This window comes from Leptinotarsa decemlineata, unplaced genomic scaffold (assembly GCF_025532065.1).
Source record: "Leptinotarsa decemlineata unplaced genomic scaffold, Ldec_3_MD MMD2_tig00001064_RagTag_RagTag, whole genome shotgun sequence".
Taxonomy (NCBI): domain Eukaryota; kingdom Metazoa; phylum Arthropoda; class Insecta; order Coleoptera; family Chrysomelidae; genus Leptinotarsa; species Leptinotarsa decemlineata.
This window is the reverse complement of record NW_027412558.1, coordinates 7158117-7296858: the sequence shown is the minus strand read 5'-3', so window position 1 is coordinate 7296858 and position 138742 is coordinate 7158117. Positions and strand designations below refer to the sequence as shown.

Below are 138742 nucleotides of genomic sequence, written 5' to 3'. Positions count from 1 at the left end.
TCGAGGAGCCAAGAGTTTTCAATGCCGCTTGACTGTCCGTGAATATTTTCATTGCCTGTGTATGAGGTTGGATTCTTCCAATCTCTCCGCACACAATTCAATAGCGTAAATTTCTGCTTGAAATACAGTCGCATATGTTCCTAGGCAGGCTGATGTCTCTGTCCTGGGTCTGTGACTGAAAACACCTGCACCAGAACCTAAAGTTGTTTTCGATCCACCTTTGAACCAAAAACTATCTTAATATTTCTTTCTCCCGAGAAATCCGGTCTTCTCTGCTCTCGGGAACAGTACTTCATAAGGCAGTTGGAAGTCACCGGTCATTTCCAGAATGCTGTGACTTCCAGTGTCAACCAACAGTCTGTTGCACTATGCATTGAATTGATTTGTGCAATTGGCAATGTACACAAGTTTATATGCAGTCCATGTAGCCTCTCTCTCCAGAAAAATGTGGAGAGGAGGTAGACCTAGAAGGATCTCCATTGTCGCTGACGGTGTGGTTCTGATGTCACTACTGATGGCCAGACAAGGCTACCTATGTAAACCAGCGAGCTCCTCCTGATCCGTTTTCTGTAAAGCCTTCGGTCACCAGGAAATTGCACCATAAGTGATCATTGGTCTGACAATCATCACATAAATCCAATGGATTTGTTTGGGACCGAAACCCCAAGTTTCACCACAAATCCTTTGACATGTCCATAGGGACATGTGGAACTACTGTATTCGAAAGTAGTTTTTTCCTAAATTATGGAAGGCATGGTACTAGCTATTCCTACAATCACTTCACTTACAAATAAATCATGTAAGACCTATAACCATTCTGCCAACTTTCTTCAAGGTGGTAGAGAGTACTGTTGAAACAGTTGCTGTAAAATTCTTATTACCAGAGTACTGTCAGATTTTAGACCGAGGTTCATTTGCGGCAGAGCTCTTCTTATCAAAACAGACGATATTTTCAGGAAATTTGACAGGCAGACATTGCTGTCCTTGTTTCATTAGAGCATTCAGTGAAGCATTCAATATCCTCAACAACGAGATATTACTTGTGATAATCCACTACATAAGTCTGGGAAACCAAACTTTAATTTTTTTTCAGAAATTATCTCCGAGGAAGATCGGACCAATTTTGGGATATCTGTTATATACCAAATACATTTCTCGAATCTTCTGAAATATTTACATTTTATAATAATAATAGTATCAATTTCTTTAACAGAACAGATAGCGGTATATAATGAAAATATTTGTAATATTTTTTACACGACTAGGGATATAACATAACGAATTCAAAAAGTATCCTTATTTTACAAATGAAACAAAGAAAGTGAGTGAATATAATATAAACACTGAGTACATTACACTAGACAATGATATGAGAAAAAATTAAATAAACAGTATACGAAAAACAAAAATAGATTTCTTAGTTTTGAAATATGCAGGAATATATAAGAATATCTGTTTTGAGGTTCAATAGTTAGACAAATTTATTTTTAACATTTTCGATTATTGTTTCTGCCTTTCTGAAATGTCTTATATTTCTGATAATGAATTCCAATAAATCTATGTGAGATTTAAAAATCATTTTTGAATTCATTATCATCCTTAAATCGCATACTTCATTTACTCTTTCAATTGTATGATTTTCTATTTGGTATTGAAAATTGATAGGAATTCATTTTGTGGTGAATGTTATTTTGGAGCATTTATCGTGATTTGGCTATTGCAACAGATTCCTCTGATGGTTCAATAAATCTCAAGTTCTGTCATATATAGTGAAAAGTTGAAAAGTCCAAATCCTTCAACAATATTGTTGATATGAATTATAAAGAATAATAGTCCCAAGTGACTCCTCTGTGGTACACCTGAGGTAACCACAAAATGTTACACACATATGAAACTGAAATTAAAATATATATGAAACAACAATACTGTTAAATATGAACATGAGAATATAAGGATGGAAAAAGTGTTTTATCAAATGGAATATCTAATTAGGCTCAGTCATGGAAGTTGAAGTCAAGTTCAGGTTTTTTTTATGAAATATCTTTAGTAAATTTTTTTCATAATGTTTAATTTCATGATTAGTCCATACCCCAATCCTAGTAGTTATTAAGTATATTGTTCTCCATTATAATTCTTAAAAAAATTATCAGTTTCTTCTTAACTCTGTTAAAAATATCAATCACTCAATTGATTTTTTCAGGATGAAGAAATAGGTTCGTAAGTTGATGGTTTGGAGTTACAGAAATGAAATAGAACGTTTACACAGTAAATTGATGGATGTAGCCGTTACTACGTGGTAGGAAATCCTAATGAAGAAAAGAAAAATGAAACTTTCTATATTTTTCACCACTTTTATTTGTAACTTATTGTATAAGTTTGAAAATGTCCGTATAGGACGAAACTGCAGTAACGTTAGTTACTAATAAAAGTGGTAAAAAACATAGAAATTTTCATTTCTCTTTTCTTCGTTTACACAGTAGTAATATAGCTGTCCACTATCATAAAATCAGATTCTCTACAAAGATCATCGGAATAAGCTGAACGAATCTTTTTTGTATTATTGTCCAGGTCGTAATAGGGTATCTATATGTAGAAAGAAAACCTGAGTTCACCCAACGGCAACGGATACAATCGACTGAATTTTTTTCACCAAGCATCCTCAATAATTCAGAAAGCGTTGGCTAAACTCAAAGTGCTTTATGGCCAAAAATGCATCATCAGTAGGTCTCTTAAAATGCAGCTATGTGAGTCATTGATACCATCACACACGAGCTACTGTGATTTAATTTGTGGCCTTGCATTGGATGATTCGAAGTAATCCACCTTACACTAGCTATAACGCAATGTGTGTCTATAAATAACGAATGAAAATTTCAGTATTTGACTAATATACGAAGAAATAATTAACAACATCATATGTTGTAGGAAAAAACATGTTCAAAATCTCAACTCAAGGTAAAAGAAAACGATCGAAATTCCATAACATCTCACCAAACATATCGAATCATTATTCCCATAAATTTACTGCAAGCTCACCTTTTCCTTTCAGAAAACTTCAAACGAATGCCAGATCACAAGTTCAGGGGCTGTTATACTCAACTCCTGATGATTCTAAGTTGATTAGCGAAACGCGCATATAGAATTTTTGTTCTGTTGTGCAAAAGGGATTTCCAAAAGAGGTTTAAAATTCTAGCCATCAACTTGTGTTATTATTTATTGAAGGTTTTTCAACAGGGCTGATGCACACTTCTCAAATTGATAATTATATATAAAATTATTACAATGTGTTAAAACAACGATAAAAATAAAATAAATACAACAATAAAAATTAATTGGCGCTCCGGGGCGAATTCTCAAAACTTCGTCCAGATAATTTTTTGATGTTATATAGTACAGATGTGATTCGATAGAATTTCTGTATCGAGAAAAATCACACAATGAAGACGTCTACATTGTGTGACGGCACATGTTTCAAGGTGTTATGTATAAAAGATCATAACAGTTATTGCTGCCAATATGCCAGGTGATCTGATAAAAATTACCATCAACGAATGCTTTTTATTTTCAGCAATGAGGAGTCGAGAAGACCCAGTTCAATTCTCCAAAATAAATTGATATAAATTACTCTGCAACTCAATCATGTCGTGTTCTGATATAAAATAGGTTCATGCATTACTATAAAAGTATTTCGACGTAATATTTTGAATTTATTAAATGAAAATTAGTGGTATATGTCTGGCCTTCTTCATGGATTTTCTTCAAGAACTACAATAGGATGACGCATGACATCTGCAAACTTCGTCCAGGGTATTTTTGAAGAGGCTACATGTCCTTCATTTCGGTGAATGTGGCTCCACGAAATGTATCTTGGAGACCGACTAGAAGTTTATTCATAATTGCCATATCTCTTCGAGGCATTCAACGAACTGACGTTACACTATTTTTGTCAGCGGTACCAACCAATATGACTGTGCAAAATCTATGAGCAATGGTCATTTATCAATGGGCGATAAAAATAATTGATTTTTCACAAATTTTAATTTTTGAAGTTAGAATATTCAACGTCTTGATGAGATTATTTCTGTGAATGACCAACATTTCAAGCTGTCTGAAGAAATGACACTCTGGTTCGAATCAACTTCAACTGAATCTGCTTTTATTGTCTTTCATAGCTGACAGAAAAACTTCAAAAGTGAAAACTGCCTCGTCAAGGTTGAGCTGTTAGTTTATTTCTTGGAATTTTCCAAACAAATATGCTCAGAAATTGCTACATGTTCCTAATTAAAAATCCCTATGATATCTAATGAGCTCTAGACACAATCAATACAGTTTAAATATAGATTTATTGCAATTAGTTATTCAAAGAAATCAGTTTAATCCCCTTCCCATTGTTTTGATGAATCAGGGAGTATTTTCCACATGTTTCTCATTATATTTTCTCTTCATTTGATAGATAATCTTGTTCTATCTTCTGGCCTCTTATTTGGTCTACTCTCCAATGGAATTTCTTTGCAATTTTTTTCTTCAACTAAGAGTGATATTCTCCTTTTATCCGTTATTATCCTTTACTAATTTCATTTTTGTTGAACATAATTGTGTGCACCAATACACTTGCACAGTTAATTTTTTTGAGTAATCAAATTTCCATTTGAAAATTCAAAATTTCATACCGAATATAATTGCTATTTTTGTATTATTGGTCTCTCGTCTTCCATGCTTCAATGGTTTCATCAAATATTGTGGTGGAGAAAAATTTCAATGGGTTTCTTATTCCGAATCTAAACGATACGGAAATTTTGCACTATGCAAGAAAGGGTTACAAACTCAATTATTTAGAATTCTTGAAAATCCACAAGCATAAACATTGCGGGTGCAACCTGTTAAATGATCAAATCGATTAAGTTTTCTCACCGGTTTTCAAATTGGCAAATCCGTATTGTAAACTGTAAATTCAGGTACTCAATTAAGCCAAGTACCTCTATTAGTACCTACAAGAGTGGCATATGTATATTAGGGTTAATGTAATGAACCATTGTTAGTTTGAAGTTTAAGTTTGAAAATGTCTTTATATTCGAAACTGCAGTAACGTTAGTTACAAATAAAAAGTGAAAAAAACATAGAAAGTTTCAATTCTCTTTTCTTCATTATGATTTCCTACCACGTAGTAATGGCTACATCCATCCATTTATTAGTTTCTTATTTATCCATGTTCAATGACAAAAGTAGAAAACTACCTGTTAACACCACCGCAATCAAAATTTTTCAAAAATGGCGAAAACGCCGCCGAACTTGCGAATTCGCCATTTTATCGAATATCTCTCGGCAGTGCCGATTCTTGAAGAATATTGAACATACTACCAAATAACCAAGTGCCAATTTTGATGCAGTATTGAAATTTATATAACGCGATTCCTAATAACGACCAAAAATCAAATTCATAAAATAGGACAAGACTGTTGTATCAGGTGTAGTAATAACAGTAATCTGAAGAACCTTTCTTCAGAAAAATTATTGGATTACTAAACTAGTTGACTATTGACATTATTGTCCAGCACAAATAATATATATTTTCATTACGATCAACAGTGTTTACCTTTGTTCAAATAATGTAAACTTTGACTGATTTCCTTCGGCTGAAGAGAGTTTAGACTTCCAATGTCATAAAATGAAAGTTATTTTGAAATCATCTTCGGTACATGACGTGTTGAGGCAAGTCGGAACTCTTGTGAAAGAGTTGAAAGAGAATGAAACTATAGATTTTCACTTTCATTATAAAGTTCATTCTAACAAAACCACTACGAATATTCAAGATGAAAAAACGTAGTAATCAGGTCAGAATAGAACAAAATTAAACTACATTGAAAATTGTAAATATCAAACAGAGAAAATGTATCTATCTGTTTAAAATCTGTTTTTCCGTTAATCAGCTGTCGCCCCCATACGAACGACAACTCTCAGAAGTTGAGAAACTTGTGCGAGCGAGGACTAACGGACTCAAGTATTACCTTTCAACGTGTGATTCCTAACACGGTTGCAGAATCATCCCAGCTTCAACCAGATGAATTCTGTCGAGAAAAATATCTGGTCAAGGCGGGAATCGAACCCACGGCCTTCCAATCACTACCACCGCGGCCAATTCCACAACATAGGAAATAGGAAATAGGATCCTCAAGTTAAATTTAAGAGCTAACAGAAATTGATGCTCACAACTAAAATTGAAATTTCATTGTTATTTTTACTGAAAAATGATTACAAAATGGCGACAGATGTTTCGCCACACATACAATAGCTTCATCAAGCAGAACTACTGTTGTAATAAAACACATGAGTCGCGGTTTTAAAAACCTTTTCTGATGGAAATCATAAGAGGTCGCATACTTGATCCCTGAGGAATTCCTTTACAAACTGCTAGTGCTTCATTCTGACTACGATACGAGTGATAATTCTCAACTAAAGATGTCGCTTCATGAGAGCAGAGTTGTTTATAGAATATAACGTGATCTAAGTAGTCAAACGTTCAAATGTAGTCCAACAGAATCAAAAATATTATCCCATGTTGCTAGAAAGAGTAATTGTTATACCATGATGTTGTCTTGATATATTTTATAGGCGTCACTATATTTTTAGATGAGTTGAGAATCATATGAGACAATATATGCTCCTTCCAGTAACCTCAGCTAGGATGAGCGGAGCCTAAATTTCCGAATGTCTTTTCATTCTAATAGGGAGTACATTCAGGATATCAGCAGATCATGGAAATGCATCGCTCACTATCTAGTATTTATTGTATTCGTGATGTATTTCAATGAATAGTCATATGTCAAATGGATGATAAAAAAAATATACATTTTTTACTATTGCATATGTATCACAAAAGAAATCAAATGATTTGAAAGACATATATTTACAGGAGAGATTTTTTTTGGAAGAAGAAAGCGTTTTGACTTTCATTTCTCCATTCTCATACGGAAAAATGGTGGAAAACTCAATTACTTTCTTGCATCTTTCAGAAGTTCCCCGCATTTTTTTGGATCAATGGATTTTACTGTTGAAACATATCAATAAATTGGTGGATGTAACCGTTACTACGTGGTAGGAAATCATAATGAAGAAAAGAGAAATGAAACATATCTGTTAGAACAATCAAGTGGTAGTGATTGAGTTGCTGACGGAATGCATTGAGGTGATTTATTGAAAATTGTATCCACCCAAAGTAGTAAATGGATGGATTTCTAGTCTTTTCGCGCTCTGAGTGGAAGCATATTGATAAGGTGAAGTCCATCGTCATCTTCTGTAGTCTACTATAACTATTTCATTACTTTATATTTACAACTCATTGCATTATTTACCCTCTGAATTGACTATCTTACGACACCCACAGTTATTTTTTTAAAGGACACTACGCACTACAGGAAAATCCTCAAGACGCTCTTAGATCGTCTTCTCTGTATCTGTAGAACAGAAGGGGAGAGAGAGTGCAGGCCCACAGTACTTTGGTCACATGTGACGCATTGTACATCCTCCTGAGGAATTGTCTTCTTAGGTCCTTCTTAGGTCCTTGTCAACTTCCTTTACAGGAAGTTGAACATTGTATTGTTACAGTTACTCAATTTCACCAGTAGAACACTTAAAAATTTAAATATTTTACACTATAAGAAGCATATTATAGTTGAGTAATTCAATTTTCCTCCAGGTGGATTTCAACCCTTTCAAATCCTAAAAAGAGTCTTTGGCACTCGATTCGTGACGCCAATGTACTTTCAATCAATCTCCACGTAATCAATACTACACCGGACTTATATACAATGCATAGAAAAACTACCCTTAAAATGTCTCTACGTTCAGCATGAAATCTCTTCAAAACCCAATCCAAAAATGTCATATCCCCGCGGTCGGATCCCGCAAAATCCCCATTGGAGCACATTTCAGTGTCATCGACCAATAGCACGTAACGGCGTTGGCCTCTTTTAATTCACCGTCGGCCACCCCAACACCCCCATACTACCCCTATTGGTGTTTCCGGAATATGTAGCTGCAATGTATTTTAGATCGTTATCGCGCATGCGGCTATGCCGGTAATTAGGTGGAAAACGGGGGGTTTTGTTTTGATTTTTAGGAACTCTGTCTGAGATATCAGAAATGATGATATACAGGGTGTCCTAGATAAGACTGTGTGGAGATAGGGTCACCCTTTTCATTCATTAAAAGTACTTCTTCAGAACAAAATACTATCCCGTAGCGCCTGTTTCGCTCACCAACTTAGCATCATCAGGAGAGGACCAAAACTAGTGTTTATGACTATTTTAACGTTTTTACTCACGCAAAGACCTATATAAATTAGAAAATATTATTGGTATCAGGACAAATGGAGCACGAGCAATGTTAACAATGGAGGTAGGAGTATGGAGAAGGACATTTCAGGATATTAAGAAGGTCACAGGAAGGAAAATATTCGTTAACCACTGCATAATTCACCAAGAAAATTTGTATGCAATCAATTTTTCAAAGTCGCACGCGTTATATCGTGAAAGATTCAGACAATGAAAATGGCAACGTGATTTTTAATACCGAAGTACGTTGGCTTAGTAGCGGTGCAATGCTAAAAAGAGTATACAACTCAAAATTGTTCTTGGATGTAGAGGGATATGCCTTTCCTCATTTTCGTATAAAAGAATGGATGTGCGATTTTGAGTTTCTCATCGACATGACTCAGCATCTCAATGATCTTAATATGGAAGTTCAAGGCAAAGGACATTTTATTTACAATTTGTATGATAAAATTCAGGGATTTGAGCGCAAATAAAAATTGTAGAAAGAGCATCATTTGCAGAATAATGTGTCTCACTTTCCACATTCAGGAAAAGCAAACTACTACTTCTCAAAAATACACTCAATAAAATTCTCGTATGAGTTAGAAAATAAAGGACAACTTACATTTCTTGACGTGTTAGTAATGAGGAGCAAGTATGGTGGTTAAGAATACGATATATTTAGAAAAGAAACAAGCACGTACAGGTATATTCCTGACACTTCACATCACTGTGGACAGCCCAAACGTGCTGGGTTGAATTTTTTAGTGCATCGTCTTTGACTTTTCCTCCAACACTTGAGAGGTTCACAAAAGAAAAACGTACAATACAGGAAATAGCAGCCACTAACGGGTTCTCGAGGGGTATTGTAGATGACATAATAAGGAAGAAGAAGTTTAGGCTAAGAATGAACGAAATCTCGACTTTTAGACAAGACAGTATGAATTGAGAAAGCGAATCGAGCGGTTAAACAAATAATTCAAATAGTGAAGTTAAATTAAATGTTAGTTGCTAAGTGTTGAATATAAATTAGTTGTGATAGTGAAATATTGTTAGAAATAAATTTTTTTGAGACAGTTAATTCTTTAATTCGTTACAGTATACTATATAGCTTGTTAAAATAATATTTTATTCATTAGATTCACCTGATATTACATAAGAACACATTGTAAAATCAATTCAAGACAAATAGATAGGGCAATATTGTGAAATCGAATTTTATAAAGCTTATAATATTTCAATTATTAGATTTATCTAACCATTGCATAAGGACACATTGTAAAATTAATTTAAGAATAGTAGATAAGACAATTTGTGAAATTTATTTAACTTATAATATTTCAATTGTCACATTCACCTTACTATTATATAAAGACACATTGTGAAATTTATATAAGACTAGTAGATAAGGCAAATTATAAAATTAATTTAAGACACTCAAGACGCAGGTACCTGTAACAGGTATCTATAGTATGAATAGGGATAGCTTTATGAGTCTGATTAGTTTGATCTTCCTCATGAAGATGATCACTTGGTGATCGAAACACGTGTCGAGGTGTTAAAATATCAGTTTGGTGTTGGGAAAAAACTCCAGTAATATCCATTACTGCACCGAAGGTTCCAAATAGTGCATCACAAGTACAATACATGGTGTTTATTAAACATGCGGCAAACATTTAAGATACTATTCTAAAGATATTTTATATTGCGATGATTTTTGATATGGCGCTTTGTTTCGAAGTTACGGAGCGAAAAAGAGTTTCGACAACAACAAGTTATTACCAAAAATTAAATGTAATGTTTCTTAATTTACAAGAACTGTTGAGAATGACTAGGTACCCCCCGCTCGGATAGAAGAATCCAATTTTCCCCTCATCGACTCTCGAACTCTTTCAAAAGCACCAGTATCATTTCTGATTACGTTACACCCAGCAATTATCCGATTTCTCAAATCTTCCACATCTTCCACATCCAGGGGGTTTGAGGTGATCGAGCAGGACATAAATGAGGTCCACCTCGACCAATCCAGCGATCGCCGTATGTTTCTGTTGAAAATTTTCGAGACAATATGTTAAAATGCTCTGGTGCACCATCGTGCATAAACCACATTGTATTTCTTGTAACCAATGGTACATCCTCCAGAAACTGAGGAAGCGTCTGTTCCAAAAAGTTCCGGTGTACCTCGCCGGTAAGTCTTCCAGACAGAAATACCGGTCCAATTAGGAAGTCACCTACAATTCCCATCCAAATGTTCAACGAGAACTGATAATGAAAGCGATCTGCAAGCACCTCATGTGGATTTTTTTCAGCACAAACATGGTTATTTTGGAAATTCCTTATGGCATTTCTTTAGAAACTGACTTCATCGGTGAAAAGAATGAGCGTCAGTAGTTGAGGAATTTTAACCAATGTGCGCAAAAGCCATCGACAGAATGCAATACGTGGATGAAAATCTGCAGGAAGAAGTGTCTGAACTCATTGTATGTGATGTGGGTACAACAAATAGTCTCGAAAAATGTTCCAAATAGTCCCGTTACTTACATTAAAGTATTTGCAATTTTTTGAGAATCTTCTTCTATCATGACCAGCACATGCTCTTCTACTTCTACCGTTCTTACTGTCATTGGCCTTCCTGGTCCTCCATTTTGCTTCAATGCTTCTGTTTCATGAAGTCGCTGATGTATACTTTGGAATATTTTTCTATTAGTCACATTACGATAAGGAAATCGTTCACTGTACAACCGCCTAGCTCCCAATAAATTGCCATCAGCAAGTCCATAAATGAAATGCATGTCAGACATCTCTGCGTTACTATAGCCATTCATGATAGAGGATTTGACTAACAAGACATTCGATTATAAACACAGAAAATTCACGTCAAATAGACAAAGTCAATCAGTATGTCTACACATACAAATAATCGCTTACGAGACATACTATTCAAATTGAATGTCTGCAGCCGTTTATAGTAATCGGAATGTTGTTGATAGGTACCAACGGAATTGTTAGATTTTTTATTACTTAGTTGGTCCAGTGTAGTACTCTATACATTTATTTCGGCTACGTTAATAATTTCAAAATTGTGGAAATTCTATCAAATATCATCGAAGGACAAAATATCCTTCCTTAGAATAATCCAATAATCCTTAATTTTTTCCGCATGTTTAATAAACACCCTGTATATAGACATTTTAATCAAGGAATTTCAGTTCGATTCCAAATGTTCAAAGCTGAGAAACCAGAGGTTTCCATAAAAATGTTTTCCTCGCCATTTAATATCGATGTGGATTCAGTTCCCGAAGACATGCAGTGATTGACATGCAGAGTAATATCGATTAAAAAAATGTATTTTTCTCAGTAAACATCGATAATTTTTGTTGTTCTTATGTGAGCCCTGATAATTTTCTTCTTTTGACGAAAAATGCAAAGCAAATGATGTCTCTGTTCGGATTCACGTATGTGAACAATTATTTTCAACCATAAAATAATCAAGAATTACTACCGATCAAGACTGGATTAGGAAACTGCGTATACGACCGAACTGAGTCATGGTCGGTGGGAGAAATCGTATCTGCGTAATGTTTGGGTCGTAAAATTGCATATGTTTATTCAATTCGCTTTTAAACTCCATCACTGACTGAATTTGGACGTTTACGGCTCGAATAATCTAACAGACTGATAACATATTTCTACACATCTACTGCACCTCTTGAGGGAGGGGCTTCTCACCGGCCATGACTCAGTCCGGCAGCTGTACATGTAGCTATTTCATCGATTCTGGCCGATATTAATCAGCTATTACCGAAAAAATAGTGCCAAATTTCTCATTAAACATTCCTAGCAAAATTGATTTCCTGTTCTTTTCTTTTTTGTTTTCTATTGCATGAAAATTTATATATGAAATCTGATTTTTTATTTTATATTTTCTTATTCTAAAGTTTATTGTAATTAAAGTTTTGTAAATTATTAATAAGTGTTACTTTATGTGCGGCCAGGCAAAAAATTTCAAAATTTGAATTGGCCTGTTGATTAAAAAGGTAGTAGTAGATCATTTAAATGATATGTGAATGAGGCTCCAAAATTAAACCTCGAAGCACTACAAAATTAATGAGTCTCATAGCTTTCCTAATTCTATATTTCAATTATTTTTTCTCAAACAAATAAAACATACAATATAGCATTGAAGTACATCATTATAACATTAAAATCATCAGTTCATCAAATCGCTCAAAAGTGCGAACTCGTTTCCTCCTTTTCATAAAAGAGGATGTATGCATCTCCACTCACAAGCCATTTTGGTGAAATTGGTGACACGTGTGAATCATTGTATTCGTGCCACGTGCCAGCATAAGGATGTCTGCAGAATGCTGTATAATGTCCGCTGTAGGTAGGCCCACTGTGATTCGAAAGTACATATAGATCATAACGACAAGGAGTCACATTGTCTGCTGCAAAATTGTTCATATCTAATCCATCTAGGAGAAATTCGATGGCAACATTTAACTTGCCTCTCAATCTGTCTGTTAAAGAAAATATTTTAAAATGAATAACTAAAATACGGGAAAACGTATGGATCGATAGAGCCTTTGTGCATTTTCTTCTTTCCTTGCAACTTGAACACGTCGGTTTTTCATGTCCATTCAAAGTTAGCTCCCAACGAAATTATCTACAATCTTAGAGTTATATGTACTCAAATAAATCAGCCATGACTCTTGTGCTTTGCCGCTGTCGCTCAATTTTTCGTTAATCTCCGTTGAGATCGGTTAAGGTTTCTCAATAATTTTATTAACGACATCATGTAAACCTTCTAAAAGATAACGAAGGAACTCCTGGGCGTCTTGCGCATGACCCATGAATCGAGGGGCAACACTCTGAATCTGACTTTTTGAGGAGACTGTGTTCACTGCTCTATCAGATGATTCTTCTGATCAAAATTCCATGATAACTTCTGCGAAAGCTTTGATTAAAGCACCCTCCTTACTAGAAATATCAGTATTAATGTATTTCATGTACCTACTCAACCTTTTTCAAATATTCCAGTAACCATCTCGTATTTGATAAACATTGGATTACACTGTTCATGAAACAGGTGTTGCCAATATTTTTCAACCCATTGAGCCCAAGGGTTTTGACTGAGGAATGTATCACTAATCTAATTGTGTTGTAGCTGTTGATGATATGTTCGCCACCGCAGCTTTCTTTCCAGTAATCACGGATGGGATGATTCTTCCCATCATTGGACCAACGAAATGAGGAATTTGAAGTTAAATTGCTTGAAACTGAATCATATATATTCATTATAGTTTTTTTCGAATTTGGGAGAGAAAGATAACTCCAGAAATTGTTTATTTTCCTGTGCATCTTCTGAGACAATTGATGAATCTGCTCACTCCATTTTGCGATGTACACCAAACATTTTTTAAACTTCAGTGGGAAATTAAAAGCTCGAAGAGATCTTCTTCTGTTGAAATGTGCTAAGACCTATCAAAACCTCAAAATGTTTCCGTTAATAGCTGTGGCCTCACATAAACGACAATAATCGCTAGTCAAAACTTTTGGGAGCTAAGGATTAACGTCTCATCTTTCAAAGTCCGATGAGTTGTGTAGAATTCGCAAGAATCCAGTTTTTTTGTCAGCTGCTTTCGAATCAATTCCAACAAACTTGTTTCCTGTACTACGAGGGTGGTTTGAAAAGTTTCCGACCTCAACATGAAGATAGCAGCACCCGTAAATGAAATCTACGGAGACAGAGCAAAGACGAGAATCGCACTCAACCTCGGACAAAATGCAACTGTTTTCCTGGCAGGAGTATCTGCCATCAAACACTGTATAGGGGGAATAATCAGGCAGAAGACCACAAATTAAACCATTGCCATTTTCTCCGACAGCCAGGCGGCAATTAAGGCGCACAGCTCATTTCATGTCTTCTCAAGACTGGTGAGAAGCTGTCTGAGCGCACTTAAGGAGCTAAGTACCCAAAATAGGGTCACTCTAGCTTGGGCACCCGGGCATGAGGGTCACAAGGGCAATGAGGAGGCCAATGTTCTAGCCCGTGAAGGCGCATCGAAGGCTATAATCGGCCCAGAACCTTTCTGCGGGGTAGCGAAAGCATGTATAAAGACATCCATAAACTCATGGATGCAAGCCGAAACGATAGATTGGTGGAATAAGCTCCCAGGAATTAGGCAGTCAAAAGAGTTCACAAAGAAACCATCGCCCAGATTCACGGAAGACCTGCTAAACCACAACTGTAAGGTTGTAAGGGTAGTGGTGGGTCTACTAACGGGGCATTGCCGACTCAGGAAACATATGAGAAACATGGGTCTGACAGAAGAAACCCAATGCAGGTTCTGTCAAGGAAAGGAAGAAACCGCACTGTATGTGCTCTGTGAATGCGAAGCGATAGCAAAGCTGGGATACGCAAGATGCGTGGAAGAGAAACCAGAGGCTGCCAGCTATATGAATATGTCAGTGTCAAGGCTATAGAGTCTCATCAAAGAGATCAAGCTCGACAATGAGCTCTAACAACCAAGGAGCATCACAATAGCTCTGAAAAGGTTGCATAGAATCGGACCATGGGCTGGCTCCCCGACAAACTAATCTAATCTAAATAAAAGCTATTGAATTTCGTTGTTCATCTTTTGTTTGAAGCTGATTGACAATGTTTGAAGGTGATTGACAATGTTTCATGATGAATTTCACTAGTTCGGACTTCCATTGTCTACTATATAAAATGATTTGAAATCCCTGAAACAACTAAAAAAGAAAAATTGAAAATGAATAGCTGAAAATAATAATTATATTAACCAAAATAAACCTGAAATAAAATAATAGTGAAATAAAATACAAGTAAAAATAGAACAATTGAATAAATAAAAATAAAGAGAAGAAAATTAAAATAAAAAGTGGAGAGACGTTTCGATTGTTAGTAGTCTTCGGGTGATGACTGGGCTGATTCCTCCGAGAGATGACTATTTATAGGCCGTTCAGAGGTCTACGTAGAGACAACATCATCAAGATCCTACCTGCAGATAAAGGAAACGCTACTGTGGTAATGGATACCGTTCTCTACGAACAGAAGATCGAAGAGGTTCTTCAGAAGGGACGATACACAAAGATCGTACGGGACCCTACTGCATCAATCGAAAGGAAGTTGTACCAGATTTTGAAAAAACACCAAGTCTATTTTTCGGACAAGGAAAGATCATCGCTAACACCGCACCACAGTGAGCCCCCTCATTTGTATGGACTACCCAAAATCCACAAGAAGGACGTTCCGCTCAGACCGATCATCAGCTCCAGAGATTCGGCTACTCAAAACTTGTCTAGATTTTTACTTCTCTTAATACATTACAAGGAAAAACATCGTCTTTTGCGAAGAATTCAAAGCATTTTGTCGAACTACTAGGGTCAATTGAGGTCACACAGGAAGATCAACTAATTAGTTTCGACGTGGAAAGCCTTTACAACAACGTTCCGGTCGAAGAAGCACTCCAAATCATACGGAGAAAGCTATTCGAAGACGGGAACCTGAAAGAGTGAACGAATCTACCTATAGAAGTAATTATGAAATTACTAGGATGCTGTGTACGAAACTGTTATTTCCAACTGAAGGACGAATTCTTTACACATGATGAGGGACTGCCAATGGGATCGGCACTTTCACCAGTCATAACCAACATATAAATGGAGTAGTCTGAAACTCTAGCCATTGAAGAAGCCCACAAGAAACCTCGAGTCTGGTTGAGATATGTTGACGACACCTTCATAATATGGAACTATGGGATACTGAACTAGACGCCTTTCTAAAACACGAATCCAATCACCATCAATCAACTAAAAGAGGAATCATCAAGACTCTATTAGTCCGTGCTTTCGGGCTCTGTAACACGAAGGAAGGTCCGTTGAAGATCATCAAAAATGATCTTCAACGGAATGGCTACTCCAAAGCGATGTTAGAAAAGATTTTGGCTAAAAGATAGCAGGAGCCTAGCAAGGAAGAGAAGCCGTCACAACCAGTGCTTGCACTTTCCTACATCAGAGGATTATCAGAGAGGATACACAGAATTGGTTCCAAGTACAACATCACAGCCTGCTTCAGATCCGGTAACACTATCCGCAGCAGTCTCACGAAAACCAGGCAACCAAACGCGGACTGCGATTCCAACAATTGCATTTACCGGATACCCTGTGAGTGCGGAAAATCCTATATTGGTGAAACTAAGAGGTCATTGAATGTTCGCATTGCCGATCACAAGAAACACACACAGCGATGGGAAACCAGCAAATCAGGAATAGCAGACCATGTTTGGACCCATCAACACAACATCGCGTGGTTCCAAGCTGAGATCTCACACAGAGGAACATTGGTTTAAGAGAAAATTCAAGGAAGCCGCATACATGTTGTCCAACAACTTATTCAGCCAAGCCAGCGTAGAAATACACAACATATGGAAACCCATCATCAAGCGAAAAATGGCCAACTCTCGCCAAACGGTCATCTCCCACTGAACCAGTGAAGCGAAAAAAATGGAAAGCGGGGATAAGTGAAAGTACTCGAACGACCCATAAATAGTCATCTCTCGGAGGAATCAGTCCAGTCATCACCCGAAGACCTTTGTGGATACTAACAATCGAAACGTCGTGAACTAGCTTGGCTTGAAATCTCTTAACTTTTTTATTTTTATCTTTATTTTCATTTTGTATCTCTTTATTTTTATTTTTTGTTTAATTGTTTTATTTTTACTTGTATTTTATTTCACTATTATTTCATTTCAGGTTTTTTTTTGCTTAATATAATTCTTATTTATAGCTATTTATTTTTAATTCTTCTTTTTTAGTTGTTTCAGGGATTTCAAATCATTTTATATATTAGACAATGGAATTCGTTGTTCATCTGTTGACAGTTACTCACCAAAGTGGGACGCGCAGTTGTTATCTTATAGTCGTTTGACTGAGTTAATGTGAATGTTTTGATGAAAATGGACAAAATCGAGTATCAAGCTGTCATTGAATGTTTGTTTTTGAAAGGCAATACTTCTACGCAAATCATAGATGAATTTTGGCTTCTGTGTATGGGGACTCTGCTGAATTTTAATGTGACCGTAGGAGCTTGGGAGTCGATGACAATTCGGGACGACCAAAAACTGCAATTACCGACGAAAACTTTGCTTAAGTTCACCAAATAGTGCTAGATGACCGCCTAACTAGTTTCACACACATTAAATCATTATTTAGGCATGAGAAAGCTGCCCCCGCGTTGGGTGTGGCGTTTGCTCACGTTAGACCTGAATCGTGTTCGAATAAACATTTCCAACGCTCTGTTGGCCCCGTTTGGGCGCAATGAATTCAAGTTTTGGTGCCCATTAATCACTGAAGATGAAACTTGGATACACCATTTTCCATTATACGCCCGAAACAAAAATACGGTTCAAACAGTGGACTGCAAATGGAATATCGGCTTCAAAAAAAGAAAAAACTGTTTTTTTCAGCTGGAAAAGTGATGGCGACTGTTTTTTTTTGGGATAGTCATGGAGTTATTTCAATTGATTATCTTTAAAAAGAAAAAACCATAACAGGAGTACACTACGCATCATTTCTTAACAAGCGGAAGGCAGAACTTGCGGAAAAACAGTCACATTTGCAGAAAAAAAATTCTGTTTCATCAAGACAACGCTCCTTCTCATACTTCAGCGGTTGCCGTGACCAAAATCAATGAATTACGGTTTCAACTGCTTGACCATCCGCCTTACTCACCGGATCTAGCCCCAAGCGACTTATTTTCGTTTCCTCATCTCAAAATTGCGCTCGGAGAACAGAGATTTTCGTCAAATGAAGAGGTTATCACCTTCTTAAACAATTATTTTGCAGTGAAAACGCCTAGTATTATTTGGACGGAAAATGTTTTGTATCTTTGTTAGGTCAGAAACTTTCCAGACCACCCTCGTACTTTGGAAAGGTCTCTTGTTGCATGTGTGTCATATTGGTCTGTACATATTTTGAATTATCCTCCTGTGATGTAGTGGCTCATGATTGCATAACAGATGGGTTGTCTCTGTCTCTTTTTTACTTTGTCACAGATTTTTTTTTCTCTCTAACTCTCTCAAAAAATGCATAATATATACTCTGAACAAAGCCTCAGGTCAGTGGTGGATTTCAAATGTAAATGTTTAAAAAAATATAACTATGTGAATAAATAATATTTCATTGAGATGTATGTCTTCGTTGAAACATTAATTCTTCCACATAGAACTACATTTTTTATCATGAACTACACAATACAAAAATTTGAATTATATATCCCACAGAAATGAAAAGGTTGTTTACCGCCTATGTATAATCAAAACAGGCGATAAAGGCGGTACACGTGAATAGTAGAAAAACTGTTTTTATCCGCTGAATTTGCATACTCGTAAAGGTTTATTAGGTGCGTAAGGAAATATTTTTTCCATGTACACAATTTATATAGATGACATAAAAAGAGTTTCTCGAGAAATAAAATTATTTGACCTCTGGAGCTGTATTCTAACCTACATTTTGATTCTTTAGAATTAACATGAAGGAAAATTATGTAAAATCACTTTCAGTCGTTTCACCTTCACGTTCATAGACGGTTTTGATGAAGCGATCATAACCCTGACAAAAAATATGTCTAATTCCAAAACATCGGATGTCCACCAGTAGGGATGACGGTGTTTTATGTGAGTGAAATTTTACATATTTCATTAATTATATTGTGTAGGAATCCTGTGAATGATATCTGATTCGATTCGAATCGATTACGAATGTTTGGAATACAAACCGAATAGAGAAAAGTGTTTTTTGTATAATTCAGCGTTCATATAAAAGTAATTGTTCCGAACGTATTCTATGTGTAATTCAATGTTAATATTAAAATAGCTGTTTCGAGGGAAATTTTTCTTCCCGTTTGTTTCTGAAAGTCACTTCTTTGCATGATCTACACAACTTTCTAAAAATTCAATGATTGCCTTCCTCCTTTTTTCGGAGATAGAGGAGTAGAAAGTTAAAAGTTTTCTTTCCCAAAAATCAATCTCTCCGGAAAATATACACTTTTGAATTTAAACAAAAATTTACATTCATCTTAACGCGATAAGCAACAACAAGCACTGCACAGGTATATTCATATATTTGTCAAAGGCCTTCAACACAGTGAGTCATCTTCAGCTTTTACAGTCTCTGGAAGACATTGGCGTTAGAGAAAAAATCTTTGAAAGCTACTCACTAAATATATATCAAGTTGTCAGGGTAGACGATATACTTAGCAGGCAGGAAGTTATCGAATACGGTGTTCCTCAAGGCACTGCCCTCGGTCCCATACTCTTAAATATATATCGATGGATTATTCTCTCTCAAAAACAGTGATGATATTATAGCATTCGCCTATGACATGTCTATTGTATATCGGGACGAGAATTGGAATATTCTAAAGAAAAAAGCCGAAAGAGGCTTTGAATTGATAAAAAACTGGCTGGATTACAAACTACTTACTGTGAACCTAGATAAAACTAAATATTTGCCTTTTACATGTAACAAGTCTCATCAAAACCTAGAGGTCAACATTGAAAGTAAGTTCTACTTTCTCCAACCTGCGGAAAAAATAAAATATTTGAGACAGCACAAAAACGAATAATAAAAATAATTCGACAAAAAAATATATCGCTGATAATCATCAATAATATTTATTTTTCGTAATCATTTATAGCCGATGTTCATATGTGTCAAGAGCGAATGAATCTCTGTATATAAAAGCGTTAAGGGCATAGCTATATACATTTATCGATGATCTAACGACCAAGTGACTAAGTAAAAACCCCTAATTTTGTGGAAAAGTGAGATGATCTCTTTAATCACCATCAATTAAAATAATCTCTCAGATAAGCTGAAAATCGATATCCACTCTTATATTGCTCACAACGTTCCTTCAAAGTGCGTGCAGTGGTATGTAGCACTACGTAGCACGCAGTTTTCTATGCATTATTATTTTTTTATGAGGGTGAGTTGAAATATTAGGTTGTTTCGAAAGTTTTGTCCATTTTAATGTCTTGTGTTTTTACAGCTTCATATCTCAAAAAGTATTTATTCTGCTGTGACGCGGTATATACCGATCGATAAAAAAGGTTGTACTCTATACATTGATGATGTTTTCTTCCAAATTTTAATTTTTGCCTCTTTGAAAGCTTTCATTTAACTTGAGTTGTATGTGTGTTAACAAATCTTGCAAGTTTACATTGACCCACTTCCCGGTATCCAATTGACCTGGAATTTTGCATGCTGGTCCAGAACCAATAACAATGCATGTCAATCACAAACGTGACCTGATGTTGCTGCCAGGATCGGCTCCGTACGAGAGATCTCCTAAGCGGTAAATAGCAGGGACACGAAATTTTGTATACGCATTCGTTTATGATAGGCAGTTGGTAGGCCCACCATGAAATAGATGCCACATCCAGGGTTGGTTTCATTAAAAAAATATATATCCAGAAAAAAAAATTAAATCAAGCTTTTACCTTTAAATACCTACTTCCTGACTCTAAAAATAAGAAAATAAATGGTGTAGTAGGTTGTAAGAACCCATATTTATTTGCATTGTAAAAAATATCATTAAATTGATGGATGTAGCCGTTACTACGTGGTAGGAGATCATAATGAAGAGAGAAATGAAAATTTCTATGTTTTTCACCACTTTTATTTGTAACTAACGTTACTGCAGTTTCGTCCTATATAGACATTCTCAAACTGATACAATAAAATTATGTATGGCTAGCGGTGCTTAGAAGAAATTTCTACACATAAAAGTGCCTTGAATGCATAAAATTTGGAACTTTAACCTTGAATAACTTTTTTGCACACATAGGATTTATCGGGTTTGAAATTTATTGCAGTACCTAGTTGATCTGCCAGAATGTTTCTTAATTTAAATATCATTTGACTGAATATGTAAAGAGTTATTCTGGGCATCGCGACAAGCTTTTATTATAATTTCAATTCTGTAAAGTCATAAATGAATGTGGTTAATGTGATTTAAAATTTCATTTTGATCTTTTTAGGGCACTCAAATAAAAGCTTCTTTCAAAAGTTTTTTATCATTATTTTATTTCAGCTTATATTATAATGTCGTTGAGCAATTTCGGCCAATTTTTCTCTACCAATTCAAATTGAACAAGAACGCACTGGTCAACTTTGGTTTACAAAATTTCGTTCGATAAATCTTAGTCTCGAAGATGAGTCCCGAAGTGGTCGACCTACAGTAATCCAAGAAGAGGAACTGATTATACTGGTGGAGACTGACCCCCTATGCGGTTTTTGATGTATTTTTTAATATTTTATTCAATTGATAAAAGTAGTACAATATTACCAGTTTGTATCATATTTCATCTACTTCTTCGAATTATATCTATGAAACTAGTCATATCTTTGAAACTTTCTAAATTGTTATAAAGTAACATTTCAAACCCAAACATCTGTATCTTATTCCCTCTTGAAGCAAGTTTGAAATATCAAAGAAGAAACTTTTTTTATATATGCTCATAGCACCATTTCCATGAGTCACTCTAAATTTAACAGTTTCTAATACGGTGCGATATGTTGTCAATATCATCACATTTTGAACACAAATTGAAGTCGCTAAGGCCATGACGTAAAATTTTAGAACCTACCTACCGGGTATATTTCATTTATCGCTGTGGAAACTGCAGATCTCCACTTCGACAGAATTCTACAAATTCCGATTATTTTCTATACCGTATTCTATTTTTAATGTTCGGGAATGTCAACTCAATGTATTTAGTGTTTTTTTTTTCATAAAATTTTGGTATATTAGATTCGTTTTCAGCAGCATATCTCGATGAAATTCTATGATCGCCTCCCTAATGACTTTTTTGTATTTTTTAAGAGAGTTGTGTGCCGGGCTATCAACGTTATTATTAAGCATATACAGGGTGTAACTAAATAAGTGTAAAACATTTAAGAAGGTGATTCCTCATCGAAAAAAAGATAGGATCTTTCATATAAAGAAATTTCATTGTAGCATTCCTTGTTGAGATACAGCCCCTTAAAGAGGGTACATAAAATTTGTATAACAATTTTTTTCACAAGCACTAAAAAAGTTACAATATTGAAATTAACCCGACGTTTTGTACTACCAAAAAGACACTTAGCCAGAAATTTATTTGGTTTACCCCATGGTTGTAAGGGGTGGAAAACGCAACCCTTAAAATTTATTTCCAATGTAACTTTTTTTCTTATTATTTGTACACCATTTAAAAATTTATTTCCGATAGCCTGTTTCATTCTAAACAAAAAATGTCTCCTGGATTGTTTGCCCAAAATGAACCAGTTCTCAGCAAAAAATTATTTTACGAACAACTACAGAGATACATCGACATAAATGCGAAAATACGAAACTAATCTATCTAGTAGGTCGCTATTAGCAATAGTGACAACTAAATTGGTACGACGCTGTCAGTTTGTGAATTTTCGAAATTGAATTATTACCAATTGTGTGTTGTTGTTCTGTTCTTAATTTGTTACTTTAATAATTCACTTGTTATTAAAATAGCATACACAAATGAGGAAATGGATGATATGCATTACGTTTACGGTCTGTCGCAGGGAAATGGGTTAGAAGCTTCTAGAAGATATGCTGAAATGTATCCTCAACGGAAGCATCCTTCACATAGAATATTTGGTCGACTTCATTAACGATTACGAGAATATGGTTCATTCGACAAAAGAACGCAGGATTGTGGTCGCCATCGAGAAGTACGAACACCATAGCTTGAGGAAGCAGTACTTAATTTGATTCAAGAAGAACCTACTACCAGAACTAGAAAGATTGCTTTCCAGCTAAATGTTGATCATATGACGGTATTTCGAATTTAAAGGAACAACTCTTATACCCTTACCATCTGCAACGAGTACAGTTACCGCGAGACTTTCCGAACGGTCTTGAATTTTGCAATTGGATGCTGGAAATGATTAGAAGAAATTGTGACTTTCTGAAGACGATAGAATTCACAGACGAATGTAGTTTTCCTCAGGACAAGATTATAAATTTTCATAATTACCACATTTGGGCTGATGAAAACACTCACGCTATTGTTGAAACTAACCATCAAGAACAGTTTTCTCTTAACGTGTGGCTCGGAGTTATTGGGGATGATTTAATTGGGCCTCATTTTCTACCTTCTTGATTAAATGGTGAGGCATACGTTCAATTTTTAAGAGAAGTGCATCCAGTATTGCTGGAGAAAGTTCCTTTGGGCGTCAGAAGGGATATGTTTTTATGCATGATGGGGCTCCCATCATATTGACATATTGAACATTTACTATGATTTCTACATGTTGTGTGTTTTGTTATTAATAAATTAGTTTTGTTTATTACCCTTTAATCGTTTAATGCAGGTACTAACTACAAAATAACAATAAATCCAGTTCGCATTTATGACGATGTATCTCTGTAGTTGTTCGTAAAATAATTTTTTGCTGCGATCTGATTTATTTTGGGCAAAAAACTCAAGAGACATTTTTAGTTTATAATGAAACAGGTTATCGGAAATACATTTTTTAATGTTAAACAAATAATAATACAAAAAGTAACATTGTAAATAAATTTTAGGGGTTGCGTTTTTCACCCCTTACAACCATGGGGTAAACCAAATAAATTACTTGCTAAGTATCTTTTTGGTAGTACAAAACGTCAGGTTAATTTCAATATTGTAACTTTTTTAGTGCTTGTGAAAAGAATTGTTATACAAATTTTATGTACCCCTTTTAAGGGGCTGTATCTTAACAAGGGATGCTCCAATGAAGTTTCTTTATATGAAAGATCCTATCTTTTTTTCGATGAGGAATTACCTTCTTAAATGTTTTACACTTATTCAGTTACACCCTGTATAGTTCAAAGATGTTCTATATGAAATTTTTCCTTCACAGGTGGCCAAGAAATTTTGAAGGATTCTGACAATGGTTCAAAACGTATAGAAAAATTCAGAAAGCTGGAAAAGTGAGGGCCCCATGATTTGAAAGATTGACAGAAATTGTCACGTTTTGAGGATTTTTTTTTGCTTTTGCGCAACCAAAACGTTCTTTTTTTGAGTTGGATGTCATGGCGATCTGCGGCGTGATTCACTATAACTTTCTGCAACTGGGCGGAATTATCTCAGTAGAGTCTACTGTGAGGAAATCGAGGAAATGTAGCGAAAATTGTGGCAGCTGCAGCCGACACTGGTCAACAGAATAGGTCCGATTCTGCGCGTCAATACATCGCCCGTTCGCAACTTAATAAATGGCCCCTCAACTAATACATGTTTTTGGAAAATTATTCAACCTGATAAAGCATATTTGATTCCTTGCAAAATACTCGAGAAACCTTGTGCTTAAAAATAACCATTATTAATTTCTTGTTCACGAAACGTAAATAATGTTAGCATGTTAACGAAAACGAATGTATTTCATTACGAGAAAATAAAAAATAGGTTATCTAAAAAATCGGACCACTTTCCACAGTCACTATTTTCTATCCAAACAAAATCTCATGACCCATGGCATTTTGAACAGAATCATTGAATTAATCGCACGAATGGCGTACAAACTCAGCATTTCTCTATCTTTCTTATAAATCACAGATACATGATAATTATTCAATTTTCTTCCGGAAGACTTTCGATGTTTTCATGGTTATTATTACCGGAACCGCATTGAGACCGCAACATAACAACTACCGAAAACTATTTTCATTTTAGTTTAGAATGTTGCAATATTTGTGCCAGAAGTTATGGGAAACGTTGCGGACTTACGAAAATTGTTCTAAATCACTCAGAAATCGATAAACAAAAATCTATATTTTTGTGTGTGATTTTATTTCAGATATAGTAATAGGGGAGTCCAAGCAAGGATTTCGGGATTTACTAAAGCGCGGCAAATTAATATACAGGGGGATACCTTGTACCCGGTTAAGTACCTTCACCAAATATGAGCCTCATATATAAGGCCGCCTGTGAGGGATAAAGGAACAGATTAGTAAAAAAAAATGTATCATCAGAAATTCTCGAGCGCTTCAGATTAAGGTAGGGTGAGTTAATTACCTGCCAAAAAGTGTACATTCCAGTTATCTGACAATTTGAGAGTGACGTAAAGTAAGGGGAGGGCAGCAAAGTTGTAAAAAAATAACGTCATTTCGACCTTCTCGAGCGTAGCTAATTTTTTTTTTTTTTTTGAAGGAAGTAATTCAAGGATAACGAAAAATCTGACGATTTCCGCAAGCCGAAATAATGAAAATTCGTTGATAAAGTTTAATGCGTGCAGCTGTGTGATACCTATATTTTCCTCTCCGAGTTTCTATTCCTCTAATCTCTATTCAATTTTTCTCTATCTATTACTCTCTCACTCCGTCCCCACTCTGAATTCTGTTGCCATGACGCCATCACAGCTGATCACAGAGACTCGTTCGTGATGAAGATGAAGATGATGATTTATTAATCAATTAATTGATGGATGTAGCCGTTACTACGTGGTAGGAAATCATAATGAAGAAAAGAGAAATTAAACTTTCTATGTTTTTTACCACTTGTATTTGTAACTACCGTTTCGTCCTATAAGGACATTTTCACAATATATAAGTTTGAAAATGTCCTTATAGGACGAAACTGCAGTAACGTTAGTTACAAATAAAAGTTAACAGTTACAGCAGTTTCGTCCTATAAGGACATTTTCAAACTTATACAATAGATACACTTATACATAGAAAGTTTCATTTCTCTTTTCTTCATTAATTATTCAATGGATTATGGAAAATTAAATTTTTTTGAGCATTTTCCCAAAATTATTTTCTTATAAATACAAGTATTATACTTAAAAAACATACACTTATTTATTTGCAGGCTATTTCCTGAGATTTTCAATTAATGAAGTTCAATGAATTGAAAAAAAATTTTAAAAAATATTGTTTTTGCCAGATTAAGCGAATCCCTCTAGATAATCGTCAGATTATGAGACAGCACGTCTAAAACATAAAGATGAACCATATATATCCTAATCTGACGCGCTTGAGTATTTCAAAATGGCGAATTTTTTTTGCACATTATAATAGTGGCCGCGAGTTTGTGTCAGATCGAAATCGTCATATTATTGAATGAGAGCTTTTTTTGTTGCACTTAACACCCCCTTAGAAAATCTAATGCGCTCGATTAAATTTTTTTTCTTTTCACTTTTAACACTTACGTATAACCACCCACATCATGCAAACGATCAGATTAACATACCAACATTATTAAAAATACGTAGGACATTGATGCTATCAATATCTGACGCGCTCGAGTATGTCCATGCAACAGTATTTTTTTACATATTTAAAAATCTATAGCCGCTTTCCCCACCGATGAAAAGGTATATATTATATAACATGTTTTTCTTCTTATCATCTAAGTTTTGCAACCTAATATCCCCTGCTATAGATAATTTTGTGCTACAATGAAACAAAATACAGTTGGAACAACACAAGAATACACACACGTTTTTGATGAAATTCTCGATAAAATACAAGTGAGATAAAACAGTTGACGTTTTTGATCATCGAAAAGATAGTCAACTGATGACGTATTACATTTCATCAGTTCAGACTTCCATTGTCTAATATGATATAAATTGATTCAAAATCCCTGAAAGAATCTGTAAAAAAATTAAAAAGATTAGCTGGAAAAAATAATTTTATTAAACAAAAAACTGAAATTACAATGAAATAACATACAAGCAACAACCAAAAAAAAACCCTAAAAATTGAACTATTAACACGAGCTGAAAAAATTAAAAAAATATTAACAAGAAATGAAAATTAAAAATATAAAATTAAAAGATTCCAAACCAAGTTACTTCATGACGTTTCGATTTTTAGTATCCACAATCGTCTTCAGGTGATAACTGGACTTATTCCTTCGAGATCTGACTATTTATAGGTCATTCAACTGCTTTCACCTATCCCCTCTTCCCTCTTTCCGCTTCATTGGTTTTTAGCGGGAGCTGACCATTTGGCGGGAATTGGTCGTGTTCCGCTTGATTAGAGGTTTCCATATGTTATACGTATCTCTACGCTAGCTTGGCTAAACGCGTTGTTGGATAACATATATATGCGGCTTCTTTGAATTTTCTCCTAAACCAGTGTTATGTTGATGAGTCCAAACATGCTCTGCTATTGCTGATTTGCTGGTTTCTCCTCGCTGTGTGTGTTTCTTGTGCTCAGCAATGCGAACTTTCAATGGCCTCTTAGTTTCACCGATGTATGATTCTCCGCACTCGCATAGTATCCGGTAAATGCAATTGTTGGAATCGTAGGGAAGTACAAGTACTGGTTCTGGTAGCTTCTCTTCCTTGTGGAGCTCTAGCTGTCTTCTAGCTAAAGCCTGTTCCACCATCAATTTGGAGTAACCATTCCGTTGAAGGTCATTTTTGATGATGCCTAGTTCCTTCTCGAGACCTTCATTTGTATTGCAGAGCCCGAAAGCACGGTCTAGTAAAGTCTTGATGATTCCTCTCTTAGTGAATTGATGGTGGTTGGATTCCTAGTTCAGATACTGTCCTGTGTGAGTGGGTTTTCGATAAACAGATGTTTCCCATTTAGTGTCGGTCCTCTTCACCAATACGTGTAAGAATGGCAATTCGTTGTGGACTTCCTTCTCCATTGTGAAAGTGATGGAAGGACTTACGTTGTTGATGTGTTTCCAATCTAGTGACTGAGTTAACAACAAGTAAATAGTAGAAAAGTGGATAACTGAATGAAGAGATAGGAAAAATGGATAAATATGAAGATTTATTGAAAATTCAATTCAACTAAATTGAAAGTCAGTTTTCAAAGGCAACTGTTGAAGTACCAACCAATGGAACAGCATTACTTGAAATGAAAAGATATCTTCGCCACTGAAAACGACTAAGCAGTATAAAACTCTGATAACTTCATATTATACCATGCAAAAAGAGCCCCAGCCAGCTATGTTTTGTGATGTCAATCTCAAAGAACAAGCTTGAATTTTCAGATGATAAACAATTAAATCGCTTTGACTTGCAAATGAGATTGTTGAATCTTAAGTGCACTTGAGGTTAACCTCTAATAATTTCCATTTGAAAAAAGTCGTCGGATATTTCAAACAATCACGCGATTTATAAAAATGTCAAATGTGCACTGAGAATTAACGAACTGTTCATTTTTCCTTTTTTAACGTTCTTGTTATTATCCTGACTAATCGGTTATATTCGAGGCAGTCGTTGTTAAAACAGGAAAGAGATGGAACATTAAAGCGGCGACTCCGCCAAAATTTTAAGTCGGATATTTTGCTGTTTCGAGTAAGTCAGGTACTTTCTGCCTATATAAAGATATTGAGTTTAGTGATTCTAGCTAAATGGTGATTTTTCAAACGACGATCTAGGTCATATTTTTTGTTTTCGTACTTTTCTCTGAATAGTCATTGCAGCAAAATAATCCGAAAAATGAGGAGTAGCGAGGATTTTCTAGAGAATCGCGATATTTTGAAAATAACAACTCGTTTTGTTTGGTTTATGTGTTTGGTAGAAGCGAAGGTATTAGGACATCAATTGAGGAGTTTTCATTTAATTATCAAAGATATACTATAACCCTATTTTGATGTGTGTTTAAGTTATTTGGTCGGCTTGACCAGCACATCGCAGGGATGATTTCACCTGAAGGATGATCTCTGATACTAACAATTAATTGAGGCTGAGCCTATGGCGAGAAGCGCCATAGGCGCAAACCCAGGTTTGTGTTTAACAAAGCCTACAAAATACCAATAAAACAGAACACAGAGTCAGATGCTACAAATGCAATACGCATATATACAAACGGCTCAAAAACCAAAGAAGGCTCACGATGTGGAGTGTAATCCAAATCACTAAGCCTAAGGATTAAATGGGGAATGGGAAAAAATACCAGCGTGGTTCAAACAGAATTGGCTGGTATCTCAATCGCCACAAAAGAAATAACCAGAAAAGGAATTTCTAGCAAAAACATAACAATCTGCACTGATAGCAGACAAGCCCTATTAGCCTTGAACAGACAACGTGTTACATCAGGGCTAGTACTAGAGTGTCACCAAGATTTAGCCAAAGCCTCGGTGTATAATAACATTATTTTGAGGTGGATTAAAGGGCACGACAGGAGTAAAGGTAATCGCATTGCCGATTCATTAGCCAAAAAAGCGGCTAGACCAAGAATTTTAGGACCCAGTGGCACCTACGGCCTGATGACTTCGACAATTGCGAAACTAGCCAAACGTCACACCCATGCTCAACCCCTAAAGAGATGCAGTTTGACCCTGGGCGTCCCTGGGAAGCTGGCGCCGAAGAAATCTAGCGATGACCAGGAAAAACCTACGCCTAACAGTAGAATTTCTGACTGGCCATTGTCAACTAAGGAAACACCTCCATATCATGGGGCGAGTGGACACACCTCTATGCAGGATGTGTAAACAGGAAGATAAAACTGTCAGGCATGTCCTATGCTAGTGTCTGGAGTTATCGTTAATAAGAGAGTGTGTATCGTCAATAAGAGAGTTTTGTCATTGTTTTGATTGACTTGTGACACGGTTCGTTGTCTTTTTTTCTTTGTAATATGTGGTCGTTTCTTTCGACCTTCAAACGCTCCAATAACGCTTTATAATATAAACTGTTGATGATATTTCTTCGTCAAGATAGTCGATGAATATTACAGTACGCACATCCCAAAATACCGAGGCCATAACCTTTCCAGCCGAATTTTGTGCTTTCTGGCGCTTTTTGCGAGGTTCACCAATTGATCTTCACTCAGATGACGATCGTTTTAATTCCGGAGTGAAGCGACGGATCCATGTTTCATCTATTGCCACATGTTGACGCAAAAATTCCGGTTTGTAACTTTTGAACATGACCGAACACTGCTCAGAATCGGCAAGACGTTTATAACACTTTTCAAGCCATTGTTTCGCTTGAACAGTACTTTTCCCATCAGGAAGCAATGGAAAATTAAAACACGAATTTGTTTTTGATCCAATGTTCTGAAAATAACAAGTTCACTCACTTCTAAGGAAAAAATCGTTAGACTTCCTGGCTTATAACCACAATTAATTTTTGAAAAACTGCAGCAATCAATATCTCCTATAACCGAACACATTAACCACCCAACACAATATAAACGATTGGATTTTTTTCTAGCCAAGCGAATCGCAGAAATTAACCCGCTTAGTTCACTTTCCTTCCCCAATCAAGCGTGCCTTGACCTATTGACGGCACTCTAGATATCCAAAGCTTGACCGGTATGTACGCGAAATCGAAAGCTCGCACAGATTTTAATCGAATCGAAGAGACCTTGACTGGGTCTGGTACGAGTGAATTATTGTTTATATCGCATGCAATGCGGTTTGGACATTCGATGTTACGCCTTTTAGATTAGATAGTGCGATAACATTTGGCACTAGGACCGCTTTTCTTGAATGTTCGTAATTAATTTATTGATTTTGAAAAAAAGTGTTGAAGAAGTAAAAGGTTACTAGTATATTCTTTGGAAACGAACGGTTTTGGCTTTCTACTCTCCATCTTCATAGAAAACAATCGTGAGAATGAAAGAAAGGAAGACAGCAAACAATTTCAAAATGAAATGTTTACAAATAGGGGAAGATGGGGGGAATCACGGACGCGGGGTAATCGCGGACGTGTATGTTTCACTATGATAGAAAAGAATGAAATATATTCCGAGTAACGCAATCGTGAGTCCATCCTAGACGTAGTGCCGCGCAATAAGTGGTGAAATGACGATGCGCTCGTTTTGCAAGGTATGATTATTTAAAGATTCATCAACAATTTCATATATATTTTTTACTAAAATTGAATAAGTGTATAATATTTTAGGTATTTTATAGAAATATCACATTATTTTTTCGAATTAATGTATCATTTAACAATGTTTTAGGGAGTAACCGCGTGCACTACGCTATTCTAACCTCAAGTAAAAATATTGGTTTGTAGTATAGTGTGTGTCAGCTAATGACGAATTATTTTAGGGGGGTAATTCCGGCCATCCGCAATGACCCCTACACACCGTATAGTTCATATAGTTTATTTTTATTTTCTATTATATATCCTTGTTTTCTGCCCTGGATCTATATGAACTATAATAAACAGTACCCCTATGAAAGATATCTTGAAAAAAAAAGAAAGAGTCAAAAGTTTGTAAGTACCACTAAAGGTAAAAAAGAAATGAAGTATCTTATATTATTTTCCGAAGATAGCATTCATACAAAGGCTCAAGAAAAGGACATTGAAGAAGATGGGAAGGAAAACGAGTATTATTGAGTAATTTGTCATGAAAAGTATGAAGATTCACCTAGTGAAGACTGGATAAAATGCTACAAGTGTAATTTATGGGATCACGAAAACTTTACGGGTGGTGGAAGTACATCACGAGGCTCTATTTGTACTTTTTGGTCTAATTAGACTATGTTCGTAATTACCCAACAGACCATTCGCAATTACCCCACGTGTTGTGGGGTAATTCCGGACTCCAATGTTTTGTTTTTGTATTAATATTTTATTTTATATGGAACATTTATCTACGTTGATTATGAGAACATAAGAATGATTAGTTTTAGTTAACTTTTAGTAATAAATAGCATTCATAACCTTAACTGGTTTTGTTTAATTTCAATTCTTCCTTGGGTGTTCCCAATTACCCCACTCTCCCCTATGTGAAGATCATTCAAAGAAGTAACTTCAAAGAACGAATTGGAAGAAAAAGCCCTTTCGAAACAAGGGCTTTGGATTACACAAAAGTATTTTTATGTTTGTACCTTCAAAACGACATGGGAATATCTCGAATGATCTAGCTCAAATTGCGAATCATAATGAAAAGTTGAATGATGAAAATAAACCTGAATTATTTACGCCCACTGCAGCAACCTAGCACTATACTTAACAAAATTAATAAGTGATAATTTATAATAGTTGGTTGTGGAAAATAATGAAAGCACTTATGTAAATTGTACCTACAAGTTGGTAACTCGTGCATCGAGACCCTTTAATTCACTTATGATATCAAGAATTGAAAGTTATTCTAAATACAGAGTACTTCACTGATACCTTTCGTGCTTCAGAACAAAAATACTGTTTCCCGACGTGCGTTTCGCACGAAAATCACTTTTTTATTTCAGTTAAGTGAGATGTAGGAACGCTACACAACGTAATGTCTGAAACAGTATTGATATTGAATGGAACATCTGGAACTTATGGCGTACTTCCAAGTTTCGGGATAAGACACTTATTTTATCACCTCATCAACTAATCTCTCCTGGAGTTATTTCCTTTTCAATTCAAACTTCCATTGTAGATTTCATAAGAGTGAGTCATTGGATTTTGTTGCAATTTTCACTAATCGACACAGAAGAAATATTTTTTATAGAAAAGTTGAAATGAAAATTGGCTGAGGCGAAGATATAGATATAAAATTGTCTCGGCTTTTCATGGAGCAACTGCAAGAATGTTATCTTTGAGGGATCATGCACAAACTTCCTTGTAACTTAAGAAAGAATGAACATGTTTTGTGTCGCTTAATACACAAATAAAATAAACTAGACTGTAATATATAAATTGAAACATACAGTACATAAAAGAACTATTAGTCTTCAGTTTGTCAATAATTTATGTCATATGTTTCGGTATTGATGAATTCTTTAGTTGTTTTTAACACGCTTTATATTAGCCTCACCTGTATGTATGTATGTTTGTTTGTTAGTTTGTAACTCTCAAGCTCAGGATCTGTATTTGACAGAATTATCGACATTATTGCTTGATCTATTCGCGGGCAAATGGCGCTGTACCTAAACTCCTTGGTATATCGACATTATTGCGTGATCTATTCGCGAGCAGATAGCGCTGTACGTAAACTACTTGATATATCGACATTATTGTTTGATCTACTCGCGAGCAGATGGCACCCTACGTAACCTCCTTGATATAATTCGAACTCACTTCCCACGTATCATTTTTTTTAATCACACGCGCGCCTGCTGCCTTATTTGTAACCCTCATTTGCTCCCTCTCTGGAATCAAAAAATATCAATGGTCTTTTTTCTAAACAATATATGGCTGACTGATCCCAAAGTTTAATTAAAATAAATATAGTTTAAAAAGACTAAAAAGCACGCTATATATAGCATACGAAAATAAAAAATGAAAAATAAATATAGTTTAAAAAACTAAAAACACGCTTTTGAAAAACATCGATCTAAAAAATTAGAAATATTTTTTTAATAAGCTCAAAACAATAAAGAAGAAAAAATACTAGTATTATTGTGAAAAAAGCGACGAGCGTTTGATATACAAAAAATATGGCACATAGCGCCTACGCTTTTTTCACAATAATACTTGTATTTTTCGTTCGTTATTGTTTTAAGCTTATAGGAAAACAATTATTTTTAACTTTTTAGTTCGATGTTCTTTAAAAACGTGTTTTTTAGTTTTTCAAACTTAATTTATTTAAATCAAGCGATGAAGAGCGATAAAATCGTTATGATGCTATTTGTTAACTTTATTAAATTCCTGAAAACTTCCGAAAAATAAGTATTCTATAGGGCTCCGATACGTAGTATTTAATAATGTGAATAGGATCTTTTCTACGCATGTCATCTGTGAGTATATCTTTATATAAACGTATGCGACTTAATAATGAAGTGATTTATTATTTTATACATAAAAATCATTGTGAAATAAAAAAGGCTTTTCCAATGCTCGTCGTGGTATTTGTGAGGGAATCATATTGTATAGAAAACTTCGTATACTTAGTTGACTGTTGTAAATTTTCAGCTTGTTTTTGTTCTACACATTCAGCAGACTGTTTTGGTTTTTGTTCATAATTCACATGTACGTTTACAGCAATAATTTTTAATCAATAACTGGTACACCTTAAAATTACCTTTATTAATTTTGCTGCATTGAAATCATACACTACGCCGAACATATGAAGAAAATATAAGTTTTTAACTCGTTATTAGAAAAACAATGGAATATTGTGCGGGCATAAAGGGTCGCGTGATTTGTTAGCGAGCTGATAAATACTAATGCAGGGCCGTCTTCACTTTTTCAAACACCTTTTGAATACGACAGGCCGTTTTTCACATATTTTTCTTGTTTGTTTTTTTTTACTAATTTGAGTAGGTATTCTACAGAAGTGTACGGTGTTCTCAAAGATTGTTAGTAGGTGTCGTCCAAATTAAAAATGGCCTATTATAAAGAAAAGTTATTTCATATCATATATAATATATAGAAAAACCTCTCCTTTATATTTCACAAAAATCTAAAAGAATATATTGGCGAACCAGAAAACAGGGGTCTGGTTGTTAGTTTAGACAAAAAATATCTTTATTTTTCAACTTTTGGAAATAATTTTACTTTCTTGCATGGTGTACTATATTGAATGTTACTTCGCCATTAGTTTCTCCATTAGTATATACAAAAATTGAAAACCATAAAAAATTGAAAAGAAACACTATCAATTTTTTTTAAAAGATCATTCGCAAATGTTTCTTTCAGATCAAATAGCAAAGTGAAGTCCAACTGAAATAACTACATGCTCTAAGATACAGTGCGGATATAAATATATAGTCTTCTAACTTTTGAACAGGACGAGATATGAAGGTCGGACAAGATATCAAGGTCGAACGAAAGTCTTGTAAAAAGTATCATTCGCAGTACTTTATGATAAAAAAGATAATAGTGTTGCATCAATCATCGCCAAGACGGCGCTACCAACTTTTTTTCTCAAATATATTGTGATAACTTGTTTGATAGCTATTCCAATTTTCTCTCTATACAAAAGTTTTTCATTTTTGAAAATCTCATGAGCCGTTCCTGAGTGATTAGCATTTTTATATTCGTTTTGAAAATTAGCAAGCAAATGATCAAAACCATAACTTCAAGAAAAAAAGTGTTCAAAACTCACCCCATTTTATTCCAATAAATGTTTTACCATTTACTTCCTCACAATAATGTAGTCTGTTCACAAATATATTTCTTACATTATAAAATGTTCCTAGAGGTATTTCAGTTGCATGTACTTTTTTTCTATCCACAAGTTCTTAATGAGTTGCGATTGTGTATTGTATACTTTAGATGTAACGTATATCCTCAAAAACATCTTTATGCGTGATCCACAGAGGGTTCTTCTAAGAGACCATGTCTGTTCATCTACAGGTTGTATAATTGATGAATCCAAATCAGTTTTCAACCGATATTATGTTACAGCAAGATAAGGTATTTCTTCATTATGACAAGCTGGTTCGAAAGTGGCTAGAATACCATTATCCAAACTAGTGAATAGGCATTTTGGTCCCTTAGAATGGCCAATTAGATCACCTGATATGACGCCCTTAGATTTTTTGTGAGGATTCATGAAAGCTAAAGTGTATACGTTACAAGTATTTTCCAGAGCTGTTGGATAGAATAAGAGATGCTCTCATCAAAAACAAGCTTCATTATTGTCAGAAAATGAATGTGAAAGTGTCGAACATCTGGTTAGGGCTAAATAAGCGCTTTATTAACTCAAATACCTGTACCAAATTTCAACCAAATCAGTTTCAGAACACATTAATATTTTATAACTACCCTGTATCTCAGATATGAAGCAATTGCGGACATTTTCATAAGATTCTTTTTAAGCGACCTAACGAAGTTTTTTACCGTAGTTAGGCAACATTCTGTATAGTCATATTCAGGTAATTATTGATCTCCAAAGGATCCCAAGCGAATAATTAGGCTCTCCTCAAGGATATCAGAAAATTGTTGCAATGAAGAAAAGGTACTTGATGAAACGCCTCTTTTCTGTGAAAATTCGTAGAATTTGAAGACTAGCCTGTACCTAGCTTGTACAATAATTTTTTAATGCAGTGTATTGGATGATTCACCTACTTTACTAATTGATTAACTGTTTATTCCTGAGCAGATTGGAAATTATCTTTGAAAACACCAAACTAAAGCGCTAAAGGTTCAGAAGCTAGTGTTTTCGAGAAAGACGAATAATTTATGTTTCATGGTTGATTGCCCCAATTACATTGTATTTTCCAATCCATTTCTGTTTATACCAATACATTATCCACCAATATCTGATTCTTTCTATATATTTTTTTTTCACTTCAAATCATCTACTCACATTTTTTATAGAAATGTATCATAAGACCTTCCTCAACTGCTGACTTTATTATTATAATCTCGATCCGCCTTTTCGCACATATATCATAATAACATCTTATTCCGCCTCTGCATAACAATGTCAGAAGGCGTTAACCACCCTTCACCATTATAGACGCAGAGATTTGTTTGACCTCAATAACCACTTTGAAAATTCGTTTATGATTGCAATTCATTTTTTGTCCGCCGCACTCCCCTTCATTAGACGCGACATATTCTAAAGTATGAAAATTAATATACGGTCACGGAATATCAGAATCAAGACCGAAATAAGTGGGACAAACAGCAAAATTATACGGTACATTGTTTCAGAGTTAAATTTATAATGGCGTTACAAGTTTCCAAATATGTCACAGAATTTCCTTTGGAGGGTACATTGGTATTACCTTGAAAAAGAAGTGAATACGTGTTTTGGTCTTTCAAGCCGGATGTAACCATTTCGGAGCAATGGTAGTCTATTTTGTTTTATATGTTCATTTAAAGTCCAATTTTCTCAAACTTGCTTAAAATATTGTCATGTCTGACAATATTTTAAGTTTCTGAATATTACTGGAGTTTCTGTCAAAAAATGAGGCTCTGTTGTGTGCATAGTGTCTAGAAATAATACACGTTCGTCCAAACATAAAGAGCGTAAATAAAGAATAAACATAAAAAAACATGTCCTGCATTGTCAGCTCGAATCCTAAATTTAATCATGAAGTTCGACTTTTTTGCGCTCAAAATAAGCAGCTTAATACCTGTGGGTTGGCCACCTATCGGGCGCGTCTCCAGGTAGCAGATAGGGGAACGGCCAGGGGACTGGTTGCCCCGTCCAGGAAGCCAATGGACAGAAATGCTCACCTCAATCTATGGCGGTGGCTGGAGGTGAACAGAAATGTCCACCCCAATCTACCACGTGGAATGAGGCTGGACATGGCAGATCACCTCGTGATCTGCCATGCCATCAGCGATCGTTGTAATTTTAGAGTTTAAAGTGTGTTAAAATTTTTAGTATTGTATGAATTCCTTATACAGATCTTCTCTATTTTCGCCTTGTGAATGGTCGTTCAAAATAACCGATATAGAGCTGACAAGAAGTTGAATCAATTATTTTTTCATCCAATATTATGTAAATGATTTGTAGTACCATGTAAAAACAAGTAGAAAAAGGTATTTCCAAGTTAATGAAAAAAGTTGTTTGGGTTTTGACTTAGTTTGTATTCGTAAGAAACATGTACTTGACACTCTGAAAAAAGGATGAAATTTCTTCTCCTTTTTTGTTTAATGCCATGGAGAAGAAGAAAGACAAAAATAGTTTTCTCAAAACTACTGCATTTCGTAAAAGAACATTTATTACTCATATACTATGCGAAATGCTTCCTAAAAAGAAATAACCACTCACTTAATTTTATAAATATAAATAAATTCTTATTTTCCTCATTTATTTTTATTCAACAAATAAAAAAATGAATAACACCTTTTCAGAGAATCTAAACATTGTATATTAATATTATTTATGTTAAGTAGAATCACACTCATGTTTCTTTTTCTTCTTACATTCCGACTCTGCTGTTGCTGAATCTTCTGAAATTTCATGAACTCTATTTTTTCCTCTCTTCTTTTTCGTTTTGGATTTAGATGGTTGTGGCGAGGCCTCAGAAGTAGTTCCATTTGCTTCTACAGAGGCTAATTCACAACTAATCCTTTTTTCATAATTTCCATTTTGAATGACCTCCATTTCCATATGTTTCGTATGTTTCTGTTTGTGTTTTTTCTTTTTCTGCCTCACCTCCATTTTTTCAACTTCAGAAATAGATTCCATTTTGTCTACAGCATTTAATTCAAAACCATCATCTATTTTTTGATTTTCGGGTTCATTAATTTCTGATTCCTCGCTTTTTTTATGTTTTTTCTTATGTTTCTTCTTCAACTTCTTTTCTGCTCCCTCATCTACAGAAACATCTGGTTTCTTTTGCTTTTCACTTATCACATCAATGTCTTGACTATGATTGTAGTCAACAACTTCATTATCATGTTGGCCATTATGTGACCTTTCCTCTTTATTTCCCTCCTTCTGTTTCTTCTTCTTTTTTCGTGGCTCTTCGACATTCATTTCTTCCACTTTAGGAACTGCTTTTTCTTCTGAATATTCACCGTTTCCTTCAAGGAATTCATTATTTCCATCATTCAGCATGGCATCTTCTAGTTTTCTCTTTTTGTCCTGTCTTTTTTCTCTTGCTTGTATATGTTTCTTGAAATTGAATATTCTTGTATTGAAAAATTGGTTTTCTTCTCCTTCTTTCAATCTCTCGAAGACTGCAACGAAAAAACCGTTTGTGAGATCTTCATTTGGTTTGGCATACAAACAATATTTTCCTATTTCACCATATTCAGATGAACCAAAGTTATGCCAACTATCTCCCACAAATTGTTTTGCAGGAACCAATTTGAAATTGTAGTTGGTTTCTAAAACCTGGCGAACGACATCTTCATTTTCTTCCGGATTCACAGAGCAAGTTGAATAGACAACCCTCTTGGCATCTGGGAACTTCGTTAGAGCACTTCTGAGAATTTTTATTTGAAATCCGGTCAACTTTTCTAGTCGAAGCTGCCCTTTTTTTACTTGAGTTTCCAAGCGATCGATCATACCTGAAAAAAATCAATATAATGTAAATCTGTATTTTCAGGTGGCTGGCTCAATTCTACCTGAACCTGAACAGCTGGGATCCACCAATATATACTCCACTCCTGGAAGTTCTTCAGCAGTACACGTTAAAACGTCTCTATTGAATGACTGTATGCATGTAGCTTTAGAAGATTCAATAATTTTATTAAGAATCTCAAACCGCCTAGGATCTCTCTCAACAGCATAAACAGTGCCTTCATTATTCAAAACAGCAGCTAAATGTGTGGTTTTCATTCCAGGTGCAGCACACATGTCTAGGACTTTACTACCAGGCGTCGGATTCAGAATATGAACTGGAAGACAACTAGCCTAAAATGTACACAAAATAAGTACATTATTCATTCTCACTTTTTATTGCACTAACCTTGTCTTGCAAAATGATAGATCCGTTTTTGTAAGCAGGGTGATTGTAAAATTGGGTTTTTGGTGGAAAAATGAGCAGGTTCGGAATGTGAATATCCACCAAAAATTCATCTTCATTTAGTGAACTTATTTTATTCAAGAATCCCTGGTAATCGGATTTGTCCAGAAATTTGGACATTATCCAACCCTCATCTCTGAATCCTTCCACTGCTTCATTGAGGGTCAATGCCAGTGAATTTACTCTGACATATCTTGGTTTCAGCTTGACTAGAACATAAAATATATTTGAAGAAAGTGCATAGGCAAACCCCTTTTATGTTTTAAATATTGCTACATCATAAATATACGAAACTTTTGCAGGCTTCTCTCTATATAGGGGTGTAAATAAGTATAATAATAAATTGAAGGGGTTATATTTTTAGGAGTGATTAATTTTTGGAAAAGAAAGTTTTTGAATTTCTACTACTCCATCTTGATACAAAAAAAAGGATGAGGGAATCTTCCAAAGAAAGGAAGGAAGTAATCGATTTGAAAATAAATAACTCTATACATGGATGTGTAGATCATGCAAAGAAGTAACTTTCAGACACAAACTGAAAGAAATTCCTCCTGAAACAGCTACTTTCATATAAACATTGAATTACAAGAAAGAAAAAAATTCTTTCAAAACAAATACTTCTATATGAACACTGAGTTATACAGAAGATTATTTTCTCAACTCAGTTTGTATTTCAAACATTTGTTGTGGAATAAAAATCAGATATCATTCACATGAGTTCTACTTTCAATGAATGGTAACAAATTGCACTTACATGGAACACTGTCACCCTCACTGGTATACATCGATGTTTCGCGTTAAGACACTTGCCCTAAGGCTCTTCAGTACCAAATTGGATAACATTACAGAAAATACACACAATTCATTCATGAATTACGATTTTTTAATGTCACAGAATAAGCTTGATCTGCTTATGTCATCGATGACATCGTAATGACATTCATTCACCTATTTGATTTAATCCCAGCCAAGAGGAATCTTATTTGAATTGAAGGGGTTATATTTTTAGGAGTGAATAATTTTTGGGAAAGAAAGTTTGTGGCTTTCTTTTTTTGTATCAAGATGGAGTAGTAGAAAGGCAAAAACTTTCTTTCCCAAAATTAATCACTCCTAAAAATATAACCCCTTCAATACAAATAAGATTCCTCTTGGCTGGGAATAAATCAAATAGGTGAATGAATGTCATTACGATGTCATCGATGACATAAGCAGATCAAGCTTATTCTGTGACATTAAAAAATCGTAATTCATGAATGAATCGTGTGTATTTTCTATGTTATCCAATTTGGTACTGAAGAGCCTTAGGGCAAGTGTCTTAAGGCGAAACATCGATGTATACCAGTGAGGGTGACAGTGTTCCATGTAAGTGGAATTTGTTACCATTCATTTAAAGTAGAACTCATGTGAATGATATCTGATTTTTATTCCACAACAAATGTTTGAAATACAAACTGAGTAGAGAAAAGAATCTTCTGTATAACTCAGTGTTCATATAGAAGTATTTGTTTTGAAAAATTTTTTTTCTTTCGTGTAATTCAATGTTTATATGGAAGTAGCTGTTTCAGGAGGAATTTTTTTCAGTTTGTGTCTGAAGGTTACTTCTTTGCATGATCTACACATCCATGTATAGAGTTATTTATTTTCAAATCGATTACTTCCTTCCTTTCTTTGGAAGACTCCCTCATCCTTTTTTTGTATCAAGATGGAGCAGTAGAAAGCCAAAAACTATTTCCCAAAAATATAATAATAAACTTCTTAGCCTCAAGGAAATGTCAATTAACGATAGTTGTGAATCACCCTGTATATAGACTAAATATCTATATAACTTACATATTTAAACATTTGTGTTTACTTTTATTATTTAAAAAAAAAGAAAAAATGGATAACCAATAGAATGGTTAATTCAATGGACATAAAAAATGGATTATATCAAGAACTAAAATTAAACATTGGTAATTTGTATTTATAAAAATAATAAAAAATTTACAAAAATAACATATTCAAATCAGAAATTAAGCCAAAATAGAATATTGTGAGCAGGAAATTGAAAAATTATCATTTATCCAAAAAAACTTATTGAAAAATATAAACAAATTAAGCAAAGAAAAACAAAAAAAATCAAACTTAAATTCAGTAAAGTCTATAAGGTTGAATTACCAAATAACAGACGAAAAATTATTATGTAATGAATTTGTGAAGAAAGTAATACAAATCATAAAATTATGAAACAACAAAAATTAATTGGCGCTCCGGGGCGACTTCATTGATTCCAGTGGCGCATTTGCTTTTTCAGCTGCAGGAAAACCCGGAAAAATCTGCAGCACCACATCATCTGAAGATCTGGATCTGCCAATGTGCTCTCTTTCATAAAACAAAATGTAGGGTGTCTCCAGAGGCTCCAATAAATTTAAGACATCACCAGAACACTTAGTGACACGCATATCATCAAACTTAAACCAGTCCATTTCGTCTTTGACAAATACGTAATAATGACCAGATTCAACGCCACAACCACAGTGAACAATGACTGCATGAAAATTATAATAGTGGTCTGCTAGATTGAAGTGTTCATGTATTTTGATCCTTCGTAACAGTTTGGTGCTTCCGTCAGAGGTTGAGTCATGTTTGAAAATTATCAGTGTTATTATTAGATTGACTGGTGTCTCAGCTATACTTGATTTCTTATAATAGTCAGTTAGTTTGGCGCATGTTTGGCAATATAGTTGATCATCACCCGTTACAAGTTCCACTTTCAGATGATTTAAACAATGAGGTTTGCATGGACTGGTTATCAGCCATATTAGGAAACACTAATTGAAGTTCAAGAAAATCACATAAGTTTTTGTTACCTCTTGAACATTTACTATAAAGTAAACAAGTGAGGATTTTTCCAACAAAATATTTACAAATACAAGACTAGACTGTACAGAATCATTCATTCCAGAACGGTTAAGAGTATTGATTCTGCTATTTTTTTTTTCTCACGAAGTGTATTCAACAAGGACCCCAAGAATTCGGAGCAATTCTCTTTTTGTCCTAACGAGTATCTAGTGGACTTCAAAGACTCCAGGAAATCGGTTGGTGGGAAAGATGATACATTCTCATGAAAATGCAACTGCATGAACAATTATTTGAGTTTGGTAAATAAGTAGGAAACATTCTCTTTCTTGTTCGTTAAAACATCGTTTTTGAAATTCTTCGTCATAAACAACACTCGTAAAATGCTATTCATGTAGCAAGTGTTTCCTAAATTATATAATTCAATTTCCTTCACAAGATTTTCAGAACAACTCTCTAGTGATTCGTAAGGAAGAACATGTTTCACAGAATCTGCATAAGAACCATTTCTCAAGCTACAATCAATCCTTCCAAGTGATGAAGGGTTTCACAGAGGGATCGATTCGGCTCTTGCTTCATGAAGCTCTTCCACTGAAAGATAACCAAAACCACAAGGGCTGCAGCTCATATTTGGGGAGCAAGAATGACCTAAGTCCATTGACCACACTGTTAACTAACTATAGAATTGTTGGTAAAATTTGGGTGAAAAAAATATCAACTATAATTTGATATACCAACTAATTAACTCAACTCCATTTATCTTGAGGAAAAACATTCCACTAAAGTTGTGATCACAATAAAACATGCTGCTGGATGAACGAGAAACATCTGCCACACTAACCTCCGTGATGTATCTTGCATAAATGTCTGTCGAATATAATTTAATATCCAGCGTGGTATTAGCCGGGGAAGTAGTTGTTTTCTGGCAAGCATTTACCAGAACCCATGGTGTTCATAATTGGGGGAGATGAATATTTTGAGATTTTATTTTGAAAATTAATTTTCTTATACGTATGTATCTCTCCTTGATACAGGCTTCAGACCCGATTATACACTACTCTTTGACAATACTGTCAGAATAAAGAACTCCTGAAACTTTCTTATACAGACAGTTGCTATCTGAACCCTGCTATAAAGAAAATAACAAAGAATACAATAAAAATTAGATTGCTATTAAAACCTACAAAACACTACAGAACAATAAATCATGTCATCCATGAAATATATGTTTTTTGAATACAATAAAATTTAGACTGTTAACATGACTTCAGAATTGACGTTCTGGAAATATTCGACAAAGCACAATTTGGAGACTTGGGTTGATCAAATCTGTTTGTTTTTTTTTATTGAAGTATTGAAATTTAGCTATCAAGACGTGTAAAATAAGGGTAAATTTAAAAAACTCCTGAAACTGAAAGGCAGAGAAAGATTTTGTTGAAGAACGTGATCCTCAATTCATAACAATTTCAACTAGGTAATTAATAAAGATTTGCACACTGTCATTTATAAGTCACTTTTTTCTCTGTAACAACAAAAGTAATGAAAGTATTGAGCCCTTATAATCAAAACAATATATTTTCTGCCAGAATGATTATTTGAAAGCTTAAAGGCACAATCACATGTAACACACATTTGCTAAACAATAGGATAAATGAATAGAATCAAGTAATGAAACAATGGGAGATTTTTTTATCACAAATCTTTATTAAATAATTCACAAACTACAAGTTATCTATGTTGATTTATTAAATCATAATGTAAATAAAAATTGTAAAAATTATGTTCAAAAGAAAAATAATGGAATGAATAGAAATTGAACTAATGTATACTTAATAATGCAAGAAAATGAAGAATAATACAAGTTTAATACTTCTTAGTGTTTTTTCTTTTCAGTTTTGTTCTTCTCTTCTAAAATTGGATTGCCATGTTCATCAAATTCTGGTTCATTATATGCAATATAAGAATATACAGCTATTATTATATTTACAGTTATCACAGCTAAAGAAACCGACCAAACAGTATTAGCAAAACCAGTTATGTGAAAATAATCTCTCAACAGGTGTTTAGTTCCAAAAAATGCAGCAAAAGGCAGTGTGAACATCAAGAAACTAAATACCAGCAGCTTCCCCAAAGCTTTGCCAGCCTGTTTAGTGTGTGGAGGCAACAATGGTGCGTCTTCACTCAGAACGTCACTTTCTTGGGCCATATTTCAGTCTGTAAAAATAAAAAACACATAATTACCTTGAGCGTCTACGATTTCTGATGAGTTAGTTTTATCATCACTCAGATGTGCCTTGAAAATTTGTTCATAGGCTCGGACAGTAGATTCCGGCTTACTCTGTCCGGGAAGTGTTTTCCTACCCCATATCAATTCTACAATAAGAATTTTAGCTAGCCAAATGTCCAAACGAGACTCCTTTGTTAAAAACTGTGACCTCTTCAATATTGTATCTAGTTCCTCAGTTTTTTGAAAAAGTGTTGCCACTAAAGCGTATAGGGCTTTGATATTCTAAAATGAATTCAAATCTGAACTTACAAGGGAACCAGTCAACCTAACCTCTAAGTACTCACAGGGTGTTTCTTTTGTTTTTCATAAACAAGCTGTTTGATACTCCCAAGACCTTCACTTACTTCTTTAGCTATAGTAGCTGCCACTTTATATAATCTGGGAACTTTCACTGAATGTTTAAACATAATTACCTTTTTTTAGATGATTATATGATTAACTTTTCCAATTTCCAGTAGTCCAACATAACTGTGACTAACCACAACCCAACCACATGACGTAGGTATGTTCGTTCATAAAAACCTGGAACCGAGCGTGCAGATTCAAATTTGATTTGATATCACATAATCATATAATCAACTCGGCGAAATATATTTAAGGAACACTCGATTCTATCTGAATGAGAATTTGACATTTGTGATATTATTTGTAATCACAAAACTTGTTACATATGATTGATGGAGTTTTTTCATCAACAGAACGGTAATTTTTAATGTTCTGTTCACAACTATTCAAGAATGGACAACGTCAAAGAAGACATCAATAATAATGAGTCATGAACAAGTTTCAGAAGACAAAGATGTGCTCACAATCAAGTCAATAATATCTCCAAAAGTTTATATTTTTGTTAAAATACCTATAACTCAACCATTTTATTTAATATAACAACTGTCAGCTAAAAAATGGGTCTGGGAAGTTATTAACATTGCTACCCAGAACAAGAGGCTAATGCCTAAAGTAGTCGATGCTGTTGATACCAAAAAATTGCATGATTGTCAAAAACCTCAGAGTAATATTGTTTTATGTTACTCTAAGTCAAAAACCCAAGCCGTTTTCAGGTTCAGGTTTGGTTGCTGAGGCCAATAAATGTTGAAGAAGAAGAAAACATCAGATACAGAATGTGTTCTGTGAGAGTGTGAATTCATTATAAAATGAATAATTCATGTGTATCATATGAAATAAAAAGGTAATTTCAAAAACTACACCTCACGATTTGATCTCCACAAACTTTATTTGAAAAATATCACAATATGTTTCGCTAGCACAGTAGCTTTTTCAAGTGAGCTACTGTGCTAGAGAAACATGTTGTGATATTTTTCAAATAAAGTTTGTGGAGATCAAATCGTGAGGTGTACTTTTTGAAATCACTATGGATCTTCATCAAGTAACGGCCGAATCGATCAGAGAAATAAAAAGGAATGAACTGGGGGTATGTCCCAAATCAAGGCCTAGATGACACAAAATTCTGTTTGAAACCAAGGTTTCTAGATAGGGGCCTCTTCGGAATCCACTTTTTCAGGTTTTTATATATTTCCTGGGAGGGGTTTTTGCCTTCTATCATAAACATTTAGGTATTCTGTGGCTTATGCTGCTTTTGAACAGATAAGTTCTAATTTTTGTTTTAACGAGGATAAATTCACTAAGAAACCTTATCGTGAAAAATGGAAACAGAATTGATAATTCATGAAGTCTACCAAATGAAATCCCCACAAAATTCTCATATATTTTGAATCCACACATTAATCCTAAATTTCAGAAATCTTCAAATATTGAGGATTTTCTCAAACATTAGCATTCCTGATGATAAGTTCTATGGAATCAAATAGGGCATATTTTCGGAATTTCAATACGTTTTTATTGATTGAGGCATATCATCAGATTTGTTGGGTTCAAGAACTCCTTTACACAAGACAAAACAATTTTGTGGTGTCAAAAGTATTTTTTTTTTTAAGAACTAACCAGCAGTTGGCTACACTGTTGTTTTCATGGGTGTTAAAAACTGACGGAAGTCTTAATAAGTTTATTATCAAAATATTATTATTTCTCACTAATTCAAAAGTATTTGAATATCTCGTTGTTAATTTCTCTCATTTCTTTGCTAAGTACAGGTTTTTTTACCAAGGACCGATGAGAAAAGTTATTGAAACTTCTTTGGATGATTCAACTGGATTTCCCCAAAAAATGCATATACTTCATAGAAAGCGTCAAATAATGCAGAAAAAAGCCCCTGGGAATATGATATAATAAATCTTGGTGAATAAACATCGTACAAAATGGTACCAATTCCAGCAGAGTATATGCCAGATTTCTGGAATCAGGTCTCCACAGAATGCATGATCGAATTAACATGTTTACTACCTAATGGAATAATAATTCTACTTAGCGTTAATTACAATGCTACACTTGCTGAAATCAAAGAGGTTGGTCATCGAGATTTTGGGGAGTTTTTTACCAGGGTAACTTTTTATTAACTTTTCAGGATCTGTGGGAGGAAGCGTCAAAGTTTCCTCTCTTCGGAAAACTTCACGACATGTCGGTCTACATATTCACTTATGTCAATTCAATGGCAGAGAGAGAAAAGCTCATTGATGAGACAAGAAAATTATGTGATATTCGACCAACTGGGGCCGTCCTGATCATCACAGAGTGTAGAGGAGAAAAAGCTGACGATTCAATAAATATTTCTATTGGTCATCTCATAGGAAAACGTAAGAAATTTCAGTTAAGCTGTAAAAGTTTTATTTATCTTTTCGGTAAATACTCGTGTTAGTTTTTGAAACATGTTTAGACTTACAAATTTTTGTCTGCTGATCATGAATCCGAGGTTGAAACTTGGTGTTTCTGTCTGCTTTCGGAGATGTGGTCAAATAAACGTTGAAATCGTTAAAAAAAAAGACTATTTCTCACTTTTGGGGGTTAAAACTCAAAATGACACCTTGCACCAAGCGTAATTTCAATATCTAATTCCAAATTCCATTTCAACAAAATAACACTTGTTATTCATTTATTTGGACTCGCCATATAGCTATTTTGAAGAGTGATGTCAGATTTTAAACTCCTTTGTATTTTTTGTATATCAATGTTAAAGTGAACTTCTTCAAATATTTCTACACACCCAGAACCAGAAACCCATAATCTAACACACTATTTGTGGAATTACATTCCAGATGATATTACCACATAAATTTAAAAACAGTATCAATTTTTAAGTCAATTTCTCGACTTTTGTATGGCCATATCACCGAAAGAAGACTAATTGTTGTCAAGTTCAACATTAAAATGAATGTTTACCAAATCTCTTCAAAAAAATCCCCTTCCATCAAGGTATTATTCATCTTTTTTATATCTCAGGTCTCCAGGAATTTGATGCACTGAATAGCTCAGAAATAAACGACTTCCGCTTTAAAATGGCTAGAATGGGAGAGGAATTTGCTCAGGCCAGATCAAAACAAACTTGGGTTGACCGTCTCTTTTACCAATTTCCCCCAAGAATAACAAAGAATAGTTATATTCTTAATGAAACTCTTAGCGAAAACAGGAATATAAACATTTCAACAAAATTTGACCACGAATTGGACTTCAATGAAAAACGAACTGAGAAGGAGATCATGCAAAGTTCCTTTACTTTCAACGTACCCCCCACCATCAATCCCAAGAAATTACTCGAAATGATATTATATAAAAGAGCTACGATTATGAATACCAGGAACGAGAGGGTTAGTGAGTACGTTTTGAAAGTGAGTGGTCAAGATGAGTTCCTTGTTGGAGACAACGAAATTATCGAATACCAATACATTCAAGACTGCCTCACCAGGGATATCATGCCTACTTTAGTTACCATGCACGTTGATAGAGTTCCAGGTAAAATTGAACAGGGATCTGTTGTCAAGTATTTAATGAATTCCAAAATTTATAAAAACCATGGTGTAATCACTGAGTTGTTATTTTGTCATAGCTAGGTTTGAAAACATTTGTTGATAGAATTGAAACATGAAAACATTTTCCCAACACCAGAATAAAATAACGGTCTCTCGACACTCGTTTCGCTAACCAAGTTAGCGTCCTCAAGAGATCATTATGACTCCTGAGAGCATTAGGATTTTTTCTTATAGCAAAAACTGACTTTGTTTACTGCACATGTTCATAAGTTTCATCCATTTCTAGTTGTAATACGTCAGCATTCCCAGAAGATTAATAAAAGTTTGGTTATCTTGGTTAGAGGAATTTATTTCAAAAGTGTTTCTGTTTGGCATCAAGAAAACCATACGCAGAGTATTCACAAAAATATTTACACTTATAAATCTTGGAGATTACACCAGGGTTTTTAGGGAAACTTTGTACTCACGTTTATTTAATTTTTGTAGTGTTTCAATCTAATGATTATGAAACTCTTGATATATTTGAAAATAAGACACGCTCAACCTCCTATGGATCTACAAATACATTGAGAAAGAAGAAAAATAGTGTTTCATCATGGGATGTTAATGAAAATTATATAGTTAAAGTTTGTACAGTTAGTAAATTGAATTGTGATCCCAGAAAGGCACCAGAGGTAAAATATTAGTACAAAAGTTGAGTATGTCAAAATTATTCAGTGATTTTTATTTCTAGATCGGTATACAGGCTGGAATATTTCACGGTGGAAAATCTCTCTGCCAACCTAAGAGAACTATTGACTGCGTTGTAGATGATAAGTGTGAATGTAAAATAAATACTGAACTAGTCTTTGATATTCAAATATGTAATATTCCTAGAAACGCTAAGTTGTGTTTCGTGGTTTATGAAGTAAATAAATATAGTAAGGGAACTAAGACTAAGAAAACTAAAGAATCTAGCAAGGTGAGTAGTGAATTGACTTCTTCTTTCAGCTATCATGCATAAGACATTGATGTATTGGCTTTTTATAAAAAATAATTTATACTTATGAAAATCCATAATAACCAAGAAAATTAGGTTTTCCAAAAAACAATTCACTGAAATACTACACATTTCTGTACACTGAATCTTCATCAGTTGAAGCTGTACCCAAAAATAGAAAAAGTTGTGATGTGAACTTTTTTGTTTAATGAGTAATTTTATAAAAAATAATCATTATTGAAAAAGATTTCTAATGTCAATTCTGGCTTCTGTCTGTCTATACGTTTTATTTCTCTGTAATTTCATTTCAGGGTTTTTTTTGCTTAATATCTGTTTAAAATCTGTTTTCCGTTAATCAGCTGCTGCCCCCATACGAACGACAACTCTCAGAGGTTGAGAAACTTCTGAGGTCTTACCTTTTAACGTGTGATTCCTATAATTGTTATTTTCAGATATTGTTTTTAATTTTTCATTTGTATTGGTTCTTTTAGGGATTTCAAATCATTTTATATAATATTAGACAATGTAAGTCTGAACTAATCATGAAACATTGTCAATCACCCTCAAACAAATATTGAATTGATTCATCTGTCAATTCTCTCTGCTATAAAATCTAAAGTTTTTTCATTTGGAAACTGAACTGTTATATTTATTTTTTTTATGAACATGTGAAAATATTCAAATCAGATTTATGTTTGATTTATTTTGCAATCTTCAACTGTAAATAAATAAAAATACACCAATGATCTTTATAGTTCAATATATTTCAATCAAATCGCTTTTAGGATATAAACAACCCTCTAGCTTGGGCCAATACCTCAGTATACGATTTTAAAAGTCAACTAAAAAGTGGTGCCATGACTCTCTATATGTGGACCTATGCTGAAGACATGACATCAGACGATGTTCTTCATCCCTTAGGCACAGTTGTTAGTAATCCAAACACCGAATATTCCACCACAATCACTTTATTCATTAAAAGGTAAGAAGAATTTCGGGGCGGATGGAAATACTGTTCTGCTGTTGTGCTTCAAAACAACTCAATTCCTTTTTTTAGTCGTCCAAGGGATCAAAGTATAATTTTTCCATCGATAGAAACGATGATCGACTATGCTAATTTTAAGAAGGAAGATCCAGAAGGAGAAATGAGTGAGAAGACTGAAGAAGAAATAGCAAATTGCAGGAAGTTGTTGAACGAAGTCGATAATTTATATGAAGCTCACGATCAGGTACAGTAAAGTGCTGTTATGGCTTCTGGGTTCTTCAGATAAATGGCACACTTTATCTTTTATTTGCCTGTGTGTTTTTTATTGTGTTATTGTCTAGGGAAATATTAGGTATATTACACTTGAATGCCAATATATTTGTTTTGCTGGTATTCAATGATAAAAGATTCGAGTCCAGCCAATTCTTCACTTTATTCATGTCTTAGCACATTTTGTTATGCAATCTGTTTTTGTCCTTGTCATGCCACACTAATGTGGTGTCGTCAGCAAATAAGGTAAAACTTCCTGTAATCAATATGTTGGTAAAATCATTAATGTATAAAAGAAACAGTATAGAACCTAATACAAAAAAATGTAATCAAATTGAAAATTGTCAACGAAAAAACTACATTTTTGAAATACCCTCTTACACAATAGTGTAGAAGGACAAAACATATGAAAGTATGAAGGGGGAATGTAAAAATGACATTTCATTTAAAAAATTTATAATTTTCTTATTGTGAATCATCTACTATCTGTTTTTTCATTTTTATTTTTGATATAACTATTGAACTAATAGGCATATATTTTTGGAAAATCTAATATATAAAAATGTATGTTTGTTGGTTGGTTGATAAGTGATAAACTTCTACATCGCTCAACCGATCGTGACGAAACTTGACATGTATAAGTAATTTTTCATAGAGAAGGTTTTTAGGCTATCAATTTTTCTGTAACTCGGCACTAGATGGCGCTGTAGAACAATTTTTTGAAAGCACTGTTCTATAACGCTGCGCACGACTAAGTTCGTTGATTCTGATTCTGTCAAAACATTAGAACAGCAGCGATACAGTAACATAGTACTAGTATTCTATAAAGGGAGTTCACTTACAATAGCTATTTAAATTAGCGTGTTATGAAATAATTGTTTGGGCATTTTCATTCTCCAAGTAGTACAAGAAACAATTTTGATCAAGCTAATTATTGTCACCAAGAAGACTACATTTTTAAAATTTCATCATACACAATGGTCTCTCTAAAAAAATGCTACTCCTCCACTTTGTAACCTCTATATTGGTGAATAGGTGAATAATTTCAAAAGATTGAATATTAACTTATATGAACCATTTTTATATATTTGTTCTTCACCTCAGTAGTTTCAATTCAAGCTGCACATTCAACTGAAACAATGTGAGGCAATTCATATTTCAGTTTCAGCAATAAACATGTCATTTTAGAGATTTATGGGTTGTACTGGGTTTTCGAAATAATAAAATAATATATACCAATTTTTTGAGAACCAAAACAGAGTTAATGCTATTATGATGGATTTACTATTTTATACAAAAAATATCATCAGCAAATATTTTTCCTTAGGATCGCAAAAACATTTGGGCTCTCAGGGATTATTGGAGAGAGAAAGAACCAGAAGTTCTACCAAACCTCCTTTATTGTATCGACTGGGATAAAAGAGAAGTGGTCAGCCAAGTTGTCGCCATGCTTAAAAACTGGCCCAAATTATCAGTGGAAAAGGCCCTGGAACTGCTCGATTATGCTTATGCTGATCAGGAAGTTAGAAAGTTTGCTGTGGAATGCTTGATGGACGTTAGGTAAGAATGGAGAAACAATATTTTACAAAAGGCATAATTTCTTTAATTTTTTTTGCAGCGACAGTGATCTTCAGTTGTATCTTCTTCAACTGGTGCAAGCTCTGAAACATGAACTTTACTTGGAATGCGATTTAGTAATTTTCTTGATCAAAAGGGCGCTTACCAACCAGCAAATAGGGCATTTTCTTTTTTGGCATCTCCGGTGAGTAACATTTTTGTTAATAATTGTTGCGGTAGATTGAACGAAGTATTATTTCTGTGACTGAAATATAATCTGTATCAGATTCACTCGTTTCGATGTCCTTTGAGTTATTTCTTCAGAAGTTTCATCCTTTTGAAATTCCATTGAAGAAAGTTACTACCAAAATAAATAATCATTTTCCAATGAAAGTTTTTGAGCTTTTGAGAAGCAGTCTTTGCAATTCCAGCGACATGATTGTGCCAAGACGAATTGGTGTCTATTTGAACAAATGTATCCAAGCAGAAAGTGGAATTGTCTGTCTTGACATTATTACATCCGGTTCGGAGACATAATATTTCGTAAATTGGGTTGGCCTTGAAGTCTGCTTGTCTTTAACTAACCTAGGGAATTATGTACTATCCCAAATTTGGGGACATGGCCTAGTGACTTCAAGAGTTTTGTTCAGAATTGGTAGTTGTTTTTTAAGTGTAGGTCACTTCCGCTTTTCTTATTTAGTCTTGCTTATAGGTTATCACAAAGATAAAAATTTATTATAAATACAATAAAGTTGAAAGATTACTTTTGGTAGATTTCCATTCATTTTTTGTTTCTTACAGGTCCTCCAATATTTGTTGAGTTATGTAAGGAGTTGGTTATAAAACCATCTGTGCGTGATTCATCAGTTGAATTAATTATTCATTCTAAATATGATATTCGTTTTCTGGAAGAATTTTCTTTTCAGGTCGGAAATGCAGGTTCCTGCTGTGTCAGTTCGTTTTGGTCTGATCCTGGAAGCTTATTGCAGGGGCTCTCAAGAGCACATGGTGGCTCTGCAGAGACAGTTGGAATGCCTAGAGAGATTGAAAACATGCAGTGATCTGGTACGGCAAAAGAAAGACAAAGATAAAGCCAAATCGGCTCTTAGGAAATATCTTAATGAATCAAACACCGAAATGTTACTGAATCATACTAGAAATCCCCTAAACCCGAGTTATAGGTGTTCAAGGATAAGGTAAATCTCAAGGAAATGATATGATCATATTTTATTTGTGTGCTATTTTCTCCTCAGGCTAGAGAAATGCCGGGTGATGGACAGCAAAATGAAGCCTTTGTGGATAGTTTTTGAGAATTCTGACACTTATGGGGAGGACGTGTACATTATTTTTAAAAATGGGGATGATCTTCGGCAAGATATGTTGACTCTGCAAATGATTCGAATCATGGATAGGTTATGGAAAAGAGAGGGTTTGGATTTGAGGTGAGTAAATTTCTGGATATTTCTCTCCAGTATTTATTTATTTATTCAGTATAAACGGGAAACCCCTGTTTTACAAAAATTGAATACAAAATTATATAAGTAGTACCCTACATAGTAAAAACCATTAAAATCGCATTAACAACAACATTATGACTCTTCCAAAGAGAAATGACTTTTGTAGTGAAGTTACAAAATATTCACTGTAGATAATTTACAGCTATAACCTACAAATCGATAAAAAATAGTTTTAATTACACAGTACTAATTTATTATTGGGTGTTTGTTTGCTTTTGTTCACAAAAGAAAAAAAAATCGACGATTATTTTTCTGTTTCCATTAATCGAGTTTCGATTGCAGTTTTCTAGTCATAGACCTCAAGTCCAGTGCTTTTAGAGTAGAAATGGACAATTTCCAGAAAAAATAAGTTTGTTATTTACATAAGTATATAAAAAGGATTCTGCCGCATGTTGTTAAAAGATTTATCGTTGAAGTCTAAAGTATTAGGTTCGATAACTCATTTATATGATAAATAAATTTGAAGAGATGATTCAGAGTTAAGAACTGAACTGAATGTTCTTGAATACAGGAGAAGAATAAGAAGAGCTGAGATAAACATGTCATTGTCAGTTGCCATATAATTTTGAGTCATTGACCATGAAAATGTGTTTTTATGTTTCAAAATTATGAAGTTTTCAGGTTCAAACATGTCACATTCTTTTTTTCATAGTGATAAAACGATAAAAGAAATTACCGCTTTCATAATGCGCTTGCCCAATCACTAGCTTACAGACGATAGCCAAGCAGACATTTTTCAAATGGATGTTAAAATATTATCAGCTCCAGCTTTCATTTGAAAAAAAGTATGTCTAATGAATTTCAATCGTTTCTTCAAAGCAAATCTAAGGTTTCCCAAGGTTTTAATTTGGAGGAACTGAATTGAATGTGACCAACCGGTACAGAAGAAAAATGTATTGATTGTTTGAGCTAACAATCATCAGGAGTGGGTTTCCTGTTATATGTTTTTGATAATCTTCTATCTGAAGCCCATTATAATTTAGAATTCTCCCAGATACTACTTATACACATCACATTTCTGCAGGATTATTTCTTTAATTTTGTAACCATGTTAGAAGCCATTATTTGGTCTGCCTGAGATTTGTAGTTATGATACATACACTCCATACTGATGTTTCTTTGAACAACTGAAGCTGAATACCGCTATTGTAGCTTTTTAGCAAAATAGCCCTGTTTGAATTCCGTTTCGAAAAATTACTAGTAAGAGCTCATTGAGTTTATTACCAGAGTTTATTAAAAGTAAGAGTGGTGAAGTGAATAGTCGAAATATTCTGAGATGATTTGTGAATTCTTGTTGTTTCGTAAGATAATGAGTTCTAAATAAAAGTTTGTTACTTTATGATAGTTTCTTTCTATCTATCAAGAGGGTTGTTTGATTTCAGGATGAATCCTTATGGTTGCATATCATTAGAGCATCGTGTAGGAATGATTGAAGTAGTTTTGAATGCTGATACCATTGCCAACATCCAGAAGGAAAAGGGGATGTTCACTGCCACAGCTGCGTTCAGAAAGGGTCCTATATTAGGTACAAGATTAATTTACGATATCTTGAAGATCTCTTCAAATCAAATTATTTTTTTGCGAATCATCCAACAAATGTTTTGATTGACTTTTTTCAGCTTGGTTGAAAGATTATAATACTTCGGAAGCTGCCTTGAATAAAGCTGTGAACGAATTCACTTTATCCTGTGCGGGATATTGTGTAGCAACTTATGTATTAGGAATTGCCGACAGGCATTCTGACAACATCATGGTCAAAGAAAATGGCCAAGTAAGTATCAATAATAATGGATTTCAAATCTAAACATCAGTCATTTTATAAATATTTGCACAATGTATGTTTTTCTTTCAGTTGTTCCACGTTGATTTTGGTCATATTTTGGGTCATTTCAAAGAGAAGTTTGGCTTCAAAAGGGAACGTGTTCCCTTCGTTTTGACTCACGATTTTGTCTATGTGATCAATAAAGGACAGAACTCAAAAGCGTTGGAATTTAAAATTTTTCAAGAATACTGCGAGAAGGTTAATTTTCTTTTAGTTCAATGCAAAGCAATCAAAGCTAATTATTTTTTTTTCAGGCGTTTATGATTTTGAGAAAGCATGGTAACTTGTTCATATCACTTTTTGCTATGATGATTTCCACAGGTCTTCCAGAGTTGACTTCTGAAAAAGATCTGAATTATCTAAGAGATACCTTGGTAGGTTCGAACTTTCGATATGAATCATAATTACAGTGGAGATCAAATCGTGAGGTGTAGTTTTTGAAATTCCTATAGAATAACTTGTCTGTTTTAATTTATGTAATAGCTGACAGCAGCACATTGTAAAGGTTGACTGCATTATAGTGGTGATTCTTTAAATTTGGAGATTTTGTGTCTAGGAATCTTTAATAAATTTCCATTACGGGTTGGATATTCATGACATGATGAGATTTTTTCAAGTAGTGACTAGCTTTTTCTGGCGTAGTTCACACATTTATATATGTATATGCAGGGAGCTGACATAAGCCTTTCTCTAATGAATACTGGCCTACAACTCTCTAAGTAGTTCATGTTAAATATCAGTCTCACTAGTCGTTTCTGTACTACAAAGATCTTGATAAAGTTTTTTGCACTTCCCCAAGATATTATATTGTAATAAATGTGTGATTACGTCATTGCATAGTAGACACTCAGCAGACTTGACCTGATTATTCATTGCTTCATCTGTTTTATTGCAAATATGCTTTGTTCAATTTACAACATACACTAATGTAAATCCCAAGTCAGTTGTTCGTCCAAAATTGTACCCAAAACTTTAGCAAGTTACAACATCAATATCGAGTGAGTCACATATGTGATCTGGAATATTTCTCCTTCAGTTGTAGAATCTCATAGAAACAGATTTGGCAGTGTTTAAGATGAGGTGGTTAAGTTGACATCATTTTGAGATTTTTTTAATAACACAATTGATTTGTTCTATCAATATTTTGAGATCTCTTCCTGATACAGCGATTGTCGTATCATCAGCAAACATTGTAATTTGACAATATGATAAGTGTTTCGGCAAATCATTAACATTACATTCTTTACTTGGAATTAAAAGCAATTACTAAGAATATATCAAAAAATCCTAACAAAAATCTTAGTTCGTGGAAGCTGTCATTTCAAGATTATAATTGGATATTATTTTTTTTTGTGATGCACTGTTTGGAACCTTTGGTGTAGTAATGAATATTACTGGAGATTCTTCCCAACACCAAATCGTTATTTTCAATAGCTAGACACGTGTTTCAATCACCAAGACACGCGTTTCAATCGCTAAGACACGTGTTTCAATCACGAAGACACATGTCTCAATCACCAAGTGATCATCTTCAAGAGTAAGATTAATCTACCTCTTGAAAATGGTCACTTGGTGATTGAAACACGTGTCGAGGCGTTAAAAATAACGGTTTGGTGTTGGGATAGATTTAACTGATTAAGAAGATGATCACTTGGTGATTGAAACACGTGTCGAAGTGTTAAAAATAACGGTTTGGTGTTGGGATAGATTAAACTAATTAAGAGGAAGATACATCTTCATTGTGAAGATGATCACTTTGTGATTGAAACACGTGTCGAGGTGTTACAAATAACGGTTTGGTGTTGGGATAGAACTCCAGGAATATTCGGATATTATTTTGTTTATTCCATCTTCATAGAATATGATACATTTCCTAAATTGTTATTGATTTGCTTAAAAAAAATTAAGTTGGTTCTTTCCTTTTGGCATGGTAATAAAATATGGTTGACTGGAAAGGAAAGGAAGAATACATAATTATGATTTGTGGAGGTAGTTTCGCATAATTTTTTTATTTTAGAATATTCATCTACACACTAAATATTTTTTTTTCTATTTGTAGGTTATGAATAAAACAGAAGAAGAAGCCTTACAACATTTTAGGTCTAAATTTGATGAAGCCCTTTCGAATTCATGGAAGACATCAGTAAACTGGGCTACACACAACATAGCAAAAAACAATAAAGCATAGTCGTAGTTTTCCTGATTTTTTTTTGTTTGCATTGCCAAGCTGATATATTTGAAGTGCCAACTTGTAATAGAATATAAGGACCTATTTATACAATGACAATGATAAGAAATCTAGGATATTTGTAAATAAAACTCACTGTTTTCGATTTTTTCTTTATTTTCATAGTTGTTTCAGACATTGTAAAAGTTGTAGATAATTACTTTGGCATATTTCTGAAGATTTACATTTTTTTTTTTTTTTTCATCAAAATCATCTAACTTTTTATTCTGCTCTTTTGGTTTTCTACTTCTCCATCATTAAGCAAAGAATGGGGAAACTTTCAAAGAAAGGAAGAAATAAAATAAAAACTCTTTATCTAAACAGAAGTTTTTTAAACAAATTGGAACAAAATCCTCCTTGAAACAACTACTTTCACGTGAATAATAAGTTACAGGAAAGTGAATCTCTGGTGCAAACGCAAAATTAATCTATCAAAAAGTTTCTCTCTCGACGTGCGTTTCGCTAACCAATTAACGTCATCACATGCAGGAGATGACTAGTTACTAGTTGTCTCTTGCTTGGGGGTGGGGGTAGAGTTGCGAAAGGGAAACATGAGTTCGTGAAGTTCTGCTCGAGGACCTCCTCTCCTATCGCGACAGAGGGCGGTTGTGCCGATTACGACTGCCCTCAAAGATGGTACGTGGATGTCGGAGTGAGATGTATTCTGAAATAAAGTAAAGTTCGAAGTGAAAGACGTATTGAGAGGGCTGATGGTCCCCTACGACAGTAACCAGGCTGGATGTCGACGGATTCGACAGAGGTCGTCAGTTCGATAATAGATTTTTTTAAGAAGGAGACAGCCAGTAAAAAATTGAAATGTGTTTTAAAAAAAAGTGAATGAAAAAATTAGGATGGCAGAAGTGCCTCGTGGCAATGGACAGGCCAAATGCGTTCGAATGAGAAGCAACGACCGACGCATTCGAAGATGGAGAGCCGAGGGATTTCGTCCACTTTGATGTCCATTTTCCGTATACGGGGAATTTCAAAAATTGCACCCCAGAGAGCTGTAAACAATATTGATATCGGTTCCGCCTTTTAGAACTCTGTTGGACCGAGCCACACTTGTCACCAACTTGAACAAAAATACTATCTTCCTAATTATGTTCATTTTGTGTTATTTATTCAAACTTTTCTTTATTATAGATTATGATGTATGATGACATCCACGTGCCATCATTGAGAGCGGTCGTTACCGGTACAACCGTCCTCTGTGGCGTTCGGAGATGAGGTCCATTGTCCTTCTCTCAGAGTAGCAAAAGACAATAAAGAAGCCTTTTCCTTCCTTACATTGGATGCAGCATAACTTTGTTCGTTTATGGGAAGAAAGTTAGACCATAAAACAGTGGCGGTTGGTATTTAGTTGATAATCGGAGGGATATTATATATATATATATATATATATATATATATATATATATATATATATATATATATATATACCGCCGACCAGAAATATACCCCATAAAGAATACCAAGCACTGAAAAATCTACGAGAGAATGAGGATATCATCATCCTACCAGCAGACAAAGGCAATGCAACAGTAGTGTTAAACACCATAGATTATGAATCCAAAATGATGAAACTACTAGAGGATCCAGCCTACAAGAAAATAGTTAGAGATCCAACTACCTATCTAGAGAAAACCACAAAAACTGCCATCAATAATTCTCCTATCGACGACGAAATCAAAAGACATCTGATTCCAAGAGAGAAATCATCCAAGTGGCCTAAACTTTATGGACTCCCCAAAGTCCACAAGGAAGGGGCACCACTCAGGCCAATCGTGAGCTCGGTAGGTTCGCCAGTGCATCAATTAGCGAAACACGTTGCTCAGGTACTTCAACCACATGCGGAAAAGGTCGATTCATATGTGCGCAATGCCGACCACCTCATAGACATATTGAAAACACAAACCGTTAGTCCGGACGACATCCTTGTCAGCTTTGACGTAACCTCGTTATTTACCCAGGTACCCACCGGAGAGGCACTAGAAATAATCAAAAAGAAATACAAACCGGAAGAGCATATCATCACATTGGCGGAACATTGCATCAAAAACACTTACTTCATCTATAACGACCAACGATACAGACAAATTGAAGGGGCACCAATGGGCTCGCCACTATCACCCGTTGTTGCCAATCTCTTTATGGAAGAAATCGAAACCGAAGCAATAGCAACGTCACCCTTGAAACCTAAACTCTGGCTGAGGTATGTCGATGACATCTTCGTGATTTGGTCGCATGGTCACCAGGAACTGTCCAGGTTTTTTAATCATTTGAATGAAATCCATCCACGCATTAAATTTACGAAAGAAGTTGAAGAAGGCAACCAGCTCGCATTTCTCGATGTACTGATTATGAAAAAGCCAGACGGAACATTAGGTCACACGGTATATCGAAAGCCAACACACACGAACAGGTACCTAAACGCAAATTCACACCACCACCCAAAACAAATTCACGCGGTGGCAAAAACACTCATTACACGTTCGAGGAGGCTGGCAGACAACGATCACAGACAACAAGAGTTGAACACCATCGAAACAACGCTACAAATGAATAACTACTCAGAAAGAAGTATAAAAGCGGCTGCCAAGACCACACGGAAACAACAAAAAACTCGAGATACACCGGTCATAACAACCACACTACCATATATTGCAGGAACAACAGATAAAATCAGCAGAATTCTTCACCGACATAACATATCAACTTCGTTCGTACCAGAACGAACAATAAGGTCCATGCTTCGTAATCCCAAGGATCAGATACCACTGGAATCACAAGGAGTGTATGAAGTACCATGCCATGATTGTGACAGGACTTACATCGGCCAGACCAACAGACGAATCAACATTCGCAAAGATGAACACAAACTAGCAGTGAAGGGAAAAGTCACCACGTCTTCTCTCTTCCAACACGTACTTCAAACAGGACATAACATCAATTTCGACAACACAAAAATGCTAGCAAGCAACGAAAACTTTTACTTATGAACAATCAGAGAGGCAATCGAAATTGAAAAACGACCTAATAATATGAACAAGAGGGATGATGCGCAAAGATTACCAACAACATGGAGATCCGTTTTATCACTTCGCACAAGCAATCAGACCGCTCAACTTCAGAGGCAAAACTCGGTACATGACAATACAGGTACAATAACAGAGACAGGAGAGGCAGCTCAGGTAATAAGACCAAAACAGGTAGTCGAACAAACACAGGTAGTGGCAGCAACGCAGGTAAAGGGAAACATCCATCCCTATAAATTGAGACACAGAGTTCGAAGTAATCAGTCTAGTTGAAAAAAACAGACATATATATATATATATATATATATATATATATATATATATATATATATATATAAAATAAATCATTTCAGGTGAAAATGTATTCTGTTCAAATAGTTTCTACAGGAATCCTGATTTATTATTAATTATTATGGAAACGAGGCCAGTTTTTCTACCACCTAACTAGATTTTCATTTATGTATGGCTGTATAATGCGCGTGGTTTACTGGGTTGAAATTAAATTATTCCAAATGAACTAATTCATAACAATGATAAAATGTTAATTTCAAAAGTATATATATATATATATATATATATATATATATATATATATATATATATATATATGAGTATATACTGTGCCGTTGCTTCTTATTGGAGCACATTTAACCAGATTCCTTCTGTCTATAGTGAACAGAAGCTTCGTCCGGTGGAGCAGATGTCTTGCATTCACAGAACTATAACTCTAAGTTATAGTTCTGTGCTTGCACGAGGCAATGCTGCCACACTAAGTTTTTTCATTCGTTTTTTTTTAAAAAAAACTTGTGTCTCAAGCGGGTCAAAATAAAAATAATTGTATTTTTTATTGATAAATTTTCCGCATGGCAACATATGCGTCACACCCCTATTAAAAAAGCTTTAGATCTTATGTTGGCAGTCCTAGAAGTTCTCCTGGAATTCAATTCTCGACATTTCTCCTAGAGGAGCATGTTATCCCATGAGAAAAACGATTTGGTATTCTCCATAAAGGTATGGGAGCGTTCACTTTTGGAGTCCATGTGAGAAATATACACTTGCCTATACCCATCTGATTGGATATATTCTTAAACTATATCAATCCAACAAAAAAGCAACCCAAACAATGATAAATGTGTGATCGAAGCATGATCACCACGCGCATTTGCATCTATTGGGTAAAATAAACAAGCCTCCTTACGCTGGCGTCAAATTTAACTGCAATAGTTAAATTTGACTGGCGGTTGGCGGAATCCATTGTTACAGTATTGGAGTAGTTAGTTACGTTTCAACGCCTGTGGCGTGTACATATACGGTATTTTAAAGTTCAAAATTTTTATAATGACAAGTACCGATACGCCTAATGAGACTGCTAATTTGTGTCCCTTCTCTCCACCAATTTTTTCTACATCCAGCCGAATATTACAAAAAAAGACAAATTAAAAAAAACTCAAAAACTGAATGGGAAACAATAACAAAGAGAATACTCTAAATCTTGACAACAGCTATTCTCTTCTTTTCTTAAAATATTCAACATAGAAATCCAAAATTCCCCAAAATTCTCGGTAATTTGATAGGCAGAGGCAGATCGTCAATATTCAGATATCTATTCAAAAACATACGAACATTTTTCCCTTATGGGAATATCTATTCCATTTGCCCTAGGTACTATCTAGTTCGCATGCTATTATTTAGTATTTCCACATTTATTATTATATTTATACTATGATTGGGTCCCCGTTTTTGTTATTAGTTTATATTAACAAACATAGATGGCACAATTGTATTTCATTTTGAAATATTTTCCATACTTTTTTTAGTTCAGGTCAGAGACAACCAACTTCAGGTATAACTTTCATAGTTATTAAGTAATCGAGATGAAGATCTTTTTCATCACTTTAATGAATAATGGCCTGATAGTGACTGAATTCCTGCTGTATTCACAAATATGAACATAGTATTAATTGTTCACCATTTTTGTCAGTTAATTAGAAATTGGGGAATAATCAAAATTCAAAGATTTATTAAAAGTCATTCAAATAAAAATTTCATTATTTGAACTTGGTGCAAATTTTGAATGGAGGGGGTGGTATTGATGACGCATGCGATGTAGGTAGAATACAAATCTGACGAAAATGGCGTCCTGTTGTCAGGATCCTTCTCGATAATAATCAAAAGATCTAGAATTTTTTAATGACCTATGATACATCCAATATACTGAGCTCAAAAAAATGAAATATAACAATCGATTTTCATCAATGTTGTTGATATTTTAAAATGTATTAAACTACATACCAGCAAACGTTTAAAAGATTGCATCGGAATGATCCGACGACTTGCTCAAAAGTAGTGCTGTGCTGTGGTGCGTCAGTGAGTGAGGAAGTGAAAGTTCCGGATTTATTTTTCGTTATTTGGGTAAGTGGATTTATGTTTTCTGTGTGTTCATTAACGTTGCTATGCTTTTTTGTGCTTTTTAAACAAAATTTGACCCACCCAAAACACGACAAATCGCCATCATCATTTTCATTTGTTCAAGGTCACGGACGTCAAATAAACACAACTCATGAAAATCATATATTTGCAAAAAAGATAATTATTCCTTGATCAGTTCCACTGATCAGAAAAATATTTTCTAATTTGCCTAAATAATTACCACACTCGCCGTCCACAATCCTTCCGGTGACAGTTTCCCAGTCATGCATGCCAACATTGCCAACATAAATGTCAACATAACCAAATAATTTTCAAATATTGAGTATGTGGAGTTTTCCTAGGACTAAACTGCCTTCAGGCAAACCAGCACGATATACTATGTGCTGGATAGTGATTACGATTAGTTCGTAAAATGGAAAAGAGTCGGCATGGCAAACAGAGCAAGGATAAATCCAAGAAGTCAAAAAAGCGTAGACACAGAGATGAAAACGGCTCCCCTAATAACTACGTAGGACTTCTGAAAGCAAAACCTTTAGTTGAATACTCTGATGTAAGCTCTGAGGATTTATCCGGTCCTGAAGCAGGGGAAATACAAAGTGGTGAAGAGGGCAGTCTTGTACTTAGTGAGGATGGTGAGCTGGAAGTAGAAGCTGATACAATGCATAGAAGTAGTCACCGTAACAGGTATTCTCGCCTGGAAGAGGAGATCTATATCAGCAGAGAGACATCACTTATGTTACATTCACCAGGTTAGATTTTCATTCTTATTTACTGTTAGATCAATAATATTAACATCTTGGTAAAATTTTCAAAACTACCTAAATTTTTATTAAAGCATTTTGCTTTAACTTCAATCAATGTGCATTACTTTACTTCACTTGTTGTTGGTGGAAAGTGTGAGTGCTTTATATAATTTATAAAGTGATGTATTTATGAAAACATGATGCAACCAAAAATTATTCAGTGTTGAGATATTATTTTTGTGGAATTTTCCATTACTTCTCATTGAACAAAAATAAATCGCCATAAAAATCTTCTGAAATTAATTTGACACTTCAGTACAATATGTCTTAAACTAGTATGTATGTATTGTGGTGATTGTTATTGTGTAGAGGTTCTATTAAAAAGTCCTAAATATTCTGCTCTGATAATACAAATTGAATATTATTATTATTACTTGATAATTCACAATTGAAGATTCAAATTAAATGACTAATGGCTTACCTCAACAGCATGAAATAGAACATTAAAAAAATCCTGTTGAGATATTGAATAACAGTTTGTGGAGTGTGAAAACTTGAAATGGAATGAATCCTGTTTTATTATATCACAAAATAAAATGTGTTATTATTCTTCATAGAAAATTTCCCAAGACAACTGTCAGAAGAATTGCCAAAAATAGCTGAAAGTTTTGCAATGCTTGATGGTATTACTTCAAACTGAAAGGTAGCTAGGTAGCTCTGCAATTTGCGAGGTTGCTACAGTTCTCGGAGTAAGTAAAGACATATCCGAAGAAGCCATTGTATGGCGAAACACGTGTTGCATTTTTGTAAAACTGTTTAATGAAAATCTCACAAATAAAGTGTTTTTTGAATACCTTAGTTATGGATTTACATCAAGTATCGGCCAATTCCGTCATAGTTCTTGCAACTTGCTATTGATATGATAGATACTATTGCAAATCAATCTGCTTCTTGAAAATGTGATTTGGTGTTTACCACTTAGCTTTAATTCTCCTTACTTCTGAGTCTAGAAATTCAGTTCGTTTTGGGATACTTTCTCCAGTGAGAACTTATAGGCTGTTGACTTCTGTTAAAAAGTGTCTAATTTTGTGTCAAATTAATAGCATTTTGGTTATCTCTTACAGTAATTCCATGTATATATTGACTTTGCCCTTTGATAGGGGCAAGCTTGTTGTGTTATGCTTCAGCTGAAGTCTCAAGTCCAGTCACAGTGACTCTAGCTTCATAATTATGACCTCAGTGTTGAACAGTGATTGTTAAGAGAAAGAAAAAATGAACAAAACACTTGATATTTCGGTTTTTAGAGATTACTTAGTTCATGTCTTGACACAATACCCTTTTTTTAGTAGACCTATAATAATATATAGTCTTCATTTGTTGTACTTAACTGTAGTTATTGTAGGCTAGTTCAGATTATTAGTATAAATTTAAAAATTTCATCTGCATAATAACATTTCAGTGGGGGTGAAATTTTCAATAATATGCCTGAATTTATCTTTTGTGGAAATATTCCTAATAAAATGATAGAATAATAGAGAACATCATTTGAATAGCAATTCCTTCTCTTTCCCTACCAAATATTCTTATTCCACTTCTGGATGATGAGTCAGGACCGTTCAAATATTACGTAAGCACTATAGGGGGAGGGGAGTCTTTTCTTTGCTAATTTTTATGACATGGGGGCGGAGGAGTCTAGAGACATAGGGAGGGGGGTAAGAGCTTTGCTTACTTTTGCTGACAAAGGGGATGGGGATGGGGGTAAATAATTGTAGTAAATATGCTTAGGTAATACTTGAATGGCCCCTTACCAAACATTTATTGTTCTTTTTCAGGAAGAAGGCATCGTCTGGATCCTTCGATGATACCAAGGTCTCCATCACCTCCGATACTCGTCAGAGAAAGACAGCTGTCTATATCTTCGCGTTCCTCACGCTCTAGTGAAGTAAAAGTCGTAAAACACCGTCGAAAAGTAGAAACGTCACCTGTGGAGTATGTTGCCCCGGCGGCTTCTCCTACGTACGAGGAGGACTACAGCTCCGACAGAAAGAAGCGAAAAAAGAAAGACAAGAAGCACAAGAAAGAGAAAAAGTCCAAGAAGAAAAAGAAGAAACCCAAGCAAAGGTCTCGCAGTACCAGCTTGGAGAGCGTTGCAAGCGAATCGGCAGGTTCGGAAACTAGCTCGCCTAGAAAAACGCCCCCCAGGCCCGAGATTGAGCCTCTGTCGGATTGGGAACACCACGAGTCAGCTAAAGGAGCCTCGGACGTCAAAGCGACGATAGACACGAGTGCCTGTTCGCCGGTGTCCAATGACAGTCATATCGCATCCCCCGAACCCCAGTTTGACCTCAGAAGCCCCACCCCACCTGTGAAGACTCCTCCCATAAAGTATCGCGAGTATCCGAGGGACTATACACCCCGAGAATCTCCCCATACACCCCCTTTGCATCACTCTAGTAGGTACAATCACTATATTTCGGACGAACCGATTCGAATAAGGGATTCCCCCATCCTCATTGATGATCAGTTGTCCCCCGTCAAGTCCCCGTACATATCTGCGACCCCAGACCCGATAATGCACTCACATAAGCATCGATCGATGACTCCTAGCAGCAGAAGACGTAGAATGGAGAGAGAGAAACTGCATAGAAAGCACAAGAGTAAGAGGGAGAAGGCCTGGATGCGAGAGCGGGAGCGGGAGAAGAGGTATTCGAGAAGTCGGAGTCCAGTCGTTAGGAGAAGGTCTAGGTCTTCAAGTTACGGTAGGAGTAGGCATTACGCCAGTCCGTCGCCGTCCAGGAGAAAGAAACACAGGTCAAGGAGTCCCAAACGGGATAGGAGTCCGAGGTGAGTGATTTTTCGATTTACTGAATACTGATTTGATCTGATTTTTTTTCTTTGAATCGAAATTAGCAAAATTGTATTGAAACTGAAAACAAATATGTTTCAGTATAAGTTCCAAATTGTCTGTATGTTCTAGTTGCATAATTTATAGATTTGTAGAAAGAAGATGATTTGAGATTACCCACAAAGTTTTCCTGATCTCACCTATGAGATTTTCTCTATTTATGTACTAGTTTTTTTAACATGAAGTTAATGTAGAGGACTCATCTGCAAGAATTCTTTTTTTGGAATGAAACTCCATCCATTGAAATATAAAAAAAACAATAGAATTTCACATTGCACAGATCCTTGTGTTGTGATACACACCAAGAGATTTCAAAGTTTAGTGTAGTTTCTAACCATCTAGAATTAATCTTCCAATCTCTTAAATACATATTCATACTCCCATAGAATAGAGAATTTTCATAATTTTTCAAGTAATTATTAGAGAAGTGTATATAATCTTTACAGATGGATAGTCAGTAGCTGTTAGCTCATATGACCCAGAATAAAAGAGATAAATTAACATTTGTGGATATTGAAAATATTGCATATATTTAGTATCAGTATAAATTAAAAAGTATTATCTAAAGCTCTCTCAAGCAGGTGATTTGAATTGATGAAGAACTAACTATGAAGTGCACACCTTCTTAGTTATTTTGTACTGGTTCAATATTTATTAATGGCATGATTCAGAATAATATTTCATTAATAATATTTGTCATTGTCAATAAAATTAATTTTTCAAAAATGTTGAGAATTGTAATAGTTACAGTTGGCTATTTCAACTTATTTTTGTTTTATTTACAATAGGTATAGGAGGAGTCCTTCTCCCCATTCATTCAGATCATTACAGTTGAAAAATAAAATCACAGACACAAGTTTATTTGCGGAATTAATCAAGGATAAGTACCAGAGGGAATTGGAATTGAAAAAGTTGTCTAAACAAATTGAACAGAATAATTCCGAGGTTAAAGAAAATTCAGAAGCTGCGGATGCTGCAAAACGGAGTTCTAGTATAGATGAAACCGATAGTTCCCAAAAGAATGGTGAGAATCAATTGTGATGCTTTAAATTATTTGCTATTCAACGTTTTTATGATTCCAGATAGCAAGGATATTATTGATAACCCCGTGCCCATGGATATCGACGATATTCCAATTCCTGATAGCGAGCCTACTAATCAGCTGAACGATATCCAGCTGCCCAAAGGGGATAACGTAACCAGTATGGAAATACCAAAAAGCCCTCCTGCTCCCAAGACTCCTCCGTTACCTGTAAATAATACCGTGTCTGTAACCCCATCTATGAACTTCACTAGTGCTCCTCCTGTTCCATTAGAAGTGTCCCCAGTAAAGAAACAGCCAGTAGAAATACCCAAACCGAAGACGAAAAGCGTTACTAAAATGCCTTTACCTCCCGGCATAGATCAAACGCAGCTGGAAGCAATCGTTTCTCCTCCTAGTCGGACGCCTAGTCCCTTGCCACCTGTTCCAGTCAGTATAAGGGCCAAGACTCCACCGAGAAAAGGGGTCAAGGATTTACCTATGCCACCAGGTGAGTTACAAATATATTGATTGGTTTTAATATTTTAAAGGTGAAGAGGTTAGGTTAGGTATAATATATTGAGTATGAAGGTCGTTATTAGGAAAATACTGGAAACGAAGGGAGATACAGGAGAGAAAGAGAGAGAAAGTGCTAGGGGAGAGAGAGAGAGAGAGAGAGTACAGAAAGATATGTCTTTTCAGCTTGAAGAAATTAATTTTCATCATTATTGACAAACTCTGGAGAATGAATATTTATGAAAAAGATAGATTTGAAATGTGGACTATTATCTCTTGATTTGCAAAGGCATTTGACACAGTTGAGCATATTTTATAGAAAAAATTAAATAGCATTGGCATTTGAGGGATTATTCATAGATGGTTTGTGAACATTATCTAATCTGACAGTAAACAGTTTGTGTATTTAGGAAAATATGCTAGGTTATTGAAAACTATCACTTGCGGAGTTCCACAAGGGTCTATTTTGGGTCCAGTTTTATTTTTGATTTACATGAATTCTGTTTGGAAATTATTGTTTAAAGGTAATATTAAGTTATATGTGGATGACACAACATTACTTAATTTTTCGATCAAAAGTAAAGAAACTTTTACCTCTTGGTTAAGTTATCATAAATTGAATTTAATTCATGAAAAGTTTTTTTTAATGTTGATAACCACTAACAGAACCATAAAAAAGAGAATTTGGCTTTGAACAATAAAATTATTGAATATTGTGTTCTGAAAAATATAAAATGGTTTACTTTATAGAGAAGCTAATTTTTTCAATATCTTTCTTTAAAATTAGCATAATTGTTACATACAATTGTGTTATACTAGAATATAAACTACTGAAAAGTTTAATTAGTTAATAACTTGCCGTATTCATAAATTTTGCCTTTAACCACTTAGGAAAGCTAAGTCTTAATATTTAATTTTTTCAATTGATTTTTTCAATTTGTAGACAAAATTTATTAATACGACAAGTTACTGACTGGTCGGTTTCGGTAGTTAATATTATGCAGTAAATTTTCACCCTTTATTACACTTCAGCGGATTATCTATTGATTCAGCTTTTATTTTTTCATAATGTGGAAGGTTAGATTAGGTTATAAACCCAAAAACAGTAGAAAATATTGAGTCTCCACAAAAATATGTCTTGAATCCTTCATCTTGTGTTTGTCCACAAAGTATTAAACGGCTATATTGATTCTCCAGAAATAGTTGAGCTTTGTACTACTCTCTCTGTGAATGATAGAAGAACCAGAAATAGTGATATTTTTAAAATTCCTTTTTGTAGAACCAATTATGGTCAGAATGAAACAATATGTAGGATATTGAAATCAGCAAATCATTACCATCTTAACCTGGAATTGTTTAATTCATCATTATTATCCTTCAAAAAATCGATTAAAAACATCTGATGTATCTTTAGTTTGTAAGCACATGTACAATTTATAAAAAGATATTTGTAAAAATTGGCTTGTCCGTTGAAATAAATAAATAAATAAATAAAATAAATCTTTGCCTTATCTTGTCTACCTTATTGTTTATAAAGGACAATGAAAATACGTTTCTGAAAAATGATCAAATACATGCACATGATACAAGGAATAAGGAAAATATTCATCTGCCCTTTTCCAGGCTTCTCATTGGCCAAAATTCCCTAAAATATGTTGGTGTAAAATGTTTCAATAAGATGAAAAATCTAATAAATATGAGCGGTAGCAAGTCAGCAGTTAGGACTAGAATATCAACATATCTCAGTGATAAAGCTTTCTATAGCGTAGAAGAGTTTCTGGGCTCCTGATTATATTTTAAAATTATAATTGTACAAACCTCAACTAAATTCGTTGTATAATTGTTATAATTGTACATTCTTATTATACTCTTTTTTATGCAGTTGTACCATATTCCCACTTTATAATCCCTTTGTCCATCCCTATTTTTTATTTTTTTTATTTTATATATATAACACTAGATATTGTATTGTCTATATTTTATCAATTTTAGTCAATCTACTTTATATACAAATATTTTTTTTTTGACTAGTCCGATAAGTTACATATTCTGTAGTTTTCACCACACAATGTGTATTCTTTTGTGATGAATAAAATGATTTTGATTCTGATAAGGGCATTTTATAGATTGCAAAGATATTTACATGTGGTGATGTAATTTTACCACATATCAATCAATCGATGTAATAACAATCTATCAATGAATAGTTGACTTCATTTTGGTTTAAGGAAATAGATTTTATTCCAGTTATTCCTGGAACGGAAGAGCTTAGCGGCGATGAAGATGTTCCTGTCACACCTCCAAGAAATAATATTCCAGTCGTAATAGAAAAAGTGAAACCTCCCAAACCGAAACTGCCTACGAAGAGGCCGACCATTCTCAAAAGAAAAGGCTCGAGAAATTTCCAGACCAGTGGGAAAGATTGGGGCGAAAGATGTGTGGATATGTTCGAAGTCATTGTGCAAATTGGCGAAGGTAGGAAGTTTTTATTGTGAAAACTTTGAGTTGAATTATTTTTTTAATTGATTGGTACACTTTACTGGGAGATTTTTACATTGGAAGGTTTTCAAAACTGTGACATTTGTTGTTAACCATTTTATACTTAACAATATAAGTTACTATCTTTTTCCACCTAATCCACGGTCCAGTCGGATGATAATTTCTGGGTGCGTCACATATTGTGATACCGAAGATGCTATTGCATAGAGAAACACGTGTCATGGTTTTGTAAACTTTCAAGAGGAAATCTCACATTAAGTGTTTTTTTGAATACATTATAATGGATTTTCATCTAGTATTTATTAAAAAAGTCATATGATTCACAGGTACTTATGGTCAGGTTTACAAAGCCAAAGATAATCAAGCAAATGTATTGGTAGCGCTCAAGAAAGTAAGACTGGAGAACGAAAAGGAAGGATTTCCCATCACTGCGGTGAGAGAGATAAAAATTCTCAGGCAACTGAATCACAAAAACATAGTTAATCTGCGAGAGATTGTAACTGACAAACAGGACGCTGTAGATTTTAGGAAGGTAAGGGTCTCGATAGAAATTCAATTTTTTTATCAAAACTCATTGGATTTTTGGGTGTTGCAGGAAAAGGGTTCTTTTTACTTGGTATTCGAATATATGGACCATGATCTGATGGGCCTTCTGGAATCTGGGATGGTCGATTTTAATGAACTCAACAATGCTTGCATCATGAAGCAGCTATTGGATGGCCTGAACTATTGCCACAAGAAGAATTTTCTTCATAGGGACATAAAATGCAGTAACATTTTAATGAACAACAAGTAAGTTTAAGTTTTATCAATCCGGTCAATCTAGACACTGGAAGGTACATAAATTTCCAACAAGCTGCAAACGCGTGTACTTGTTCAAAACATAGTTAATAAGATTTTAAAATTCCGAATGATTGCGATGCCTGGAAAAAAAATTATTCGAGGTCAAAGGTCAAACATCTCGAAAAAAAATTGTTTTTTCGCCATTTTCAGGAAAACGGTAAGTTTTATCATAAAATAACCTCAGATAAAAATTGTAGATCATGAAATTCTCTACAAAAAATGTATCAATACTTTTTTTTCTTAGAGCCACTGTTTCTGAGATACGACGAGTCAAAAAGTTGTAATCGTCATTATATGCTTACATTTCCACGCCACCTATGAGGTAGTGTACTTAGCGCGTTGTCTGTTGTGATTCTGTCAAATTGAAAACTTGCATAATAAAATATATCAGGAAGGGGTGGAAATTATAAAAACTATTGAAATTGAAAGAAAAGTAAAAATTCATTCATCTGAGTCATAACCAAATTATCTAAGAACAATTCGTTCAGGCCAGTCTCAACTCCCTACACAGAAGGTTAATGGACTGACACCTCTCAGAAAACAACTACTCCCCTGGCTAATATCACGAAGGGCGTTGGATTATATCCGACAGGTGTCAGTACAGGATTCTTCACAGAAGTTATTCCTGCATATGCTGTTGGCGATACAACTGCCCCAATAGATTTTCAATTATTGGAACACACTCAGACTGGTTTCGGGCTGTTTGGCCACTCGTCAGTGCAAGGTAATGTATATCATCAACATAAAGATGATGATTTTCGATAATTGAATATCGAATTCCGTCAGTGTATCATTCCTCAAACTAAGCTGAAGCATACAACAAACAACAGGTTTGTCGTCGCCCCATCTGCCTGTGAACGAGGTAACCAAGTGCATATCCAAAATTTGCCCAATTCCTCGTATAAGGAGAGAAAACTTTCACAACTGACTAAATGTGAGTCATAACCTTCAAATACTTCTTTTTGTCGTTCTTCTTCTTGATCTTCTTCTTTTTCTTCTTGATGTTCATCCTGGGTGTAGGTAAACTGCGTCAAGAGTGATGTATCGCATGTTTCCTCGTTGGTATCAAATGAATCCTCTACTATTGGTGATTCAGCATTAGAACATGACTGGCCTTGACAATGTGTACATGCCAGAGAACACAACAGTCCAACTTTTTTACAAACACATTTAGCGCTGCATCCATTTTTACAGTTGCAAAAAATTGTGTTCGGCAGTTTTTCCGGCGCAGGTGGGAGTAAAGTCTGAATAGGTTCTAATGCATTGTCGACCAGCTTCTAACCCCAGTCTTTTGAGTCTAGCTGATAACCAAGCCACACTTGAACTTGGTAATATACCCGGAAAAGATGTTGATGAGCAGCAACTGAGGTTGGAGGAAGACAAGCTATTGCACCTGATTCTTATTTTTAGTATTTTTTACGAAACATGCATATCGATACTTATCTAAGCAGGTGGTTTTTTTTGGAGCTTTGTACATAGAAAGAAGAAACTGAATCCCGTTGGTGATAATTTCTTGTTGAGTCGAATTACTTTTTTTGAAAACTTCAGCACATTGAACTAAATCTTGTTTTTCAAACATTTTAAACACTGTTGCTTTACCCCTCCTGTAAAATGCAGACGTCGTATCACAGCCAGTTATTGTGTGTAAAAATAGCACATGATTTTGACTCTTTGCAAAAGTAGATAAACTTTTTGACAAATATATTTCGGTTTGACTTTGAGCTTCTCCTGGCTTTAGAAAGAAAATAGATTTTTCAGGTGGACTTCGAGCAGTAAGAAGTACGAGTAAGTATACATCTTCACCAACAACCATAGTTGTATTTGTCAAATTGAATTGCTCTATAGCTGTTTCAATAATCAGTACGTCGGCATAGTTATTAGCCTGTTTAACCAATATATTTTCGCCAATAAACTTACCCTTCAACATTGAAATGAACCGAGATTTGTTGCGAGTATTTGCAAGAAATTTCTGTTGACTGGTAGGAACTGTCATAAGTTCATCAAATAGAATATCGGAAGATGAAGATGTTGCTAAAGTTCGACGACGTTGTTCTGCAGATTTAATATTTCTTGTGAAAATCATCATAGCCATCAAATACGACCGTAATTCTGGCACCAAAATGTCTACGTACATACTGAACGTATTTATTTTAAATTACAACTTCAGAGATGTATATACGTGGCATACTTATGCATATAATAACGATTACAAATTTACACTTAACTTTTTGACTCGTTGTATCTCAGAAACAGTGGCTCTAAGAAAAAAAAAGTATTGAGACAATTTTTGTAGAGAATTTTATGATTTACAATTTTTATCTGAGGTTATTTTATGATAAAATGGGGATTTTTGACTTTGACCTCGAATACATTTTTTTCCAGGCATCGCAATCATTTGGAATTTTAAAACCTTATGTTTAACTATGTTTTGAACAATTACACGCATTTGCAGCTTGTTGTAAATTTATGTACCTTCACTCTTATTTTTTAGTCCAATTTGACCGGGCTAATATGCTATGGAGACACTTTATGATTGATAATAGTGAGCAAACTTTTGTTCTCCTAATATATTTTTGAAAGAAAATTTGCGATAATTCCTTTCAATAATCTGAATGGGGTTTTAACCTTGACATTGCTGAAGATGAAATCTCTAGATTTTAAGCATTATGCAAGGTTTGGTTTCTGGCAAGTTTGGTAAACTTGTAAGTAACAAGTTTAGTAAACTTGTAAGTAACAAGTTTGGTAAACTTATTTATTTATTTAGAGGAAGATAGGTGAGGTGCACAAAATGTCATATGTCACAGAATGTCTTGGAACTCGGAACATAAGTAAACAGAAGCACGCATCTGAAATATGTTATCTTTGTTTGTCTCATACAGGTAACAGATTCATTGTCCTTTATTAGCTATAACCGATGTTGCCAAATGGTGAAATAGAAACGAATCCCTTTAAATGTTGAATGCATTATTTCATTCCTCTTTTTTAAGTATTTAAATAATTTTTTAAAGAAAAAGGTTGAAATGATAGGTTTAAAATGCGTTGTTTTAGAGCTCTTTTATGAAAACTATTTGATTTTCGTCAGGAGGAACATTCCCCATTGTATCCCATATATGTATGAATTGTAAGAGTTTCAAATGAATTTATAGTGATTTTTTTAGAATTCAACATGCTTTTGAGAGCAATATTTTGACATATTGTTTTACAAGAGTTTGTAGATAGTTGACATTGAAAACAATAAATCGAAAGGTACTATGATACACTGTTTTTTTGCAGAGGGGAAGTCAAGTTGGCAGATTTTGGTCTGGCGAGGCTCTACAATGCCGAAGACAGGCAAAGACCATACACCAATAAGGTGATCACTCTGTGGTATAGACCACCTGAGCTATTACTAGGGGAAGAAAGGTATGGACCTGCTATCGACATATGGAGCTGCGGCTGCATTTTAGGGGAGCTGTTTCTGAAGAAACCCTTGTTTCAAGTGAGTTTATGGCAATAAATACCTAAATCTGATAAGTAATCTCGGAAATTGTACAGAATAATTCATTCAACCACGTTTGATAAGTAGAATCGGAACCTCCAGAGTAAAACAAAAAAGCACCACATTTTTCACTTGAATTTAAGTCTTTCTACAATATTTATTAATTGACTTTTTTTGAAATTTAATGTTATATACATGTGTTTTTGAATTATAACTCAGTTTTTTTTATTTTACTTTTTATTTGTAATGTTAACTCTTTTTTCAGTATGTACATACACTATTCATTTAATTGTATTGACTTTGTTGACAAAATGTCACCATTTAAGACAAAAAAGCATATCTATTTCACAATTCCGCTCATTTGTATATTGCGACATCATACCTTTTTTGAAATTTTTTCCTTTTGTCAAATTTCAGGCGAACTCCGAGTTGATGCAACTTGACAGGATATCGAGGGTTTGCGGTACCCCCACTCCTGCTGTATGGCCCTCAGTCATCAAACTACCACTTTTTCACACTCTGAAACCCAACAAGCTTCATCGGAGGAGATTGAGAGAGGATTTCATATTTATGTCGGCTTCTGCATTGGACTTGTTAGATAAGATGTTGGAGTTGGACCCCGATAAGAGGATAACGGCCGAGGATGCTCTCAAGTCGACTTGGTTGAAGAACATCAACCCCGAACAGTAAATTATTTTTGATTCTTTTAGTTTTTTAAGTTTGAGTATCAGTTTTCAAGCAATTCTGTGATTTCGTTGAAAAATTGAACTGACTAATACTGAGTAGTTGTGGAGGATATTTTTGATGGGTTTTAAGACCTTTTCGAAGCTGTACTGTGGTTTCTATTCACACTGCAGTCAAATTAAGGTCAAAATAAATGTTCTACAAATGGTCACTGGTGAATTATTTGATAATTTTCCAGTAGTACCCAAGTAGAAGACAAGCTCAATTATCCTTATTATACTTCCAAGGATGAACACAAGGATTACAGTTATTATTTCTGTGTTTTATCAAAATGGGATTTGAAACCTAAGTGCAAATAGGAAAGTAATAATAATTGAGAGGTTTCAATTGTCTGGTTGAACATTATTGCTTAGCCTTTGAGATGCATATAAAAAACAAAAAACAATGTAAGTTCCTTGAATTATGAAGTAAGTAGAAAGCCAAAAAACTTCATTTCTGTTACTATTTAGGTTAGTAATATGTTTGATCTATAATAGAAGAGCAGCAGAGTCGTTACGTTACTCTATTATTAACTCAACTTTTTTCTTGGAAGCAAATAAATTACTTGTAATTTACTCCTACATCAACTGCCTATTTTTTTCCCTGTGTATTGATGAAAGGTTATTCTTCAAATTGTAATGACGACCGAAAAAATTTCATCATCTCAGATAAAGGAACCTATTTACTGTGTTTGTATAAACGTTATTAAAAAACTGAACTTGAACGTTTTTTTTCTTCTTCTAGAATATCCGCCCCCGAGCTGCCCACATGGCAAGATTGCCACGAAATGTGGAGCAAGAAACGAAAACGACAAATACGGGAACAGGCAGAATCGATGCAGAACCTGCCTCCAGGCAAACCAGTTCAGATTGGCCGTGGAGATAAGACTCTGGTAAAACCGGAAGATTCCATGGATGGAGGAGGGTGAGTTTTTCATTGGTGCTGTGTTGCAACCCTGAGTTGATAGTTCTTTGGAAAACGTGGCTCGGTAATTCATTCATGGTGTTGTGACTATTTTCTTTATATATATATATATATATATATATATATATATATCTAGTTTGATGGTAGTGAGGTGTAAGAGCGGACATGGTAGTAGTGTGGCCATGGAAACAGCTCGGAAATCAATGTTTTAATTGCATCCTTGGACAGAATCTATCACGGAATGCTGTGTTGGTCGTTTTTTTCAGTTTTTTTTTATTTGATAGTCCATATTTTTGTATATTGAGATTTTAATTATGGATTTTTTTGCTGGTATTTCCCAAACACAAAAAGTAATTCTGTATAGACTTTGTAGAATATGAAAGAAAAGAAACTAAGGTGCTAAAGGTTACATTATATTTTTTTAGCATGTTGACCTTGTTTTCATTGTATATATATTAATTTGTAAGAGCACCTTACAAGCTGAAATGATCTTTTTAAATGGGAGCCTTTTGCCTATATGGAGTGCCTTTTTTTAATAAAAATATGGATCGAGGCGACTTCTTTGATACTGTGACAATATTTATTGAAAAAATTATAGTCATTTTGAATAAATATATAAATTCAACCAATATAATTTATTGTACATATCTGTAAGTTATAATAGGTAGCAAATTTAAACTGTTCTTTAACTGATGTTTGTATATATGTTTATTATTTTATTTTCAATTCAAAATAAATGGGATTAAATTATTTTTTTGCTTTTTATTTGTCCTTTCTTTTCGTCCTTTGTTATTTTTGGTAGAATTGGAATGCCGTTTTAGTAGAGAAACTTTACCCCATAATTTTGATCATCGAAACTACTTGGTCTTTTTTATTTCAAAAGGGGACTTTTATTTTCATTATGAAACCATGAAACTATTTACCAATTTATTCTTTCATTTAAATCAGTGTTTACTCAAATCAAGTATTATCTGAGAGGTGGATTCCAGTAGGTTGCTAACCAATCTATCGACAATGAAAATGAACAATAATCAAACAAGACCTAATTTACTTTCTTACTGAAATTAATCATTGGTAATTTCCGTTAATTTTCACAAATTTTTGTAATAAACTAAGGAAAGAAATAACTTGAATTGATTCTTTCAAAAAAATGACGGTTTTTCCAGATGAATACAAAAAAAAAAGTCAAAGAGTACAAAGTGCCTCATTTCAAAAAAACATAGCTTTCATTACAGTAGTTTGTGAATGGTGAAGTCTAATAAGATGAATGTATTAGTATATTTATTTATTACCACACAATATCTTGAGAAGTCATCTAGTTTACAAATGAGGTAAAGTTTCTATTCATATGGTTTAGGAGCATGGTTAGATGAAGGATGATAAAGGTAAGTATAAGTTGAGTGAGACAGGCTTGACGAACTATTTATCTAGGATCTAACTTTGCAAAACACCTTTAGAAAAGCGAATCTCTCATCCACAACTGTTACTCGTTATATATGAACATGTTTTCCGTGTTTCAATAATTTTTCCAAATATCTAAAATGGAAACTATTTCATCACTTTACCTATTTAATAACATAGCTTACTATTAGTTTGTTTTTCTTTTTGGATGGCATTCTTGAGTCAAAAAACTATATAGGTGGCTCAAAGTTTTGTAAAAAAATGAATTTTTCTGAATTGAATAAATTTTGACTGGATATGAAGAACAGTATTTTGTGGTTGCAGTCAGGTTTTGAGGGCTTCAAATCACAATATACTTTATTGCCCGAAGATTTGAATCTTATTGACAAAGTCCAAGAAATACAACATATACATAGAAAAAGTTTAAAAAAAAATACAAATGTAGACATAAAAAAAAGTTCCAAAAATGTATAAATGTAAATTTTAAAAAAATCTAAAATTGTATATATAAAACACCCCCATTTTTAAAGTGATTGTATAAAGAATAAATTGCTAGTTTATTGTTAAAAGGTTTCGCTAAAATACTCTTCCAAACTATAATAGGGTCTATCAAGTGGTTCTTCAGCGTCTTTTTAAAATGAATGTTGTTTAGATTTGCAGATCTCATTTCTAATGGTGAATAATTGAGTAACTTACCACCACTATAGTATATGGAATCCTTGAATAAATTCGAAGTTGGGATGGGAAGTCTAAAGGTATAATTGCTATTACGAGTAGCATAAGGAGTAAAAGCAAAGTTGAACTTCGATATATGTTTATAAATAAGGCAAACCGTCTCTAGGATAAAAACTGTGGTGACTTAAAATTTTATTGGCTGTGAACAAGTTCCTGCATGATTATCTGGGTTTGACTTTACAGAGACATGTTAGTGCCCTCTTCTGTAATATTGATACAGAAGAGAGAAGGAATGAGTTGCATGCTCCTCAAAAAGGTAGTCGAGATTCAATAAGTGCATGGTAAACGGTCTTTGCAATATGGAAACCCAACTCACTTGAAACCACTCTAACTGCATAACATCCGGAGGAGATCTTATTCTTGAGTTGTTTAAGGTGTTCATCAAATTTCAGCCTGATATCAATGATTACACTGAGACATTTTGTGTTTAATTTATTTTGTAATATGGCAGTGTCTATTGAAATTTCATCAAGCGAACATTTGAATGATATATTCGTTTTGGATGCATTGAGAGAGAGTAAATTTGCATCGCACCAGCTCTTCACCTTCTTCAAGTTGGATGATATTATTTTATTTAGCTTCACTGATTGTAGTATCATCCGCGAATAGAGTGAAACTACCAGATATGTCAATCATAGAGATGCCATTCATATATAGCAGAAATAGAATAGGGCCTAACACAGAACCCTGTGGTACACCAGATCCTTCCTCAGGACAACTGAAATATATTAACAATGTTTTTTGTACTTCAAACTGATCTATTTACCAATGTGTGACTGAAAAAGGAAATAAGTATTTGTACAAAACAAAACGTTTTTTTCAAGAAAGTGACTGACGGTGACAATTTCAAGGAGGAAAATTTGATTAGAAGAGGACTTGACTTTTTTTTATTGATATTTTAGAATGTAAGTATAAATTTGGCTGAGATTATTTAAATTTCTTTTATTGATGGATCTATCGTCATTATTGATGTGCACCATTTCCAGAAAAACTCTAATTGGTTTGATTCTCTACAAAGGGTAGTGGAATTGTCAAAATCCATTTTATGGTTCTGATAAATGCACAATTATTCTCACTGTTAGTTACTTCCTTCAAAAAAATGTTTCATAGACATACTTAATTTCTTTTTCAATCAGTTTGCGATACAAAAACCATTAAGGTTAAGTGGTAGAACAAACCTGAAGTGTTCTAAACTGCAGTTTTGAACTTCGCCTCTTGGATGTTACGTTCTATTTCACCCAATAAAGACCATTATTATTATTATTATACTAATTAGTATACTCAGTTGTTCTGAGGAAGGTGGTAAGCACCCTCGAAAGCTCAACAAAAAGAGTTTTCTTTGAATAGCTCTCAAAACCTGACAGCAACCCCATAATACTGGTCTTTATATAATATACCCAGTCCACGATTTGTCCGAAAAAGGGCTTCAGATTAAAGAATTGTAAGTTTCCTCTACAAAATATTCAATTTACCTCGAACCCATAAATTGGAGACAAGTTCAATTGACATGAATTTTTGTTGGGTTAGCCTTGTGCTGTAACCATACTCTACCTTTTATTTTCTTGACTTGACTTATCCCAAAGAATTCATTTCTTTAAACATGTATTCAACTTACTTTCTCCAAAAGTAATACTGAAGCAAAACAAATAGTTTACAAATTGGGGTAAAGTTTCTATTCACATGGTTTAGGAGCATGGTTAGATGAAGGATGAGAAAGGTAAGTATAAGTGAAGTTAGAAAGACTAGTGGGACTATTATCCAGAATCTAACATTGCAAAAAACCTATAGAATCACGACTCTCTCACCCATAACTGTTTTTCTTTTTTTTTGTTTTTAAGAAAAATCTGCTGAATAATATTTCATTGCGTTATGTTTTTTTTGAAGGACTTCAATCAGATTTGTTGTTTATGACTACCGGTGAATGACACGAGGTTAAGAATAATTAGATGTAGGTATATAAAACCATGAATATTGACCCCGTAGAGACTGGGCCAACATGTATGGTTTTGAATTGGATGATTGTTTTATAAAAAATTTGCCATATTTGGTATGCAGCTCTTGATGGTTCATGATTGCCAGCACCAAGTTTGCACTTGTTTGAATTCATGCATCACACCTTAAAACCGAATCAGTTGGTCTTTTCACGAATTTAATGCTTACATCCATGTATTCCATAGTATTCAATCCCAATTTCATTACGAACAATCTCCTGACTTGTCACATTATGTTTCAAAAGTTTTTTTTTATTTTATCCATGAAAGGCAAATTTGTCTGTTGTATGAAGGCTGTACAATATATGAATCTCATTATTTGTATGAGTCAATCTCGACACATTAAATTATCAACAGAAACGCCAAAAAATACTTGATCCTCTCTGTAGATATGTCGAAGTGTGGATAATCCATAACCAAGCTACGAGTAGTTGGATAATTTGGAGTGTTACAAACGTAAAATTGGAACCTCTGGCGTAGAGTATATGCACCAGAAATTAGAGTTTTCTTCATCTCCTGAAGATGTCAATTTGAGTGGTGAAACGCGTTGAGAAGAGTATTGCATTTCTGTTTATGGATGTTACATGTGTCGAAGCTATTTTCCGGGTTTTTTGTTTTTTAAAGGACAAAATACAAGCACTACAGGATAAGCATTAAGGCGCTCTAAGAGCGGTGCCTGTGCGAAAGTAGCGATTGACATTGGATTTGAATCGCTTGGAATTAAATCCATTTGGAAAAACGTTCTCAGGAAGTTCATTCCACATAAACGTAGTTCTTCAAATGGAAGAGTTCTTAAAAAGTGTAGTTCGAGGTGTACTGAGTTGAACCTCAAAACGATGGGCAGCCACAATCCGTCGGGTATTTCTGATATGTACCGCTCTTGATGGAATCAAACATGCCAAGTCACTTGAACACTTTCCGTAAGTATCTATCTATCTATCTAAGATCTTTTAGCCTGTCCATAGTATTTTGTATCGCAGTCCTTACATTTCATTTCGTAAATTCCAGACTTTCCGAATTCTCGACTTTGTCCTTTGAATTTTCTAAAAGTGCCTGTAGTGTATGACTTGTTTTAAAAACCACCTTATTCATACATAGTTTCTTGAAAATCTTTCCAAAGTTATTCGTGCATTGGTGAAAGTGAGATATATTTATCTTGGTTTTGTCGTTTTAAAAAATCGAGATTTCGTTCATTCTTGACCTAAACTTTTTCTTCCTTATAATATCATCTAAATACTCCTCGAGAAACCGTTAACGACTGCTATTTCCTGTATGGAAAAGTCGAAAGATGATGCACTAGAAAATTCAGCCCAGCACGTTTGTGCTGTCAACAGTGATGTGAATTGTCAGGAATATACCTGTACGTGCTTGTTTCCTTCCTAAATACTAAATACATTGTATTCTAGCCTTCCATATTAGCTCCTCATTACCAAAACTTCGGGAAATGGAGGTTGTCCTTCATTTTCTAACTCATACGTAAATTTTATTGATGGAAATCTGTTATTTAAAAAGGAAACAAAGTCCTCAATATTCGATTTTTTGTTATCAAATATCGCAAAAACATCATCCAAATACCTCAGCTATATCCTAGGAAAATACTTCGACTTTTTTTTGGTTTCCATTTCAAATCTACTCATGAACAGGTTTGCCAGGTAGGTGGACAAAGGATTACCTATAGCCGCTCCCTCCTGTTGTTCATAAAAGCAACCTTCTACCTGGAAACGGTTTTGTTTCATACACAAATTAGTGATAGAGACGAATTCATCAATTTCGCTATTATTGAAATTATTTTTCTCTAGTAATTCCATGAGGTATCGTAAGGCCTGTGGAATTGGGACGCAGGAAAACAATGAATTGAAATCAAAACGGTTTGGTGTTGGGATAAAACTCCAGTAATATTCATTATTTCACCAAAGGTTCCAAACAGTGCATAACAACTTCAGTATTGTTTCAAATGCCGCATAAATTTGATAACATCACAATAAATTTAGTTCGAGAAAATGCGTATTTCTCTCCCAACGTACCGACAAAGTAGGTTCTTGTCAATGCCCGCCGGAAAACAAATACTTCTCCAGCCAGTACCGCGCTGGACATTGAATTAAATCCCACAGACATTTATGCAACACACCTCAAAGAGGTGTGCAGAGTGCCAGAGTTTTGCAGATGTTTTCCTGTCATCCAGCAGCAGGACCATGCTGAAATCAATCGAGTCGATAATCAACAGACCGGTGTCGTGGTATTAATTATCATCAGTGCAGGAAAAAACCAACTTGGACGCGGTTAGTCTAAAACTTTCTTCTAAGACTGGAGTTTTCAAACTTTTAGGCACTGCGATCCCCTTTTTAGGCTGAATATTTTGGCTATTTCCCCAGTTTTAACTCTGAAACAATAGTTGAAAAACTACACTAATGACTAAATTTCATACATACAAATCACTAGTAACTAGTAAAATAAACATTAAATTTTGTCACTTGAATTATTTTGTAATAAGAGACAGTAGTAGATCTCACCGATTTTATACACTTGAAGTGGTATCTGGTATCTGTAGAGTAGGGAGGGTGAGTGTAGATTCACAGCACTTAGGCCACATGTGACCGATTGTACATCCTCCTGAGGAGTTATCCTCCTAGGTCATCGTCCATCCTGTCCTTTCCAGGAAGGTGCACAGGTCACTAGGAGAAATCTCCTTTATATTGGCAGGTGTAGGCCAAGACTCGCCGAACACACACTCTCTTTGGCAACCTTGAGGTGTCTCATGGTGGCCTCCGCGAAGGTTTTGGAAGGTGCAGCGATATTACTGTCGTTGCGCGGCTTCTTCAACTTTTTTGGGGTTCCCTTTGTGGACGTGCACAAGTGAGGGTGCTTTTCTGCAGGGGCAGCCGGTTCCTTGCCTTTATTCAAGGCGGAGCTCATGGCGCCCGCCGCAGGAAGTGCCCTTGCTGTTGGAGGTGATCTGCTATGTCCAGCCTCATTGCAAGCGGTGGATTGGGGTGGACATTTCTGTTCATCCCCAGCCACCGCCTTAGATTGAGGTGAGCACTTCTGTCCAGCCTCGTGATTGGTTTTCGTTGTTTCTGTTTTTTTGTTGTTTCATTCATGTGTGTTCCCACGAGGAGCAAGGGAAGAGTTGGTCACCTCTGGCAGAGCCTCGCATTACCAGAGGTAGGCTGATTACAATGAGGTTTCACTCAGTTCCCCAAGGGTGACCGTTGGTGACCGCATATCACCCTGCGGCCATTCAGCTGTCGGCACGATTCCTTACTCCTCAGCTTGGTAGGCTATGGCGGCATGTTTTGCAAAGGCTTTTGGGGGGTTTTAGTTTTCCTCACCCTACTTATTTCTGCCAAGGAGTCCGGCGACCCCATTGGCTTTCCGGACAGGACCTCCAGACCCCTGGCCGTTCCCCTATCCCCCACCTGGGGACGCGCTCGATAGGTAGTCCAACCCACGGAACTTACAGTGGTTTCATGTCAAGTTCAAACTCCAACTTTTAACAATGCTTGGTATCGAGAAACTTTGGAAAGGTATTAAAAAGGAATACCCAGAACTGTTCACAACAGCATTAAAAATGTTGATGCCAATTTCTACATATTACAACTGGGAACAACGATTCTCCATAATAGTGAATTTGAAAACAAAGTCAAAAAATCTTGTAAGAAATAACGTTGTTTTGTGTGTTACAAAACATTCTAGACATTGAAAATGGGTGATTTTAAACAAGATCATGTTTTTCACTAATAGCATACTAATAGCATTCGCGTTAAAAGCGTGTATGTGTAATCTTTTTTTTATAAAAAACTACAGCAATAAATGATTTTTTTCAACTTTTCCTCCATATCTCGGGACCCCCTTTCCTTATTCCTAGTCAATTTTCACACAAAACTGTTGCCTGTTACCTGCTGAAATTGACTTTGAAAGGTACGGAGATAGCTACAGATAATTCAGGTTACTTCTTAAAAACTGATATTGTTATTGAATAAAGAGAAGCACCGCCCCCACACACGAGAACTGCAATACTTTTTTCGACACCCATTCGAATAACCCAGTTGACGTTATCAGGAAATGAAATAGACTTAAGTCTAGTTCGGTCTCAGATATTAGTTAAGTTCATCACCTGACAACGCCAACTTGGCTTATGAAAAGTACGTTCCAAGGGTTGGATTGGGTTCCCTTATCTGAAATATGTTCAGGGGTCGTTATTTGGTGCAATCTTTTGACCCCCTGATAATATCTCAGTACGTCAATTTCGTAGATACTTACATTTTTGTATGATACAGGTCATCGAAAGTACTGAAAATGGAAGCTTACGACTCAGCAGTGCTATCCTACGCCCTGGCCACTGCAACATTCAAGACTAAGCCAGGTATGATAGGAATGTCACACGATGAATCTGCTCCCCAAAGACATCCAGATGAATCCCTTACTCCACCCAGAGAGGCTACGGAAGGGGACTTGGACGGAAGGAACTACCTTTATCAGCTTCTCTACAACTTGGAGCAGATGGTAATCAACAAGACCAATGTGCAGATGTCCCATCTGATGGAAATTTGTTCAACAAAGCAAGCACAGGTACATGTTTGTTTCTTCTGTTCTTAAATTCTTGTTTCGAACAGTTTTTTGTATGGTAGTCAAGAGATTAGAAGTGAGGTTAGATCTAGGAGACATATAGCTTCGACGGGGTCTCCTTGTACACGATAGTCCCGGTCAAAGAAACTCGGTAATTGGTGAAATATTTCCAGCAGACATAACCACCCTGTTAGCTCATTGTTTAGCATCGACGTATCTCTATCTAAAAATGCCTTCAAGGGAGTATAGCTGAGCCGAAATCTAGCGGGCGATATGACCCAGGAGAGAGATCACAAAAGTAACTCTAGCGAGACCCTTTATTGGAAAATCTTTTCTCCCCTATGTTAAAAATGTTGAACCAGATTGGGAAAATTCTGGAGAAACACAACGTGAAACCAATATTCAGAACAAATAAAACTATCAGAGAGAGTGTACGATCAGCTAATTCCTCAGAGAGTCTTCAGGGACACCAGGTCGGGTCTGTCTACATTGGAACAACGAAAAGAAGTATAAGTACCTGGCTCTTTGAACACAATAGAAATTGTCGGCTCGGGAAAACCACCAAATCAGGTGTAGCCTTACATATACTCAAATGAGGCACTCACGTTATCTTGTTAGATGAAACGCAAACCCTTGACAAATCTCAGAATTACTATCCAGGAGAATCTAGGAGATGACAGAAATTCAAAAGCTCAAGAAGAGGAAATTAACATAAATGAACTCAGGCTATCTTTTCTAAATTTCATCGTTGTCTTGCTTCATTTTTACCGCAGTTGTAGACGAAACATATGGAATAGCAATCTGCAGACCGCGGACAAGAATGCGGAAAAATAAATTTCACAGTTCCCACCAGTCGTGGAAGTTAACACTCTTTGATTATAAAATCAACTGCAGCCGAATTCTTAGTCAAGATATAATTGAACTGAATACAAATTCGATGCAACACACAGAAGAAGTAGGAGTAGATATTGCATGTATTCTTCATATTACATATGAAGTTTGAATTATGTTTCATGAAAATCAGTAAAATGGTAGAATTTGACGAGTTTAAACTGATGAAGAGAGCTGAAATTTATTGGAAAAGGCATTTTTATGATTGTCACTGATTTGACAGTTCCAAAATAGCACATGACAACTAAAGTGGTGCACATATTCCAAACAACTGAAAACTAACTCAATAAATGTTTTCAAGTGAATCATAGAATTTATTCAAAATTACGAATTTGAATTTCGAAAGCTTTGAAAGAATCGTTCTCACAGGTCTTCTAATGAGTCTGATGGAGTTTGATATACATAATGTTTAATGAGTTCTTACGAAAAGTCTAGAGAATTCAAGTCGGGTTATCAAGGAGGACACTCAATTGGACCCCTTCGCCCTTCGAAATTGCCCCACTCTATACATATGGCAATTTGAATTCATTTTCACCACTAGTGGCTTGGAAGACATATTGTATCTAGCTGACATTGCTAGTAAGTCTGCACAATCTAAGATCATGGATTCACCAAACGTATTACATTTATTGAAGAAGTGCTGATAATTTGCGAAACAGTGTACGAGATATCCATCCCCTGTAATAACGAAGTGATAAGATCAGATAAGATAAGATATTTATTCACCTTCAAATTTTTTACAGAAAACAGTATGTTACAATAGTCATACAACAGTTTTTGTTTAGATACGTCACAATATTGTAAAGAGTATTCTCAAACTAAAAAAATATTTAATAATAAAAAAATATGTTTCTCAAAACAAATAGAGCCTTGGATAGCTTTTTTGAGTTTCATTTATATGTACTTTCCAATTCAGTTGAACATCAACATGAAAACCCAGTAGCTTAACTGTTGTTTCATCGTCGAGCGCTTGCCGATTTTTTGTGAAAGTTATTTTTGTTTAGGGACATAACGTTTGAATTTGAAAAGATTTCCATTTTTAATAATGTTTCCTCTTACTCACGTTCTACCACGCTTAAGTTTTTGTCCTGTAACAAAAGGGTAGAGTCATCTGCATACATAAAAACATCAGCAGTATCAATAAAAGTTGGTAAGTCATTTATGTAAATGATGAACAATGGGGGACCTAGCACTGAGCCCTGAGGCACCCTATATTTGACTTCTATAGTTTTTGATGTCTTATTATTTAGTAAAACGTACTGCTGTCTGTCTTTTAGGCATGAATCGATGAGATCTAATGCTGTTCCACGTATTCCATATTTGTGGAGTTTTTTCAACAAAATATCATGAGAAACATTATCAAATTCCTTTGACAGGTCACATAAGATTGTACGTGTATGTATGTATACCTTTCTTGATTTTCCAGACTGTACTTACGACAGTTTGTTTTCGAAAAAAAACTTATGTTTGTTCTTGATAAATTATCCAGATCATTAGCACGACAGATAGCAAAAAGTTGATGTGAAGTCTATCTAATAAGGTGAAAAAATCGTGGCCCGTCATACGTTTCGTGAAGGTCCTGCTATAATAACTACTGAATAATCTGAATCCAAAATATTACTGCTACCTACATAATATGTCAAAAAAATATGTTTCAGTGGGATCAACAGATTTCTGCTCCTTTGGATGCCTTGCTGGGAGAGCTGAGACAAATCTGCAAAGTTAATCCTGGGTCAATTCACCAGCTGCAGCTGTCTTTTGAAGGTAAATACTCTACACGTTCTTGTTAGGTTGTTTCAAAAGTTTTCTCCGTTTTAATGAGACTATTTCAAGCTGTAATATCTAGGTTAATACTTACTCAGTTTAGTCGAAATAAGTGTCCTTTGAATCAGCGCACTTTTGCCAACGTAACCCACGATCGGGATTCGATGAAGTCGAAGAAGGTCGTTTTTATCTGGTCCTAATTGGTGAAGGTTCTACCGGTGAGAAAGTTATCGAAGTGCTTAAAAAGATGGCAGTTGGTTGGCGAGAGGTCTGGATTACTGTAGGTCAGTCACTTTGGGTATCATCTTCGTGGCTAAAATCTCCGGAACGAAATTTCGCAAACCAACGTCGAACAGTGAGTTCATATTAACACAATCATTGCCAAACGCCGGGCTGTTTCGGCAGCGTTTTTGTTCAATTTGAACAAAAAATCGCTCAAACAATTTTTTTCTCTCAGGGTTTTTCAAGGGTGGTCTGTAAAAATAAGACTGATAAATGGACAATACAGGGCGTCGATAATGGATGGTTACTCGCAAATTCACAGCCTAAAATAAGATTTATTTATTTCTCACAATAGAACACTACTGGCTTTACCATCGCCTACCTAAAATGAGATGCCGCTGCAGGCACGGGTCACCACAATACAATTATTATTCAAACTTCCAGGCCTCGGCAAATTATTTTGAACTGAATAATGTGTGGGTGGCAATAAAAATATAATACTTAAATTCGTTTCAAAAAGCTTCTCTCTCAAGGCAATTCAATAACACTGTTTCCGATTTAAAAAACGGCATATATACATTAATGGAGTGAACGTAAAATAGGGTGTAACTATTTTGCAGGTCTGCAGGTCAGCAAATTGTTCTCAGTAGACATAGCTCTCGTAATCTTGTAGTAGGAAATAAATTCTTGCAGGTCGGATCTGCCTTACATGAATCTCAACCAGGTCAATTATTAACGACAGAAAAAATTCCCCCCCCCAAAATTTCACAATTCTCAAAAAATTTCACAATTCTCAAAAAATTTCACAATTCTCAAAAAATTGTCGGCCGGTCGTTAGAAATTCTTGCTGGTCTGAGAATTGAGAAACTTTTGGGTGGGGGTTGGAAAATTATGAAATACTGGGAGTTTTAATAAAAATGCAGATGGTGGAAGTCCAGCCCAAAAATCGTATGGACAGTTCTAAAAAGAAAGCTTCTATATCCATATCACCCAAGATTAATGTTTTTTAGGTGGTTGATTCATACGATATTGCATTAACGGAAAAACAGATTTTAAACAGATTTAAACAGAATAATTTTTTACCAAATATTTCATTTACGGACGAAGCGAATTTGTCACGAGATGCTATTATGAACTTTCACAATGACCATTTTTGGGCCAACGAAAATCTCTACGTTATTAGAGAAAGTATTTTCAGCAACAATTTTTGCTAAACGTTTGGGCACAAATGATTGGTGACTACCTATTTGACCCATTTTTTCTACCAGGTGAATCCTACATGGACTTTTTGCGATATCATTTATCCATTTTGTTAAAAGAAATGTCAGTACTTGTAAGAGGTAACATGTGATTCATGCACGACGGGGCTCCATTTTAATGTTCTTGCAAGTCAGCATCTCGACATCACGTATCCTAATCGCTGGATTGGACGTGCAAGACCTCAAAATTCGCCAGCTCGCAGTCCTGATATGAATCCTTTAGAATTGTATTTATGGAGTCATCTGGAGGCTCTTGTTTATAAAACTCCTGTTCTAGATGTGAATGAATTGAGGAATCGAATAATTGACAACTGTATTGTTTCAGATTATGTTTTCAATTTTGAATCGTTGACAATACATTCTAGTACTTTCTGAGAATAGTAACTTATTTTTATTTTTCAGATGAACATAACCAAGGAGTGTCCTTAAATACGGAGATCGTTTGTAAAACGTTATCAGATTTACTTCGACAATTTGGTTTAACAATGGGTGCAAATATTATGAAAAGATCGTTTTCAAATTGATGTTATATAGATGAGTATTATTTTGTATAGAGTTTTTATAATGGATAAGGAACTATTTTTTAACTTGGATATTTTCATTCACTGCGAGACTTGAGTTAATTGTTATTATTATTCACACAGTCGTTGGCGGTCACTGATAGCCTGCTATAAAATCATTATTAATAAATTATAATAAAGTATGTAGATTTTGTTTTATTTATTTATTTATATAAATATATATATATATATATATATATATATATATATATATATATATATATATATATATATATATATATACACGGGCAAGCCCAATTCAAATATAAGTTGTACAATGCTATGTAGTACTTGATGCGAAACAGTGGATTAAAAGTAAATTTTAAGAATAATACAATTCCGAAGTAAGATAACAAGTAAATTATTTGAGAGGAAATTAAAATCTATAACAATATGAAGTAATATAATTCTTACAGGCAAGTTACAGTACAGGCAAGTTACAGTAATGGGATTAAAATTCACAACCATCTTCCGACAGTTATAAAGGACAGCGCATGCATTAACCGTTTCAGAAAATCGTCCAAAAAACTACTGCTTGAAATCTCACCTTATACCCTTAATGAATATTTTTCCTCCACTTTTGACTTATTATCTTAATAACTGTATGTTTACTACGTGGGCTGCTCATAAAACATCTCAGCATGTATCCATATAAGAATATAAAAATCATGTGTAGAGTTGTAAAACATGTATAAATCTCAATTTATGTATATAAGTATTATGATTTAGATATTGAGATTTTTTACGTAGATGTAATCTTACTAATTGTTTGACCATATCACATTGTATAGCTTTGTCTACGAGAATTATGTTCTTCTGACAATAAAGCATATCTTGATTGATTGATTGATTGACACAATACAACAACACAAGCAGAGAGTATTATATGGCTATAAGTGAAGAATATGGTTTTTAAAGCGGAAAACTGATATATTAAAGATTTGAAGGTTATTTAATGAGTTAGCCAATCGAAGAGTTCTGGGAATAAAGCTGTTATATGAATAATTGAATCTGTGAAAAGAAACATAAAACGTTTGCACCTGTCTAGTTGGTCGACTGGGGACATATTTTGGAGAGAAGCTCGTGGCTGATACTTAGCCCATTGATAATTTTGAAAAGAAGTATTGAATCTCCATATTTTCTGCGAGCCTCAAGAGAAGGTATGTTCAAAATGCATTCCAATGCAGTATAGTCATAGTATACACGCATCTTGAAGGCAATATATCGCAGGAAATTGTACTGTACGGCGAGTTTCACTTTTTGTGTAACGTAATGAGGGGACCAAACTGTGGAACAATAATTGAGATGAGATCTATCTAGGGAAAAATTAAGAGATTTAATAGCAGTGATGTTGGTGAAATCACGAGTGGTTCTCTTTATAAAGCCAAGCATCTTCATAGATTTTTGAATTACAGTGGAAATGTGTGATTTATAGCTAAGTGTGGAGTTTAGGATCGCACCTAGATATTTAGTTTCAATAGCAGAATGTAGGGTCCGATTATTTATACTATATTCGAAAGCGATTGGGTGATATGTTCGATAAAAGCGAAGAATTTGGCATTTGAATGCATTCAAACACATACCATTTTGCGGACACCAGTGAGATAGGCAATCTATATCGTTTTGTAGACACAATGTATCAGCCTCACTTTTAATGATTTTAAAACATTTTAAATCGCCGGCAAATAGCAAAGCTTCGCTTTCATGGAAACAGCTGATTAGATCGTTGATGAAAAGGTTAAACAACAGTGGTCCCAAATGTGAACCTTGTGGAACACCCGATGTAACTGCGATGGTATGAGAATAGTAATGATTAACTCTAACAATGTGTGTTCTTTCCGTAAGATAGCTCTTGAGCCACTGCAATATTTGCCCATAAACACCATATAAACAAAGTTTATGGATCAATAGCTTATTATTAACTTTGTCAAAAGCTTTGGAGAAATCAGTGTACACAGAGTCAACATGCAAACCCTTAGACAGAGCATCAGACAGAAAATCAACGTAGGTAATCAGACCCAGTTCAGCTCACTTTTTGGATGTAAATCCGAATTGTTGGGTCCCTATACTTGGGGAGCAGTCATAAGAAAGGTAATCAAAACTGATGCTCTAAAAAACTTTAGGGATTGCGCTAAGAATAGAAATTGGACGATAATTAATTTTATTGATTTTGAATTCTAGAAAATATTCACAAAGATGAAACGATATAACAAAATAATTTATAAAATGATGAAATCAAATGAAGGTTTCAATGTATAAAACTGAAAATGTTGATATTCCCAATGAGAAATTAACATGAATCAAAATCAAATTAGGATGCAATATGCATTTGAGAAACAAAAAACTAAGGGTAAGAGAAGATTCAAATTGGATATCGAAAATACTGATCGGAGATTAAGATAATAGAAGATGGGAATTTGGGATTGCAATTTCAATTAGAGAGAAAAAGATTGAAGTTGTGAAGAGAAACAAATTCATGAATGAAAGTGTGGAAGTTGAAAAAAGATATAGTAAGCATGGAAGAGTGTGATATGAGAACATAAATGAAGAACTGTGTTTGAGGATGAACGGAGAAATAGAATAGAGCGTAACAGAAATAAAAACAATTAAAACCACTTTGAAAAAATGAATATACGAAACAAAACAACCATACAAATCAAAAGCAGAGATGAACAAAAAATATACATATCCTTAAACACGATAGTGTTGACACTAGAAGGCATGTCGATAGTCTCAATACGGCATATTTCAATTTTATAAGTAAAATACCTAAACAATTCCGCTTTTTTCACACTAATTTTTTTCTACCATTGAAAAAGACAGACACCACCTTATCAGTATCATAGATAAAGCCATTCGTTTTGTTCATGTCTTTGTGTAGTGTTGATGTCTCGAAAATTCAATTATTTTGGTTTTTTTATTTTTATTATGCATCTAATATGTCTAATATTTTAAAAATATGTATATACTCAACACACAGGAACTCCTTTTCGGTAAGTAATTCATTTAATAATTCATTATTTCTCGTAACATTGAAATGATAGCAGTTATACGTTTTTCATAAACAAATTTCAAGCCCTCTTAGCAGAGCAAACAAGGTTTGTTAAAAAAATAAGGTGGATGTTCAAATTTCACAGGCTTCGTTTTTCGAAGATGGTACACTCGTCTTGAACATATTTTGCCAGTCTCAGCTGTTTAGCATGTTTAGTTTGTTGGTGAGAGGCAGGACAAGAAATTGTCATACCGTTCAGATGTTCACAATATCAACATTCGTTACAAAGGAAGACTAACATTTCCTGTACACCGTGAATAATTTATTCAAAAAATCTTTTTCATACCAGATCGCATGAGTGTACAACTCAATTTCTGATGTCTTTGAAAAAATTCAAAAGAGCATTGAAACGGAAATATTTAAACGAAATCTAATGTACCTATACCCATCGTCAATTAGAGTGGTAGTTAGTAACATTGCTACTTCCTGTTTTCTGCAAATGTATACCTATGTCTAAAGGCCGCCATACACTGCAATGTTGCCCGACAATTTTAACCGTGGCGAGTAAAATTGTGCGTGGAAAATTGTAGGGACGAAGCGTTCATAGATTGTCAGGTCACAAAGCCAGTTCGCAGGTAGTTTGGACAGCGACACGATGAAACGAGCACATAAACTGGCAGTGGCAGCGGCATTAATGATGAAAAGGCAAAATAGAAAAAAAACGTCGCAGGTGGTCTAAAGATTGGCTGCTAAAAAGACAGCAATTTTCACATATTAATTTGATAACTGAATTGAAGTTACAAAAAGACGTACTTTAGTTATTCTATTTTCAACATATCGTTTAATTATTTCAGTAGTTTTCATTTTCAGCACTTCTCACAGTAATTTAATTTTATCTGTTTTAGCATAGAATTATGCCTTTCCGTTTTAGACAATGGAAGTCCTGAATATTTCTTCTTATACAGAAACATTGTCAAGCACCTTCAAACAATCTTAGTTTCAACGTTACCACATTGTTTAGCTTCGCTCTTTGTCTATAAAAACAATTTTGTTATTATACTTCTTTGAAATCACCTCATTTTCAGTTTAACCATTTCAAATGTGCAACAATTTCACCGAGTTCGGGTTGAAAATCAAAAGAAGTTAACACAGTTAACACAGTTAACTTCTCCTGAGTGTAATTTTATAACATAAATATTAACATATATTTCATTTTTATCTCCAACATGTTCAAACTGTGAAAACCCAAATAACTGTTCAATTTGTTGGTATTACAATTAACAAATAAATATTTGGTTTCTTTCCAAAAAAATTTACAATTCCTTACATAAACATAGAAAATATCCCATATATTTCTATTATCACTTGTTGTAAATGTTCCTGTTCTGCTAGTTCCTGATCACTTTCAATATTGGATTGGCTCTGACGCGAAACTTCTTGGTCCTCTAAAAACTGGAAATATGTAAAATACCACAAATGTGGCTCATATACTGCGTCACTTTCTACGCCGGATTTTTTGCTATCTATTACTTTCTTCCTTTCTTTTCTTACTGATTCTCTCATGGAATCTATATTCTTTTTAACAGTCTCCTTCGTCGCATCAGGGTCTACCTGCTGTACTTTCGTCACTAATTCCTGGTACGCTTTGTTTTTCATTATTTTGTTGCTATATTCTTTGCAGTTTACATTCCACAAACAAGGGTGACTTCTATAGGTATAACTCAATAAACTCTATTACTAAATCATTGCTCCAAGTTCTTGTATCCATGATTGAATTATTTTTGCAAGAAACACACCCTTTTTTAACAAGTTTTCGCTATCGATGAATGACGGTTGAGATTACTATGCCCACACACACGTCGACTTGCACGAACCTGTTGGCACGTACGTGTCAAATTATGGTGGCGACCGTAATTCAAATTGCCGAGTAAGATTGTCAGTACTACGCCACACACTGCAATTTTGCACGCACAATTTTACTCGTCACGTTTAAACTTGTCGGGCAACATTGCAGTTTATGGCGGCCTTAGCAACATTGTGTTCATTATACATCAGTGAGGACGTAAAAAGTCCTCCACTCCCCTTAACTTTTGAACAGAACAAGTGATCGAGGTCGGGTAAAATGGTATTACTTTTACTACTTTTTGGCATAAAAATGATTCTGGTCACGTGGTCCAGTGTCAAGAGGACACCCCCTTTTTTTTTGTGAAGAGGGGTCACGTGGCTCCTGGTTTTGAAAGTCTTCCGAGTGTATTAAACACCGCTGAGTTTGTGAAAATGGGCCAAGCCATTTCAAATTTGCTTCAAATATTTTAACAAGTGCTCGAAACGTTCACCGTTCACTTCTTTACAGAAAAAAAGTCGGTTTTGGAATTCATTCATAACGTTATTAAATGTTTCCGGAGTACCTAATATTGTAACACACATCTGTTATTCGGTCCATAAGTTCCTGGAGTGACTGTGGCTGCGTGACGTATAACTTAGATTTTATGTACCCCCACAGAAAAAAGTCCATAGATGTCATATCACGTGACCTAGCTGGCCACGTCGGCCTTTCCACCGGCCCGGAGAATTCTCGCTAAGCCTAAGCCATTCTCGAACAGGTCTGTATATAGCAGTGAGGGGGTGCACTATCTTGTTGAAAGGTAACATCCATGGTAAATTCATTTGGATTTGCCCCAACTACTTCTTGAATACTGCGGTGGATCTGATTTTGAAGCATATTTAAATACAGATGCCGTAAATATCCGTTTTCGTTGTGTTGCAGATTATTAACAACTGCCTCAACGACGAGGCATTTGGAAATTATAAAAAAATGCTGAAACCTATGAAAACTGTCAAAAACCTATATTAACCTATATTAGACTGACATTGAAATGAAATGTTATTTGGTGTCTCCAGCAAAATAACTAACAACAACATCAAACCGTTATTTTGACTCCTCGACACGTGTTTTGATCACCAAGTGATCATCTTCAAGATGAAGATCAAACTGATCCTCCTCTTGAAGTTTTATCTTCCTTTTGAAGATGATCACTGTTTGATGTTGGAAAAAAACCCCAGTGATATTAGTTTTATTAAAAACTGGAACAAAAACCACAATTTAAAATACCAATAATCTGCACCACTGTTTTACCACAAAAAATTGGCTTTTCGACCAGATTCAGTAACGGAGTTAAACTTCTGTTGCAATTAATAGTTGAAATAATTTATTTGTTGAATATTTGGAACAAATTTCAAACACTTGTCAGTTTGAAACGGCTTGGCCGATTTTCACAAACACAGCGGTATTGGATAGAGAATTAGACGGCCTTTAAAACCAGGAGCCACGTGACGCCCCTTTACATAAAAAAACTTGATGGTGCCCTCTTGACACTAGGTCACGTGACCACAATCATTTTTATGCCAAAACCTAGTAAAAGTAGTACCTTTTCACCTGAATTCTACCCGACCTCGATAGCTTGTTCCATTCAAAAGTTACGGGAGGATATTATTATCTTTTTACCATAGTATGCGCTGGTCAGCCCTATCCCCCGAAGCCCCGATTCATTCGAGAGTGGGCGCCATCATTATCAACTAACGACCACTCCCCACACCGTGGGGGGTGAGAGATCATTGGGTCCAAGAATCATGTGCCCTGAGCAAGCGCAGTGAGCCAAGAATGACAGCCTTCTGCATCTGTCAGGCTAAGATTTCTGCCTTAGTGCGGCAAGCCGGTATTTTTTCAAGATTCGAGAGTAGAGAGGACATCATTCCACCAAAGACTCCAATGGTTTTTCCTCCTCTTTTCTGACGATATTCGTCTCGCCAGGAGCTGAAAACTCCACGACAAATATTATTTTGATCTGGTGGTCGAGAAGGACTACATCAGGCTTATAAGCTTGTATGAGCTTGAGGGTGGGGAACGAATAGTTCCAATAAATTCGGCACTTCTCGTTCCCCACAACGGATTCAATATCCACCGATGTCTCGTCAATACCGTAAGAGTGCCTTAGATGGAAATATAGCACTCTTAGGGCTGATAGCAAGTGCATTAAGGTCTCGGGCGCCTCACGGCAGGCCCTGCACCTTGTGTCAGGAACCCCTATACCCACCATCATCTGCGACTTTTATCTGAGCTTTTTGCTGAACGGGTTCCAAAAGTTAGAAGTCTTTTGTTATCGAAAAAAATGGATAAAAGAATTTGTATCAAATTTTGTGTAAAAATGAACTTCGGTTGATTCATGCCATGCAATTTTTTTCGTAAATTTTGGACATGAAGCGTATGGCATCGAAGTTTGTTCCAAAATTGTTGAATTTTAACCAGAAAAACCGTTGCATGAGCATCGCTCATGTTTTCATTAATTTGCCGCTAGAATATACGAAATAAATATGAATAATAATTTTGATACCTATATAATGTCCTCCAAAATTCATAAAAATGGTAATGTACTTTTAGATCACAGGCATTTTTAACGGATTCAAAACATTAGATTATAATTATGAAAAACATTCCAATATGCATGAATGTCAATAAAAGAGAACTGATATTTTAATTCCTGGGGACAGACAGAAATAAATATGAGTTCATAAGATGAACAAAGTTCAGGTCCAATTTTCACTATTAAAATTAAGAAAACCTTTCACAATCCAAAAAATTTTTAATGTTGGTACTTAAACAAAATACATAAAAAAGAGACTGAATCTAATAACTTTTCTGATTAGTGTTCATCGAAATAGATACTAAGTTATTATAATAATAATAATAATATTTATTTGCCATTCAATTTGAAATGCACAATAATCTTAGTTAACGACATAACGACAAATAAATATAGTTCCCACAGAAGAATAAACATGTGCGTAGTCTTGTTAATCAAGAAACTTATAGATCGATTTGAATTTGTATGTACATTTCAAGCATATTTTTCTACATGAAAATCAAATCTAATAATTATTAGATTTTCTGACGAAAAAAGACGAATTTAAACCCTGACATAATAATATACTGTTTATACCTGTAATCGCAAAAGGGTTCCTTAATTATATACGTAGGTACTATTTATGATAATCGCCTTTAGGTAAATGGAATTTTAAAATTTCGAGATTATAATATTCATTGTGAAATATCCAGGTAAATATTATAAGAATTGTTGTTAAGACAATAACATGTATCCTGGTTAGTTGTTAGGCTATTTTTATTACTTTCAGATGACCATTAGTGTGTCCCAATAAGCAGATTGTAAAATATTTGATGATTTCAATAGATAGAAATGGATCCTCATCATATTCTGATTACGCTAACTTGGTTAGCAAAACGTGTATCGTAAGGCGGGACAATTTAGTTTTACAATTGTTGCAAATATTTTGAAAACATTTTCAAACCATTAACTATACCTACCTACTAAAATTCCATATTAGTAGGCACTGAATTCTCACATATATTGTTGCATTAAAACGCAAACATCGTTGTCAGGTTGTGATTATATGTATTCTATCAACTTCTGTTTAAATCATACACACGTAGCTCAATGGTCATAGAATAACGGACAACGTGTTTTATTCATTAAATAAACTTCCTGAGAATGTAGTGAATACTATTTTGGAATTATAGTACCTATAGGTGAGTATAATTTTGCATCAAAAGGTAATTGATGAGACATTCGTCAAGTATTGTAGTAATTCTGGATTATATTAATCCCAAGTAGAAGAACAAAAGGTCATGTAGACAAGAGTTGATTTAGACATTTAGAATTGATTCTGACATTTAGCATATCGGTGTGTATTGAAAAACAATACAATAAAAAGACAATCTTCTCAATTAAAAATATACCTACAATGATTCTCCTCTACCATATGTACCTTAAAATCTAGTTATCAAATAATTATTAAGTGACTCCTATAATATCGATTGAGGGAAAAATGGCTGAATGAAAAAGACAGACAGAAATGTTTTCATCGAGTCACAATATACCTATTCAGAAGTGATCTAACTTATGTTTATGAGAAACAGACAGATATTCAGGTAGTGAGAAATACTCCTGGTCCTGATTCTTGTAGTATCACCAACACCATAGATTTGTGGTTTTTTCAAAAAAGAGATACTTTCATACGTCCAGACATTCAGTAATAAACTTGAAGGAAATGTGAATTTCGAAACTCTATTGTCATATTTTTTGTCAATATTGAACGAAAGTATTTTTTGTGGAGAAAAATCATAATGTTCTATTTATCAGCAACTTGTCGTATTCAATAATTTTCCCATCAAAATAAGAGCTGAGAAATCATACAATAGCCAAGTGTTGTATTTATGTTTATTACCTCTTATCCAAAGATTCTGTTGAGTTCAGAATGAGGGTAATTAAAATTCTCATACCTGGGAATATTTTTCCCGGTATTTTATTCACCATTGTTCCAAAATTCATTTGAAGAATTACTAGGTACACAATCAATTCAAAAGAAGGTGCATACCTACACTGGACCTTTCAGTTTCGAAAATATTTCAAATGAGTACAGTTCTGTTGAAGTTGCGTGTTTTTCAGCAGTCTGAACTGTCCGATTAAGTTTCCTGGAAAGCAGTTACCAAGTGAGTATTCGTTTCTGTTTATTTATCGATGATTTTTTGAATTATAGATTTGCAATTTTGTTTCTGAGACTCCAACTGAAGATCCCGATAGGGATCAAAGGGGACCATATACCAAAGTCAATTATTTTCTTCTGATTATTTTTGTTTGTTACTTCTAAACTAGCCTGAATCCAACAAAACACTTTTCTTGGTCACCAGAACTGTAACTTTCTTCTCAGCGCATGTCAAAATTTTCAGTATTCTGAAGTCGATTTACCTAAAAATGAGAAAGTGATGCATGAAACTATTGTATTATCTTGTCTTCCTAAATTCATGTGGCCTCTTCCACATTGAGATACTATAAAGTGAGTATGCTAAGTTCGCACCATTTGAAAGACTTTTTTATTAGCAATTTTACCGAAAAAGTTATCTCTACATAGTATAAAACTGAGTCGCTTCCCGCTGTCTGTCCCTATGTATGCTTAGATCTTTAAAAATACGAAACGGGTCTTGATGCGGGGTTTTTAAATAGATATAGTGATTCAAGAGAAAATTTTTAATGTATATAAAATGCATAATATAGAAGAGAAACACTGATAATTTTTAAAGGTTTCTAATGTGATGTCGTAAATAAACACATTTTTTGCGCATACATTGCAAACGCTGGCTGAATCCGGTGAGATAGATAAAAAATGTACTACAGTTAACCAGTTAAAATTGTGTAAAAAAGTCCGTGATGGAATATATCTTAGGCCGGCCACTCACGTACAGTTTCAACTGACATTTAAAACTGTACGTGTGTGGCTATTTTGGTTACAGTTCATCTCCAATTCTTCGACTGTACAGTCTAACTGAGAGAAATGAAATTATTAATATTTTTTACTGAAATGACAAACTGAACTGAGTGTGTGTGGCAGTTTGAACTAGCATTGTAATAAGTAATCCGAGCATGGCCATATCGTCATTCCCGTTTGAATCCATGGAAAAAACTGAAGGAATGGACAACTGAACTGCACTTTTGTGTACATCTGAGTTCACAGTTGAAACTGTCGGTTTCATCTGTACAGTTGGAACTGTACGTGAGTGGCCGGCCTTAGTTAAAACCCACATCAACCATTTTTTTATCGTCGAAACATAATGGCTTATTTACGAAGCGATTTTAAGCAATACAGCATTGATCCTTATCCAATTAAGTACATTAAAGACATTATGCATTTAATATAGATCAATATGACCCTTCACAGCATGTAATTTAAATGAATATTTTTTAATATATTACATATTTACAATGCAGGGACATAGTAGTTGCGGCGGTACCGGCCGGTGGGCCGCCGGCGCGTGTCTATAAATAACTTTACGATTTGCAGCGATCGTAGGCGTTTATATGTATATGAATACAGCATTGCACCCGTGCGGAGCTGGCGCAGGTAGCTGGTTGCTTATAAAAAGTTCTGCATGGAATTGTCAATTATCCAAAAAGTAATATAATAATATATTTACAGCCAATCTCCAAGTGTGCCCACTCAATTTGTGAAATTTATTCTTTATACGAAGAAATGGGCAAATTTCGGATATGCGGTTGGTTACCTCGTTCACAGGCAGATGGAGCGATGACTAACATGTCGTTTGTTGTTCGCTTCAGCCTAGTTCGAGAAATGATATTCTGAAGGAATTTGATTTTCAACTGTGGGAAATCAACGACTTCATGTTGATTATAGACACTGCCATGCACTAACGAGTAGCCAAACAGCATGCAACCGGTCTGCAAGTGTGTTCCAATAATTGAAAATCTATTGCGGCAGTTGTATCGCCAACAGCATATTGCAGGAATAACTTCAGTGAAGAATCCTGCACTGACACCTATCGGATATAATCCAACGTCCTTCGTGGTATTAGCCAGGGGAGTGGTTGTTTTCTGATAGGTGTCAGGTAATTTGAGACTGGCCTGAATGAATTGTTATTTCAGGTAATTTGATTTACAGTCTCCCAAGTATGCCCACTCAATTTATGAAGATGTTTTGTTTGATTTGTCTATATATCTTTGTTTACAGTCATTTTTATGTTGATTGAAGTGTTTTTTTTTGTATATTGTTTTATAATTCCAGAATGACCTTTCTCACATTTCTGACAATTCACTTTATGAAGCAAATCAAATCATTGGAGAGAAGTTGCACCTTTGAGTGGTGTAAAGGTATTCTTTGCCTGGTTTATAATTTGCCACGCCATTTTTTTATTTTTATTATAATTATCAATTGCTGTACAAGTTGAGAGAATTAATCAAATAAAAAATATCTTATAACGACTTGAAGATGCCGCTTCTCTTCTCCAGTGCTCAGATTTAGATTATAAAATGAATTGTCTGAACTGTGGAAAAGGGTACATTGGAATTTATCAAAATGAAAATGTTTGTATTCGAAAAAGAATCCAAAAAAGCATCATACCACTTCATTGAAAAACACGATTTCAACCTCGATCAAGCAAATTGAAAGAATGAATTTTATCGGTGAAATTATTCATATTATATTCCTTGATGATTGAATTAACGTGATAATAAGCCATATCAAATATCTCCGGTTTTTTTTCAAGCTTCTGCTATAAATGAGACATTTTCTAGAACATTGCATAATATGTGCCCAAGAAATCATAAAAGGTATGGCTGTCCAGTAATGTGCTCTACTTGTTTTTTTTTTGAAATGTTTATTTATTACCTATATAGGTATATTTGACTCCAATTAGGTATATAATTCAGATTTGAAAAAAACATAAATAAATTTCGAAACGTCGGCAATTTGAAAAAAATTGAATTGCTGTTCTGTTTCCACCCATCTCAAGAATCATTTAGAAAGACGTGAAATACTTAAAACCAATTATATACAGTGGATTTCTTTAATGTCCCCCTCTTTTATTGTTTGAACAGGTCAACTCAAAAAATTGAAATTTGAGATAATTAAATTATTGCATGAATACTTCATTTTGAAATGAAATTGACAGATGAAACTTTCAAGATGGCGAATGGCCGCCATCTGGAAAAAAATGTATGAAAAGGGGGGTTTTGTGACACATCATTTTGAAGCTCTCAACGAATACTTCACAACACTAGAATATGAAGTCAATATGTTTACCTACTACAAAATGACGGAACATTTAATAATTTCCTGAAGACAAACACATCAATATCGATATTTCTTGAAATATTCCTTTTTATCTGCCATATGGAAATTCCAACAACCCGGTAAGGTTTATTGAGTTATTTTTCGTTTATAAAAACGTCAAAAAATTTTAGTACGACAATGAACATCATTGTTCAATTAGAATATTCTCATTTAGTTTTTGGTTTTACTAGTAGAAAAGTACCACGTCAACAATCTCTAAAATGGTCAATTCTCGTCCATTGGAAGAGAAAATTGAAGCGAGACGCGTAACTTTCACGAGACCGAAAGGATTTTCAATGAACGTTTTCCGAATCGTCCTATCTGTAGAAAATATTTGGTCATTTGTCCATTCCGGAAGAACAGCAAGTGCAAATAATTGGTGAGATGGTAGTAAATCCTGAACAGTCCACTTATTCTGTCGCGAATGTTTGTGAGGTGTCTCCTTCTACTGTGTGGAGACTTTTGGAGAGGAATAGGTATCATCCACACAAAATTAAATGGTACACCAATTAACTGAAGATGACCCTGATTGAAGAACAGAGTTCTGCGAAATCATGACGGAAACCATTGCAAGGCATCCTACCTATCTCCACAATATTTGTTTTAGGGACGAATGTACACACCAACCCTCACGTTTTCAGGGAAACAAGGTATTGACATTATATTCTAGGGTTGTGAAGCATTTGTCAGGAGCTTCAAAATGATGTGTCACAAGACCTCCCTTTCCATATAATTTTTTTTCCCAGATAACGCCCATTCGTCATCTTGAAAGTTTCATCTGTCAATTTTACTCCAAAATAAAGTATTCATGCATTAATTTCATTATTCCAAATTTCAATTTTTTGAGTTGAGCCGTTCAAAAAATAAAAGGGACATTACAGAAATGCACTGTATATCTGATTATTTTCTAGGTCTTGCACTTAAATGGGCATGGAAATTCTAAAAGTCTGTGTATTTAAATGATTTTGTATCTTCAATAATAACAAAGTAATAAGCTCATTTCAATTTAACTTTGATATTCAAAAATCAGTCTGTGTAATAGTTTTCAAAAACATGACCTATTTTTTTATAGGTGGAACTTTTTCCCTAAAGGCTGCAGCATATTACTGGTGTTTTATTTTGAAACAAATCAATCAAATCGAATCAATCAATTTCAATGGAGTTCACTGTGAGGCCTCAAAATCATGGGCTCGACGATCCTATCGTTATAAGCGACGGAAGTTCGTCACCAGATGAGTCCTCTACTAACGACAAAAGATTGAAGCATTCCGCTGAAGAAGGATCCTCTGATAGTAGAAAAAAACTACGATCTTCTCCGTCCTCTTTCAGCAACAACACTCGCAGGTTGGAAAGTTTCAAACGAAAAAGAAGTCCAGAGTAAGTCGATTTGTTGTATTTCCATCATTCAGTGCAACAGTGGAATAACAGGAGACGAAACAAAGCATTCATACAGTACTATTTTGACCTGCCTAGGTATCATCAGTGGTGGATGGCAAAACCACGAATGCATTATTTGACCTAATTGTTCGAACGACTATGCCGAGTAAGCATGGACATTTTTCCCTTCTCCCAGAGATGGTGTCTTTCAAGAGAAAATGTTTCTGCTTTCCTTTAATATAAGTACCTTAAATCATCTAAAAGAACAATTCTTTCAGTACCTTAAACTAACATGGATATTAAAACGACACCACTGCCCGGCAGAAAGTTTTTTTGGAGTTCAACACTCTGTAATTGTTCAGCTCAATGGCTTTTTGTAACATTTTATCTCTTTGGAATTTTGTCAATTTCATTTTCTTGTCACAATACCTAAAAAGGACCTCATGAGTTTAAATGTAGCTTTTCTATGACATCTAATGTTATTTTTATCCTCATTCATGAAATTTTAATTTATCTGCCTCTAGACTCTTAACTTCCTATGCCACTTGTCCATTTCTCTCAAGTGAGCCAATCTTTTTCTCTGGACCAGTTTATCCTCTTGTTTTTCATTCTTCTCTACATATTTTTGGTTGGCAATACACTAATGATCTAAAGCAGATGATACAGTGTTTTGTTTCTGGTGTGGGAAAGTGTTTTTTGAGATGCACTCCACGCCATAGGTTTCAATTTTATGTATTGCCTGCCTCCTGTCATCCAGTGCCTCAGAAGTCCATAAAACATAACGAGCTGTCTCTGCAATGCAACGAGCTTTTGCATTGCCTGGAGTTGAGTTATCTGTATTTGTAGAGTAGAGAGGGTGAGTGTAGGCCACATGTGACCCATTGTACATCCTCTCGAGGAGTTGTCCTCCTAGGTCATCCTTCATCCAGTCCTTTCCAGGTAGGTGAACAGGTCACTAGGAGATATCTCCTTCATATTGGCAGGTGTAAGCCAAGACTCGCCGAACACACACTCTCTTTGGCAACCTTGACGTGTCTCACGGTGGCTTTCGCGAAGGTTTTGGAAGGTGCAGCGATATTACTGTAATTGTGCAGCTTCTTCAACCTTCTTGGGATTCCCTTCGTGGAGGTGCACAAGTGAGAGAGGTTTTTCTGCAGGGGCAGCTGGTTCCTTGCCTTTATTCAAGGCGGAGCTCTTGGCGCCCACCGCAGGAAGTGCCCTTGCTGTTGGAGGTGACCTGCTATGTTCAGCCTTATTCCAAGCCGTAGATTGGGGTTGACATTTCTGTTCATCCCCAGCCACCGCCTTAGATTGAGGTGAGCACTTCTGTCCAGCCTCGGGATTGGTTTTTGTTGTTTCTCTTTTTGTGTTGTTTCATTCATGTGTGTTCCCACTAGGAGCAAGGGAAGAGTTGGTCACTTCTGGCAGAGCCTCGCATTACCAGAGGTAGGCTGATTACAATGAGGTTTCGCCCAGTTCCCCAAGGGTGACCGTTGGTGACCGCATATCACCCTGCGGCCATTCAGCTGTCGGCACGATTCCTTACACCTTAGCTTGGGTAGGCTGGTCCTCGGTGGCATGTTTTGCAAAGGCTTTTGGAGGGTTTTAGTTCCCCTACCATACTTATTTCTGCCACTGGCCGGAGTCCGGCGACCCCGTCCGTAAGGCCACATTGACTTCCCGGACAGGGCATCCATTCCCCTCTTTTGAAGCAATTTTTCAGTTACCTTCTAGATCTAGAGGGTCCCTGTATTTCATTGAATCATTTGCTGACCACCCAAGATGGAATTGACGATCTGTGTCTAGTGCACTAATCTGCCTTTTCGTTGTCTGCGAATTCTGTATGTGTAGGTACTTAGTAAGAAAGCAGGCCTAGACCAGTCTTGATGTTATTCTTCAGTTCATAAATGCCCTGATTACATAAGGAAACTGATCAACCGACACCAATCTTTGAAGCACAAGCGCTCATCTTTCCTTGTTTTATTTCCTTTTGGCAAGGCACTGACATCGTTAGGTTCTTGATTGGGGTTTATCATTTTCATCAAATCCATCGATATATCATACCAACTGATTGTTTCGCTGCATGCTAGGATATTGCGTGTAGTTTTTTTCCAAAAACAAGTGTAACTGAAGAATATCTTTCTGAAAATTCACTTGTGATTTTCAGTACTTTGTTCTTATTATCACTCAATAACCGTACAGATGTTTTTTCGAACTTATCTTTATTGAAATTCCCATCTTGATGTTGTGAGTTATTTCTGAAAAAATACTGTAAATGTTCCAACTATTTATGCCACTAGTATGCTACTCAAATACTTTAAATTTTTTTTTTCTTCACTACAGGTCTATCGAGGCAGACTGCTACTCCGAAAGAACTTCGGAATGTACTGTCAGTGCTGATAGTTCTCTGGAAATGACTGGAGAAGATGAGATATGTGAGGAATCCATAGTGTCCCCTCCAACTGATCCATGCAGCTTCATTTCTTCAACCCTACCAAGTGAGTAGCATATCTATCAATTTGAATTTATATGAATAATGGGAAGCTTCGACATAGACGCTCCATAATCGATTTACAGTGTTGTCAATCAACATACTGTTCATATGTTTTTTGAAATGAGTTTTGTTTCGCAGATACACTGAGAAAAGTTGGCGTTTAACTCGAAAGAGTGGAAAAGTACTTGAACTGGTTATGATATTTGGTCCCTTTTTAATGTATTTTATATGATTATCTATATGAAAAATATTCTTGAATTGTGTCCCACTTTTTCTGTTTTCCACAATCATAACCCAAATGTTCAACAAAAAAATATATTAAAACTTATCTTCCTCATTTGGACATTCTTGGGCATTACATTTCTTGAGAAATCCCGGTCATGGGTACAAAGAGTCCTTACAGGAATTTGATGCAATATGTGCAGAAGCTGTTGAGATAACGCGATAAGTTGAGGAATATCAGCCATAGGAAGAGCTAAAACATAACATATGACCCCGTAGAATTTTTAAAAAGTTTCATCACTTACTTTTGAAGTATCTGCAGTTTTTTGAGTAGAGCCACCTGGATTTTCCTCTATTCTCTTCTACTAATCTCGCTGCCATTGAGACCTTCCTGGTACTCCTCTTCTTTTTCATGAATTTAATTAATTATTTATTAGTCATCAACAATTCCATCATGAAGGAGAATGATTCTGAAATTGGTTGTTGGAAGTAATTGTTTCAAATCATTTTCCATAGTCTTCATCTGATTTCAAACTGATTTTCTTTCCTATATTGAACTTGTCTACTGTAAACTCATTGTTGCACGCCATACTGTAACGAATTAAAGAATTAACTGTCTTAAACAAATTTATTTTTAACAATATGTTAATATCCCAACTAATTTATATACTACACTCAGCAACTTACGCTCAATTTATCTTCACTGTTTGTTAACCGCTCGATTCGCTTTCTAGATACAGACTCCGACTGACTGACTGCCACTCGGGACGGAGAGCGGCCTTTTTATATCGTCAACGAACGCACCGGATCTCTCTAGGGGTTTCGGCACTGGCCTTGATTTTTCGCGGGGGCTTGTCGAGTGCATCTCTTTCGCGATTAGTCATTGTTTACTCGCTGGCTGAGATATCGGTCAGGGCCGGCTTCAAATTCGTTATAATACTTTCATTTCGGCTACATCAATAATTTGGTGTTGTTGAATTTCGAAACATAGCGTCTGTTCAAAAATCACCAAGGAACAAAATATTTTATTAGAATAGGTTGTTCAAGAAACAGCCTGTATAATATTCACCAACAATAATTTAGAATAATAGTAATAATAATAATGATAATAATAATCTAAAAATCATACCGGCTTGCCGCACTAAGGCAGAAATCTTAGCCGCACAGATGCAGAAGGCTGTCATTCTTGGCTCACTGCGTTTGCTCAGGGCACATGATTCTCGGACCCAATGATCACTTACCCCACGGTGTGGGGAGTGGTCATTGGTTGATTATGCTGGCGCGCCCTCCCGAATGTATCGGGGCTTCGGGGGATAGGGCCTGACCAGCGCACACTACGGTGAAAATAATAATAATAATAATAATAATATTTGGAACCATTGGAACTATTCGTCCCCCCCTCAGGCTTATACAAGCTAATAAGCCTGATGCAGTCATTTTCGACCAACAGAGCAAAACGATATTCGTCGTGAAGTTTTCAGCTCCTGGTGAGACGAATATCGTCAGAAAAGAGGAGGAAAAAACGGATAAAATATTGAGATTTTCTCTTCGAACTCCGCAGACTCTATACAGATCACTCTGTCAAGATGGTTGTTCTGATTATTGGATTCCTTGGTGGAATGATGTCCTGTCTACTCTCGAATCTTAAAATCATACCGGCTTGCCGCACTAAGGTAGAAATCTTAGCCGCACAGATGCAGAAGGGTGTCATTCTTGGCTCACTGCGCTTGCTCAGGACACATGAATCTCGGACCCAATGACCACTTACCCCACGGTGTGGAAAGTGGTCATTTGTTGATAATGCTGGCCCTTCCTCCCGAATATATCGGGGCTTTATGGGATAGGGCCTGACCAGCGCACACTACAATGAAAAAAAAAGTATTCTGTCTGTCTGTTCTGTTCAGTTAGCACAAGTGCTACTGAGTTGAATAATTCGAACTTCATTGTTTTTGTTTGTCACCATTTTCTTATTGAAACAAAATATATCTTCAAAGTTGCAGGAGAGAGGTCAGTAAAATTGCCAATGGAGGGGCCATCCAAAATGGAATTGAAACCAAAGCTGAAAAGAGAGAAATCAACCAAGCTGAGAAACCTGGATACCTTTGAGATTATTAAACAAATTGGTGAAGGTGAGGAATATTGAAGTTATATTTCATAGTAGGATTTCATAGTCAATATTGCAAGCTTTAGCTCCTCAGTACTGTGACCTATAAGATCTTTTGTGTATAATCCAATCGAGCACCGAAATGTCGAGGATTCTGGCAGAGCTGGAGAAGAGATTTGTGGCAGTTTCTTGAAATCGAATTTTGGCAGATAAGAGTGTGACATTAGCTGCAGTTCAATCAGAATAAGTGCAATAATGACAGCTGTCGACCTGTCCATTCTACGAAAGTTCAGTTACATTTTTTTTTCGTCGAATCCAAGATGATGTCCGGCTTTCTTTGACATTGTCTAATCAACCTTTATGTTTTTCTTTGTCCTGCCACTTTATCCAGTGATATCTCAGATGATCAGTATTCATCTTACCACTACAATGTTAGGTAGGTAGGTCCAAAGAGAATGGGTCTACTCGACTCTCCACTGCAAACCATAAGAGTTTATTTTGGCTCACACCATTTCAGACTCAACAAAATATGTCCTCAGGTTCTTAACGAAGCCAATTATTTTTGGTTAGTGATTTAACAGCTCAGCTGGTAAGAGTGGCAGGGCAGGAACAGAAAATGTACTAGATCCTGACATTTCCTTATGAAAAATAATCCACTCTAAGGTTGATAGACCAAAATGTACCAGATCCTGACATTTCCTTATGAAAAATAATCCACTCTAAGGTTGATAGACCACGGTTCGTTTCATTCAATACAGTTCAATATATTCAAGTAATGACTCATTTTAGAGGCAGTTTTCAGTCCTTTATTTTAATTTTCCGATATGGAAATGATTTCTCAAAGATATTAACAAGAAGATTGTAGAAGGATCAAATGGGTTGTTCGTTTCTAGGGCAAGATTCCAATCAGTATTTTGGCAATTCTGGCGGAACCTATCATAGTTTGTCGAACTGTCGAATATTTGAATTTGGAAGATTTCTTAATTGGCTTAACGTTAGTAATCAAATGGAAAGCTTCATGATCAGACACTATCGAAAATTCAAATAATTTCTCTTGTTGCAAATCATTTAGTTCGTCAAACTTTTCAAATCCCAACTCTTGTCTAACAGAGTTTTTCACCAGTATCATTGTTTATGCATTGGATGGAGTTGATCTACAATATTTCGACAGTACTGTATAATTATTTATAAAGACTGTTTCGTCACATTTCAATAATAATAATATGTTTATTATTTACCACAAACCCACAAACAATATCAGGTTTCAATAAAAAAAAAACAAGGTAAATAAAAGGTGAGAGTTCAGTTTTCTTTCAACATCAGGAAGAGAGAAACTGTCCTTCCACTCAGACCCTTACTACAAACTAAACTTAAAACTAAAATATACTTACTGACTAGTATCAGTAAACAAGAAGACGAGAGAAAAGAAAAGATAAACGAGAGAGAGATAGAGAGAGAGAGAGAGAGAGAGAGAGAAAGAAAGAGAGAGAGAGAGAGAGAAAGAAAGAGAGAGAGAGAGAGAAGAAAGGACCCTTTTCATAATTTATTTTTACTTGTGAGGGCAGATATTCCTTCAGGTTTGGAACCGCTAGGTTGCATGACGACGCTATTAGAACTTTATTTTTTGCTCTAAGTTGGGAGATATTTCCAATTATTTTTCATTTTTGTAGTTCACGCGCAAACATACAGTTATGGATTTTTTCAAAGAGAAACACGACCTACTGTAGTCGGTTATCTTGTACGTATTCATGTAACTCGCAATATTATGTGAAAAACTACGTTTGAAAATTTTCTTTCTATGTCGAGGAATGGTGATAAAAAAAGTTTGTCGAGTATTTCTATCATATATGACTTTATCATGGAGATATTTGGGTTGCTTGTATTTCAAAAGTTTGTAGGAGTGGCAAAGGATATGTAGGTAGTTTACGCCTGTTGGACATATTGAGCCATTCAATTTCTTTAATTTCATGAGAAATTCTCTGCCTGCTGTTTATGCCAAAAATAAATCTCAAACAGCAGTTCTGGATTTTCTGAATACGCTGACTATCCAAGCTGACTATGGCTATGACTATGACTATGGTCCATATACAATATCACAATAGTTGAATTGGGAAAGCACTAATGAATCACACAGCATTTTTTTACATCTTGGCCTAAATAGTGTCTATGTGGGTAAATCATCTTCAAGCCAGTGTAACTTCTTTTCAACATGGTATTAACCTGTTCTTTGAATCTCAATTTTTGATCTAGTAACAAACCCAAGTTCTTCGCACTCTCACTAAAAGGTATTGTGTCATTTCCCATCCTCAGTATAAGATTATAAGATATGTCATTCCTGACATTGTCATTACAGAACAAAATAGCACATGAATTTTGATGATTTATTTTGAGTAGATGTTCATCACATATGTCTTTTAAAGCTTGTAACTCAATATTTATTTCTCTGTTAGTTTGCATGACATTATCTGGTTCAAAGGTTTTATATATCTGTGTGTCATGTGGTAGTTACAGTGCTGCAGAGCCTCATGAAATGTTGCAGTAAATAAGATGAACAGAAGTGGGCCCAAAATACTACTCTGAGGAACACCGCATTATACATGAGCAAAATTAGAAGTTTTATCATTCAGAGTGACACGTTGAAGTCTATTTGATAAATATGAAGTAATAAGTTTGCAAGCATTTTGGTCAAACTTTAAGTAGTGAAGTTTAGATAGGAGAATTCTGTGGTTTATCAAATCAAATGCTTTCGAAAAGTCAAGTAGGATGAGTACAGTTGCTTTATTTTGATAATGTCATCCGTTATATTTGCAAGTGCACTCACACAACTGTAACCAGGTCTGAACCCCGATTGCTTTTGAGGTAGAATTTTAGACTGTTCAACAAAGATTCGTATTTGTATTTCCATAATTTTTTCTAGAACTTTGGACAGAGTAGGAAGAATACTGATTGATCTGAGGTAATTGAAGTCAACTTTTGCTCAACAATAAAATATCGAAAAAATTAGATTCTGCCAAATATATATACAGTTCGTCTGTTCTATTTCTGAGCGACTGTATGTTTAGAAGAGCAATTGAAAGATTATTATTCTCAGTTATGAGATCTTTTTTTTTATTTTTGGGGTTTTCTGGAGTTATCGAGTTATTTTGAGTTTTCAGTAAAAGTGTATTCTCAATTAATGTTTAGATATCCAGTTCTATCTGTGACAATCGTGGGTATAAAAAATTATAATCGGTAGGCTGTCGATATTTTTCTTTGAAGTCCTGTTGGCTAATATTCACTGGTTTCTCTGCTGTATTTAGCTCCTTGTGTAGATTTTGTGTTCCCCTGAAACTATTTTCCATTTCACCCCTTTTTTCTTTTTCAGTCAAAAACTTGCTAACAATATTTAAAGCAGATCTGCTTGTTATTATTGTTTATGAAGCCGTTTCTGTTGTAATACGAACTTGCTAAATAACGGTTATATTCGGGTGCAAATATATTATTATATTTGTGCTGGTAAATACTTCTACGAAGAGATAAATTGTTTCAATAAATAAATCCTCTGCAACTTTTTCTAGGTAACCGTAATGGCTCAGTAATAATAAGGGTGTTGCTGCTCTGTAAATCTGCGAGGACTTCATCAACTAACCAATCTTCTATGGAATTTGGCCAAAAAATAACAAAGTCGTTCTTGTTGAATTTTTTTGTGTTTTCTATGGCCGTTTTTAGCGAAATTTCCTTACTGGCATTAGGCTTGATTATCGATTGAATTATTTGATTTTCCTCACTGAAAATTGTCATATATTTTTTAAGATTTATGCAATTATGGCCAGTCACCATCAAGATGTTATTTTTCAACGTGGTGCCTTATTTGCTGGGAGAAAAATCGCTATTCTCTACAGCAGTATTCGAATTGAACTGTTTCAATGTTGAAGTACTGTGTGATATTATAGTACCTGTCATCTCTTTCATATTATGTGCTCCTTCATCCACGCCACTGTCAAATAAAATATCAATCGAAGTTCCCATGTTTTTCTGTTCTATTTGGATGGTCTGAGTGCTTATACATTTTTTTGTTTTGAAACGTATACTTTTTGCTGTAATTCGTCTATGAGTATTTGCTTTTCAGTGATTGTGGTTTTGTATTCATTAGAAGAAACATTGAAATCTGTTTCTAATTGCAAAGTTTCATTACGCTTGTTACAGCCTGTGGATTTTGATATGGATTTCATCAAGACAAAATCCAAAATCTTCACACAATATTTCCTATTCTCAGGTTTGTTGTCCGGTGAATCCTGAAACTACCAATTGCTATTTTTTCATTACTCGTGGTGTAATTAAGACTCAGCATTATTTCTGCTGATGATTGTTTCATTTTGTGTCGATTTAATAATGAAGCATAAGTATCTAAGGTTTGTTGATCGTTTGATATGACCAAAAGATTATTTTTTGGTTTCATACCGCATGCTTCCTTACCTTTAGCACCTTCTGTGATGATTTCAGCAAAAACGGACAAACTTCAGAGAACAAAAATAATTCAAAATTCCTAGGAATATTTATTGATGTCAAACTGAAATTTCACTAGTTCGGACTTCCATTGTCTAATATATAAAATGATTTAAATCCCTGAAACAATTAAAAAAGAAGAATTAAAAATGAATAGCTGAAAATAACAATTATACCTGAAATGAAATAATAGTGAGATAAAATACAAGTCAAGATCGAACAATTGAACAAAAATAAAAAAATAAAAATAGTGATGACAGTGATGACAGGGTGATGACAGTGATGACAGGGTGATGACAGTCATCACCCGAAGACGATTGTAGATACTAACAATCGAAACGTCGTGAACTAAATTGGCTTGGAATCTCTAAATTTTTTATTATTTTTGTTTCCATTTTTATTTCTTTATTTTTGTAATTGTTCGATCTTGACTTGTATTTCATCTCACTATTATTTCATTTCAGGTTATTTTTGCTTAATATAATTGTTATTTTCAGCTATTCATTTTCAATTCTTCTTTTTTAATTGTTTCAGGGATTTCAAATCATTTTATATATTAGACAATTAATTGGCGCTCCGGGGCGATTTCATTGATTCCAGTGGCGCATTTGCTTTTTCAGCTGCAGGAAAGTCCGAACTAGTGAAATTCATCATGAAATATTGAGCATTGACAAAAAACTAGCGGCGGGATGTCTCAAATGAACTGAGTAAATCTACAGGGAAGATGGTTTACTATTCTATGATTGAGGCTCATTTGAGATATGGAATCGCCTTCTGGGGATTTTGTAGTCAACAATTACTAGAATCAGTGTTTGTCCTACAAAAAATGGCAGTTAAATACCTATGCAAAGCTCGAATGTGTGAACCCTGTAAACCATTATTCTTCAGCAAGGGCATTCTAACCCTTACCTGCATTTTTATTCTATTATCAATATCTCAATAATTTAATATAGTCTCAATCTCAATATGGTTGATACCCCAAAACCAAGCAGTCAAATAGAATATGTTACAAGGCAAATATCGGAAAATAAAACACCTCTCCCTATTCCTTTCTGATTCATGGAAGCAAAACAATATATAATTACATACCCTCCGAAATCAGAAACGAAAAAATTCATTATGAATTCAGGAAAATAATAAAAGGTGCTCCACTCAAAAAAGGATTCTATAATCTCGAGGAATTTTACAATAAAACTCTGCTATGATTTTATTTCAGATATGATTTAATTCTCAGAATGTATTATTTAATTCTATTTGCCTTTTTAGTTGATTTTTATACACCCACTCATTTTATCTATATATTTTATAAATCTTTTGTATATTTAAAAAAGCACTCTTGGGACAATAAAGTATATATATCTCTCTCTCTCTCTCTCTAACATATTTTTATTGAGGTGTCATCGGCATCGACAGCATTGGTCATTAGCCTCGTGTCCTGGGTAGGCAATGTTAATAACTCCCGAGCCACTTGGGGAGCATCGTGGCTATTCGCAGCCCGTCAGCCATGTAACGTTTTAGAATCATTCTAGCTTCAACTAGATACATTCTCTCGAGAAAAATATCTGGTCGAGGTTGGGATCGAACTCACGACTTTTCGATCGTGAGTCGGGCGCGCTACCACTGCGCAAATTCACCGCTTCTCTCTAATACTGTCTCATTTTTGGAATCATTCTGAATCAAGTTACTTTCAGGTGCTTACGGTGTCGTATACGAGGCCAAAGATAAACAAACTGAGGAGCTGGTAGCACTCAAAAGGATAAAATTGAAATTAGGAATGAATAGATTTCCGAACAGAGCCTTGAGAGAAATTCGAATTCTCGGTCAGTTGAGCCACAAAAATATTGTAAACCTGAAAGAGGTGGTATCTGATGATGTAGATTTCAAGAAGGTAAGGAGAACATACCTAGTAACAATTCCGAGTTTGGAATTACTGATCTTTATGTTGCAGGCAAAACAATCTTTATACTTAGTTATGGAATTTGTGGAGCACGACTTAAAGGGTCTCTTGGAGTCGGCAATAGTTGATTTTAATGAACTGCACAATGCTTCAATCATGAAACAGATACTAGAAGGTCTCAACTATTGCCACAATAGGAATATTTTGCATAGAGACATCAAGACCACTAACATTTTGATGAACAGTCGGTGAGTTTTTGACACTTTTAACATTTGATATATTCTGCGCTATCTACAGGTACGGCCTGGCCACGAGGATCGACGGTGCGAACGTCGAAGCGGGGGGCGAGGCGAACATTCGCGGGGCATCGTTTGTGGACCACGAGCAGTCACGTTCGCCGCCGCGACCAGTAGTCCGACAGCGAAATGTCTTTATCGAAATTATCTCGATATTGCTTAGAAAGTAATAGTTTTTTGGTTGAAGACCTAATTTTGAGTATACCAGAAGGAGTATTAAAACCTTCGATTATATTCTTATGAATATTTAACCAGAATTGGAGAAACAAGTTGATGCAAATACAACTTTAAGTGCCGCTGAAAAATTGTTCCTGACTTTACTTATCTACCTATACATATCCATCTTTTATATTAATCTACATTATGTATTTATCTATATACCTATGCATAAAGGAAATGTTTAATTAGCTGATCTTAATTTTAGAGAATTACCTATAGTATCCATCAGTATGAACAACTTTTCCCAAGAAATTAATGGTCGCAAATGGATTTTTTTAACTAAATTTATTTGGAACTATCTTTGCCCAAAATATTATCAGCTAATCAAATGTAACCTTGTATAATAATATTTCAATAATAAAAACACTCTGATAATTATGTTATTTATTGCAAAAATCTTAATTACATGACACTAATTTTTTGTAAAACTTAAACAACTTCCAACTTTTAATTGACCGTAGAATGAATAATGAATTTCTAACTTTTCAATCAGTCTTTTTTGTTCTTTTCAATAATTATTTCTTCCCACAATATATTCACTACATGTTTAAATTTATGCTGTGGATGGCCAGGCTTCCAGATAGCTGGTCTTGCTAGTATTATAGCAATAAAAGTCTCGGTGAACAACTCGGAAAACAACTGAACTCTTTTGATCACTGCACTGCTCGCCGTGACTACCACTTGACTCCGTGGCTCACGCCGTAATTCATGCCTTGTTTTGCTCGCCCACCGCGCCGCAAGTCGCCCACGCGATTCGCTCCGTACATTTCGCCAGTCGCTTCTCCGATCGCTGTGGCGCATGGCTTCATAAGTACATTGCTATGCGTTTATTTCAGTCGCTAGACGCTTCGCCGTTCGCACCGCCCGAATGTTCGCATCGGCGAATGTTCCGTGGCCAGGCTGGTAGGTATATGTTTTCAAAAATCAATAATATTCATACGTTACTGATGTTGACTCGATGGAAAACACATTTCATTTTCGAAAAAACTTACGAGTATAATATTTCTCTCGATTTACGATCATTAATTCCTTTTTGTAAAGTAGTAATTCAATCAAAGAGTTTTATCCACTAGTTTAGTTTCTCGAGAACCCTCCTAATAATGTTCGTTAATAGAGTACATACAAAATAAAACGAAAATACCACAAAAACAAGTTGTCACAATGAAAGTACATGAAAATATATTATTTAACAAGAACAAATTGATATTGAAACTTTCCTTCAAAATACTCATCTAGAGAGTAAAAACTTTCTTCCAATAGAAAGTCACTTGAAGATTTTTTGTTGTTTTAATATTTTCGGGAAGTTGATTATACAGGGTTAGTCAACAAGATTCTCTCGGTCCATTGCTACGAGGGAAAACAATTTTTCTCGCAGATAATAAAACTGGGTATAATTTGCAAAATATTAGTTTTTCGTATAGTATACCTCCTTTAAAAAAGTAGTGAAATGTTAAAACATTTCATACAAATGGAAAGATACAGGGAGTTCCATTTGGAAAAGTTGAATTATGTGTTCAACGAAAGTCATTTTTTGTGGAAGAAAAAATCAGTATTTTATCGACCTTTTTTTGGGTAATCGTTACCTTCCACAATCTGAAAAAATATAAAAATTATAACGGAGAACTTTATACAATGTCTGTTTGAAAATGAATAAAATATGACCGGTTTCACCGAGCACCCTATATACTGTTTCCGGAAGTTGAGATTCTCGAAATTATCACAGTGATGTTGGCTAACTATTTGTAACAAAATCCACTTATTTGCGCACCACCCATGCGGGTGATGAATTAAAATAAAATATTGTCTGCAAAATAGGTTTTTCTTGGCAATGCCGCAATGAATATTTGAAAACAAAACAAAACTTCCTCAGAGAACTGAAAAAATATGGAAACGAATTACGTATTCATATACTGGGTGTTCTATTTAAAAAAGAAATAACTTTGGTTGGCCACGCTTGGCTGAATCACCCAGTATGCGGTAAAATAATTGTGGAAGATAGTATTCTTCGATATGACTGCAAAAAAATTGGGCAGTCAAATCAAATCAAAATGTACGTTATTGTCGAAGATAAAGTCTCATTGACAAAGTGTTACTATTCTAAGAAATATAAGGTACACATCTTAAAAGATATTGTCGAAGATAAAATATCATTGACAAAGTGTTATTATTTTAAAGAATATAAGTTATACATATTAAAGGTAATATTTGAACATTTGGTGATTTCAGCATTTTGGGGTGAAAAAGTAGTCAGAATGTAATAATATATATGCTACATATTGAAATAAATAATAATAATAATAATGAATATTCTCATGCAACACATAAATGTAAGTATGAGGATATAAAAACTATAAAGCATAAAAATATAAAAGTGAATGCATAGAAAATAACAGTAAGTATCAACTACGAAACATATTCAACTATACAGTTCAGAGCTAAATGTAAACATCAAACAAAAAGTTTAAAAAGTCACATAGTTTACATACCAGTAGGTACCTACTGAAACACAATAATTAAAATTAATTGTTTATATAATTTACATTTCTGTCTTAATAGAATTCGTCTAAAGAATAAAAGGCCTTTGAAATCAGAAGCTTTTTTACAGACTTTCTAAATTAAGTGGTAGATGTTATGCCTTTGATCTCAATTGGCAAATGGTTAAACATTTTTTTTCCATTATATATGAAAGACCTCTATTTTTGATGATATTGGAATCGGTAAACCTATATTGAGCTTATTTCTGGTATTTTGTCGTGGTGAAATGTAAATTTCCGTCCCGTATTTTTTTTGCATCAGACATAACATTTCCAATATAAGTATGGAAGGCAAGTTCAAGATTTGATGCTTTCTGAATGAAGGCCGACAGGAACCCCTGAATCATACTCTACACATATTTCTTACTCCTCTTTTTTGTAGTACAAACACCCTATCAAACATGTATTGGTAACACATTCCCCAAAACAGATATCGTATCTCAGATGGGAATCGATGAGAGCAAAGTACACATTTTTTGCCATATTAGTGCCCAGTTCATTTGCTGATACTCTGACTGCAAAGCATCCTGATGAAATTTTTTTACATAAGTTATTTATGTGACCTTCAAAATCCAAATTTGTATCAATTTGTAATCCCAGAAATTTTGCTGACATTTTGTTTTCTATTAATTGAGTACCCAGGTAGATATCTAGTGTGGAGCACTTGAGGGTGATGATGCTAGTTTTTGAGATATTAAATGACAAGTGATTAGCATCACACCAGTCTTTTATTTTGATACTATCCATACTGATCAAATTATGCAGTTCCTTTTCATTCTTGGAATGCCAAAATAATGTAGTGGACCGAGGAAATCTTGTTGACTCACCCTGTATATCCTAGGTCCAATACAACAAGGATAATTTGCTGTAATATTGAGTCTCGCATATGGAACGTGAAGATCTTCTTTGGCCTTGTATTCACTGTATGAATATTGGAATTTTTATAAAATTAAATTTGTCAATATTTTTGAATATCATCGTTCATATTTAACCAGCCAGCATCCTTCAGTTTATGTGCTACTCTGTCTCTTCTTCTATTCGTCAGGAATTCTGAACTTTTTGTATTTTATACTGGAATTGGTTGGTTAAACATGGACCATACAAAACATCAGCATAATTGAATGTAAAAAAAAACTGAAGATTCACACAAATCTATTTCACCTTCATGGGTACAAAATTTCGGTGTCCATATATAATTTTAAGGGAATAATATGCACGCCTAATGAATTGATTAACGTGAATTTCGAATTTCAAGTCCATATCTAAAATGAAGCCGAGGCTTTTGACTTCTGGGATAACATCAAATGCATGACCATTTACCACTAGATACTTTTACAGATTTGCAAATATCATTTCTGGAGCTTTTCGATCCGAAAACAATAACTTTGGATTTACTACAATTTATATTTAACCTATAAAAAGACAAATTTTCCCTGCCGATATTAATGAAACAAAATAAGTTTCGTTTTAAGACATTTATTCAAATCCAGCATCCAGCACAGCTTGAAAGGCGCAGTGTGACCACATTTTATTTTTGTAATCTACTATAATATGATGTGAAATTTCAGTGATGTCAATAGTAATGTATTATATTCTAACATCTTTTGTGTAGGGTGTGGTTTTTTTTTGTTTAACCGCCTTTCAAATTTTCGCCGCCGACGCCGCGCCTTCTTCAATTTTGCCGCTCCTCATTTTTGCCGCCCCGGACAATTGCCCGGTTTGCCCCCTCCTAGATCGAGCGCTGGTAGTAACCTTTCTTTCCCAAAAAATAATCTCTCCTCCTAAAAATATATCCCTTTAGAATTAAACATGATATTTTTGTTCAGGAATTGTATTGGTGTATAAAATAATTCAATTTTTTTAGTGGACAAGTGAAGCTCGCTGACTTTGGTTTATCCAGACAAGTGGATCCTGAGGATAAACAGAGGCCATACACAAATAATGTTGTCAGCTACTGGTATCGATCTCCTGAGTTGCTGATGGGACAACGAAGATATGGACCTGCTATAGACATCTGGAGCTGTGGGTGTATTCTGGGAGAGCTTTTTTACAAGAAACCCATATTTCCGGTAAGTTCATGAACTTCATAATATTGCGCCAAGAGATTCGAACAGATCAAACACGCCCTTCCCATTATGATTATTACATCAATTCAGTGTTTTATTTGAACATCATATTTCAGGGAGATTCAGAAGTATCGCAACTTCTCGTCATATCGAGGATTTGTGGTACTGCCACTCCGGATGTATGGCCCTCAGTCGTCGACCTTCCGTCTTTTAAAACTCTCCGGCCCAAAAAAATTTTCAAGAGGAGGTTGAGAGATGTCTTCGCATGTCTGCCCCCTCTCGCTTTGGAACTGTTGGACAACATGTTGACCTTGGATCCAAGTGAGAGGGTAACAACTGAAGACGCGATCAAGTCCTCGTGGTTGAAAAACATCAACCCTGAAAGGTGAGTGTTGATATATTTTCAAATTTTTGAACATTCATACATCGTAAAATTTCAGTGGATTATTTTTGGTTCCAAACTAGATACTTCAAGTTTTTGATTTTTTGTAAAAGGTTTAAGGTACTATCGCACCTTCATCTTGTGTAAAGTTTAAGGTACTATCACTTGAGGTCTGAGATGACGACAAGAGTATAAAAAAATCTTTTTAACAGAAACGATTTAACTTTTTTTATACCACGAAAGGCTGCTTTGGTAAATAGTTGTAAATTCTAGGTCCTATTCGTTTTGGAGCACTTTGAGTTATACTTAGCCGCTCTAAAGTGTGTCATTTGCTTTTGCCGAATGGTTTCACAATGAATATCACTATTTAGAATGAAGTTATTCCTGTTAGTGGGAACTAAAATTGGCAAAGCCTAAATATATATCCACAGTTGAAGTTGCGTGAGTGGTGCAATTGTTTCTGCATGAATACTGTCGAAGAACGTTAAACAAACAACGTAAGATAGCTTTTTGTTGGATAAATAGGTATTTGCTCATTGCAGAAAATGTATAAATTAGACAAATGTACAGTGCATTTGTTGAATGTCCCCCCCTTTTATTTTTTGAACGGGTTCACTCAAAAAATTGAAATTGGGGATAATAGATATATATTATATATGTAATATTTTATTTTGGATTGAAATTGACAGATGAAACTTTCAAGATGGCGACTGGGCGCCATCTGGGAAAAAATTAAAGGGAAAAGGGGGTCTTGTGACACATCTTTTTGATGCTTCACAACCCTAGAATATAATGTCAATATCTTCAACTACTACAACATGGCGGAACTTTCAATAGTTGCCTGAAAACATTGACATTTAATTACATAATATGAGGTAATAAGCTTGAGGTCAGTTCAGAAGATGCTCGAAATCGTTGCCTTGAATTTCTTGACATATGAACAGCCTATCAAATATATCACGCCGAACATTTTCGAACACAGTAACGTCAATATCTCTACAAATATTTATTTTTCTCTGCCGTATATCCAATATTGAAGCAGGTTGAGTTTCGTACACCATTTGCTTCGAATAGCTCCATAAAAAAATCCAAAGGTGTCAAATCTGGCGAGAGGGCTGGCCACTTTGTAGGACCTCGACGGCCAATCGAACGACCGAGAATGTGGTGGTGCTCTATCTTGTTGGAATACAATATCCATATCGAATTCATTAGGATTCGCTTCTACAATTTCACTGATGAGAGGGTCAACAGTAGTTTCCAGCATATTCAAATACAGTTCCCCTGTTAAATTTTGATCACTAAATAGAGATCCTAAAATGTGGTTTCCCAATATTCCTGCCCAAACGTTAATTTTATCTGGATATTCGGTATGTGTTTCCCGGAAAACGTGAGGGTTGGTGTCACTCCAATAACGGCAATTTTGTCAGTGAACATTGCCATTCAAAAAAAATGTACATTCGTCGCTAAAAGAAATATTGTGGAGGTAGGTAGGATGCCTTGCAATGGTTTTCGTCATTATTTCGCAGAATCCTGTTCTTCGATCAGGGTCATCTTCAGTTAATTGGTGTACCTATTTAATTTTGTATGGATGATAGCTATTTCTCTTCAAAAGTCTCCACACGGTAGAAGGAGACACCTCATAAACATTCGCGACGGAATAAGTAGACTATTCAGGATTTACTACCATCCTACCAATTATTTGCACTTGATGTTCTTCCGGAATGGACGTATGACCTGTGGGCTTTTTGTTATGTACACTACCGGTAGTTGTGAATTTGGATACAAGTTCCCTCAAATATTTTCTACAGATAGGACGATTCGGAAAACGTTCATTGAAAATATTTTCGGTCTTGTGAAAGTTACGAGTCGCATCGTAAATAAAATCGCTTCAATTTTTTCTTCCAATGGACAAGAATTGACCATTTTAGAGATTATTGACGTGATACCTTTCTAGTAGTAAAACCGAAAACTAGGTAAATGAGAATATTCTGACTAAACAATGATCTTCATTGTCGTACTGACATTTTTATAAACAAAAAATAACTTAACAAACCTCATCGGGTTGTTAGAATTGCCATATGGCAGATAAAAAGGAATATTTCTAGAAATATCGATATTAATGTGTTTGTCTTCAGGAAATTATCGAATGTTCCGCCATTTTGTAGTAGGTGAAGATATTGACTTCATATTTTAGGGTTATGAAGTATTCGTCAGGTGCTTCAAAATGATGTGTCACAAGAGACATCTTTCCATTTAACTGGCGCCCAGTCGTCATCTTGAAAGTTTTATCTGTCGATTTCACTTCAAAATATAGTATTCATGCATTAATTTCATTATCCCAAATTCCAATTTTTAGAGTTGACCCGTTCAAAAAATAAAAGGGGCGGGGATCATTAAAGAAATGCACTGTGTATAAAAAAAGGAAATGTTTTAAATGTGATAGAAATATACATTCTCATGTGTGTGTATGTTAGCAGGATTAGATACTACAAAGAAAATATTGCATATTGTAAGAAAACGTCTTGATTAAATTTATTATGAAAGATAATGGAGATATATGCATGCCTACTATTTAGTCAAGGTACATTAAAAGGAATTTTTGCTGGCAGGAATTCACAGCTTATGATATTATGTAGTGAATTATAAAGGAAAGGTATCGTTAGAATACATGTAGTATTCAGTGAAATGATATTGCTTTCATTGAGAAGAATTGAGTAATCAATGTTGAGTCCTGGGTGAATAAATACTAAATTTTTTCAAATATAAATTTCAAAAATATTCTTTGAACACGTTCTATGGAACTCATTTGGGTTGCATACGGAAGACACCATATTGAAACCCGATATTCTAGTTTGCTGCATACATAACAGTTGAATAGTAATGTAAGAGTTGATGGATCTGAAAACCTTTACCATTCTTTAATACGAAGCCTAACATTTTATTAGCTGAAGACATGGTACTTTAAATATGAGGATTGAATGACATCTTCTTATGAAAAATACTTGAGGTGAACATATTATATTACGTCATTTTATAATGCCTTTATTTTTTTCAGTATAACCCCCCCTAAGCTGCCACAATATAACTGCCATGAACTGTCGGTAAGAAGTTTCAGAAGAAAATTTACAGGCAACCATCGTCATACAGAATGACAACAATTTTAAAACCGATCCAGGAAAATATAATCTATGGGAATAATAAAATCACTCCCAGTGAATTTGTGATTATTTGAATACCAGAAACGTTCAAAAAAAGGTAATTTTTCAAATTACATGTAAATATATTTGAGCAAATGTTAAGAATTCAAATACCTACATGTTGTACCTACATATTGATACCCCATATTCTAATTTGTTGCGTTGAATAGTAATATAAGAGTTGATGGATCTGAAAATCCCCTACAATTCCTTGATACGAAACCTAACATTTTATTACACGCTTTATATTATGTATGTATGTATGTATGTATGTTTAGTTGTTTGTAACTCTAAAGCTCGGGACAGAATTATCGACATTATTGCTTGATCTATTTGCGGGCAGATGGCTCTGTACGTAACCTCTTTGATAGATTGTTCAAAAGAAAATCGAAATAAAAAATCGATTTTAAGAATTATAAGTGTTAGCGAAATTTTGTACTACAGATGAAATATTTAGATATTTGAATATTTTCAATTACCCGTGATTCAGTACAGAAAAAAGTTTGGAAAGAAACGAAAGATACATTTTAAAATCTAATTCGATTATTTGAAAGCAAACCAGAACATGGATTTCAACAATCAGAACGTTATCGTAAAATGTACACCTAAAAAGTTCAGTCACTTAAACATTTCATAAATATAGTTTAAAAAACTAAAAAACACGCTTTTATAGCATATGAACCTAAAAAGTGAAAGGTAAATATAGTTTAAAATAACTAAAAAACACGCTTTTAAAGAATATCGAACTAAAAAGTTAAAAATATATATAGTTTAAACCTAAAAACTTCAGTCACTTAAATATTTCATAAATGTAGTTTAAAAAACTAAAAAACACGCTTTTTAGCATATGAATCTAAAAAGTAAAAAATAAATGTAGTTTAAAAAACTAAAAAACACGTTTTGAAGGAATATTGAACTGAAAAGTTGAAAATAATTAAAAAAAAATAAGCTTAAGATAAGATAAGATTGAAAAATACTAGTATTATTGTGGAAAAAGCATGGGCGCTAGATACACAAAAAATATGGCACAAAGCGCCTACGCTTTTTTCACAATAATAATAGTATTTTTTATCGTTATTGTTTTAAGCTTATTAAAAAAACATCATTTTTAACTTTTTAGTTCGATGTTCTTTAAAATCGCGTTTTTTAGTTTTTTTAAACACTATTTATTAGTTGAAGACATGGTACTTTGAATATAAGGATTGAATGACATCTTTTCATGAAAAATATTTTAGGTCAACATTTGATATTATAAGGCCTCTATTTTTTCAGTATAACTCCCTCGAAGCTGCCACAATATAACTGCCACGAACTGTCGGTAAGAAGTTTCAAAAGATTTACAGGCAACCATAATCATGCTGAATGAAGAATACATATACATAAAAATACAACAATTTTAAAACCGATCTAGGAAAAAAAATCTATGGGAATAATAAAATCACTCCCGATGAATTTGTGATTATTCGAATACAAAAAACGTTAAAAAAAAAGGTAAATTTTCAAATAACATGTAAATATATTTGAGAGAATTTTAAGAATTTGAATACACGTTCTATAGAACTCATTTGTGTTGCATAATGTGGATACCATATTGATACCCCATATTCTAATTTTCTGCGTTGAATAGTAATATAAGAGTTGATGGATCTAAAAATCCTATACCATTCCTTGATACGAAGCCTAACATTTAATTAGTTCTACTTTGGATTGAATGACATTTTTTCATGAAAAATATTTGAGGTCAACATTTGTATCACGTCATTTTATAATGCCTTTATTTTTTTCAGTATAATTCCCCCCAAGCTGCCACAAAATAATTGCCATGAACTGTCGGTAAGAAGTTTCAGAAGGAAATATGCAGGCAACCATCGTCATACAGAATGAAGAATACATATACCTACATAAAAATACAACTATTTTAAAACCGATCCAGGAAAAAATAATCTATGGAAATAATAAAATCATTCCCAGTGAATTTGTGATTATTTAAATACCAAAAACGTTGGAAAAAAAGTAATTTTTCAAATAACATGTATACCGGGTGTCCCAGAGCTTTTAGGCCAGCAGATATCTCAGTTACCTGCAGAACAAAAATTAAAACAAAAATATGTATCATAGGAGAACACAAGCACTTTCATGCAGCATAGCAAAATCCACCCCCTGGTAAACAACCCCCAAGGAACCACCCCTAACTTTTGTTTTTCAAATGGCACGCCCATGTTTGTTTTGGTTCAACTTACAGTCTTTTTCATTTCTCGGTCAATGATGTATCATGGTAGGTAGAATGGCATGCAGAATCATAGAAAATAAAAACACAAATGAAATATTAATGTTTAAGGTCATCTGTATTTTGATACATGATACTACAGAAAATGTTCAAAATGTTGGCCAGCACTTGCCACACATGCTTCAAGTCGCCGAATCAGCGCGCGAGTACAGGAAGCCCTAATCATTTGCGGAGTAACGGTATGACAAGCCTCTAAAATTTTTTGGGTTAAATCGTCAATATTCATTGGTTTGTGTTTCGAAGGCAACTCGTTTCAGATATCCCCACAGGAAAAAGTCCAGTGGCGTGAGATCTGGAGAACGTGCAGGCCATCGCACAGGTCCACTATTTCCAATCCAACGGTCTCGAAAAGTATCATTGAGGAATGTAGTAACTACATTATGGTTATGTGCAGGAGCACCATCTTGTTGCCACCACATTTGTTGTCGTTCTTCAAGTGGAATATCTTCCAGGAGGGCAGGTAAACAATTTTCCAAGAAATGTAAATATCGGTGGCCCGTCAAAGTGTCTTGGAAAAAATGGGGCCCGATGAGTCGTCCATTATGTAAACCGCACCACACGTTCACACCCCACATTGTTTGGAAATTGGTTTCTCTAATCCAGTGAGGGTTGTCCTGTGACCAATAGTGCATGTTATGTCGATTAACAGTACCATTATTATGGAAGCGGGATTCGTCACTCCACAAGATTTGATTGAGGATGTTTGGATTGTCATGGACTAAAACTTGAATGTGAGCAATGAATGCCGTTCGTCTTTCGAAATCGGTAGGTCTGAGTCCTTGGTGTAAATGAATTTTGAAGGGATGATACTTGTACTGTTTGAAAATTCTTTGCACAGATGACTTACTGATCCCAATCTCTACCGCCAATGCACGAACCGAAATATGAGGATGTGCTTCGGCGTAGGCCAACACATTTATGCAATTTTCCTCAGTTCGCACGGGAGTAGGATGTACTTGATCTGTTTTTCCTGGAAATGATCCCGTTCGCATGGTATTTTCTACATACGAAAACGTATTACGACCTGGTTGTCGACGATCAGGAAAGCGCTGCCCATACAGCCTCTCCGCAGCACGTTTATTCTTTCGGCATTCACTAAAAATTAAAAGCATATCAACGTATTCGTTGGGAGTGAAGGTAAAAGGCATTTTGATATACAACAACAATATCACGACTGATGGCAATGTGTCATCCAGATATCAGAGGAATGAAAGGAAGCACAAAAAGTTGTAACATTTTATCGCCTCTTTTTCTGCGTAGCGTCCACTTTTTCTGGTGTCTACAATGCAGAACAATTCGATCAATCCAGTTAATAGTACCCACTAACGTATTCAATTTTCTCGAACAATTATGATATATCGTTGGTTGAGAAATAACAAGAGCTGTCAGTTGAACGACAAACAACATGGGGTTGCCATTTGAAAAACAAAAGTTAGGGGTGGTTTCGCAGGGGTTGCTCGCGAGGGGGTGGATTTTGCTCTGCTACGTGAAAGTGCTGGTGGTCTTCTATGATAGACATATTTTTTTTCAATTTTTTTCTGCAGGTGACTGAGATATCTGCTGGCCTAAAAGCTCTGGGACACCCGGTATACATATATTTTAGAAAATGTTAAGAATTTAAATACCTACTTACTTCTGTTGGTGATAATGTGGGTTTGATGAATTTTTATATGAATTCCAACACAACTCCAGTGTACGAGTATTTACAAGTGAGTAATTGAAAACTGTGATGAAAATTTAGAAATAAAGATTTTCACTATATATCAACGATCCGGTTTCATTTGGTTGGCTTGAAGTGAAAGCTCGGTGGCCGTTGTCGAAGCTTGCAACTCTGCCGCCTTGGGGAGCCTCCTTTATCTTTGATCTAGTCTTCTGTGAATCGCATAGATGGCGCTTTCGTACGTAGGCGTGTACTTTAAGAACTATTGAATGGTTCAACCTAGCATTATTGATGAGACCTATGGTAGGTCGAAACAATGCTGTCTGGTGTTGAATAACGAAAGCTTTGCGTTTTGGGTTCTGTTTCATCTATTTTTCACTTTTAATTTGTATCAGTTAAGAAATTAAAGAAAGGGATATTATCAATACCTCCATGAAAATAATAAAATATAATTCAATATACAAGCCGTTTCTTTTATCATGTGGTAACATTGCTATATTCTAAACCGAAACAGATACGAAGACGATTAAATGGGAAAAAACTGTCATCGGGAACAATACAATGGTCAAATACAATTTACGGGGACTCTCGCCCTTCTCGAGTTATAATGGGAAAACCAGAAATGCTGTTTTTCAGTTATTTCGAATGGAATTGTTATCTCGGAGAATATCAAAAAATGGAAAAGAAATATTATATTCGAAGTGTACTATGACGGTGTAATAATAAATATTCGATAAAACGTTTCGTGTCAACATGGCCACCATCAACTTGTTTTTTAAATACGGACCTGTCTTTTTTATTACAGATATTGATAAAGCAATAAATTCACAATCCAAGGGTATATCACATTCGATATTATTATAGCGTTTTATTTGAAATGACTACTATCATCAGTAATAACAATTTTGAATCACGGTCCTGTCGTTACTTCTTTTGTAAATTGTTTCGATTTCTTCAAAATATAATCCAGACAACCCTATAAATTCAACAGGTAGGTACCCTAACACAATGAAAATTCGCACTTTTTCGTTTTGGAAATTGTTGTATTGCCGTAATCCTTCTTTCAAGGCTTATTTCTCCCCAATCAATTATAATTCGTAATATTTTTCTAATTCTCAATCCTGGAAGTAACGAAAATATCAGTTTTTGGTCAAAATTCGATTCTATAATTTGGTATGATCAAATAGCATCTTAACTTATTTACCATCTTAAACGCGTAGGCTTTGTTTGGTTTCTATGGCATGAAAAGTGAATGCTTTGTTGATATCTGTTGAGAACTGTCAGATTTTTATGAACATATATATCAAAGATGTATTCAAATGATTAAAGGACTGATATGCTATTTAGTTATGCAAAATCAAATAGAAATCCTCTTTTGGCAAGGAATATGTATTCGTATTCCGAACATCCAAATGTTTAGACTATTAGAAAGAAATTTGAGTACTATGATACATTGGACAGAAAGAAAACAAAATTCATGCAGTGAAAACAATTTTTTTTATTTAGGATTGGCCAGTTACAAAAATTATTCTAATCAGGATTGCTCTTTACGAGAAATTGCCCACGAAATGGGAATTTCTGTAAAATCCACCAAGAACAAATACATTCGAAATGAAAGATATTAGAATACTACTAGAAAGGGTTTCCTTACAAGAACAAATACATTCGAAATGGAAGATATTAGAATACTATTTGGTGAGTCCTCGAAAAATGGATGTTTCGAAGAATATCGAAAATGTATTGAACATGTTATAAAAGAAAAGGACATGTGGAAATTAAGTTATGGAAATGATAGAACCTTCGAACAGAACATTTGACGAAGAATCATTTGATTTATCTAACAACAAGGACAACGAACTTTTATTGTATTATTTCTTTGGCTTTTAAATAATGTCATTTCGTGTTGTGAAAGTTTCCCTAAGATTCGGAATTGACATCAATAAAATTTCCCTACCTGCCAATATTTTCATAGGAATTTCATTTACCTACCTAAATTAGAATTATTAGGTATACCTTTCGATTCATAATTGGAACAATTCATATAAAGGTGCATGCATACTCTGGATCCTACAGTTTTGAAAATATTTCAACATCTGTGAAAGTGTGAAAGTTTCAAGTGTTTCCCGGCAGACCAAACTCTCCGACTAAGTTTCCTGGAAATTAGTGACCAAGTGAGTATCGAGTATTCTGTTTATTTATTGATGATTTTTTAAATTATGGATTTGTTTCTGAGACTCAAACTGAAGATCGCGATAGGGGTCAAAGTAGGACCTTGTACCAAAGTCAATTATATTCTTCTGAATACCTTTTTGTTATTTCTAAAGTAGCATGAATCTAACAAAACACTTTTCGTACACACCAGTCTACTGGTAACTCTTTTCTCAGCGCATGTTTTACTAACTAAGTCGAGTTTTTCAATATTCTGAATTCGATTTGCTGATATTGAATTTCATTTGGTACATATTTTTTTCCTGAAGCCATATTGATTACTTGGAGTAGGTTTGTTCGTTTCTCGTCCGGTCCATATGGCATAAAGCAATAGTGATTTTTTTAAATGATTTGGGAACCACTATACAGGGTGTAACATAAGAACGTTAAAATATTCAAGTGGCGTATTCCTCTTATTTCACTACCCAACCATCAAAATTGTTTTATAATTTGATGATGCTTATTTTGTTGGTATTTTATAATTACGTCCAAAATGCTAATTGATTATGTTGGACGAGCTGTGAACATGATACAGTTGTGGGCAATGAGAGTGTTTTATAAATTTGTCATAGAAACGCTTATAAAATAAAATTAAAAAACCGTTATGAAATAGTCACGAAATTATTGCAGCGTTTTTACAACTCACTTATAAGACATATTTCCCTACAGAAGTAAATTGTTTTGTAGCAGTTTTATATAACCTTTTACGAGGTTTGTATGATCTTCATAAAACTATTTTAAGCTTATTTTGTAACTGCTTCCTGAGGCATTAATGAAATTATTTTATTAGAATGCTTTCATACACAATTTTGTTTTTAATATCATATTGCCCGTTCAATTATAATTTCTCAACTATTTCGTAGTATGGTATATTTACTACACTTCCAAAACAATGAAATAACTGTTATAAAAACCAAATTGTTTCATAACAATTTTACAGGGGCATCTTAGTAGCTAAAATATGTTAAAATGCTTGCGGTACCAAATCATTCAAAAGAACGACACCATTTTAAAATGATAGTGATTCGAAATATTGGCATTAGATTAAATGAAAATATGAAGTACCGCACATATAGTGATATTTACAGCTGAAAAGTACATATATATTATGAGATATTTGTTAATAAATTGTTATTCCGAGTAAAAATATCAATCTTTGAAGCCCAAATAATGTTTTTAACAGTTTCTAATACACAATTACTTCTTGCGCCTTTTGCTTTTACTTCTTAAGCATTTTGAACAGTTTTGTATTTTATCGTTTTAGGCTGCATTATATTTTATAACGCTAACTTGGTACTGCTAAAAAACATAAAAATTATAACTGCACCAATATCGAATTTCAACACACAAATCGCGATCAGTTCCTGAACTGCAGTAATCATTCTCGCATTTTATTAGTCCCGTAATCATAAAACTCGGTTATTAAAATTCATCCAATACGAACCGCCAATTTTTCAGTTCACGTGGACTAATTAGCAGCGGCTTTATTTCTCTGTATTGGTTTTTTTGGCCTTTGGGCACGATACCGGTTTCTTCGACTATATTACTTCTATATTTCACAATAATCTTGATGAGTGTTAGTGATTCGGTCTTCCAATGCCCAAACAGATTTGACATCTATTTCAGGACCGAACTATTTGGATGAGTTCTATAGTTCCGAAATAGTAGGCACTAATCTCAGAAATGACTTAACGTTTTTGCCTTAATCTGTCTTTTGCAGATGCCTACTATAGTAGGCGTCTCCATAATAGTGCCAATTCCATAATAGTGCCTACTATTATGGAATTGTACTATAGTTTGTGACGAAGAACAAATTATTGTAACATGAAATGAAAATGTATTGATAAATGAATTGAATGATGAATAAAGTGTCAGTAGCATACAACATTACACAAAAATAATTTTTAGTATCCACAATTTCATACTTTTTCTACACATTGTTTATTCTTCATTATTTTTCGAAATTTTTCCTTTCATGACTAATTATGATGTCTTCAGAATATTTCGGTCCTGGTATGTTTAAGATTTTTCCAAATTCATTCAATTATATTATTTTGTGATAGGTGTAAAATGTGCTGACGCTGTTAACGGCGAGTTTTCATTTCTTTAGATTTTTCAATCGTGGTTAATTGTTTTTCAGTGAATACTTAATAAAAACTATATAAAAATGCACGAATTGGTCAATAATTTGTAGCGGAGAGTCTTCAAACGTTTAAAAAAATTGTTTGATATTATTTCTGATTAGTTTCAAAATATAATTCATAAGTAATGTAGACTTTTCTATTATACATCAAAATGATAATGATTTTTAGGTCAGTACATTGAACTAAAGGACACCACACCACCAACCCAGATGCCGTACTCCAGAAAGCGAAGTTGCGACGACTCTGTTTCAACAACGGACGGCAGTCTATCATATCGGTCCTCGTCTTCGGGCTCTTCGGAGTATGGACGGAAGAGGTTGAAATACCCAATGCACGATAGGAAACCGAGATCCCCAACTTACCGTCGAAGGTCTAGATCTCCAACTTACCGTCGAAGGTCTAGATCTCCAACTTACCGTCGAAAGTCTAGATCTCCCACTTACCGTAGGAAATCTAGATCTCCAACTTACCCTCGAAGGTATAGATCTCCATCCTATGGTAGAAGGCTCTATGTCGATATTTCACCTTACAGGAAGGAGCAACGGTTTCAAAGTCCTGGAAGGACTCATAGGAATGGGTAAGTTACCGCATATTCAGTTCAATTAATAATATAATAAGATTATTTTTTGAGTTTCACTGCATGGTTATTATTTAATTTTTATCATCATTTAAGAAATCGTGCAGTACAATTTAGATTATAATTATAGGTCTATTAACCCAAGTTGCTTTCTTAAAATTACTGGAGATTACCAATTTATTTCACACGATACGCTACAATAACATTTTTGTTTCTATTATTTCAGACAGAATTATAGAAGCCCTTCTCCCAGCTCTGCCATGGTTTCCTTGGTGAAAATCCCAACAGAAGGCTCCAGTTTATTCTCAGAATTGATCAGAAACAAATGCAAAAGAGAAATGGGAGAAGAATGGACCAAGGAAATGAAGGATCTAGCAGGAACAATAAATCATAGAAATGAAAAAGTGGAGAAAAATTTACTGGCAAAACGAATGAAACATTTAGTTCAATCTGAGTGTATCATTGAGATTTCAGACTGTGAGGAAAATATTGATAGTCCTTCACTGATGAGTGTTGAGAAGGTGTTGAATGTTCATAGCAAGGTTATTGCTGAACCAGTGCCTGTACCGGTGAAGATACAAACACCGGAAATACAGATTGGAGAAAATATATACATTCAACAAAGGGATCCGCAACTGGTGAATATCCATAGCAAGGATGTTGGTAAACCAGTGTCTGAACCAGTGAAAAAACAACCACTGGAAATACAGGTTGGAGAATTATACCTTCAACGCAGGAAACCAGAAGTGTATAACTCACGGTCCTCAATCCTGCTAGGTAAGTTAGAGATCTTTGCTTTGTTTCAATTATATTTTGATAACGTTTATGAATTTTGTGACTGAATCTTAGTTGCTAGTATCTTGATATTTATTTGAGTCTCCACCTTTCCAAACTATTCATCCTTATATTTTCATCTCACCACTCTTCCATTAAACTTTTTCACTGTAATTTATATTCAAATATTTTACTTGTACTTATTTGGGTATATGGCCTATCATATATATATTTCCTTATTTAGTAATTGTAAGAGGCCTTTAACTCTGAAAGTGTAAGATCTCTACGAAAATTGATACCTTTTTCGTCCTGTTTTCTGGTTATGATCAAAAGTAGTTCTTTCATCTTTTCAGTATTTTCAATATTTCGTTCATCAGAGTTATTCACTTACCCCTTCGACTTCTTCACATTTGATATTTCAAGTTAATTTATTTTGCTTTTCGACCATTTTATCCAAGTACCAGTTTATTTTCCTTCAATTGAAAGTTCATCAAGAAAAATAAGCAAACATTTCATTCAAGTCGTAGGAAGTAATGATACAAAGCAGATTATTTCTTTGCATAGAATATCAGCTAATAAAGAACTGTATTTATAGACGGAAAAATGCCTGAAGAATCACTACACATAGGGAGGCCAACCGTAATCAATCCTTGTAAAGATGGTTCACTAGTCAGTACAACCCTAGGCCCGAATCTACCAAAGACAAGATGTCTGGATGAGTTTCAGATCATTGATATAGTTGGAGAAGGTGAGAAATGAAATTTTAATTTGATTTGTTAAATTATACTAAACAGGAAACCACAACAGGATTTTAATTTTGTATATGAAATATTCAATTTTCAGGTACTTATGGAAAAGTTTACAAAGCAAAAGACAAGAACACGAATCAATTGGTAGCACTTAAAAAAATAAAGAATTTTAACGAGGTAGATGAATTCTCGATCACTGCTTTGAGGGAAGTTAAAATTCTCCATCAACTGAACCATCGAAATATTGTCAATATCCAAGGGGTGGTGTCTAACAAGAGCAAATCTGAGGATTTCAAGAAGGACGGTTTGATTTATTTGATTTTGGAATATATGGATCATGACCTTAAGGGCCTTCTGGAGTCATCGATGGTTGTGTTCAGCGAACTCCACATTGCTTCCATCATGAAGCAGTTGTTGAGGGGTCTTCAGTGCTGTCATGAGAAGCATATACTTCATAGAGACATAAAAACTAGTAATATTCTAATGAACAACCGGTAAGTCATCTTAATAAAATGCATGTTTCAGACATAACACTAATAATGTTTCAAGTAGTACAGTATATTAATCAATAGAAAAGAGTTTCATTTAGATTTTCTCGGAGAGTTCAGTTTTTTCAGTTACACCACTGAATTAAACTATAACATTCTGATAAATCAGTAGTTAGTTATTTGAGTTATTCAATGAGTTATTTTTTATTGCAGGGGACAAGTTAAACTGGCTGATTTCGGTTTATCCAAGCAGCAAGATCCAAGAGATGCAAGGAGACTTTACACAAATAAAGTCGTCAGTTACTGGTACCGGCCTCCGGAGTTACTGCTGGGTGAACAGCGATATGGTCCTGCAATAGATATATGGAGTTGCGGTTGTGTTCTTGGGGAACTTTTCCATAAGAAGCCCATGTTTCCGGTAAGTCTGTTGTGTTGATACTGAGAATAGAATCGGACAACTTTTGAAATTTGAATGATTCGGGTTCAGCGAGCTGACACTGTTTAACTCATACTTTTAATTAAGGGGGATGGGTTTGAGTGATTATACCATAATAATCACTTTGAAACTCGTTCTTCTTGTATTCATGTTAATATGTTGAAATAAAACTCCACTTTTCTGAAGTTGACTTAACGTGAATGAATCACAACACTGTTAGTAACTTGTTATATATTTCAGGGGAAGGAAGATCTCAATCAGCTGGATTTGATATCAAGAGTGTGCGGTTCTGCCACTCCTGATGTCTGGGCTTCTGTTGTCAGTCTACCGCATTTTCAAACGCTAAATCCCACACATATATACCGCAGGAAACTGAGGGATATATTTTCTTTCATTCCCCCTCTAGCATTAGATATATTAGATGAGATGTTGATGTTGGATCCTGACAAGAGAATAACAGTAGAAGATGCTTTGAACTCTTCGTGGCTGAAGGATGTCAATCCCGAAAGGTAAGTGTTATTTTAAGTTATGAAGTGACCTTCAGTACTCATGAATTCTACTGGTTGAAATTATTCACGTAGTTCATGAAGAAGTGAACGGACTGTTTGAAATTTGTCGCTGTTCATTGTTCTCATGACATACTATGTCATTTTCAGATTTTTGAAACCACCCAAAAATCTAGTGAATTTCTTAAAAGTATTTTTATAGACACGTAGCGAAATAAGATTTTTTTGATTCTCCGAGGCTGGATATAATTTTTCAAGCGTGACCAACATACATCTTGTCGCAACTCTCATTGCTTATTTCATAATTTCCGTTCATTTTAGTTTATCAGAGACTCCTGATGAGAGTTTGAGAGAAGTTTACTCCTAGGTGGGAAAACGTTTCTATTTCAGATTTTTCATTCGCTCAATTAATGAAAAATTATTTGAACGAAAACATGACTAATAGAAATTATTGTTTTTTTTTCAGAATAACTCCGCCTGAGCTGCCAAAACACATTAATTGTCACGAGCTACTGAGCAGAAAACTCAAAAAGTTGGGATGAGTCTGAGAGTCATTGTTGCTCTGTTGAAACTTTCATTGTACTTTGATGACGAACATTCAATTTTTTTTTAGATTTTAGATTACAGAGAAATGCGATACTAAGAATATTTGAGTTGCCTTCAAATCGGAAACGTCTGGAATCTGTTTAAATAAATTTGTTTAAAATCTGTTTTTTCGTGAAGTGATTTTTGAATTTACCTATATGTTACAAATTGATTAGAATACCTAATTGTTTGTGAATTATTATATGTTCTGCGTTAGGTACTTGAAAATTCGAACTTGACATTTTTCATGATGAATTTCACTAGTTCGAATTTCCATTGTCTAATATATAAAATGATTTGAAATCCCTGAAACAACTAAAAAAAAAAAAGATTCAAAAATGGATAGCTGAAAATAGCAATTATATTAAGCAAAAAAAAACTGAAATGAAATAATAGTGAAATAAAATACAAGTAGATACTAACAATCGAAACGTCGTGAACTAACTTGGCTTGGAATCTCTTCACTTTTTATTTTCATTTTTATTTCTTTATTTTTTGTTCAATTGTTCTATTTTTACTTGTATTTTATTTCACTGTTATTTCATTTCAGGTTTTTTTTACTTAATATAATTGTTATTTTCAGCTATTCATTTTTAATTCTTCCTTTTTTTAGTTGTTTCAGGGATTTCAAATCATTTCATATATTAGACAATGGAAGTCCAAACTAGTGAAATTGAAAAATTTAAATGTGAAATAATTGGATAACAATGAGTTATTCTTTTCTTCAATTTGAGATGGTCTCTAACTCATTCAAACATATTCTTTGAATATTCAAAAAAAATTTGAACGTTCATCTATATGAGTCATATTTATATTATTGAAAACCATTATCAAGTTTGATATCGATTATATCACATAAAAATTGAATATACTGCATGATTCCATTCATCAGTATGAGGATGTGGATGAAATGTATAATGGGCATTCTCGTAATGGGAAATGTTCCTCAATTTGGGTTATTACAGCAAATGCAAGTTTGAACAAAATAAAGTTGAGTTTATTTCATGAGTTTTTCAAATTCATATCGAAAATTATTCTAATTGTTGTTTCGAATGTTGGGTTTTAATTTTTGAAGGGATTTGTTTCCAATTCACATATTGGTAGCAGCGCCTATATCAAGATGAAATAATTTATACGTACCTAGATATTCTACTTTAAGAAAGGAAAATTATCTTTATAAATCAACAATGGGGAAATGTTCCTCAATTTGGGTTACTACAGCAAATGCAAGTTTGAACAAAATAAAGTTGAGTTTAATTCATGAGTTTTTCAAATTCACTTCGAAAAGTATTCAAATTGATATTTCAAATGTTGGGTTTCAATTTTTAAAGGGATTTGTTTCCAATTCACATATTGGCAACAGCGCCTATATCAAGTTGAAATAATGGGGAATGTTCCTCAATTTGGGTTATTACAGCAAATTCAAGTTTGAACAAAATAAAGTTGAGTTTTATTCATGAGTTTTTCAAATTCACTTTGAAAAGTATTCAAATTGATGTTTCAAATGTTGCGTTTTAATTTTTAAAGGGATTTGTTTCTAATTCACATATTGGCAACAGCGCCTATATCAAGTTGAAATAATTTATACGTACCTAGATATTCTACTTTAAAAAAGGAAAATCATCGACAATTAGGGCAAAATATAAATTATAGTTCAATACCACCTCTACAAGCCACATACACAACAGTTGTTTTATTATCTATTCATATAGAGGAAGATAGGTTAGGTGCACAAAATGTCATGTCACAGAATGTCTCGGAACTTGTTTCATAGTATTTTATGAAAACTACTTGATTTTCGTCAGGAGGAACATTTCCCAGTAGAATACGAAAGTTGTTAAAGGGAACTCTTCGAAATACTATAGAAATGTCA

The 138742-nt window shown here is 34.6% G+C and overlaps 5 protein-coding genes, 1 long non-coding RNA gene and 1 other non-coding gene across 12 annotated transcripts; 5 read left to right on the top strand and 2 right to left on the bottom strand.

The window, feature by feature from the left end:
• Nucleotides 1-37946: 37946 nt before the first annotated feature.
• Nsun5 (Nop2/Sun-like domain containing protein 5) lies at nucleotides 37947-45439 on the bottom strand. Its single transcript, XM_023174483.2, has 5 exons — nucleotides 45038-45439; nucleotides 44708-44975; nucleotides 39572-39837; nucleotides 39228-39516; nucleotides 37947-39170 (listed from the first exon to the last, which is right to left on the bottom strand). Exons 1-5 carry the CDS (start codon nucleotides 45158-45160, stop codon nucleotides 38041-38043), a joined length of 2076 nt encoding a protein of 691 aa, XP_023030251.2. The 5' UTR covers nucleotides 45161-45439; the 3' UTR covers nucleotides 37947-38040.
• A 1282-nt stretch (nucleotides 45440-46721) lies between these two features.
• Pi3K92E (Phosphatidylinositol 3-kinase 92E) lies at nucleotides 46722-58094 on the top strand. Its single transcript, XM_023174494.2, has 16 exons — nucleotides 46722-47173; nucleotides 47233-47461; nucleotides 48105-48614; nucleotides 49118-49305; nucleotides 49365-49592; nucleotides 50396-50592; nucleotides 50668-50839; nucleotides 52193-52425; nucleotides 52484-52627; nucleotides 53349-53618; nucleotides 53676-53864; nucleotides 55322-55464; nucleotides 55559-55710; nucleotides 55792-55959; nucleotides 56016-56135; nucleotides 57821-58094. The coding sequence occupies exons 1-16, from the start codon at nucleotides 47027-47029 to the stop codon at nucleotides 57947-57949; spliced, it is 3219 nt and encodes a 1072-aa protein (XP_023030262.1). The 5' UTR covers nucleotides 46722-47026; the 3' UTR covers nucleotides 57950-58094.
• Nucleotides 58095-58285: 191 nt separating this feature from the next.
• On the bottom strand, nucleotides 58286-63609 carry LOC141482413 (uncharacterized). The gene is made up of 2 exons (XR_012465518.1): nucleotides 63514-63609; nucleotides 58286-58652 (listed from the first exon to the last, which is right to left on the bottom strand). It is a non-coding gene; the product is annotated as an uncharacterized lncRNA (long non-coding RNA).
• A 256-nt stretch (nucleotides 63610-63865) lies between these two features.
• On the top strand, nucleotides 63866-90524 carry Cdk12 (Cyclin-dependent kinase 12). Of its 2 annotated transcripts, XM_023174520.2 has the most exons (13): nucleotides 63866-64202; nucleotides 66029-67040; nucleotides 67890-68125; nucleotides 68184-68633; nucleotides 70886-71113; nucleotides 71464-71669; nucleotides 71733-71929; nucleotides 75254-75458; nucleotides 75876-76144; nucleotides 76926-77105; nucleotides 85510-85801; nucleotides 88348-88453; nucleotides 90337-90524. In XM_023174520.2, the coding sequence occupies exons 1-13, from the start codon at nucleotides 63866-63868 to the stop codon at nucleotides 90456-90458; spliced, it is 3840 nt and encodes a 1279-aa protein (XP_023030288.2). In that variant the 3' UTR covers nucleotides 90459-90524. The 2 variants fall into 2 exon arrangements, with proteins under 2 accessions (XP_023030288.2, XP_023030274.2); XM_023174506.2 differs by lacking the exons at nucleotides 85510-85801; nucleotides 88348-88453; nucleotides 90337-90524 and having other exon boundaries at nucleotides 70874-71113; nucleotides 76926-77857.
• LOC111518280 (small nucleolar RNA SNORA16B/SNORA16A family) lies at nucleotides 76270-76403 on the top strand. Its single transcript, XR_002723937.1, has one exon. It is a non-coding gene; the product is annotated as a small nucleolar RNA SNORA16B/SNORA16A family (small nucleolar RNA).
• A 2805-nt stretch (nucleotides 90525-93329) lies between the features above and the next one.
• LOC111518167 (cyclin-dependent kinase 3) lies at nucleotides 93330-125860 on the top strand. Of its 4 annotated transcripts, XR_012465516.1 has the most exons (11): nucleotides 93335-93487; nucleotides 100008-100051; nucleotides 104255-104559; nucleotides 106903-107057; nucleotides 109270-109404; nucleotides 115556-115752; nucleotides 115813-116009; nucleotides 120675-120879; nucleotides 120993-121261; nucleotides 124314-124513; nucleotides 125728-125860. XR_012465516.1 is itself a non-coding variant. In XM_074175604.1 (9 exons), exons 2-9 carry the CDS (start codon nucleotides 104339-104341, stop codon nucleotides 125819-125821), a joined length of 1473 nt encoding a protein of 490 aa, XP_074031705.1. In that variant the 5' UTR covers nucleotides 93330-93487; nucleotides 104255-104338; the 3' UTR covers nucleotides 125822-125860. The 4 variants fall into 4 exon arrangements, 1 of the variants encoding a protein (XP_074031705.1); XR_012465515.1 differs by lacking the exon at nucleotides 100008-100051 and having other exon boundaries at nucleotides 93330-93487; XR_012465517.1 differs by lacking the exons at nucleotides 100008-100051; nucleotides 109270-109404 and having other exon boundaries at nucleotides 93330-93487.
• A 703-nt stretch (nucleotides 125861-126563) lies between these two features.
• LOC111518190 (cyclin-dependent kinase 12) lies at nucleotides 126564-136996 on the top strand. Of its 2 annotated transcripts, XM_074175603.1 has the most exons (9): nucleotides 126564-128451; nucleotides 129909-130573; nucleotides 132923-133331; nucleotides 133558-134108; nucleotides 134701-134853; nucleotides 134949-135348; nucleotides 135556-135760; nucleotides 136019-136287; nucleotides 136751-136996. In XM_074175603.1, the coding sequence occupies exons 3-9, from the start codon at nucleotides 132964-132966 to the stop codon at nucleotides 136824-136826; spliced, it is 2022 nt and encodes a 673-aa protein (XP_074031704.1). In that variant the 5' UTR covers nucleotides 126564-128451; nucleotides 129909-130573; nucleotides 132923-132963; the 3' UTR covers nucleotides 136827-136996. The 2 variants fall into 2 exon arrangements, with proteins under 2 accessions (XP_074031704.1, XP_023030319.2); XM_023174551.2 differs by having other exon boundaries at nucleotides 126564-130573.
• Nucleotides 136997-138742: the final 1746 nt, after the last annotated feature.

Excerpts from the sequence above, each read along its gene's own strand:
- LOC111518167 (XM_074175604.1), top strand. The coding sequence starts at position 104,339 with ATGGAGTTCACTGTGAGGCCTCAAAATCATGGGCTCGACGATCCTATC. Across the intron at positions 104,560-106,902 it reads AAACGAAAAAGAAGTCCAGA|GTCTATCGAGGCAGACTGCT; the intron begins GTAAGTCGATTT and ends TCTTCACTACAG. Across the intron at positions 107,058-109,269 it reads CATTTCTTCAACCCTACCAA|TTGCAGGAGAGAGGTCAGTA; the intron begins GTGAGTAGCATA and ends ATATCTTCAAAG.
- Nsun5 (XM_023174483.2), bottom strand. The coding sequence starts at position 45,160 with ATGTTTAAACATTCAGTGAAAGTTCCCAGATTATATAAAGTGGCAGCT. Across the intron at positions 44,976-45,037 it reads AAAAACAAAAGAAACACCCT|AATATCAAAGCCCTATACGC; the intron begins GTGAGTACTTAG and ends AATTCATTTTAG. Across the intron at positions 39,517-39,571 it reads CTATCATTTTGCAAGACAAG|GCTAGTTGTCTTCCAGTTCA; the intron begins GTTAGTGCAATA and ends TGTACATTTTAG.
- Cdk12 (XM_023174520.2), top strand. The coding sequence starts at position 63,866 with ATGGAAAAGAGTCGGCATGGCAAACAGAGCAAGGATAAATCCAAGAAG. Across the intron at positions 67,041-67,889 it reads AAACGGGATAGGAGTCCGAG|GTATAGGAGGAGTCCTTCTC; the intron begins GTGAGTGATTTT and ends TATTTACAATAG. Across the intron at positions 68,634-70,885 it reads GGATTTACCTATGCCACCAG|TTATTCCTGGAACGGAAGAG; the intron begins GTGAGTTACAAA and ends ATTTTATTCCAG.
- Pi3K92E (XM_023174494.2), top strand. The coding sequence starts at position 47,027 with ATGGTACCAATTCCAGCAGAGTATATGCCAGATTTCTGGAATCAGGTC. Across the intron at positions 47,174-47,232 it reads CACTTGCTGAAATCAAAGAG|GATCTGTGGGAGGAAGCGTC; the intron begins GTTGGTCATCGA and ends TTAACTTTTCAG. Across the intron at positions 47,462-48,104 it reads TGGTCATCTCATAGGAAAAC|GTCTCCAGGAATTTGATGCA; the intron begins GTAAGAAATTTC and ends TTTATATCTCAG.
- LOC111518190 (XM_074175603.1), top strand. The coding sequence starts at position 132,964 with ATGCCGTACTCCAGAAAGCGAAGTTGCGACGACTCTGTTTCAACAACG. Across the intron at positions 133,332-133,557 it reads GGAAGGACTCATAGGAATGG|ACAGAATTATAGAAGCCCTT; the intron begins GTAAGTTACCGC and ends CTATTATTTCAG. Across the intron at positions 134,854-134,948 it reads CATTGATATAGTTGGAGAAG|GTACTTATGGAAAAGTTTAC; the intron begins GTGAGAAATGAA and ends TTCAATTTTCAG.